This window comes from Haliotis rubra, unplaced genomic scaffold, assembly GCF_003918875.1.
Source record: "Haliotis rubra isolate DU_JTF1 unplaced genomic scaffold, ASM391887v1 Scf745, whole genome shotgun sequence".
Lineage (NCBI taxonomy): Eukaryota > Metazoa > Mollusca > Gastropoda > Lepetellida > Haliotidae > Haliotis > Haliotis rubra.
This window is the reverse complement of record NW_025767463.1, coordinates 75,791-219,969: the sequence shown is the minus strand read 5'-3', so window position 1 is coordinate 219,969 and position 144,179 is coordinate 75,791. Positions and strand designations below refer to the sequence as shown.

General features: G+C 40.9%; 7 protein-coding genes across 9 annotated transcripts in view; 2 read left to right on the top strand and 5 right to left on the bottom strand.

Annotated features, from left to right (window-relative positions):
* LOC124259966 (NXPE family member 3-like) overlaps positions 1–4,668 on the bottom strand; it is a 5,264-nt gene extending 596 nt beyond the window's left edge. Inside the window, exons 1-3 of one of the 2 annotated variants that reach the window (XM_046694188.1) lie at positions 4,504–4,668; positions 3,847–3,899; positions 1–372 (exon numbers count right to left, since the gene is read on the bottom strand). The exon at positions 1–372 is cut by the window's left edge and continues 596 nt beyond it. In XM_046694188.1, the coding sequence (XP_046550144.1) occupies positions 1–372; positions 3,847–3,899; positions 4,504–4,538 (460 nt within the window). In that variant the 5' untranslated portion in view covers positions 4,539–4,668. The remainder of the gene's footprint in view (positions 373–3,846; positions 3,900–4,503) is intronic. The other variant, XM_046694189.1, reaches the window with a different exon arrangement.
* A 26,342-nt stretch (positions 4,669–31,010) lies between these two features.
* LOC124259972 lies at positions 31,011–32,601 on the bottom strand. The gene is made up of 2 exons (XM_046694197.1): positions 32,484–32,601; positions 31,011–31,966 (listed from the first exon to the last, which is right to left on the bottom strand). Exons 1-2 carry the CDS (start codon positions 32,558–32,560, stop codon positions 31,024–31,026), a joined length of 1,020 nt encoding a protein of 339 aa, XP_046550153.1. The 5' UTR covers positions 32,561–32,601; the 3' UTR covers positions 31,011–31,023.
* Positions 32,602–37,800: 5,199 nt separating this feature from the next.
* Positions 37,801–48,935, bottom strand: LOC124259968. Its single transcript, XM_046694192.1, has 3 exons — positions 48,780–48,935; positions 39,296–39,415; positions 37,801–38,757 (listed from the first exon to the last, which is right to left on the bottom strand). Exons 1-3 carry the CDS (start codon positions 48,829–48,831, stop codon positions 37,814–37,816), a joined length of 1,116 nt encoding a protein of 371 aa, XP_046550148.1. The 5' UTR covers positions 48,832–48,935; the 3' UTR covers positions 37,801–37,813.
* Positions 48,936–57,616: 8,681 nt separating this feature from the next.
* LOC124259964 (AFG3-like protein 2) lies at positions 57,617–78,329 on the bottom strand. Its single transcript, XM_046694186.1, is given in 20 exon segments — positions 57,617–58,971; positions 59,944–60,058; positions 60,715–60,909; positions 61,929–62,048; positions 62,898–63,094; positions 63,749–63,859; positions 64,960–65,057; positions 65,983–66,112; positions 66,445–66,499; positions 66,501–66,596; positions 67,030–67,151; positions 67,154–67,269; positions 70,962–71,059; positions 71,864–71,951; positions 72,078–72,202; positions 73,102–73,176; positions 74,086–74,245; positions 74,702–74,804; positions 75,065–75,230; positions 78,150–78,329. Coding segments are annotated over 20 exon segments (2,364 nt in total). The 5' UTR covers positions 78,234–78,329; the 3' UTR covers positions 57,617–58,861.
* Positions 78,330–78,526: 197 nt separating this feature from the next.
* LOC124259969 (nucleolar protein 9-like) lies at positions 78,527–92,312 on the top strand. Of its 2 annotated transcripts, none has more exons than XM_046694194.1 (12): positions 78,527–78,764; positions 80,129–80,563; positions 81,875–81,973; positions 83,638–83,809; positions 85,009–85,201; positions 85,845–85,973; positions 87,411–87,539; positions 88,584–88,829; positions 89,498–89,762; positions 91,160–91,384; positions 92,018–92,076; positions 92,132–92,312. In XM_046694194.1, exons 1-12 carry the CDS (start codon positions 78,638–78,640, stop codon positions 92,252–92,254), a joined length of 2,202 nt encoding a protein of 733 aa, XP_046550150.1. In that variant the 5' UTR covers positions 78,527–78,637; the 3' UTR covers positions 92,255–92,312. The 2 variants fall into 2 exon arrangements, with proteins under 2 accessions (XP_046550150.1, XP_046550149.1); XM_046694193.1 differs by having other exon boundaries at positions 78,528–78,764; positions 91,160–91,380; positions 92,014–92,076.
* A 395-nt stretch (positions 92,313–92,707) lies between these two features.
* Positions 92,708–102,153, bottom strand: LOC124259970 (UPF0489 protein C5orf22 homolog). Its single transcript, XM_046694195.1, is given in 8 exon segments — positions 92,708–93,447; positions 94,390–94,466; positions 94,468–94,591; positions 95,517–95,626; positions 97,014–97,515; positions 98,392–98,541; positions 100,466–100,611; positions 101,981–102,153. Coding segments are annotated over 8 exon segments (1,320 nt in total). The 5' UTR covers positions 102,041–102,153; the 3' UTR covers positions 92,708–93,296.
* Positions 102,154–102,341: 188 nt separating this feature from the next.
* On the top strand, positions 102,342–139,483 carry LOC124259965 (protein arginine N-methyltransferase 5-like). Its single transcript, XM_046694187.1, is given in 18 exon segments — positions 102,342–102,458; positions 102,833–102,951; positions 104,679–104,764; positions 112,232–112,363; positions 113,412–113,515; positions 116,057–116,270; positions 117,355–117,444; positions 118,903–118,974; positions 119,873–119,950; positions 121,506–121,564; positions 125,746–125,871; positions 128,582–128,669; positions 128,672–128,759; positions 130,167–130,280; positions 130,875–130,967; positions 132,082–132,198; positions 136,908–136,972; positions 137,495–139,483. Coding segments are annotated over 18 exon segments (1,890 nt in total). The 5' UTR covers positions 102,342–102,366; the 3' UTR covers positions 137,648–139,483.
* The last annotated feature ends 4,696 nt before the right edge of the window (positions 139,484–144,179 follow it).

Below are 144,179 nucleotides of genomic sequence, written 5' to 3'. Positions count from 1 at the left end.
TTTCAAACGACATAGGTAGACCATGGGGGGCCCAAAAGACAGTATAGTTAAACCTCTTGTTGTATGCCTCGGAATAGGAATACCATTTGCTCGTTGGTATAATGTTGTTGTGAGCTTCCTTTGGTCCAATTGCCCAAGTAAGATTCTGATATTTGAACAAGAAAGTAAACAACTGTCTGACAGTGGAATCACCAAACATTCTAAGGGTTCTGTTGGCTAGGCAGCGGTCAAAGTCTTTGACAGTTATATCATTAAAACACGACGGGGAGCGCCACGTAGAGTTGTAAAAGAAACCAACAGGGTTTGACAGCCAGGTGTTCCGGAAGTTTGCCCTTCTGCAAGGGATGTTTGAAGCCATCGCTGCGTTTGGGGCTGAAACATTAATAGCAAGATAGTTTCTTTATTTGTTTGTTGTTCACCGCAGGAGTAAAACATATGGCGGACGTCTGTCATTAACCGTTTACAGTCACAGTATCTAATATCTAACTGATTTTGTTTACCATTTTGTAAGAATTCTACAGAAAGTTCGTTAATGAACAATGAAAAAAGCATTGGGCTTAATATGCACCCTTGCCTAAACCGGATGGACAGATAAAATAGTCTGCTAAATAGGAAAAACTCCGAAAACAGAAATATAAGTGAACTGACCTTTATCGTCACCTCGTCAAACATGTACAAATTTAAAACGAAGCAAAAGTTTAAAAGTAGTTTTTCCAAATCTGTCTACAATACTATCTTGAGTAAATCGAACATCTAAAGGTACTAGCTCATCAGCCGCAATTTAGTTTTCACATCTATCTTGGTTACCTCATATGGTTGATTTCCATCTCAAACACGAGCATTCAGCTCTCCCAAAATATAGGGATCACAATCAGTTACATAGAGCGGATTTTATTTTATTTTAGCTGGTCAAACAATGTGCATGTTTGTAAAGCCTTATAGTAGGACGAACTTTCAGGGGAAACATTTTGGAACGTCATGGAAAAACTTGATACGTGTGGATTACAAAACTGAAAACGCTGAATCCGAAATGGAGAAGTGTAAAGATTTGCAAGATCCTCTCGTTTGCAACCAACGAAAGAATGGTAAGGAAACTCCTTGAGAATTATTTCTTTTTAAGAAATGTGTTGCATCAAAGAAGAAATGGTAAAAATCAGTGTTCAAAACCACGCACTGGACCATAGGACATCGGCGGCCATTTATTAAAGCATTCGCCGCTCTGTGTTCCTGGTTGTACGGGAAGCTGTTACGGTGCTGTTTGACATCAATGTAAAATGTGAGGAATGCAACAGTGCAGTGAATTTACACAAAATCACTCGGACGGGAAAGCCAATTCCTGCGACTTATCCCAACTCCCGGTGGCTTATAGATCTTATAAAGATGTCCACCTACAAAAGGTTCAACTATGTTTGTAATATTGTGGGGCAAGACTACAGAATACCGGATACCTTCCGCCATCTTTGAAAGCTTATTTTAGAACTGCGCACAAAATGTGCGCAACTGAGTTCCTTAGCAACGGCGTTTTGTTAATGTTGAATACTCGACATTACAAGCATTAGGGTTTAGGGTTAGGGTTAGGGTTTAGGGTTAGGGTTAGGGTTTAGGGTTAGATTAAACATTAGATATGATTCTTACCTTCACAGAACGAAGTCGTCAGCACTGTCGTCAGCATCGGGTTGCAGGGGAGCGAAGGGGCGTCTCACATGCACAATTTCATCATTTCTGTCATGGGGTTTATATACCCGACTGATAAGCTCCAAGAAAGCTATAAACTTGTCCTCCCTGTTACTCAAGTACTTGCTTCTTACATAAATATTTTCAAAATATGACGAATACAACCCCTTTGTGTTCCTGGAAGTGATCTTTTCAAAGCACCCCAAGAGGACTCAATGGTGTTAGTATGTGCTCCCGTCTCGGGGTCCTTGAAATGGATTGAGTGTTTCACTTTCAAGTGAAGAAAGTCATCATACTTCAAACAGCCATAGGCTTTCCAGCAATCGCTTATTATTGTCTCCGAGTCACGCTTGTCCAGACATGCAAAAAAACCAGTTTTTGGATTCCTGATCGATTTCCCCGATAACCCACTGACCCTCAACCCTTTTTCTCCAATTAAATTTTCTTTTTCCAAACTTTGATTCGTCAATTTCGACTATTCTTCCCTCCCCACCGATTCTATCACTGTCAGAATCTGCCACAACAACACACACTTCGCGACAGAAGTGGTACCAGTCTACAGAAGTGTTGCAAGACGAAATGTCTAGTTCCCGGCGTACAAAATCTTGAGACAACTTGAAAATCCAACAATATGTGAGCAATAGAATTTTACCACAATCTAGTTTGCTGTTTTCAAACGACGAATTGTGGCGAATAGAAAGCTTTTTGCCGCACGATTTCTTGCTACATTTACAACACAAATTGTCTTTGCTGTAGCTTTTGTCTTTACACAAATAAAACTTCCCAATACAACATTAGCGCATGTTTTCCAGTCCCAGTTTCCAAAAAGTCCCTTGTTTCTTAAAAATCGATGAAATTCTACTTTGTCTTCAGATAACTTGAAAACATCCCACAATCGCATCTACTGAACGCCGAGTAGTAGTTGTAGACTTCCAAATATGGCCGTTACTAGGCTATGACGTTGACACAAACTGACCAATCACTGAACACTTACCTTCCAGAAATTTCCCACGCTCATTCGCTCCAACTCCCAGAATACCGTAGGTCCGTTTTTTCAATGACGCATATATTTTTTTATTTGTGATAACTTACCTTTCATTTTAAAAATCGTTGGTTAGTTTTACTAACCGGAAGTCGTCTCAATTAATCCGATTTTAATGGTTATTTTTATGTTAATGCTCGCTTATTTTTTCGAATTTTATAGCTCGTGCTTCCCTGTAATAGGAAGTGCGCGTGCTATTAAAGAATATGGTTGGCAGGTATCCGGTATTCTGTAGGTGTACCGACGGTCTATTTCAGACCAAACCCCGCGATGAACAAGGGCGTCGCTGTTTTGACCAGCGGCTTCTGGAGACCGGGAACTGTCACCGCATCTAAGAACTCTACTTATGGCCGAGTGTACGAGGTGACGGACACTCAAACCTCCCATAGGTTCCAGTTGAACAGACATCAGATCCGTGATGGTCAGATTTAGATGTATAAGAAATAAATGTTTTTACACCTTATTCACTCTTTTGTCTTTCTTCATGTATTGTTGAATATTTCAAGGAAAGCAAACGTATTCGATAATTACCATGGCCTAAATTTTCGAAACTCTCTTAGTTTCTATGATAGTCGTAAAAACATTAGCAATATCGAAAGACGATCTTAGCGCTAACAGAGCTTCGAAAATCTAGGCCCAGGGGTATCAGTAAGTTAGAAACGCATAAATGAAATGCCATTAACCCCTATTCTACAGAGCTGAAATGTTCTAACGACGATGAGTAGGAAATCCGCCACAGATTAGGGTAGGTACAGCAACTAGCCATGGATTTGAAAATCTGCCATGGATTTGGAATATCCGCCACGGATTTGAGGCCTGCCATGGATCCGAGTCTTACATATTTAATTATTGATTCATTAACCCTTGAAATAATTGTCAAAGGGAAGATTTCATTGATTTTATCGGTCTACTGAAATTATATTACGTATACAATTGATGGACTGCATATAAGCCCCTTACAATACAAACCAATAATAGCGATTTGAATTTAAATGTTCAATTAGCAAGGTAAAATTATGAGAATTCGCAATCTTAATTTCACTTTATTTGATTTACTTTTCTGTTTAAAGTAAAATTCATCGGTACGTTTTCAAAGCAAACAGACTATACATGAGTTGCTGCATACACACCAGAAGGAATGTGTACTGTGACATTGCCTGGAAAAGTACCTGGGACAAATGACCTGAAATAACAGAAGATGGTTTCATATCAACAACAGATGCAGGTCTCGACATTAAGAGAAATATTTACACAGTGAATTAAATGTGTGTAATGGAAATCGTGATGAACATGAATGGTGGATCCCCTTCAGTGTCAGTCTCTCTCTCTCTCACTCTCTCTCTCTCTCTCTCATTTGTTATCATGTGTGCTAATTGAAGCTTTTAAGACAGACAAATGCAGTTTTACCTCATGTCATGTGGGATAGTGGCGTACAAAGTTGTAAAGACGAATACTTTCACAGAAAGCAGCTTGTTTCCAAACAAATACATTGACGTTTATAGTGTCTTAGATCCTTCCCGCTATTTAAAAAGTTGTTCCTTAATTGCATTTAGGATTATGTGATACATGGGTTGCGTGTAAAACTTTAACGGGTCATTGAAACCCAGTACAAAGGTAACGGGCAGCCCAGAAGTTAATAGTACTGATACATAGTTTTGGCAGATTTCTTCCTCAATTGATATTCTGGCCTTGTGTGATATTATTTGATATGTCCTTACATGCAGATGTGCTGTTCAACCCCTCTATCTAGATTAAAACTAATTCTCTATTCTCATATTTATACTTACTTCAAATACCATTCGCTGTTAGGTTTTAGTGTCATCTTCAACCATGGTACTGAATTGATGCCTGTCCAATGGCTGCATTGAATTCCGTTCTTCTTCGGTTTTACACAATACAATGGAACACCGTAATGTTTGTCTGTTAGATTGCAAACTTGTCCAATCCTCAGAAATGCGTGATCCATGTGTCCTGAAGTGATCTCAGTTAAATTTGGCGTGTTAAATAAGCACGTGATTTTCTTTCCAACATATCCTTTCCTCAATTCCTGTGCATGAAAGCCATTTTTCTCTTGTACACAATATTGCTGCACGGATGACAGCTTGCCCTGTCCACAAGATGCGCAGAATACCTGTGTATGTCCCATTGTCATGGTCAGTAACGGATCCTGCTGAAGCAGCTCCTTTGCTTCTGTCTCGCATCCATAAGATAAGCATGTCTCCACCTCGGGCTTTGGGTCTCTGCTTGTGGTCAAACAGTACAATCTTCACTCTGATTGTTCCATTAAGTGTGTACACCGTATGGGAGTTAACAAGGGTCATCGTTGAGGCTGTTGCAGATGCATGATAACTGATATCATTTATTTCGGTATCATTCATCATATAGATTTCTTGGTTGATTTTAATATCAACTAAAGGAGTTTGGATTTTGCTCTCAGTTCTTGAAGGGGAGGGCTCTCTTACGGTTTGAACCCTGTAAAGAATCATGTACAGTAAAAGTTGATGTTACATGTAATCGTCTTTTTACATACTTACAGGTAAACATATGTCATATGTTTAATATAATATAGCGTGAATATCTAGTATAGATTGTGTGTGTGCTAGCCAAATGGAACAACCTTCAACAGTCCATGCTGATTACCCTACACTGACAAAGTGGTGATAATGCAACAATGTTATAATGGTAACAGTTTACTTTGACACTGTACCAAATAGTGGTGACATGTACATGAATGGATTTAATCAATGCCACAAAAGGGGTAGTAGTGTTGGTCGCCTGAATATGAAGAGACGTGCTCCTGTGGCATCGTTTAACGATTTTAGGATGACTGTAAATCGGAATAAATTATAAACATATCTGGTAACTTCATTTATTACATTATGTTAATATTGTTCAGGGTTACAAAACAGGGGATGTTCACATTGATATATAAACACGAAACCACATGGAGTGTGAACTGTTTTGAAAAAAACTGGTAACGCAATTCATGATGATGCAGCGCTCGAAAATCTGTGACGACATTTCTGATGCCATACAGTCAATTTATTATCCATATGGTGAAATATAACCAGTGTCATATATATCATATGTGCACATGTGCACATATCTCTTTTGCCTAGCAGCCATTGTTTCTGTATTTCGTCGTATGTGATGTCATTAAACAAATGAACATGACGTCAATGAAGAGTGTCGTCACTTGCTTACCGTATTTTAGTGCACAAATGTGCATGAATAAAATAGATAATAGAGACATTATTACACCTGAGCAAGTGTGGCATATGACTAATACAAAACTCGTATCGTGCAAAATTATGTAAAATCCATGGAGGTGTGGCCCCAAGCATTGTGGCCCCAAGCATGGTGATCTACTTTCAGTTGCTGGTGATGAAAAGCTTGATTTTTATATTGTGTAGTTGACAACCGATCTAGCATTTTAAACTGATCTCATGCTTGTGTTAATTAATCTGGGATAATCTAGTTGTTATACTGTTCTTCACTGACAGCATTTTAAAAAGTATTAACATATTTATCCATATCACTGTGTATGACTTTTGTCGTCACGATATGGCAGGTATTTTGTCAATGTGATGTTAATTCACTCATTGGAAGCTTGTCAGTGAGTGAGTTTAGTTTTACGCCACACTGAGCAATATTTCAGCTCTATGGCGGCGGTCTGGAAATAATAGAGTCAGGACCAGCCAATCCAGTGATTAACAGCATGAGCATCGGTCTACGCAATTGGGAACCGATGACATATGTCAACCAAGTCAACGAGCCTGACCGCCCGATCCCGTTGGTCGCCTCTTGCGACAAGCATGGGTTACTGAAGGTTCATTCTAACCCGGATCTTCACGGGTCTGGAAGCTTGTGACTTTTCTTAGCAGCTCCCACGTATGATTGCATTTATCCAGGGTCTTTCAAGCAAACACTGTCACATTAACCACAACTGTTTAGTAAAGCCATTTTGTTTTTACCAACATGCCATGAATCAAATTTAATTATTATAGTTCTACCTTAACAATAACAGTTGTGTGTGTCAACAGTTTCTCTTTTTCGTGAGTATCATTGTTGGTTCTTGCTTTATTTATCTTTGAAAATGTTTATGTTTTAAAAAACAACAACCCCAACACCCCAACACCCCAACACCCAACCCCCAACCCCCCTTCATTGCAGGCTTAAGTTGTACCAACTATGATTCTTTTAAGATCTTGGTGAGATATTATCTGAAGGTACGGGAATACCGAAACAACATATATCAAGCACCAACAGGAAACTACGACATCATGCATTTTAATAGCTCAAAGTCAAAGCGTAACAGTATTTCTGCCTCATAACAAAAATAGATGTCCCCTGAATGCAATTATTGAAACTAGGATAACATACAGTGTATTGCAATTCAAAATAGTGAGATTAAATTCTTTCATTTTTTACAGATTGAGATAAAATGCAGCAGAGAGAGAGGTTGGATGGTCCAGGCACAGGTGTCCTTGTTCTATCTACACGCAGTCCAGACAGTGATTGTGACTTCTCCCAGGAAGCACTGTCTATGCGAACCCGGTTGTCTCCCCAAAAGCCCTACAGCCCAGTACCCCTACAGCCCAGTAACCCTACAACTAACAACACACGGCATTTACCTGTCTGGCATAATGAACTGACCCAAAGGACTGACTGACTGAGTTTGGTTTTACGCCGCTTTTAGCAATATTCCAGCAATATCACGGCGGGGGACACAAGAAATGGGCTTCACTCATTGTACCCATGTGGGGATTCGAACCCGAGTCTTCGGCGTGACGAGCCAACGCTTTAACCACTAGACTACCCCACCGCCCTGACCCAAAGGAGTGATTACAGGGTAGTGTATACAGTGTGAGCTGCAAAGAGTATACAGATGAGGAGGGATTGAGATTGTGCTTTTGTTATTCGGGTTTTGATAATTTATTTTAAATATTTGAGATGAATTAGATGTTGAACTAGTCTTTTTAGCTTCCTGATGTACATAATGAGTAGAACGATTTTGCAAATCGTAATAATATCAGTTGTAATAATGTTGGTGATAGTAAACTGAGATAAATAATTTGAGATGATTTGGGGTGGTATATACGAGGGGCGTTCAGAAAGTAGTCAAGCTACTTTATTCGCGCTGTCAATGTTTGAAAAGCTTCCATTTTTTTGAAGAAATTATTAGCAAGGCCATATCAATATTTTACATATCACAACACATTGGGGTTGGTTAGTATTTCTTTAAGAAATTGAATAAAATGAAAAACGATCTGTCATTTGGCACCTCTTGGGCAATGGCATGCCCTCAAATAATGCCATATAAAATATGTTCAGTATAGTATTGGATGACTACCCTTCATAATCAACATTCACAGATTTGTATTGTTTGATTTACATTTAGACAAAGGGCTGTTTTCAAAGACACTCCCATTTTGATTTTTTCAAAAACTGTGTCCAGATATTCAAGATGGTACTGTTTACAATATATTGAGAGCTTACATTTGTGTGACCATTCAGTATATTTACTCAGTTATGGCCAGTGATCTCTGATATGCCCTGACCAGGTCAAGTTGCTGCTTTTGTTTTTGGAGAGTGGGGAACTAGTTCAAACTAGTAACCACTGTGTTGATCTTATATTGTTCTTTTCCATGTTTCACTTGAGCCAAATATTATTTACATTTTTAATTTGTCATGGTTAAAAGTTTTTATTTAGGCTAATCAATCATAGTGGTTTTGTTGTGGTTTTGCTTTATAAATCAAGCATTAACTCGATTATAAGTAGGTTTTTCTTTGTTAAAAAACCAACTTGCAACATATTGCAACACATATCGCAATATATGCTTTCGCATCGCCACATATCGCAATATGAAATTTCTCTGCAATACCCACCCCTATGTATGAATAAGTGAAAACATGAGAATAAGTTATGTCCTTATGATTACGTTATCTGAAAGGGGTTGGGTAGTGTCTCCAAAACAAGCTCTTTCAGTAACCCCAACATCCCATAACCCCTACAGCCCAGAATTAAACCTCAAGTTCAATATCAATTTAACATTAAACTTTTGTTAAACAATTTTTGTTATCATTCTCTCAAACTCTTGGTTTGGTTATTACTCATTAAAATCATTCTCTCAATTGCTAAGTGTTTTGGCTGGTCCAATGCATGGAATATAGGTAATAGGCAGGAGATTAGCAGTGCACTGGACCATTAACTTTGTTGCTATAAGCTGTAGGGGTTATGGGATGTAGGGGTTTTGGAGGTTAAGTTGAACCAATCAAGAACTTTACAGAGAATATGTAGGCTGCCCAACACTGCAGCTTTTGCATTACCCAGAGGTGAGAAGCCCCGTTCTCTCAGTGGAGAACCAGGGTACTCTCTGCGCCAAGAGATCAGGAGGTACTAAGCAAAGGGCACCGTGAACAACAGGAAGTCGGAAAACAGTGTACTTGCAAATGCAAGCACCACATTTCAAAGGCGAGGTCCGCACGTTTACCTAAATCGTGTCAATCCACATCGCTGTCAAAGGGAGAGAAAGTTCAATGATATAGATATCACTATTGGTTTTATCGAAAAGGACAAGATCAGTTTTGTTGGCTTGAATATGTCTGGGGGCTGTATGTTGGCCTATTCCAAAGAATTTTGTAATTTTCCATAACGCCATCTGCATACTCTGGATCGTGCAATGGATGGACTTCATACATACTTTTCGACTGGATTCTCAACTGGCAAGCAGTTCAATCTAATCCATCTTAAAGGAGATGGGAAAGAAGTGTGTTGGGATCTGTGTTGAGGAGGTCCATGATGAAAACTCTCTTGGTTAAGGCAAAAACTTAATGCGTTCAGCGACAGGGCTAAAAGAATTGCTCTGAAACATTCCTCGTCCGGTGGAAATGGCTTTTTAGATCAGCACATGCCCTTGCAAAGAAGCGACCAAATCCTTCTCACATTCATAAAGAAATCTCTGCCAAAAGCAGAGTCGAAATTACAATTGTGACTATATCGTGAGCAGATGTTTGTTTCAGCAGTATTACAGGTGTACGATGTTGTTTGTAAACAAATCGGGTCTGAACCAGACAATCAGTCATTGTCACCTTGCGATACGATGACAGAACATGTGTTTATGAATCAATATGAAATAGGGATGATACAAGGTGTTAGCGAAAGGTGAGCGTATCCTGCCCCACAGATGGCACCTGTCATAAACATATGCTGAGTCTGGTATTTATCCACCTGAAAGAATTCGGGAACGTATTGAATAAGTCAAAATAGGGGAACAACGGACAATACTTTTGTCACTGATGCATCAAATTCGGAAATTTCCTCCACATGTATTCCATATATCTACCATAAAACTTCTTGAAAGCTTTACTGGGGCCTTGAATGTTGTGACCTTGATCACATAACTGAGCAAGGTGGTATGACGCTCTTTGAAATCCTGAAAGAAAAGAGCACGGTCGATTGTGTCAAACGTATATAACACCAAAGGATGGAGGTGTTGGACTATTTCTCGACATGAAGAGAAGCTGACTATTGGAAAGTTGAAATCACCCCTTCTGTCATACGGCCTTGTGGAAGTTTTTGTCACTCTGAATCTTTATGCATAGATCTAAATATGAAACAGTTGACTTGCCCGTGAAAATCCGGGTTAGAATTGGCCTTCAGCAACCCTTGCTTGTCTTAAGAGGCGAATAAAAAGGATCGTGCTGTCAGACTCGTGTCCAAATTGCGTAGAGCGATGCTCAGGAAGAAATGCAGGAAAGGTGTGAGATACTTGGAACCCTGCTGACTTTGGTTGTCGTAAGAGTGGCGACTGAGGGCTATCAGGTGGACAGGCTCGCTGACTTAGTTGACACAGGTCATCGTATCCCAGTTGCGTAGATCGATGTTCATGCTGTTGATCCCTGGATTGTAGATGGGCACTTGCCTAGGTTTGTAAACAATCAGCAACCCAAAATCCCAACAACCCTACATCCCATTACCACACCCTCCCAACACAATCAGCCACCCCAAAACACTAACAACACTGTTTTTTACAATGACTTTTATCTTACCTCACACATAAATGTCGCTTTCTGATTGGCTGAGCGCTCTTCTATTATTTTCAATGTACTCCGCTTACAAGCGAGTAACATTTCAATGTACCCGCTGTCAATGGCAACTCATTTGGTACTTCGTGGTAGTAATTCTTTATCTCGAATAACATTGAATCACGTTATGATGTACGGAAAGTACCGCTGTTTTGCGAATGCAAATGGATGGAAGGGAGATAACTCTAAATCTGTTTTTCTTGTCAGCAAAATCTAGCGATGGCTACAAAAAGATTTGTACCCGTAAGCTTCATACAATTCAAAATCAACATTAAGGTGTTCGGTAAGATAAATACGTTGTTCACTGGTCCCTCAGGGGCCCATGGGTTGACAGCCCCTCGAGACCAGTGAACAACTTATAACTCTACCTGCCACATAACAACACTTACCAGTCATAACTGCCCCATAACACAAACAGGCATGTGTAGACTAGAAGGACAAATGCAAGGTCAGACGTTTCATGTTGAACATCTGTAAAAAACAATTAAAAGTCAATATGGACACCGTTGGTTCTCACGACCTTTAATTCATTAAACTCATTGGATAGTTGGTATGGTGAAAGAATATGCATATACTTGCATTGTTGGTCATCATGCTACACCATGGGGATGCCTTATTGGTACTGAGTTAAGATTTATAGTCACATCAGCAATATTTCAGCCGTGTCATGACTCAAACAAGTTATATAATGACAATACATAATGTTACATTATCAAATCAGTCGACAAGGGACATTAAAACAACTAGATTACCAGAGATAGAGAACCATAACTGGCATGTAACTTTAATTTATTATTGCTAATATTGCTATTCATGTCCAAGGAAATGAATTATCAATGTATGTACTCTGGGACGGAGGCCTTTTAATGAAATAAACCTGTCAATCATATGCTCAAATCCATCATGGTACAAAGTAGCAAATTTGACTTTATGTAATAAAACTCTTTTAGGTAAATATTAATTTCACGATTGCGTTTAAAGTTTTAAACTGTTGTTAATTTTTTTTTAAATATATCAACACATTTTCAGTAGCTATATGAAATCATACATACACAACACTCCTGATGCCTACGGGATCTACAGTCGTATGTGCTGTAAGACTTGCACAATTACTGCCATGGCCATAATCGAACAATCAATCACAGCTGCTGCCTGAAATACCAACAACATCTTGTGTAGTGTGTTACTGTATAAATAGCTATAGAATACTGTTGTGCATATCATTACCTCAGATATCCATCTATAAGAAGAGTTAGCTAAGATACATAGCGTTCACTGACATGAACGCTATGCAGCACCCTCCATAGGCCGCAATGGTTGGAAATCCTTTGTCGCACTTTCGCGCACTCGTTACGATTTTTGCGCACGAAAACTTATATGAATTACTTCTTTGTACTTATACCTACGTGCGCCCTATTTTCGTTATCAAAATATCAAAAATATATATTACAAGCCATCAAACATCTCAGTCGACCGCTCACATATGAGCGGGGCCATTTTGAATCACGTGACCTGTGACGCAGAGGGGATATCCCTCCCAAAAGAAATAGTAACACACGTGTACCACACCTCGTTGCTTGTTGACAACACATTTTCATACATTTAAGGCAATTAAAACGATTGTATGGAGATTTTCGTTTCCAATCTAGACTGACTGACCACCTGCTTTTCAACAGCTGTTTTCAAAGGATTTGCTGGTGAGTTTTTCAATGCTTCATATATAATATAAGATTATTGCTGTCACCTTCACAGTTCCATGGGTGTCTCTGTACTACTCATGAATATTTGCCTACACAAAACACAGTTTACTAATTAAATTTAGGACTTAAATAATTAATGAGTTCCCTCCTGGATAGGAGATTAGATGTTGATTACATGAAGGGACAGTGTTTTTCATCATGAATTATTAACAAATACTAAAACAAGAAAAACATCTTGAAGCAATTGTTAAAGGGGAAGGATCATTCAAATTACAACACAAAGCCAAATGCAAATTATTAAAATGTCGTCCTTCCGTGCACATTCGTCTTTTTCCGGAGCAGAACTTCAAAACCGTTCACTATTTCTTTACCAAACTTGGCACATAGATAGATCTGGTGGTGTACTGGTGCCTTTTTGGTGAACTTTGGGATTTCTGTATAAAATATTTTGTGTGTGTGTTTCCATAGCAGCAATTTTTACGAGCTTCGACTTCAGAAATTGGTGGTGAGTGATGTTCTTTTCAGGAGACAGGAACTGTAAAACCGTTCAATATTTTTCACCCACAAATTGGTATATATATCAATCAGAACCTTAGAGTGGTGCCTTGGCTATTTGCAGATTTTTTGACATTTTTATTTTCTCGGTTCCCGCTGGCAACGATTTGGACTTAGTCTCAAAAGTAGGGGTGGAGCTTCTTTTCCGGAGCAAAAATCGAAAACCTTTCATTATCTTTCAACAAATGTAGCTTGAATATAATGAGACAGATCTTGAAGTGGGTGCCTTTTGTTATTTCAAAGTTTAGTATTATTTATATTTTCATGATTTCCATGGAACAATTTGGACTAAGTAAAAAAAATCAAGTTGGACTATCAGTAACTGTCAGATGATTTGTTCTTTCCAAATTTCTGGAGCCTGGGGATTTGTCATCTTTTGATGACTCTTGTTTTGATAAGTTATAGCCCCAGTGAGTTTCACAAAAAAATAGACATGTCGTCAAATGCTAAGCTGCCACTATATCCTCTTCCATCCCTTTGTTTTGTCTTGAACTTGCCCTTGCAGTAAGGCACAGACAAGTGTCATCCATGGTTTCTTCTCTCAACTTTCAACCTTGAATACCAGTAAAATAAAGTGCATATCAGTGTTAATTATTAATTATCACTTTAATTTAACTTGAGTTTAAACTTATACCTTCAAAGAATAAACTTCATGCACAATTTCATATCCTTATCATTGTTAATGTTCTCAATAAACATCTAATTGCACCTTGAAAAGCAGACTTTCAAAACTACAACATGGAAATATTTAAAATATTATTCAAGGTAGGAGAGTTGTAAACTGAGAAATATTTAAGGTTATATGGTATACATGAAATTTATAGATAATTGATTCGTGAACTCGTTAATTATTTAATTCCTAAATTCTAATAAGTCTTATTAGTAAACTGTGTTTTGTAGGCAAATATTCATGAGTAGTACAGTGACACCCATGGAACTGTGAAGGTGACAGCAATAATCTTATATTATATATGAAGCATTGAAAACTCACCAGCAAATCCTTTGAAAACAGCTGTTGAAAAAGCAGGGGTGGTCAGTCAGTCTTGATTGGAAACGAAAATCTCCATACAATCGTTTTAATTGCCTTAAATGTATGAAAATGTGTTGTCAACAAGCAACGAGGTATGGTACACGTGTGTTACTATTTTTGGGAGGGATATCCCCTTCGCGTCACAGGTCACGTGATTCAAAATGGCCCCGCTCATATGTGAGCGATCGACTGAGATGTTTGATGGCTTGTAAATATATATTTTTGGATATTTTGATAACGAAAATAGGGCGCACGTGTAGGTATAAGTACAAAGAAGTAATTCATATAAGTTTTTCGTGCGCAAAAATCGTAACGAGTGCGCGAAAAGTGCGACAAAGGATTTCCACCATTGCGGCCTATGGAGGTGCTGCATAGCGTTCATGTCAGTGAACGCTATGTATCTTAGCTATAAGAAAGTATGAAGAGTGCGTAATGGGATAGTGTTGTACACTAGTTTTTGAATGGATGTGTTTTAACTGAGGTTGATGTCATTGAAAACTATTATTATTACGGCATTGGTATGGGGTTGAAGCATTGTAATAAGACTGATGTTTGCAGTTAGTCATAATGGTATCATAACAGTGTTCTATAGCTATTTATACACATAATATGTATAACGTGTAAAATATGGTTTTCCAGAACACATAGATAACATCGCAGATGAAAGAACACAACGTATTGCAGAGTATTTATTGTTATGAGCTAAATCTAACGACCAGTATTAATTAAACACTACCTGAATCCATTTTGAAACTTCTGGTCCAAGCAGAATGCACATATAAAGCACGTGCTTTACGATATCTCAAAAGATATAGGTCGCATGTACACGTGCCACAAAGGTACGCAACACATTGATAACAAACGTTCACGATTGCAGTACATGCAGTGCAGTCTTCTCAAGAGATTTAAAACACAACAGTACAATTAATTAAGTATACTTGACATGAAAGAGCCTAGACTTTTTTAGAAAAGATGCACGATGAAGGGATGTCCTGTAGCAAAATCGGTGTGTGACTGCGACGTGTCACCAAGATGACGTACAATGTGGTTACTTCATCTTCGCGACCATTTACCTCAAACAGTTGTTCCCAAGGCTGACCGATTTTGAGAGGGCATCGTAATGGTTTGGAGAGCATTTCGTGCCACCGGTCAGTCTCAGTTGATAGTCAATCATGGTAATCTGACTGCATTACGACAATGGCACCAAGATTGACGTCAGTACTTCTGCTATTCATGCAACCCTATGATCCTCGACTGACATTTCAACATGACAAGTCTGTGTTCCACACTGCAGTTCTGAGGCATAACTTCTTATGTCCCTTTGCTGATTTCCCGGTCCCCGGTCTTGAACCCGATCAAACACACACGGGATGAGCTGGGAAGATGAATACTACCTTGCAAGAACTTTGGAAAGCAAAAAGCAAACTTTGACAAATGACGAACACTAGTGGCTACAGTGTCCCGAAAGAGTCTCCTGTCCACGTCTCCTGTCCACGTCTCTGTCCACGAGGAGACATTGTGTTCCCTCACAGCAGCACTGTGACCTCACACTTGTGAAGTCTTGTCAGTTTCATCAGTGTAAATTTTGCACCTGGGGAGTCATGGAACGTTATGCATTGTGTTTTTTTTCAAAATTATTCTTTAGAAGTGAAGTATTTCTTTACGTTCATCAGCTTATGAATACAGTCCCTCCCGTGAACGAATTCCTTCATGGGCGAAATATTGAGTTCTGTAGATAGTTGCTCGATTGACACGTACTCACGGGACAGTCTAACGTTCATTGGGAAATGAACGACAGCTGGCGAAGTAGTGTTCATATAGGCCGGCTCTGTCAACCTACCTCTGATGCGTTTCATACGCATCCATTTTCACAAGAATGCACACACTGCAGCTGTGCCTGATTCAATTAAGCAAGCGTCAGGTTTTCAATTTGGTTGTGTAAACGCATAAAAGACTATACACAATGTTGATGGCATTTCAGGCAGTTATGGTTTATTGTACGATTTTTGCCATGACAGTAATTGTGCAAGTATTAGAACACATACGATAGGAATCAGCTGTGATGTATATGTATGATGTTAAATAGCTACTGAAAATGTATTTGTATATTTTAACAGAAGGTTAAAACTATATTTAAGCAATAGTGAAATATAACTACCTAAAAATGTCTTATTGCATTACATCAAATTTGCTACTTTCGAATTACACCATGATGTGTTTGAGCATATGATAGGCTGACAGACAGATATGTATATTTCAGTAAGAGGCCTCCGGCCAAGAATACATACATCGATAATTATTGATTTCATTGGACATGATTATTTACCTAATTTTTGTGACTTAAAATATTTCTGACATGATGTAAATAAATAGAAACATACCTGATAATATCAAGGTTAGTGTTCCGAACTAAATTCACCTTGGCCTTCAGTAGCCCATGCTTGTCGTATGAGGCGACTAACGGGTTGCTCGCTGGGTTGGTTAACACATGTCGTCGGTTCCCCATTGGGCAGATCGATGCTCATGCTGTTGATCGTCGCATAATGAAATCCTCAAATCTGGACTGACAACCCAACCCAAGTAGGTGTTACCGATAGAGGGTTTTATTGTATGTAATTTAGTTATACCTACTTGGGTGTCCCACTTCTTCTGCATTAGATCACAGATGTAAGACCTAACGACGGCTTTGTAATCAGTGTATGGAATAAGAAGTGGTGTCACAGATTTGTTGAGTGCTGCCTTAGCAGCAAGATCGGCCATTGTGTTCCCAGAATGACCAACATGGCTGGATAACCAACAGAGGACGATGTCGCATTGGCCAGTAGCAAGATCATTATATAATTCAATAATTTAAATTAAAAGTGGATGTTTGCAAGAAAGATTTAGCCTGAAGGCACGAAAGAGAGTCTGAATAGATTATATACTCTCCCCAAAAGAAACCCATATAGGAATTTCAACTGTATTTTTATGTTTATTTTGAACCATCCTGTAGGCTTTTTGAGTCAATGAAATATAGCGAAATTGCACACTGAGAATGCAGACTTATCCGTATTTGGCACCAACTCGAGGAAAGTCAGTTTGATGTCACATGGAGACGTGTGGTGGCGCTGAAGTCACCACCGTGGGCATCCAGAACTGGAAGGCATCGCCTCGGCATCGAACGAACAAGTCTCAGAATCTCGTGTTGCCCAATCGCAGCCCCACTCTGCCTGTAGTGTAGTGCCTGTGCGAGTTGCTGAAGTGTCTGGGGCTGAGGGAGGCTTACGGCGTCGCACCCGTCTGTCCAGGGCATCCCACAGATGTTCGATCGGGTTTAAGTCCGGTGATCTTGAAGGCCAGGGGAGCACATTGATGTTGTGGTTCTGGAGGAAGTCTCTAGTGTGACGTGCTGTGTGGGGCCTGGCATTGTCCTGTTGAAACAACTCCCTCTGGCGATCAATGATTGGAAGGAGGTGTGGGCGTAGGATTTCGTCACAGTACCGTTGGGCTGTCAGGTTGCCCTGGATCATCACCAAATCACTTCTCCTACGGCAGGTGATCGCTCATAACATCATAACACTGCCCCGGCCGAATCTGTCCACCTGGGGAACGCAAGCGTCGGCGAAACGTTCACGTCGACGTCTGTACACCCGCATCCTTCCATCGCTTCGTTCCAATAGAAATCGTGATTCATCACTGAACCAGATTTTAGGCCAATTCGGTAGGTTCCAGGCCTGAACGTTGGTGCACCATTGAACTCGATGTCGACGATGTTGTTTTCGAAGCACAGGGGCCAAAATAAGGTCTTCTGGCACGTAAACCAGCCTCTCTCAACCTGTTCCTGACGGTCTGTGCAGAAAGCCTCCTCAATCCGGGTATTTGTCGAGCGGTACTGGTCGCCGTAGCTGTTCGATGACGCAGGTGATGATGCCGGATGTAGCGATCCTGCGCTGTAGTGGTCGCTCGAGGCCGCCCACTACGAGGGGCATCTGCTACCGCATTCTGCAGGCGATATTTCTCCCAGAGCCGTGAAATGGTGCTTTGGTGAACATTAATGCGTCGGGCAACTGCACGTTGAGACTGGCCAGCTTCAAAGCAAACCAATGGCGATATGACGGTTGGCTTCACTTAGACGTGGCATTTTGCGTTCGTCAACAATATTCCAAATACAGTGAATAATCGACAGACAGCGATCAACCTTTTATACCCATCATTGAGATTATCTGATCCCCAACTTTCATGTGCATTGCATGTGAATTGTGTATTCTGTGACACTACACGCCGAAATTGAAAATCATGCTGTTAAGTACGGGTATTTTACGGATGGTGCGTTTTGTTGTGATGTTTCAAAACATAAACACCATAGGACTCATAAACAGAGCAAAACCTTTTGTAAAATGAATCACGTGTTAATTCATTCCTACATCAAATTGCTATTTTCATTATGCGTTTCTTTTTTGGGAGAGTATATATTGTTTGTATTTAGGCTGTTTTTGAAAATATTTTAAGGCTGTTAATACGGCGTTAGCTTCTGCTGTGAAAAGTGGGCTGTGATCTGGTAATCGAAAGATATTGTTCTGGATCAATGACAGTGGCACAAGCCACTGCGCCACCATCCTTGGATCCATCTGTAAAAAAAGGATTTATATGTATTATATTTAATTTTTAATTGATTATATTCATGTTTATATTGCAATTCATTAGTTTTGGATTGTTTAAATGTAGTGAGTGTTAGGTCGACTTGTGGCCTAACCAATTATAAGGAGGAGAAAGCGCAGACAGGAAGGCGCTATATGTTCTAGCTCAATGCCAGCATCAGAAAGGAAAGGTTCCACTCTTATACCAAGAGGCGGAACAAGAGAAGACTTCTTGTTATACATATCCTCATAGAGGGGCAATATGATTAAGCGAATGACGATTATCATTGGGTTCATTGCTAAGAGGACCTTGTGATGTAAATTTCGAGCCTTGGCCGCCGTCCTATTCAGATACACTACTTGTAAGTGGTTGACGGTCGTCACCTCTACGTTGTAACCAAACTGGCCAGTTTCTTTCAGATCTTGAAGTTGTTGACGTTGGCGTGTAGTTAGATCACTGGAAATAATATATCTATTTCCTTCAGCGCAGACCTGGCTTTCAGTGCTCTAACTTTGTCATCTGACACTTGCACCTTGACAATTATCGGGCGTGGCTTAGTTGAATCGCCACGCTTACGCCCAAGACGATGGTCTCGAATAACGTCAATTGGTTGCCACGTTTGAACGTTAGGAGCTTGGTGATAAGATTAAGAAGAGTTTCCTTACATGCCGTTGATTTCTCACCTTCAGCTTCCGGTACACCGTGTATGATGACGTTGTCTCGGCGGCTAAAGGATTCCATGTTATCTAGCTCAGCGTCGATAATGGTCAAAAAGATCACAATACATGTCGATCATGGCATCAAAATCAGAATACATGTTGCCATACTCATGTTTGAAGGCGTCGATATCTTATTTGATATCTGTCACTGACTTCTCCAGCTGATCACATCTCGATCCGATTGATATCATGCCACTTTTCAAGGCGGTGATCAGTAAGGATAAATCTGACGTCACGTATTTCAGCTATGAAGCAATCTCTCACGTCTTCCAAAGTAAGTGGGCCGGGGTTGGTTTCAATCACAAGGGCTTGTAACGCTAAAAACTGCCATCAAGGTATATACTGTCACTGACGGGGTCTTATAAATTAGTACTATGTAAAAGGAAAGGGATGTAGTGAAGTCAACACACCAGGTTCGTTTCAGGGCGAATTCAACAATACTCGCTGTATTTATCCCATTTAAAGTATGCACACATTTCAAGCCAATAGATTTACCTACAAAATAAGACATACAGCACTACATCGAAGCAGTACTTTGGGAGCTAGGGTCTTCGGAAGCTCGAAAAATCGTGAATTCTCGATTCCAAGCCAAAATCCCTGCTCAGAATTTGTAGTGGTAACGCACCCATTTTCTTGTTTATTTCACAGTATACACAAACGACATGCACCAAAACATGTTGAACTGATTGCGCCTGTCAGCGCGCTAGTCGCCATTCTTTCGGAGACACTTACATCTCACTGTTATAATGAGTTTACGTACATTTATTCATCGCAAACAGAATTGTATCGTGCCCGTTCGCCATTGACGACATTGGCCTTAACCTGCCCCTCACTTAAAAGAGTCAGCGATTTGATGGGACATAATTTATTTTTAGCCAATGAGCTCCCTTGCTCTTACTTACTGATTGCCTTTGACACTGATTTTAATTCACTAATTATTGTTTGCTTATTGATTGACATTGATTTATTTCAACTCACTACTACTGATTGCCTTTGACGAACGCACGCACTCACACACACACAATCAAGTCACCAGGAAAAACCGGGAGCTTATGGTTAAAACAGGTAAGTAGGTCACTTAATTCGCTACTCACTGCGTTAGGGAGAAAATAATCAATCAATCCTGCTTCGGTGGATTTCATCTTGAACAGCCCCAGCCCATACAAATGCAACAAAAAACAAATAAACAAAAACACGCACAAAACCCAATGCCAAAAATAGGCTACAAAGCGTGCAAGTTTCATATTGGATCTAACAACAGTTGTTTAATGTAGGAGAAATTCACAAATATAGATATGCTCTTGAAAAACCAATAAGCATATCCGGGGCATGTTTGGATCCTATAATTACAGCATCCTGGCACGTTATACAAAGCGTAAGTCTCTGATAATAGGAAATTTTGATAGGAATAGATACTGAATTAGCCCCAGTGAGCTCGGAGATTCAGAACCAGTGAGAGTCCAGACTGGCTTCATTTTGCATGAAGAGGTAGGGCCGAAAGTTTGGAGTATGAGACAGACTACTGGCGTGTGTAAGGTCCCAGCGATACGGAGCGAATCTGGTTCTTACTTGGATGGGAACGCAATTACAAAACCTAATTGATAATTTTCCGAAATACGAATGCTAATATTACTAATCTCCTTTGTTTCTTTAGGCATAGGCATCAGAATTTCTGCTCAGGTTGGCAAAATCAAAAACAGGGTAATTTGGCCAGGAAGTTGAATGTTTCTTTCAGGTATATCGATGATCTAATATCGTTCAATAACAATCAAGTAGCCCTTTCCCTTCCACTGATTAACCACCTGAACTTGAAATACAGTAGACAAGTGGGACCACCTCGTTTCCTACATATATCGTATCTCTAAGACGGTAACGCCAATATTTAACGGGACTGTGGGGTAGCCTAGTGGCTAAAGCTTTTTCTCCTCACGCCGAAGACCCGGGTTCCATTCCGCACATGGGTACAATGTGTGAAGCCCATTTCTGGTGTCCACCGTTGTGATATTGCTGGAATATTGCTAAAAGCGGTGTAGAACCATACTCACTCACTCACTCCAATATTTTGAGAATTGAAGTGCTGCGATCGCTTTGTCGAACGGGGCCCTGGCTCTTAGTACATGGACACGCCTCTCTCTGGGGGTCAGCTTGATATTGAAAATAACACAGGTCTTCCCTCATGTGGAACTGGTACTTCACTCCTTTCCTCGCTTGGGTCTGTAAATAATCGAGTCTGGACCACATAACCCAGTGATCAACAGCATGAGCATCAATCTACGCAATTGTCATGTAAACGTTGGCTAGTATAATAGTGCTGAAACATTTATCGTCAATTTAGCCCTCAAGCAGATGTGTAGACATAGAGAACACCAATAGCCAAGTAATATCACTACATCCTGTAAAATAAACGTTGTTGGCAAAAGAAGTGGTCAATATTATGAGCTTTAATACGCACCGTGAACTTACAACGCTATGACGGTGACAGGATATGTTCCAAATCTAGAACCAATTTAATCCAGTATAACGACTATTCGAATACACAATGCCATTTAGAAAGTGTTGAATGTAACGTGTGCCGGATTAGACTCGATCCAACAAAAGTACTAGAATCTGTACTTTACTAAGAAAGTGTAATCCCAAATATATTCATGGAAACGAATAAGGGAAAACATGAAAGTACAGGTGTTTCTTTATTTATTTCCAGATGTTCACCCACAGTGCAATATACAGGATGACAAGAAACCCGGAAAAAGGTATAGGAACACTTGCACTTTCGTGTGTTCCTATATTCGTTTCCCTGAGTATATAACATAAGTTACATTTCGACTATGTTCTTGAAACTGACGAAGTTGCCCCTGTAAAAACCCTTTCTCTCATTGTGCGCTAGGTTCACAGGAAAAGAGTTTATGACATTACTTTGGTTTCAAAAATATTGTACCCATAAGGTCACATGTTGAAAGTAGGTCACTGATGAAACCTGAGTGTGCAATTACTCTTTTCTATGCATCTAGTATGTTGATCTCTAGTATTTACAATATACATGTACATTCGTAGATAAGATCACACAATCACCCAACCCTAGACAAAAGCACATAGTACTATGTATAAGCAGCCTCATAATGGCAACAATTAGTTATGTGATTTCTCGTAGCTACCGCGATTTCGACCGTTTAATAAAAAGGAATAAAATCTATCATATCTACATCATAAATGAACACAAAAACATCTGTAACTTTGATTCTGCCTGTTCAGAGGTGGGAGTATATGTTGACCTAGTTACGTGTCCGATTTTATATTTACATTTCAAAACAAGTGAGTGTAAAGCACGGCCCCGACTGAACTCTGAACTGTTTTATCAGGTTCAGGCGAAGAAATTGCAGAGTCATAAAATACGGTGATAAGGGCACCCAATTCGTGACCAACTCGTGTTAGCGACTCATGCCCCTAAAGAAGATTTCACATTGACGTAGGAACATCAGAACAACTGCAAACAAGAAATATGCTGTATTCCTGTTGCATTCCAAGAGTAATAAACATTACAGAATCACTCGCAAATTTCTTGGTAACTGTATGGGCCTATACCTGACAACTGCAACCCTGAGGAACCATGGCTTGAAGAGTACAATAATAATGTACATGGCAAAACAGGGTCACCATCGGTGTGTTCCATTACGCCTGATTGCCTGACAAACGAAACAGACCAAATCTGAGACGGCGCCAGGGCCTGGTGGTATTGTAGTGTGTGAGTTAGGATTTATAGTCACATCGGCAGTATGACAGCAACATCGTGACTAAAATAAGTGGTACGTTTATATTACAATATGTAAGTTTATTAAACCTCTCAACAAAAGATATGAAATACGACAAGAATATCACAGAGACGAAATCAAAAGTGGCATGTAACCATAAACTAATTTCACTATTTAAGGCAATGCAATAGAAACAAGGGCCAAATCGCCAGTAACTGAAGGTAGATCACCACCCTATGGACCATTGGACTTACATTGCATTTGCTACCTCCATTGACGATACCTGGACTTACAATTTCAACCAAAATTAAAATGATAAATAGTCTTATTATAAAACATTGGAAGATATTGATATTCTTTGAAGTACATGTATATGGACGCAGGGGTACAATAATTTTACAATACTTCAAGCCCCGTCAGGGGCACAGCCATTAACAATCTCAGTTAATTATCATTTTCTACCATATCTTAAAATACATGAATTAGTACATTTTCTTTTAACAAATACAGTATAAAATGAGACTTACCGTGTTAAAAAGACCCTTGAGTGTTTTTGCACAGACATATTCGTCATGGAAAAATCAACATAGTGTACTTGTACACAGTGTACTCGAGTATCCTACTGGAGGGCCTTCTGATGATGTCAAACCACGACTGGACTCACGCATGCTGAAAGCAAATGGGAATATCACAGAAGGGTTGCTTGTTGGAAACTCGATGGGTCGATCCCTACTCAAAGAAACTTCCCTAGAAATATGTCATTCTATCATTCCATTTACCAAAAGTGTCAGCGATCCTAGACTTCACTTGGGCCCAGAACTGTCTCTAACAAGCACACTGATAAAACCTGCAAGTCATGTTATTTCATTTGAGAAACATTAGTAATATCAGAAACCCCCTGGCAACTGCAGCAGCAGATGCACTAGTTAGATCCTTAGTGCTTTCCAAGATAGTCTATTGTAAAGGTGTTCATTATGGATTGCCAGAAATGCATATTTCCAAAGTTCAGAACGCAAATACAGAAATTAGCTGTTTTGTCTTGGCCATCAGTGTTTGCTGAAAACACAAACTATTTAATTATTAATCTGCCCAGAGTCCTATGGTAGAATTCAATGACCTGTGATGAGAAACGTCAACAGGAACATTTGCAAGTGATTTGTTGAGAGCAGAATTTGAGATGCACTTGTTTTCTGCTTTTGATCAGTATAGTAACCAGCCTTTAGTGTCCTATACTGTCACAGACTGATTCAGTGTAAGAGGGCCAACATAACATGACAAGAAAACGAGACCATTTATCCTGGTTGATGATTGAGAGAGTCGGGGTGTCATGGTAGAAACTTGGTCTACAAGGATCATACTTGGGAGCGTATACGCAATCAGAAATATCCTGAAAAGATATGTCCTACCATACAGGCCAATGAGACAACGCCTTCTGGCATAGGACTCTAGGCAGGTTAATTATTAAATGGCCAAGAAGAAACAGTTGATTTCTGAAAAGAGTCAAATGTGGGCAAGAATACTTACCACGCACAGCGCATGGCATGGCAAGCCAAATTCTAGAACCTGGCCTATTCTACTAACTGTCTACGTGAAGTTCAGGTCGAGATGGTGCATTGGGCAAAGGAACGCTATTCCTGGAAGCAGTGTTCTCAACCACTGTGCGAAGAACTCCATGTTTTCCGTGCTGTGCACACGTGGATGCCAAATCTAAACAGGCTTATACATTTACAAACTATTTGTGCCACAGTTTGGTCAGAATTATACTCCAATTGGTACCATCATTAACTGATAACTATTCACAATCCCCTGCTAGTAGTGGTATAATGGACACTATCGTCAAATCATTCCACAGTGAATGACATGCACATATCTAACGAATAAAATATTCTTTAAAAACTCAGGAAATATAGGTCGAAAAATTTATTAGAAGTGGGAAACTTGAAAGCTGTGACACCAAATATAGATAGTATAGATAGTAGTGTGAAGAAAGCTGTCGTGTCGTTGATGTTGACGATGATACCTGTTGTCGTCGCCATTGTTGTTATTGGTGCAACGCTGTCAGGTTTGTGAACCTCCAATCCTCTTGAACGAAATGAGTGTTTTATCTAGACATTTTTAATCGTCTTTTCCTTTGTGAGAAGTTGTAGAATTTTGTGTTTATCTTGTCACGATTAACCTACATAACCCAGTCCTGTTTACGAAACGGCTTGTATTTATCCGGTGAGGAATGGCGTACCCTTTCTTTGTCAATAGAGGGGCGGTAGGGTAGCCTAGTGGTTAAGCGTTCGTTCGTCACGCCGAGAACACGGGTTCGATTCCCCACATGGGTACAATGTGTGAAACCCATTTCTCGTGTCCCCCGCCGTGATATTGCTGGAATATTGCTAAAAGCGGCGTAAAACTAAACTCACTCACTCAATTTGTCAATAGAAGACTTGTAGATGGAGCTCCAGAAAGCCATACTGCGGCCTATTGCCAGTCAGTGTACCACGGTATCTGCCAATCACATCCCAGTCGGAATCAGATCTATTGTACCAGTGATGGAAAGAAGTACCGTGACCTGTAAGTCTTTTGGCTCAAGAGGAGCTACAGCGTATCAATGTTTCTGGTTGTATCCATTTACGGAGGTTGACGTGGTCTGGTCGTCTTCGAGAAGAATTGCATCCCTAAAGACGTGAGGGAATCAACGAAGCGACCGGATATTGATTTGTCCGCACCATACATTCCTGAGTTAAGCGAGGGTAGCATAAATCTACTGTCCAGTGAGTTTTCGCGAGAAATCAATGCCTCCTAAATTTGTAATCTTATGCATTTCAGTAGTATAGAGGCCTTTATGGCATCAAAATCTATTTTTAGAATAGGCCCCTGGCAACAGGTTATATTTAGACCATAAATTATGTTTCTATTTTTAGAAGAGTCTATATTTAGTCATGTCTTATTAGTATTGTACTTGGTATTATATATATGTCTTGATAACTGATCCGTCCTGATAAACAAAGAATCTTTTAAATATCTGTTGCCATGATATTGCACGTCACGCCATTTTTACCCCTAATATGGCGGAGGATGAAGAACAATGACAGATGGGATTGGTCTTTCATGCTGTTTTAATTTCCTCATTCACCATCTACGCTATGATTTAATTACGCTTGCGACCCGTGAAGATCGGAGTTGAATTGGTCTTCAGTAAGCCATGCTTGTGGCATGAGGCGACAGGGTTGACACATGTCATCGTATCCCAATTGCGTAGATTGGTGCTCATGCTGTTGATCACTGGATTGTCTGGTCCAGACTCGATTATAAACAGACCGTCGCCATATAGCTGGAATAGTGCTGAGTGAGGCGTTAAACAATATTAAACAACAAACAATTACGCTTGCCTTATATAAAGTAAATACTTCCGTACAGTTTTACTAACAGGCTTTCGAACTATGTTCTAAAATATCATCACCGCACTGGCAGTGCTTTGGATGGTCCCAAGTTTTCTTTTTCGCAAAATCATTATTCATGTAAACAACTTTCATGGTTCCTTTGATAGATGTGCTCTGCAACTTGCCTCACGTGAGCACAACATCCGCGTTGTTGGCTACGGTAACAACTGCACCCCTACCCTCATCCCACGTCATCACATAACCAGGCGTACACCTTCCCATTTTGAGCGAGCACTCTATGACGCTATGACCCATGGCATTGACGACAGGCTGATGTCTGTCAAGGAGAGAAACATCACTGTAGCTGATGCCAAGGAGGTGTTTTCCAAACAGGACCATGCTGACAGAGTGTACGTCCGCAACAAGGACTGCTGGGCCTATGACCTTGATCTGACTGCCATCTCTCCCTGAAACAGCCACCATGGCAACAAGAATTCTGGAACCCTAGTTTCTCCGAGACATGCTTTGTGGTCAAGGTACAACAATATCCAGCTCAACTCCACTATCAGGTTTGTTGATAAACACAATAACGTATTTGAGCGCCGGGTCATCAAGTCCAAGGCTGTATCTGGACAAACCGTCCATATTCAAGGCCAGGACATCGTGGTGGGTGACCTGGACAGTGGCGTCCCTAACACCATCTCTTTTTCTAAAGTGATGCCCAGAACCTGACCTCCCTTCATTTGCCTCACACTACCCATATTCCAGCAATGAGCACAGACCAGGAGAAGAATGCTCTTGTGGATGACATTGGCAGCCCCACCTTCTTCGTCATTAACAACCAGTTGGTTCTGTTGGTTGTGTCTACCTTTGACGGTGCTGGAGGTGGGACATCCATCAACCACTACTTTGATCAGATTAACGAGATCATGATCAAACAAGGAGGCGGCTACCAGTTGACGGAGATGGACCTCAGCAAGTTCCTGGAACAGGGAAAAAATTACCACACCTTCTTGGGAAATAAAGAATGGCACAGTTAAAACGTTTCACACCTTTGTATACCCGCCTATATATACTCATCAACATGGAACTATTACTATGGTAAAACGTCATATTACATGTGATATATGTTGAATTAAAAGTGTAGTCAAATCAATTTAGATCTGAAAGTACAAAAGTCCGGCACAATATGAACGTCGTATTTTATCCGGGTTAAAATTAGCAACCCAAGTTTGTCGTAAGAGGCGATTGACGGACTTGGTTGAGTGATATACCTCCCTACATATGCTCATTAAACAGATCCATTAGTATCCGGAAAAGTCCATTTTGAATCTGAAACTAATCTTGGTCTATGTTGAAGAGAAAGGTATAGTCAAATCCATGTAAAATCTAAATGTAGAACAAAGAGGTGCATCCTGATGTAAAGATGTTCTGAGGACCATCTTGAATAGAAAGATGTACCGATGATCACCCTGAATCTATCTGAGATCCATCTTGAGCTTGAAAGTTGAATCTGAAAATGTAATGAGACCCACTTCGAATTTGAACATGAACTGTGGTCCTGTGTTATTCTACTTTTTTATGAATTTAAAGATGTGATGAGGTCCATCCTAATTCTAACGACGGATGTACATGATCCTGAACTGAGATATGTACTAAGGTCCGTCGTGACTCTAAAAATTGAAAAAAGGTCATAGAATCAAACGATGTACTGAGACACATCTTGAATATATATATACTGTGGTCATTCATGAATCTAACAATGTACTGTGGTCCTCCTTGAATCTTGATATGTAAAAGGGTCCCTACTGAACATTACTATTCTACCAAATCCACAATAACTACCAAGGTCTGCACAAATTGTGACATACTGTTCTGAGCATAGCTTCCCTAGGCAAAAGAGATAACCGACTTTAGAAGTCCAGCTTTCACGAATGCTAGAGATAAGATATGATTGGCTAATTGGAAGAACAAAGAAGGTGAATAACTGATAATAGCCATTGGTGGCGCTAGGAACGAGACTGCTAAACTCAGATAACCCCCTCACCTAATGAAAATCCTGTGTGTAATGACAGCACAGCCGTTTGGTATTTCAAAAGTGTTGATAGCAATACTATCAAATAGGCTACAACTTCTATCGTACAACAATGATGATACAACAGGCGGTAGTATCTACCCAAACACGATCTGTATGGTATCCACAGCTGAGTCCAGTAGAGACACTGGTCCGGAATGATAAGATTTTAATCGGAATTGCATCTCATGCTGTTACTATATAAACACACAAAATCCAAAACAATAACGAATCTGAAGCTTTCCCTCCAGCATATACACAAGGAACCCACTTTGGGGTAGAGTGGAAGAAGTGAGGCAACTGGGTCAAAGGATTTTGTGGAATGGGTTCCACGAAGTTTCCATCAAATGATGTACCACGATAATCGCGCCAGTGAGCTTTCCTATGGCAAAATACTATGAACATATATACGTTTTAATCACCTAGCTAAAACATGCAACTGGACCATTTGAACACCTTGATTAAAAACAAAAGATTTTTTCAGTTATATCTCTTGCGTTGGGAAGACAGTATGGAATAGTGCCAAGTGTGGCGTCAGACTCACTCACATGAACTCACATGAACAGTTTGTTATGATGTGTGTTTGTTAATTATAATGTAACATTAGTTGGCTTTTGGTTGTTATGGGTCACGGGGGCTTGGGGTGCTGAGTGTGGATTTGGACTCGCACCTTGAGCTTAGGCTGTGTATTTTCACCTGTTGAGAGTGGGCTGGGGAGTTGCCTCTCCTTTTTTTTTCTTCCACTTTGTTCGATAGTATGAGATGAAATTATAGTGGTGTGAAGCGGCTTTTGCTAGAATTTTCTAGAACTGTATAGTAGGTACATAAGGAATTGTTGTTGAGATGTATGACGGGACTACTGTGGATTTACCCTCGTCTGTCTGCTAGCATTGACGTTTCAAGACTTTATCTCAAATGGACTCGTCTACATTGAACTTCCAACAGCCCTGTGGTCTGGCTGAAATTTTTGGGAGTTTCATACCCTGATTTAAGGCTTATTATATTGATGGTATATTTTTACCCGAATATCCACAATCTAATGCAAAGGATGGAGTCATTTTCAGAATTGAAATATCCACGGTATTCTTGATGGACTGTTTAATCGTGCTGATCCCTTTCAGCTCCAAGACTCACCTAATTACATTTTAAGAACAGCAATGGTCCTCATAATATCTTTACGCCCATGGTGAAGATCGTACATCTTTAGATTCTGTCAGTCCAGATTTGAGGAGGTCATTTTGAGGTGATGATGTTGTACTGACCATGCAAGATATACTCACGAATTATTGACAGGTGAAGCTCCTCCATTTTGTATCCTTTGTGATAAGAGAATTAAGTATCCCTTGCTTAGCTGTATCGATTTTTCAACTACATGTATTTCAAAGTTTCATCCATAAAGGATCTTTTAAAAGTAAATTCGGTTTTAATTCTTGTTTGTTTTAAAAATTAAAAAAAAATGAAATTGCTTCATTACACAAATTTGATCAATATTTTGTATATGATAACAAGTTATATGTAATCGGTGGGAAAATTGATAGCTTGGGTTGTTTGTGGCTGTATCCATGAAGGGGTTGACGTACTGTAGAATTATTGGCCCCTTGACAATATTGTAACTCGATTTCATTCAAGGTATTTTATCGACCACTGTTTTTAAAAGAAGAATAGTTGTCATTATATTTTTGGATTAAATTCCTAACTATCGCCAGCGACTAAGGGGATGATGTAAATCCAGCTAGGGTCCATGCAGGAAGCAAATGTACTGTATGTCTCCATAGTCCCAAGTATGGCGATCTACCTTTAGTGGATGGTAATCTATATCCCGTTTTCATACTGTATTGTCCTGAATAGTACTATTATTTTAAGGTTAATGCTGGTTTTAAAATCTATAAGTGTGATATTCTAGTTGCTTTATGGTCCTTTGTCGACAGATTTTACAATCAAACTTTATTTATGATCAACATATGACTTGTTTTAGTTACATTATGGTTGGAATATTGCCGACGTAACTATAACTCACTCACTCACATATCCTTAGATTTAATATGGACATCACGACATCCTGTACCTCAACATACCCGTAGATTTGTCGTCTTTACAACACTGGACATCGTGACTGATATGTTTATGATTGACTTTTCGAACTTCAGAATAAACATTTCGTATGGTGACTTTTCTGTGACCTCATTATATTTCTAGATTATAGTTATACGTTCATGGAAGATTTGATTGTCTAAACCTGGACAACTCATTTTATAACATTCAGATGACGAGCAAGGTTTGATGCTGATAAAACGCTTTTTTCTTAATATTCAAGATGAATTTTCTACCACCCTAATTGTTCCCTCTGAATACACATTCTAGTATTACAAAGGTGTAGTAAACAAACACGTTATGCTCATGTCAAGATTTATTTCCCAATAATGCCTGGTAATGACTCGCCCTTTGCAAGATACTTGCTAAGATCAATCTCTGTCAGCTGGTAGCCACCTCCTTCCTTGGCCATAATCTCGTTGATGTTGTCAAAGTAGTGGTTGATGGACGTCCCACCTCCAGCACCGCCTGTTGTGAACACGAACAAAAGAGCTAACTGGTCGTCGATGACGAAGAAGGTGGGGTTGCCACTGTCACCGCCGATCTTGCGTTCATAGTAGTCGTGTCTGATGGAGGTGGTTAGAGGAACATGTAGCCCTGCATTAGTGGAGGAGTAATAGTAGAAGTCGTCCACGAGAGCCTTCTCCTCCTGGTCTGTGCTCACGGCTGGAATGTGCGTACTGTAAGGCACGCGGAAGCTGGTCAGGTTTCTGGGCATCACTTTAGCGAAGGAAATGGTGTTGGGGACGTCACTGTCCAGTTCACCCACCACGATGTCCTGGCCATAGAATGAGTGGAGACTGGGTCCAGATACTGTCTGGGTCTTCACGACACGGCGATCAACTACGTTGTTGTTTTGGTCAACAAACCTGATAGTGGAATTGACCTTGATGCTGTAGTGCCTTGCCCATAGGGCGTGTCTTGGAGAAACCAGAGTTCCAGCCTTCCTGTTGGCCAGGTTGCTGTTCCAGGGAGAGATGGAGGTCAGGTCAAGGTCGTAGGCCCAGCAGTCCGGGTTGCGGACGTACACTTTGTTGGCATGATCCTGTACAGTGTACACCTTCTTGGCATCAGCTACAGAGATGTTTTTGGCCTTGACTGCCCTCAACCTGTCATCGATACCATTTGTTATGGCACCAAAAAGACCAAGCTCAAAATGGGACGGTGGAGTCTGAGTTGGGTGCGTTCTCTTGGTGCAGTTCTCACCGTTGCCGACCACGTGGATGTGGTACTCACAGTAGGCGAGTATATACTCACATCTGAAGCCAAATATAATGTTGAAATGTATCAAAATTAAACCATTTTAGTATATAACAGGTTGGATTGCATATCTACAATCGATATATCTGTAATTCAAGGTAATTATGCACAACTGGAACCATCATCTGGATATATCTTAGAACTGAAACCACAGATCCTGGTACCTGTGCAGAACTAGAATCATTATCGGGATGTATCTGAGAATTGAAACCAGACTGCGGTACCTGTCCAGAGCTAGAATCATCATCGGGATGTATCTTATAATTCAAACCTCAGATTCTGGTACCTGTGCAGAGCTAGAATTATTGTCGAGGTATATCTGAGACTTGGAACCACAGATTCGGGTACCTGTGCAGAACTAGAATCATCATCGGAATATATCTGAGAATTGAACTACAGATTCTGGTACCTCTGCAGAGCTAGAATCATTATCGGCGAAATCTTAGAATTGAACCACAGATTCTAGCGCTGTTTGGTGAAACAATCCAAGACCATTACGTTTTGGCCGATACTTACGCGCCATGATACTTCTTGCCGTCACTGCCACAAAAGATCTCGTTATCGGCGAAATGTCTTTGGCAGGTACTGTTCATCGTTTTCTCGCAATACGCTACAGTATGATTTGATAGAGCGCCATCTGCAAGTGATTGCATGCTTTATGTAAACATAGAAAAATTGGATCATGTTCTCGTTAATCATGTATACCAGTTCAAATTTCCCGAATTTTCTTGAAGATTCGTGTTTGGCTTAGATGAACAGTTTTGATTTCGAGTAATGAGAATAAACAAATTAAATTGATTTCTAAAATGGTGTGTTCTTTACCAAGGAGAAGGAGAAATGTTTTAACCCTAATGCTCATTGATAGTATCAGGGTTTTTTTCGATCAGTCTCCTCTGTGCATACAATTGAGAAGACAATCGGTCTATTTTAAAGCCGGCATGTCTATATTAGCAAAGATATTTTTTAGGTTATAGCTTCATATATAATTCATTGAAAATTATTATTGTATATATTGATATTTGTTGTTTGATTTTAATATTTGGACCAGATTTTGGATGTAGATCGTAATTTTTGCTTCGTAATCCACTATTTACAACATTTAGATAAAATAAAATCAAGCTGACGTGTCTAAGACAAAAAACGTTTCATTATTTGACGTCGGAATGAAAATTCAGGAATGGCGGGAGATGGGAAACACAGAATAATAGGCGAAAAAGCTGTTGTTATATTTTACTGAATACATAAGCACAAAATTTGTCCCATATTATATCTTAGCCACTTCACACTACACATGAAGATTGTGTAGGTTAATCGTGACAAGATAAACCAAAAATTCTACAACTTCTCACAAAGGAAAAGACGATTAAAATTGACTAGATAAAACACACTCATTTCGTTCAAGAGGATTGGAGGTTCACAAACCTGACAGCGTCGCACCAATGACAACAAAGGCGACGACTACAAGAGACATCATCGTGAACAGTTCCCCAGATGTTGTGTTCCAGACCAAGACAAGACCACTTGTCCTCTGACGTGTCCCCAACTGATTTGGTTTTTTATACTACTGTCCACATTTGGTGACACAGGTGTCTGTTTTCCCACTTTCATCTACAATCAGAAATTGCTTCGTGGTTTTATGTACACCACTCGCACGGCCAGACATTTAGGTTAAGAAACTTTGAATATGTATATCCGTACATTGTTATCTTAATACCGCCTTGGAACCACATATTTTATACTGGGTTCTACCATTTTATGACGCTGGTGCCAAATGATCACTATAAGCCACATTAAGACCTACTTTTGCTGTTTCTTTTTTTTTCAATTTAAGTCTTTTATTTCCCATTTTCATGTTTAACAAAATATAGATATACAGTAACATATATAACAATACATAACAGCGTTTGTGGAGCATGGTAGCATTTTAAGTGAGGTTTTTTAATTATGATGTACAAAAAGCACTAGGTATTTGCCAGTTTCAAGTTTCAAAAAGTTAAACTATTTTGGGGATCTTATACCCCTGGGGAAGATTTGTTCAAGTCTCTGCAAACAAAATATGAAATGATGAACAGAAATTGGGAAACTTAAGAATTGACAATTCTGAAAATGATACTTTGTTTGGCAATGATATTATCACATTCAATGGATTGTTATGTTTCCCTTCAAATCCAAGAATAGCTTTTTCATTTGTGAAACAAATTCTTCATGCAGTTACAGTATTTAACCAATCCGACAAGTGACTCCATAATCTTTCTGAATGTTCACATTCACAAAACAGATGAATCACTGTTTCAGGTTCAGCTTCACATAATGTATACTTTCGAGATTCTACATATGCAATCTTACGTAGATTTGCGTTTGTAAAAAGAATGTAATGTACAAGTTTGAACCGAAACCACTTCTAGTTGACACTCTGTGTATACAAAATTGAAAACTTGAAACTGATAAATTTCGACATTTTTCTTTTTCTGTTTAATCAAATAAATTTACAAGTATATTACACAGTGGTAAACAGTTCACGTGCAAACCTTGACTTTGGCGCCTATAAAGATGAATGTTACCAAATGCACGTGTGAAAAGCTCATTCATGTGGTCATTCGGTGCATGTTTCAACTGAACACGCACATTGAATGTGAGCTGGAAAACAAATCAAACTTTTCATTTTACTCTTTGTTTGGTAATGCCAAGCCTTTCAAATCAAGAACATCAACGTGCTAAGGGGGAGGATTGGTGCTGGTCAATCTGTGGTCGCTGTTACAGGAACCTTTAATTGCTCACAAGAAACAAGTTTTAATCTTAGGATAAGACTGCATCAAACCGGAACTGTTGCCGACCACCGGGGAAGCCGGGGGCGTCACGTGTCACGTCACTCCGGGAAGATCAAGCAGTACGATTATGTCATCATCGGAACAAATTTGTTACTGGAACTTCCACAGGTAGGAAGATGTTTGGTGGAAGGATAATTGCACAAACTGTCAGATATCGATCGCTTGCCTGCTGCTGGACTCCGCGCCCGAGGACACCATAATGGACCAAGTTTAACGCCTCTTCGTCGCCGCAACCGACTGGTGTCAATTAAAGACAGTGGAATTCGGTTGTCTTCAGCCACGAATCTCGATTCACATTGAGATTTGCCGACGGCAGGGTCCGAGTGTACCGCAGGCGAGATGAACGTCACGCTCAAGTCTGCGTCTGTGAAGTGGACAGATTTGGTGGCGGAGCGTAATGGTATGGGGTTCATTTTGCGCACACGGACGTTCACCCGTTGTAGTCGTTCGAGGGAACAAAAATACTGCCCAGTACAAGCATTAGATTTTGCAATCCGTCCTGCTTCCATTTATTCAGAGACATGGACTGACGTTCCAACAACAGAACGCTTGACTCCATACGGCTGTTCTTACACAGAATTTTCTACGAAATGCCGGTATTCAAGTTCTGGATTGGCCGTCGCGTAGGCCCGACCTCAATTGGGACGAGCTGGGTCGACGTGTTCGTCTGCAAGTCAATCCACCACAGACGTTGCAAGATCTCAAGAACAACGTCACCTTGTAGAGCAATTGCGACGTCTTCCTCGGGGTGTGTCTACTAACGTTCTAAGATCAACGAGGAGACGTTATGTCGCTGTAAGAGACGCTAGAGGAGGCCACAACCCTTACTGAAAGAATCAGTCGAATTGTTCTCCGCGCTATGAACTTCATTTTGAAGGGTACCTTGACATCATAAACGTCATCGTTGTTAAAGAGTTTCGTCGAGTCTTTTTGTTTTGTGTCCCTTTGATGTCAAGATGTTCTGTGGACAGCATATAACTAAACGTATTGTCTTAAATATGATATTAAAAACCTAGTCCAAAAAATCCCGAGTGTCAAGTTTTCTGTTTTGCTCAGTATATTTGCAGGACACTATCTATGGAATGTTTGGAAGAAGATAACGTTGAAAATCTATTTATATGGCCGTTCAGGGTTTTTGGTTTTTGTTTTGCTTCCATTTTTACAACAGGCGCAGGTCTTCGAGCTGATAGTCATACTCTGACCCACATTTGTTGTTTCTTGAAAACTAAACATTAATTTTTGTAATTTGCTCATTTGCTCTGTCACTGGATTGTCTGGTCCAGACGCGATTATTTACACACCGTCGTCATATACCTGGGATAATGCCGAGAGCATGAAATATTGATTGAATAAAGGTAGGCAGCATTACAGTGTCGTGGAAAAATAAGACTTTGAAAAGACAAACCAAGGACTGACAGTGTGAGCACCAACGTATACACACAGTTGGGTTGAGCGTTGTTGGCCTTTCAAGTGCTGGCGTTCCCAGGGAAACGAATCGAACATGAATCTATTTTGAACAATATTTCATATATATCAGCTTGTAAACAAGCTTCAGGACCACTAGCTCATTGGCTCTTGGTGCGAGGAACTGACGGAATTGTTTGTTTTTCGTCCGTGCCACTTCCTTCACATTACAGTCGAGATGCTTATAACGAACTTCGGTTAAAACGAACTAAAGTTAGTGGTCCATTTGAACTCGTCATATCCGTAGTTAACTGTACTGTCAATTAAACGTTGGCCAGCATAATAGTTCTAAAACATGTATTGCGATTTTAGGCCTTCAAGAAATGACTCATGGACTCACATTTCAGATTTGTGAACACAGAGGTATGATTGTTTTGTTTTGCGATGTTTTTGTTTGTTTGTTGTTTAACATCGCAATCAGCAACATTCCAGCTATATGGAGACGGGTAGTAAATAATCAAGCCTGACCAGACAATCCAGTGATCAACAGCATGAGCATGGATGGGATACAATGACTTGTGTCAAGTTGGCAAGCCTGACCATCCCCACCCTACCCCCACCCCGATCCCCTAAGACGCCTCTACGTCAAGCATGGGTGGGAGAAGACCAATTTTAATCCTGATCTTCACGGGTCGGTTTTTCGAGGTCATCGATAGTAGAAACATTACTGCATCCTGTAAATAGACGCGCCTTGGTTGGCAAAAGAGATGGTTGATATTCCAAGCATTAATTTTAACTGTGAATGTCCAACGCCAGTTTATTCAGTTCAAAAATGTAATAGGAAACAAACTTAACCATTAACTTATAATAATTAAACGAAAACATGTTTAACAAGTAGAACGCATTTTATGTGTTATTCGGGAAACGAAGTTTCTAAGCTGTCCATACTTTTTTCTTTGTTGCTAATGTGAAATAATAAAATGTTGACTTTTCCCTGCTGCAGCAAAAAATTCTATCTATTCTCGGCGATTGACAGGATGATATAAATCCAGGTAAGGTCAGTGTCCCCATGGACTCTAGTATGGTGATCTACCTTCAGTTGATGGCGATCTATAGCCCGTCTGTATATTGTATTGTGAACTCTGAACGTCATCCTATGTTAAATGTTATATCACCAAACATTTTGTATGGTGATTTTTCTGTGACCTCATTATGTTTTTAGATTCAGGTTATACGTGTGGATTCATGAAAGACTTGATTATCTAAACTAGACAACCCCTCTTATAGCATTCAGACGACGTTTACTAATTTGGTAAAACCTACGAGCACGGTTTGATGCTTTTTCACGTTTTCTATATATTCAAGATGGATTTTCTATCACCATGATTGTTCCCTCTGAATATACATTCTTCTGGTATGACAAACGTATAGGACCCGTGAAGGCCCGGGTTAGAATAGATCTTCAGTAAACCATGCTTGTCGTTAGAGGCGACTGACGTTATCGGGTGGTCAGGTCAGGTGTCATCGGCTCCAAATTGCGCAGATGCGGCGTAAAACTAAACTCACTCACTTACAAAGGTATAGTAAACAAACACGTTATGCTCATGTCAGTATTTATTTCCCAATAATGCCCGGTAATGATTCGCCCTTTGCAAGATACTTGCTAAGATTAATCTCCGTCAGCTGGTAGCCACCTCCTTCCTTGGCCATAATCTCGTTGATGTTGTCAAAGTAGTGGTTGATGGACGTCCCACCTCCAGCACCGCCTGTTGTGAACACGAACAAAAGAGCCAACTGGTCGTCGATGACGAAGAAGGTGGGGTTGCCACTGTCACCGCTGATCTTGCTTTCATAGTAGTCGTGTCTGATGGAGGTGGTTAGAGGAACATGTAGCCCTGCATTAGTGGAGGAGTAATAGTAGAAGTCGTCCACGAGAGCCTTCTCCTCCTGGTCTGTGCTCACGGCCGGTATGTGCGTACTGTAAGGCACGCGGAAGCTGGTCAGGTTTCTGGGCATCACTTTAGCGAAGGAAATGGTGTTGGGGACGTCAATGTCCAGTTCACCCACCACGATGTCCTGGCCATAGAATGAGCTGTGGCTAGGTCCAGATACTGTCTGGGTCTTCACGACACGGCGATCAACTACGTTGTTGTTTTGGTCAACAAACCTGATAGTGGAATTGAGCTTGATGCTGTAGTGCCTAGCCCATAGGGCGTGTCTTGGAGAAACCAGAGTTCCAGCCTTCCTGTTGGCCAGGTTGCTGTTCCAGGGAGAGATGGAGGTCAGGTCAAGGTCATAGGCCCAGCAGTCCGGGTTGCGGACGTACACTTTGTTGGCATGATCCTGTACGGTGTACACCTTCTTGGCATCAGCTACAGAGATGTTTTTGGCCTTGACTGCCCTCAGCCTGTCATCGATGCCATTTGTTATGGCACCAAAAAAGACCAAGCTCAAAATGGGACGGTGGAGTCTGAGTTGGGTGCGTTCTCTTGGTGCAGTTCTCACCGTAGCCCACCACGTGGACGTGGTACTCACAAAGGGCAAGTATATACTCACATCTGAAGCCAAATATAATATGGAAATGTATCAAGTGTAATGAAATCATTGTTATCATGTAACAAGTTGGATTGCATATCTACAATGGATATATCTGTATTTCAAGGTAACTATGCACAACTTGAATCATCATCGGGATGTATCTTAGAACTGAAACCACAGATTCTGGTACCCATGCAGAGCTAGAATCGTCATCGGGATGTATCTTAGAATTGAAACCCCAGATTCTGGTGCCTATGCAGACATGAATCATCATCGGAATATATCTTAGAATCGAAACCACAGATTCTGGTACCTGTGCAGAGCTGGAATCATTATCGAGGTATATCTGAGAATCGAAACCACAGATTCTGGTACCTGTACAGAGCTAGAATCATTATCAGGATATATCTTGGAATCGAAACCACAGATTCTGGTGACTATGCAGAGCTGGAATCATCATCGGAATATATCTGAGAATTGAAACCACAGATTCTGGCGCGGTTAATCCAAGACCATTACGTTTTAGAAACAGTGGTTCTTTTTTAGGCCGATACTTACATGCTATGATACTTCTTGCCGTCATTGCCACAAAAGATCTCGTTATCACGATATGTCTTTGGCAGGTACTGTTCATCGTCTTCTCGCAATACGCTACAGTATGGTTTGTTAGAGCGCCATCTGCAAGTGAGTGCGTGCTTTATGTAAACATAAAAAAAAATGGGATCATGTTCTCGTTACTCATTTATATATCAGCTCAAATTTTCCCACTTTTCTTGAAGATTGAAGATTTGTGTTTGGCTTTGATGATCGGTTTTGATTTCGAGTAATGAGAATAAACAAATTAATCTGATTTCTATAATGCCAGGGTTCACGAAAAGTGTCTGACCCTCTGACAAATCCGGCAGATTTTCCAATGGCCTGATAGAAGTCTACAACCCACCAGCCCCAGTGTCTGACTGTATATTTCACAATGACTTTGACTTAAGTTGTTTTATGTGACATGTGATACTTGTTTGCTGTTTATATATCTTGTGTTTGTTAATGATTTTAATGCCAATTATAATAAATGTTAAATCCGAAATGCATGTTTAATTTTATTCTATGGGTCCTGTGAATTTTCAATGGGTCAGACAGACATCTGAAACTTGCAGGACCCAATGTCCTGTTACCTTTAAACACCATTCGTGAACACTGTAATGTTATGTTCTTTACCAAGGATAAGGAGAAATGTCTATGTTAGAGACGTACAGATGTTTGAAAAGGAAGCAGAAAACGTTTTAACCCTAATGCTCATTGATAGCATCAGACTCCTTTGTGTATACAAACACAGCAAAAATAACTTAGTTTCCGTTCTTGCGGAAACCTAATGGATACTGGGTAATGTAGGTTTCCGCTAGGTTTCAGTATCCGGAAACAGACAATGCGAGTTTCCGCATAGTTTACAAAACTGAAACTAACAAATCTAGGTTTCCGTCAAGTTTCTACAACTGAAACTATCATTATGCGTTTCCATTTAGTTTCAGTTCGCTGAAACATTCATAGCAAAATGACTTAGTTTCCGCTATTGCGGAAACCTATTGAATACTGGGTAATGTAGGTTTCAGCTAGGTTTCTGTTGGTTTCAGCTTAGATGAAATGGCAAACTTAGCTTTGTGCTGTTCCATTGGGGGACAATATTTACTTACTGTTACATTTGCAAGATAATTTCTATATACAGAACCCAGCTAGGGTCCACGCAGGAAGCAAAAGTACTGTACGTTCCCGTAGTCCCTAGTATGTTGATCAACCTTCAGGTGTTGGCAATCTATAGCCCATTTTTATACTGTACCGTTAAAGTGTTTATGGTTACATGCCAGTTTTTAGTGTACATTTGTGATAGACTAGTTATTTTACTGTCCTTATAAGACAGGTAGGTATATAAGTTTGTTTTTATTTCATGTACACATTTACAAATTTAGATATACGAGTTTCATGTATGTATGTATGTATGTATGTATGTATGTATGTATGTATGTATGTATGTATGTATGTATGTATGTATGTATGTATGTATGTATGTATGTATGTATGTATGTATGTATGTATGTATGTATGAGAGAAGCCACATCAAGAGGGAATCTTCAGCATTGGAGAACACAACTTCTGTATGAATATGCAAATACAAATATGTCAAAACCCTACAACATTTTATGCATATGATGAAATGATGTCTACTAGTGCAGGCATAACATACTTGCTGTGATATTTATTCAACAGATTTTAAATTCAAATTCAAATGTTTATTGTATGAAAGGTCATGGGCCCATATACATGAAGTGTACATTTGAAGCTGCCTCAATGTATCTTAACATATACAGTACACACTAACAATCTCACATAGTAAAGACTTGGCAACTTGCTGACAATCATGAAGCTTCTGTTGCACTCATACTGAGCTGACAGCAATCCTCTGATCTGGTACATATGAAGCAGAGCCTGAGTTGAGACATTTGTTTTGCCACACAGAGAAAGGGGAAATATAACCAAGTTGATTACAACAAGGCTTGAACCAGTCCACAACCGCAAACAGATGGTGTATGCTCTACTTAAGATCTGTGGGTGAATATGAAGAGTCTTGGTTGATGTCTGGCACAACATCGTTGCCATGCTCATCGTCCCACACAGACTCTGCATCATCCTGCAAATACAATACATACAATGCTTAGTAAAACTACAAAACAGCCAAAGTAACACATGTATACATATTCAAAACATGCACAGTGGTATATCTGATCACAATGAAATTATCAAATTAGAACGACTAATTTGTAGATGTACCCAAAAGATTTTTTTTTCACAATCACAAAGGAAAGATCTGTAGTATACATGTATATTGTAGCTTCCATTGGACATGTCACTTATTTGATTGATTGGTACCAGAAAATAGTAGCCAACCCAGTATTCTGAAGCAAATTGTGGTAATATTTATTACTGTTACTGTACTCATATTCAAGGTAACATCTACTACCAAATATCCAACTGAAATCTAAGAATAGGTAAAACGGTACATACATATTTTAAATAGATACGAATCATGTTTAAACACTGAATGTAACACCTTATTATATATGTGATCTTATTCATTTCAAATTGAAATGACCAACTCAACTGAGAAAAGCATACAAAACCTAACATTTCCCATGAATGAAAAATCGTGGGTATTTCTTAGTTTTATCAACCCTCTAAAGAAACATTCACAGCAATATAATAACAAAAAAAATAATTTTTTAATGTGACCTTTACTTTAATTTAAAAACTGTAAAATGTGTAACACAACTTATTCACTTACACTTACAGTTACATATTTGATATACAATAATTAAATATATTCATTATTGATATATGATGGATAACAAAGGGACAGATCAAACTGAAGTCGTTAAGTGAAACCTATGAAGTGAAGTATCTTTGACGACTAACCTGATGAGAAACTGCCGTCCATTCCAGACGGATTCCTTGTTTCCTTGAAACAAGCGACCGGCAGTGCGGACAGAAAACTGGTCTTCTTCTTGGAACTGAAAAACATATCAACTTATAATTACACTGGAATCCACGCACTGTTACATTTTGAGTGATTATATTTTTCACAAAGATAAAGAAATTTATTCTATGTATCTATTTAGTGTTTACTTGTTTTGACTAAATGCTGATGAATAAAAAATATTGTTTTAAGATTTCCTTTAATGAAATTAGGAGCATGGTAGGGTGTAACTATAAATGATTACCAAGCCAAGCCTCTTGTCAATCTCCAACAAGTCCCTAGATCCACAAAACGTATCTGTAAATTGAAACAATGATTCTTTCAGAAATGTTATACGTGACTTGTGTCAATGCATTGTAAGGCTAAGAGGTTTAATAATTGATTACACAAATTATTACACAAAGCTATGAGTGTAAAGTATATGTAATAATTGTTTTAATGGTTATAAAATGATAAAATAGATGAACTGGTATAATTGGATAAATACCGCCATATAGCTGGAATATTGCTGAGTGCGGCGTAATACTAAACTCACTCACTCGGATATATTGAGCTGACATTACATATAAGCTAGCAATATATACTGCAAAATTAGATAATTTAACTTATAATACATGGGAATAGTATATCTAGGTGTAGAACTGAAAAGAATGAACATGATATAAGCATGTCTAATACACTTGCATGTTTGGATCTCAATGGGTAAATTACTTACATGATGAAGTTTTACGTCCAGCAAAAATATTTTCGTATATTGCCTACTCCTGACAGGGTTTTAAAACATCACCTATTTGTCACTAACACAAGTTCTCACGAGTAGGACTCATGAAGCTCGATCAGGGTGCCGTTCCACTAACCGATCTTAGCCCTACGCCAATCGTAAACCCCTAAAATCCCAATCTTAGCGTGACGTTACGATCGGCGTACCGTTCACTAACCAATCTTACCCAAGTCAATCGTAAAGTTAAGATCCAAAGTCTAAGTTGCTCCTGACCAACTTAGGATAGCTAAAATCAATCGTACAGAAACCAAAATGGTGGCTTTCCTATTCTATGTGAAAAATAAGAGCGAGCATTTCACCGTGAGCGTCCCCTAAAATCCCCCATGATTTGTATATTTCTGTGATGTAAACAAACACCGCACTGAAGCCTTACAAATGTCAGGCCAGTCTGACCACTGTCGTCATGGGAACACAACCGAGCGAGTCGGTGTAGCCGTAAAGTGAACAATGTTCTGAAGCAAAAAGATACGAATATGTTTCATTTCACTGCGCATATTTGGTGGGGGATTCTAAAGGCAGGCTGCGTGTTATTCAGGCACATATTAAAAGCTCTGACACAATTGACATTTTTAAAGTCCAGGCTTAAAACCTGTTCTCAGTTTATTACTTATAATCTCGGCTGTAAATACTCTCGTGTAAATTATCTGTACATAGCGCTTTGAGCATGCCCCAGGATGTGGAATAGGCGCACTATAAATATGCATTTATTATTATTATATTATGCCTGATACCCAGCGTTCACACGCACTTGCACTTGAAACCAAGGTGCTCACTACCCTAATATTTTGCTCCAGCTTTGTTCTCCACGTTTACACATGGTTGGAAAAATACCAATGAAGGCCCGGGTTAGAATATTGAACTTCAATAACCCATGCTTGTCGTAAGAGGCCAGTAACGGGATCGGGTGGTCAGGCTCGCTGACTTGGTTTACACATGTAATCGGTTCCCAACTGCGCAGATCGATGCTCATGCTGTTGATCACTGGATTGTCTGGTCCAGACTCGATTATTTATAGCTAAGATACATAGCGTTCACTAACATGAACGCTCATGTTAGTGAACGCTATGCATCTTAGTTAGATTTTTTACAGACCGCCGCCATATAGCTGGACTATTGCTGAGTGCGGCGTAAATCTAAACTCACTCACTCATTCAGTTGGTTCGTAAACTACTTCCATCATTTGCTAGACTATGCAAAGGGAGATAACTCGTGCCTCGCATTCCTCTATCTCTCGCACGAAAGAGTCTCGATCTAAGCTTGGTTCGGATCGTAAGATCGGGACCGGCTACAATCGGCCTAAAATCGGTTAGTGGAACGGCACCCAGGACTATTAAAGTAACGTGAATATGTTTTCAGATTTATTCACTGTTAATTATCTCTAGGCCTACATGTTGATGCTTGACACTGAGGAGGAGCAATTAGTGCCCATAATCCGATGAAAAGACCCTTAAGCCCATAACAGCCCACTGTTGTCACTTTGGATACTCACATTCAATCTGCTCATTTCCACCTTTTCACGGTCCCCTTTGATGTCGGCAATGTAAACGAATAAAACAATGGCGACCGGATCACGTCCACGCGAGACTACCTAAATTATTATAAAAACACACAGCTGACATTTTAGGTGTATAGTGTATGTTTATTTTGTTGTATAACGCGGAAAGATATTGTCAAACTGTAATGCTAGATTTAGATTAAAAAAACAACAACAAAGTGTTTTTCCCGTGAGTCTTTGCGAGACGCCATTTTCATAGCCGCCTCAGCTTCCCTCAAAGCACTGGAAGAGAGAATTCGCTACCTGGAAAAGAAAGATGGAAATGGCTGCGAAAAACTCGCAGTACCACGACCCTGTCAGGTAAGACCAATTTATTTTGTTGTCAAATAACGTTTAATGAATTATTTACTTTACGTACAGAAATCTGGATTGGTAAACAAGCTAATCTATCGAATTACAGCCACTGGCCATAGGTATTCGTCACTATGCATTATTCGACTTACATGATAATTTGGTGCAGCTAGAAATATGTCTTGCATTTATTTAATATCCGTTTGATATTGTTCATATTTTGCACATGGGTCATGAATCATCTCAGCTACAAAGACATAATTTCCGTTTTATTTTCAATTCAGTGCGTGTCATGGTTATGGCAAATTTTAACGAGGCGGTCTATGGGGAAAGAATACGCAATGTTGTATATATATGTTGCTCATGTAACTACAATGTGGAAAATTATGTATCTGTGGCCAAGATGATTTCCTAACAACCTGCAAAATTTGACAACCAAATATGGAAAACTGAATTAATGAAAATTACACAGCTACACTAAAATAGCATGCAAGTCTATGAGAAATTTGCCGACGGACGTATATTTAAGTCCCATGACTGTATAAACTGTTTTGCTCGAACTAAGGTTGGTGAAGTAAAATAAGTCTATCTAAAAATATACTACAATTTTGAAAAATATAGCAAATAGATTATAAATTAATGGATTTGTTTTATTCATTTAGGCTGTTGTGAGGAAACATGTGTCACGACTACTCCTGGAGGAAAAGATCACCCTCTCTTACTGACGGTATGTGTTTATGGTACTACGAAACATAGACATAATTTCACTTTGAATATTTTATTATTATGCTTCCCTAGATACATTTTCACAAAATGAACCATGAACCATACTAAAGTTACATTTGCAAATGGATTTGAATAACCGGTAACTTAATCATGATTTCAAATTGGACCAAATAAATCTTAACTTCACACCTGTGTGAAATTGCAGTCAAACTGACCCCTTGATTTTACAATACCGTAATTTCTCCAAGGTTATGTCACATGAGATAACTAAACTTCATTCATCAGGATGTTTATGTCAGGCCGTTCACTTACTGATTGCATAACCTAAAGTGATAAATCTGTAGTTTGCTTGTTGGTATAAATGTCGCTGCAGGTTTAAGGGTTTTTTTTAAAACTCGAATGAATGAATGGGGAAATGCAAAGAAAAGTAACGTGTTATTGTTTATTTTTTTCAGCAAAGCTGATGATGAGTCTGGAGACTGTATAACAAATGATCAAGGATGGTCAGCAGTAACATGTGAAGGTAATTTTGACCTATCTGTAGTGACTTTCATTATAAATAGTAAATAATTTCCAATTAATAGTGTAGAGACAAAGGTTTATGGATGTCAACTCCTTTATTATGTGAAAACATGTTAGCTTCAGAGTGAATGCTTACCCCTTCGTCAGGTGTAAGCATTCACACCCGAAACATTGTGTTTTTTACCTAATAAAGACGTTGACATCCGTAAACATTCATGTCTTGCATTATTCACTTCTAAATACACCTCAAAGACTTAATGGTGTAAACATACAGTCACTACTGGGTGAATATACTTGTGCCTTCAACAATACGACTGACTGACTGAATTTGGTTTTACGCCGCTTTCAGCAATATTCCAGCAACATCACGGCGGGGGACACCAGAAATGGGCTCAATACGAACTGTAAGAGATTGAATAAAGCAATTTGATGGAAATCTATTACTAGTATCATTATTACTATATAGAAAATGCAATAAATGTTCATATATATATATATAACGTATTACTACCTCTGGACTGGGAAGCATGTAACTTCAGACCAAATTTTGTATAGATTGTGTGTCCTCTTTAGAAAATAAGATATTTCATTCGGTCAATGAAGTGTGATGAATTGCATAATTTGAGTTTTGAGAAAACTAGTGCAAAGTGTGATTGTTCAATTTAGTTCTCTTTATTCAAACTTCCTTTTGGATTACTTATTTTAAATCATCCTTGGCATTGTCAGTTTCTTGTTGATTGATGTTTGTGTAATTTATCAAAATAACCTAGTAATTCGTTATTACCTGCCATTTTCAGAAACTTGCACAACGCCTAAACAGACTTGCATCTATCGATTGGCCAGATAGACGAAAGAAAAAGGTAGCGACAACACTCACCATAGACATGACATCACCAGTCGTGAGTGACGAAGATGACGTCAATTAGTTGCATTCCGTCCCTTTGTCTGGGAGTCCAGCAAGCTTAGGGCATACACGACGACACTGGACTTGGAAAGAATCTACACCTCCACTGCTCTCGTCATGGCCAACGTGAGGACGAGGATGAGGCATCCAATCAACCGGAGGGATCTCCACCCAGGGATGCCCCTTATTGGGCTAACTGACCAACTCTTGCAATATAATTGAATTTATTTTCAATTTCATAATGTAATTTTATTTTATTTTTGTATTGTAAGCTGTATGTTGTGTTATTGTATGGTGTATATCATAGTGGATGTTTGGCGATAGTTGTGACATAGAGTGTGTGGCTGAATGCCAAGGCGTGCAAATAAATGTCCGATACAGCTATGTTTTATTACTGTGTTAAGTTGTATGTTAATGTTATTTTTCACCATTAGCATGATTTTAGAAATAAATTTCATATCTAACATGCTATTTCAAAATAATAAGTGAATGAAAGTTTAACTGACGAAAAATTACCATTTGTTATAAATGATATATGATTTCTTAAACTGGATTGAGTTATGCCAAAATGTTTTGCCCTGTTTTTAGTGCTATAGTACTAGTTATATGTATGATCTTTATTTGCCTTAAATGCTAATTCATATTCATGTTGAGAAAATAAAACAATGAATCTTATTATATATTCTGTTTTTCTTTAAGTAAAATGTCGTGATAACAAATTGCTTATATTGTTTTTAACAAGAGTTTATGATATGAGTAAAGAAGAATGTTTAAATTTGGCTCTTTGAAACGCATATGAAAACCTGTCAACCTGAAATTGAAACCGGTAACTGAAACTATGCGGAAACTATGTCGAATAGTTGGTAACTGAAACTCTGCGGAAACCTGTTGGAGTCTTATTAATAACTGAAACCTTGCGGAAACCTGATGGATTAAAAGTTAAATGAAACTCAACGGAAACTTGTCGGAGTGTGGGTAACGGATACCTTGCGGAAACCTGTTGGAGTGTGGGTAACGGAAACCTTGCGGAAACCCTTAGAAAGTGGGTAATTGTAATTTTCCGTTATTGCGGAAACTCAATGTAAAAAAAACCGGAAACTCACTGGATTCTAGGTGGAAACTTAAGTTTCAGTCCACTTTCCACCAGGTTTCCGCATTGCGGAAACCAAGTTATTTTTGCTGTGAAATGAACAGGAAATCGGTCTATTTCAAAGCTGTCATGTCTATATTAGCAAAGATATTACTTACTTTATACCTTCATATATAATTAATTGAAAAGAGGGAAACTAATTATTATTGTATCGCTGATGTGTGTTGTTTGATTTTTTAACATTTGGACCAAATTTAAATTTTGGATGAAGATCGTAACGTTTGCTTCGTAATCCACTATTTACAACATTTAGATAAAATAAAATCAAGCTGACCTGGTTTTAATAAGAGTGCAAGGTCTAGGATAAGAAAAGGTTTCATTATTTGACGTCGGAATGAAAATTCAGGAATGGCGGGAGATGGGAAACGCAGAATAATAGACGAACAACCTGTTGTTATATTTTTCTGAATACATAAGCACATAATTTGTCCCATATTATATCTTAGCCACTTCACACTACACATGAAGATTATGTAGGTTAATCGTGACAAGATAAACAAAAAATTATATTACTTCTCACAAGGGAAAAGGAGATTAAAATTGACTAGATAAAACAAGCTCATTTCGTTCAAGAGGATTGGAGGTTCACAAACCTGACAGCGTCGCACCAATGACAACAAAGGCGACGACTACAAGAGACATCATCGTGAACAGTTCCCCAGATGTTGTGTTCCAGACCAAGACAAGACCGCTTCTCCTCTGAGGTGCCACCAACTGATTTGGTTTTTATACTACTGTCCACATTTGGTGACACAGGTGTCTGTTTTCCCACTTTCATCTACAATCAGAAATTGCTTCGTGGTTTCATATACACCACTCGCACGGCCAGACATTTAGGTTAAGAAACTTTGAATGTGTATTAGCGTACATTGTTATCTTAACGTCGCCTTCCATATATTTTATACTGCGTTCTACACTTTTGTGACTCTTGTGCCAAATGATCACTATAAGCCACATTCAGACCTACTTTTGCTGTTTCTTGATCATTATTAATAATACACCCAGCAAAAAGGAAAAACCTGACACTGACAAATTTCGACATTTTTTTCTTTTTCTGTTTAATCAAATAACTTAACAAGTATATTTAACAGTGGTAAACAGTGTGAATGCTTTAATTTCGTGAAATTGTCAGTTCACGTGCCAACCTTGAATTTGGCGGCTATAAAGATGAAAAACACAAAATGCACGTGTGAAAAGCAAATTCATGTGGCAATTCGGTGCATATTTGCCATTAAACTGAACACGCACATAGAATGTGAGCTGGAAAAACAAATAAAACTTTTCATTTTAATCTTTGTTTGGAAATGCCACGCCTTTCAAATCAAAAACCTGATATGGCTTATGCTGGTCAGTCTGTGGTCACTGTTACAGAAACCTTTAATTGCTCACAAGAAACAAGTATTAATCTTTGGATGAGAGTGCATCAAACCGGAACTGTTGCCTACCGCCAGAGGCCAGGAACGTCACTCCGGGAAGATCAAGCAGTACGATTACGTCATAATCGGAACACATTTGTTACTGCAATTTCCACAGGTAGGGAGATGTTTGGTGGAAGGATAATTGTACAAACTGTCAGATATCGATCGCTTGCCTGCAGCTGGACTCCGCGCCCGAGGACACCATAATGGACCAAGTTTAACGCCTCTTCGTCGCCGCAACCGACTGGTGTGGGCCCAAGACACATAAGGTTCAATTAAAGACAGTGGAATTCGGTTGTCTTCAGCCACGAATCTCGATTCACATTGAGATTTGCCGACGGCAGGGTCCGAGTGTACCGCAGGCAAGGTGAACGTCACGCTCAAGTCTGCGTCCGTGAAGTGGACAGATTTGGGGCGGAGCGTAATTGTAAGGGGTTCGTTTTGCGCACACGGACGTTCACCCTTTGTTGTCGTTCGAGGGAACTAAAATGCTGCCCAGTACAGGAATTAGATTTTGCAATCCGTCCTGCTTCCATTTATTCAGAAACATGGCCCTGGACTGACGTTCCAACAGACAACGCTTGGCTGCATACGGCTATTCTTATACAGAATTTTCTACGAAATGCCGGTATTTAAGTTCTGTATTGGCCATCGCGTAGCCCCGACCTCAATCCTATCGAACACGTCTGGGACGAACTGGATCGACGTGTTCGTCAGCAAGTCAATCCACCACAGACGTTGTAAGATCTTCAACGTCACCTTGTAGAGCAATGGCGACGTCTTCCTCGTGGTGTGTTTAGGCCTACTAACGTTCTAAGATCCATACAGAGACGTTGTGTGGCTATAAGAGACACTATAAGGGGACCCAGCCCTTACTGTAAACCTCAAGCAAATTGTTCTCCACGCTGTGAACTTCATTTTGGAGGGTACCTTGACATCATGAACGTCATTGTTGTTAAAGAGTTTCGGCGAGATTTGTTTTTTGTTTTCCTTTGATGTCAAGATGTTCTGTGGACAGCGTACAACTAAAATTATTGTCTTAAACCTAATATTAAAAACCTAGTCCAAAAAATCCCGAGTGTCAACTTTTCAGTTTTGCTTAGTACATTAGCAGGACACTATCTATGGAATGTTTGGAATAAGATAACGTTGAAAATCTATTTATATGGCCGTTCAGGTTTTTTGTTTGTTTAGCTGCCCTTTGTACAACAGGTGCATGTCTTCCAACTGATAGTCATACTCTGACCCACATTTGTTGTTTCTTGAAAACTATTCTCTACGTTTGCAGAACATTAATTTTGAACATAGGCTGAAGGTAAGTTGCTCATGATGTCAGTCACTGGATTGTCTGGTCCAGACTCGATTATTTACACATCGCCGTCATATAGCTGGTATATTGCTGAGAGCATGAAACATTGATTGGATAAAGGTACACCGTAGTTGGCGGTGGAGTAATAAGCCAACAGACAAACCAAGGGTTGACAGTGTGAGCACCCAGATATGCAAACAGTTGGGTTGGGCGGTTTTTGCCTTTCAAGTTGTATGTAGTTACGACGACCTGACGTTCCCATGGAAGCTAATCGAACATGAAGCTATTTTAAACAGTATTTCATATATATCAGCTTGTAAACAAGCCTCAGGACCACTAGCCTATAAGCTCTTGGTGCGAGGAACTGACGGAATTGTTTGTTTTTCGTCCGTGCCACTTCCTTCACATTACAGTCGAGATGCTTATAACGAACTTCGGTTAAAACGAACTAAAGTTAGTGGTCCATTTGAGCTCGTCATAACCGTAGGTTACTGTACTGTAAATTAAACGTTGGCCAGCATAATAGTTCTAAAACATGTATTGCGATTTAGGCCTTCAAGAAATGACTCATGGACTCACATTTCAGATTTGTGAACACAGAGGTATGATTGTTTGGTTTTGCGATGTTTTTGTTTGTTTGTTGTTTAACATCGCAATCAGCAACATTCCAGCTATATGGAGACGGTTAGTAAATAATCAGATAGGATACAACATATCAGCGGGTAAACAAGTTTCAGGTGTTGAATTCCACTAGCCTATTGGCTCTTGGTGCGAGGAAACTTTGAGAAGGAGAACATTTTCGATATCGAAAAGTCCAGAGTAGCAGAGGTCTTCAATCCTGCGCAAACCACACTTGGCCATGTTTAGTCGCTTCAGTTGTGATTGTTATTGAGACATATACTATTCACACTTTGCTAAGGATCAAATCATTGATTCAACAGAAAACTATGATGTGGGGTCTAATTTGGTCTAAATATCTAAGCTTATTGTAAGCATGGATCCTAGGTTTCAGTGTGTCACTGCATCTTGTCTAGGCAATTTTTAGACTAATAGGGACAGGAAACTTTCTGCATGGTGGTTATTTGGACTGAAGACATCATTACTTTATGAGGAATGTTATCATTACCCGTTCCATTAGGTAATTGTCAAATGTAACCGTAAATTCGGACTTCTTGATTTGAACCATGAACTCGGCGACACTAAACTGACCCTCGTCCTCGAAACAACCATTATGCCACCTAACGCACATTTTACACGTGCTTTCCATGGATGTCATTGTACGCATGCAAATTTTCACAATAAAAAGACAAAACATTTTCAAATCGGCCTCATTTGAAATTATAAGATGGTCAGACGACAGCTCAGCATCCAAGACAGAGGAAGGGCAATAGGGTTGGCCTCAAGATGGCAAACCCAAAGAAGTGTTGCTAGGCGACTAAATGTAAGCCAGGGTGTTATCGGGATATTATGGTAGAGGTTCAGGACAACAAATGTTGTCCAGAATCGTCCCAGTTCCGGAAGACCTCGATCAACAACAGCCCGTGATGATCGCTCCTTGATGATGATGGCTTTGCGACAGCGATTTGTGACCGCAAGACATCTTCGGGATCAGCTGAGAGTTGGCCGTGGCACCAACATATCCGATCAGACAGTTCGAAATCGTCTACATGTCCGAGGTTTGCGTTCTCGACGTCCTGCAGTCAGACCACCACTACTTGAGCGGCACAGAAGAGCTCGCCGAGATTGGTACCAACGGCATGTTCGTTGGAACCGTGGTCAGTGGGCACGGACAATCTTTTTTGATGAATCCGGCCTCACACTCCAGTTTAATGATGGTCGTGCCCGTGTTTATCGTCGTCAACGAGAGGTATGCTGACGTCAACGTTGTCCAACGTTTACCATTCGGAGGCGGAAGTGTGATGGTCTGGCCGGTTATCTCAGTGCACCACAGAACTGCTCTCTACATCGTCAATGGAATTTGACCGGTCTTCGATATCTCAACGAGATTATCCAACCTCTGGTAATGCCACTTCTTCGTCAACTTGGACCAGGGGCCTGGTTCCAGGATGATAACGCTAGACCCCATCGTGCCAGGGTGGTGACAGACTTTCTGCAGCAGCAGAACGTTCAGCACATGGTGTAGCCTGCTTATTCACCCGACTTGTCACCAATTCAGCATGCTTGGGATGAGCTAGGACGAAGAATTCGAGCTTTGGCTTTGTGTGAACTCTGATTTTAGGGTACTTGACTTCGATGGATTGTGGAATAAAGTTGTGCCTTATCAATTCAGTTTTGTTTTCGTTTCTTAAGAGTTTGAGGTTTTGCTTTTGTCATTGGTTGTCACCATTTTATTTCCATATCTTATACTAGTATTCCAAAATACTTGTGACCCTTGACTTCTTTTGAGAAGTATATATGTAGATATATTCACTAAGAAACAGTTAAGTTGGCAACAGGAGTGACAGAGTGAGTGAGTGAGTGAGTGAGTGAGTGAGTATGCCTTACGCCGCTTTTAGCGATATTCGAGCAATATCTCGGCGGGGGGCACCAGATACAGTCGCTTCATTATTGGAGTTTGTGCTGTTCGGTTACATACATATACTATCGTTTTTAGTAGTATAGTATAATTCACTTATAGCTAACACACTTATAAACTGATGGATAATAATTGTTTGTTTTCGTCCGATTTACAGTCGAGATGCTTATAACGAACTTCGGTTAAAACGAACTAAAATTGGTGGTCCCTTTGATTAGTCATAACCGTAGTTTACTTTACTGTAAATTAAACGTTGGCAGCATAATAGTTCTAAAACATGTATTGCGATTTAGGCCTTCAAGAAATGACTCGAGGACTCACAATCCAGATATGTTGATTTAGAGGTATGATTGTTTGGTTTTGCGAAGTTTTTGTTTGCTTGTTGTTTAACGACGCAATTAGCAACATTCCAGCTATATGGAGACGGTTAGTAAATAGTCTGCAAATAATCGAGTCTGGACCAGACAATGCAGTGATCAACAGCATGAGCATGGATGGGATACAATGACTTGTGTCAAGTCTGACCACCCGATCCCCTTAGGCGCCTCTTACGACATGCATAGGTTGGTGAAGACCAATTCTAATCCTGATCTTAACAGGTCGGTTTTGCGAGGTCATCGATAGTAGAGCAATTACTGCATCCTGTAAATAAACGTGCCTTGGCAAAAGAGGTGGTTGATATTCTGAGCATTAATTTGAACTGTGAACTTCCAACGCCAGCGGAGAACCATGGCAGGCAATGGTCGAAAGCATCGGGTGTAGTCAAGCAACAATCCTACGACAATTTTCTCGCAACCGACAAAGTGGACCCATGAAAAACGTTTCTATTAGCACAAAATGCACACAAAACACGTTTAATAAACTTCTTGGGTTTCACAAAATACCTCTAAGGGCACAACACTTGTTAAAACCTTGTCCATCTGCATAAACCGCGCCACAAGCGAAAAACACGCTCACAGTGAAACGCTCGCTGTTCTTCACATAGAATAATGAAAGCCTCCATTTTGGTTCTCTACGATTGATTTCAGCGATCCCCGAAGTTGGTCATGAGCAACTTAGACTTTGGATCTTAACTTTACGATCGACTAGGGTAAGATCGGTTAGTGGAACGGCATGCCGATCATAACGTCACGCTAAGGTTGGGAATTTTGGGTTAGTGGAACGGCACCCAGATCCGCGGCGCACTTAAATGAAGGCCATGAGATAACGTGATTTACCAGTTAATATACTTAGTCTACATTTCAATTCAGATGTGGCATTTCATATTTAGCTTAATAAGCTGGCTAAATATCCTGCCCTGACCTGCCCCGCCCCTGCCTGCATACCCCAGGTCAAGACATGTGGCATCATGGTCGATTCGTATTTGTAACGAGTAATTTTACAGAATAAATCAGTCCGTGTGTCTTGAACTCTTATCAGGTTCAGGCTGGTAGGAGGTCGGGTCACAAAACACCAAAGCCTTTTTGTTTCGGTGCTAATTCTAACATAGGGGAAAATTATACTTTTGTGAACGCTGGAAGTGTATCTACACCAGGGGCGAATATAGCTTTTTGAGAAAAGGGGGTGCACACTTTAGTTTCCCCGGGGCTCGGCATCTCTTGGCCAGGAATTTAGGCAGTCCCAAATGACATGGGCACCCCAATACGTGATGAACTCGTTAGCAGCACAGTGAGGTGAGGTGTAATCTGGTTTAACGTCGTACTTAAGAATAGTTCGCTCATATGACGACATGCATGGGTGTGTATGTGCGGCTGCTTGTACTATCCCAGACTGAAGCTGGTTTTATAGTGCCAGCTCACTGAGATACCATGCCGCAGTTAAGCATGAATACCCCACTCAGATACATTTATACTAAATCAGAGTCGATCTGTCCTGGTTTTATCCATTAATGCCGAACGCCATGCAGGGTACAACAAGTACCATATTTTAACGTCTTTTTGGTATGACAGAGACGGGGATCGAACCCGCGACCTTCGGCAGCAGCATGGTAACCCCGTGACCAACGCAGTTTACCTTGTGAACGAAGCTGGACTCCATCCCCGTACAGACGAATGTTGTATGTGCCTCACGTTACAAATTCATACGCCAGTATGAACGCCTTCCAGAGGGGTTCTGTTCGACGTGCCCAGAATATTACGGTTTGGTCGACAAGGGGGAAAGCCAGGGCGAAAAGGGTTATGGAAAGAGGAGAGTGGTGACCAATCAAAGACCTCATGATTCAGTTTAAAAAAGTAATAGAAAACAAACACCATTAACTTACAATGATTAACCCAAACATGTTCAACAAGTAGTACACATTTTATGTTATTCTGGAAACGATATTTTTCTGTATTAAGCTGCCCATACTATTTTCTTTGTTGCAAATGTGAAATGCTCTAATCCTGCTGCTTTGTAGGCTCTTAGTATAACGGCTCTCATCCAGAACGATATGACAGGACACAAAGATGAGTCAGGTTCTTTCTGATCCGAGGATCGCTGGCACATATTGAACTGTCTATCTGTTTGATCAGGTAGTTGATCTCTTTGCAATAAAGTCCCATCTAAGTCCTAGATGTACTGCAGCACGGTGCCCCGTGTCGAATCTAGTTCGTCCAAAGTCCAGCGCATGTATCTCAGACATACGAGCTGCCGTGGCTAGGGCAAGCAGGAACAGAGTTTTCTGCGTGAGTAGCAGATGGGACTTTATTGCAAAGAATCAACTACCTGGTCAACCAGATAGACACTTCCATGTGCCAGCGCTATCTACGATCCTCGGACCAGAGGACACCCAGGACTTATCCTTGTGTCCTGTCAGAGCCTTGAAGATATATCTTCAAAAGACTAAAACAAGGAGAAGAAAATTCAAGTCTCAAGTCTCAAGAACGACCATATCGTTCTGGATGAGAGCCGTTATACTAAGAGCCTACAAAGCAGCAGGATTAGAGCCTCCAAGAGCCTCCAACCAACATGAAGTCAGAGCACTGGCGTCAACACTGGCTCTGCATGGAAATTGCTCTATATCATCGATCATGGAGGGCTGTTTCTGGAAGTCAGATACGGTGTTTGCCAACCACTACCTCCGAGACAGCCACCGAAGACGTCTATGGCATTCACCAGTTTGGGCCTCATGTTGTAGCACAACAACTAAGGGATCCTCAAAGGCGCTGAGTTGAAATCTCACCCTTTATCACGTTGACTTGTTGGTAACTTTTACTATGGAAAAAGTTCTAGTTTGAAAGTCCATGCGCACAGTCTAAACTAGGCTAGCATGAGTGATTAAGACTCTGTACGGGTAAAGATCTTACCTGTACGTAAAGGGGTCGCAACTCATTTATGATAGAGACCTTATCATAATCTATGAATTGTTGTAGATAACTAGTAAAAAAAGAAGATACAAGTATATCTTAAGCCACATGAATCTACAAGATTCACTTGTCTGAGAGAGAAGTAAGACAAGATGGTGGTCCCCCCGAGTTACAACGGAAGTTGGAAGAATAGGATCTAGGAAATGCCGTTACGCAGTTCCCATGGGGGGGGATACAGGATGTATCTATGGACAGCTGTTGAATCCACAAAGTGGCTTGACCCACCTCCAATCCGTAGGATTCTATAAGCAAAAGATCAGGAGTCAGGATGAGGAAAGATATGTAATTTTTAAAGTAAAATTGATATTTTATACTAATCCTGACTCATGAGAAGCCCTCCCAACCTCCCCGCTGGAAACATTCCGGATCTCACAGTAGATCCAGGTGCATGGGCAGAAAAATCAGGAGAGAGTGACAAGTAAGGCTGGTCACATGACTGTTTGCGCAGGGAAAGGGAGGTAACTCGTGGGTGAGTGTATTTTTAATTCCGCTTCGGGAACTACAAAGGATTCAAGTGTTCCACTACCATTCGCAAGGGAAAGGGAGATAAGCAAAAGATCATGAGTCAGGATAAGGAAAAATAACACTCTTAACCATGCAATGTTTATTATAAAAAAAACAGGTCAGCCTGATCACTCTCCTATATTTAGAGGAAAATTTGTTTCTGTATCAAAACTGCAAATATAAACTTGTCTTTAATACGTTTATATGTGACACGTGATACAGTTGTTAAGCAAACAACTTATGTTTCTTAGGTGTTAAAAAAAACATAATCGAAGCATACAAAGGTCAGACAATGTGAAAAGACAACCTAACTCTCGTAAACAATGTATATCTTTTGTTTTTATTAAATACATCACATTAATCACTTCAACATGATAGGAGGGTGGAGCACCCACCCAGTAGCACAGGGTAGTTCTAACAACAGCCATACGTCACACATTTACACAACTTTCTCCATCAGGCAGAGGCACTCAGACTCATCCACCAGCACTTCAGCTGCATAATCAGGTGGTAAATATTGCCCTGTAGTCGCACAGTGTCGTTGTCATGTAATCGTCTCAAATTTTATTTAAATCACATATCTGATCTGATCTTATCTTATATCGTGAATGTTTTCAAAACCTGATGTGAAATCTGTTGTTTTAGACAACAGCTGTGGTAGTCCCGCCCATTCACTTAGTATTCTTGGGGAACTCTTATTTCTGACAGAGACAGAATATTCCTTTGGTCACTGCTTCAAGACATATGAAAAAACACATTTCAGAAAGAAAGCAGCCAAATAATAAGTGTCTTTCCATAACACACTTTCTCCAGCCATAAACATTTTCCTGGTCCGATGTACAAAACAACCTTAGACTTAAGGTTGTGCCAAGTCTAATCGGCACAAAACAACCTTAGACTTACGATTGTGCTAAGTCTATCGTAAGTCTCTGTAGAGGTATGTGACTTTTGATTACCTTAGCTCTAAGGTTGTTTTGTATAATGGCACCCTGCTACTTATGAGTAAAATCTGAGGTAAAATGATGTTTTTCTTGTTATTGTAGAAGTAAATCCATGTTTTGTTCTTTATTGTTGTTCACAGTACATATATTCTGATTTCTTATGGTTAAGATTGTCTGAACAGTGACATCAAAGATTATTTTTTCAAATCCGATATATTTTTATCAAATATTTTTTAATATGTGCTGTATGAGTTTCTGTGAGAAGGTAGATGCCATTTTAGTTTATGCCCAAATGGACTACCACCTCAGTTGACTGCAAAGACAGTGGAAAAAATAAAATCATTAAATCTACAATTCCTGAAAAGTGACTACCATCTGATGACTTGTCTGTAACCATGGTAACAAATATACATGACAACTAAGACACAGGCTTTGAAAATCAAAGCCAGCTTATGCGGCACAAACTTGCAGAATGATTTCAGAAGTCTTCAACACTTCATATGGTAAGTCTTGTACGGGATCACGGTCACGTTTCAATTTATACAAGACAGGGACCCGTCAGTGGGTTCAGCTGTGACAGGATGTCTCTAACCAAGGTAGACAACTCCAGGAGATCCACCTGGCTAGCTGGCGGCCTTCTCTGGTTTATCGGGGGTCTCAGAGTCTTTATTGTCACGTTCTTTGTTCCAGCTCTCTAGACCTTTGGGCAACGCTGTGTCCTCTTCAAATGACCCTGACCACAGATAAAACAGGACTAGGTTAAAATCTTAAAGGGTGGTGGGGTAGTAGTGGTGGTCAGATTAATTGAAATCGAGGATTGGTCGCAGTGATTAAACAACCAAGCAATCGATCATGTTTTTTCATAATCGAACGCAAACAATTCTGGAACATTTCTTGGCATTTATAATATTTTTCACAAGGCTGGTTTTGTCTGTCATTAACTTTACATTTCATAATCACTACAAGCTCGTTCCATGTCATGATTGAATTTATCTTAAAGACTTCAAGAAATTTATGTTCCTAACATACTAGTCATCCTTTAAAGATGTGAAATTTACAAATGCATTTTGTGCAATTTGCAAAAAGAAGAAGACCTACATGTTTTTTCTTCTTCTTTTTCATTAACAAAAATAACCAGGAAAATTTCACAAATGACGCTAACCAATTATTTTTGATGATTGATCGGTTGTAATGAACCCATCATCAATTATGAGATTTTAACCAATTCCCAACACTATGGGGTAACCCAGTGGTTAAAGCGTTTGCTCATCATGCTGAAGTTGGTTGGTTTGTTGTCTAACGACGATTTGTTGTTTTCCCTGCCCCATGTCTAATGACACCTCGACATTGCAATGTTGCCGAAGACGTGTACTTTAATTAATTCGCTATTCCGTTAGAACGTAGCATGTGACGAGAATATGATTTGGTTGGTTGGTTGTTAGACGCCGCACTCAGCAATATTCCAGCTATATGGTGGCGGTCTGTAAATAATCTAGTCTGGATCAGACAACCCAGTGATCAACAGCATGAGCATCGATCTGCGCAATTGGGATAGGATGACATGTGTCAACCAAGTCAGCGAGCCTGACTAACTGATCCCCTTAGTCGCCACTTACGACAGTATGGGTTGCTGAAGACCAATTCTAAGCCAGATCTTCACAGGATCAGGATTTGGGTGTGACACGGTTGTTTCCAACACACTCACCTGTTCCCTCCACAAACTCTTCATATGTTGACTTCTCAGCAAATGGACGAGCTCCAAGCAGTTCCACCATATCATCTTTGTCCAATTTTTCTTTGGCAAGAAGCCGAAGAGCAACCTGTGAAGAACATTATCAAATAGTACAAAACTTGACAGCAACAACCTGAGTTACTCATATTGAACCCTAAAATGACTAATGCATGCAGTTTGAACTCCACCTAATGTTTCATTTTAAATTCATAAATTTCAGCCATTCATAAAATCAATACATGACTGAATATGAATTTATGAATACAAGGAGACAGAGAGTTAGGTTTAACACTACTTTTAACAGCATTCCAGTTACATTATGGCATGGCAGCTTACTGTAGGAGGAAAATCATGAGTCATTTAGGTCTTTGACGTTACCACTTTGGAGTAAGAGTAGCATCTGAGTGAGTGTCTGAGTTCAGCTTCAAGCTGCTTTTACCAATATTCCAGAATTATCACAGTGGGAGACACCAGAAATGGGCTTGACACATTGTACCCATGTGGGTAATCGAACCCAGGTCTTAGGTGTGACGAGCAAACACTTTAACCACCAGGCTACCCCACTGCTCCTTCAGATCTGAATTCACCTGGCTAAGTAATGTCTTGAAAACATGCAAAAGAACTGTTTTCCTGTTAACATCAATGGCAGAATGATGGGAACATTCAAATCTCCTTTTCCCAACACAAGAAATAACCTGATTGGTTTTCAAAGAACAAAACTGACCCTCCATTTACTGAACCTACCTTCTCTACTTCTGCTTTGTGCTTTGTCAGCAATTCTAGCGTCCGCTTGTAAGCATCCTGTACGATGTTTCGGACTTCTTCATCAATGATCTGAGCTGTCTGTTCACTGTAAGGCTTGTCAAACACCATCTCTCCCTGGTTGGGCATCTGGAAGGACAACTGACCGACCTTCTCGTTCATACCGAACTGGACCACCTGCAACAGAAAGGTATCTTTGGTATGATTTAAACATAAGACAGGACGGAAGGATATGCGTTGAAGTGAACATCATGGTAGTTAAACCATGGCTTCAAGTGGATCTCTCACCACTTCCACATCTACAGTGTTAATGTTGGCAGGGGTGGAAATAACCCATTGCCTGATGTCCGAGTCAAGTGTTTTTTCTGTCGGGCAAGCAAATTTGTATATCACACTGTACCAATGTCCAATTGACTTTCCAATGTTAATTATGTTGTTTATTTAAAAAAATCAACAAGAAAATGTCCGGTATTGTGGAAAAATTATCAGGGCAAGTGATTTTACATGTGCCACTGTTCCGGAGTACACTAGCAATTTTAAAGTTATTTCCACCCCTGTGTTGGATGTGTGCATCCTGCATGTCCAGGTTCCATTGTCTCATTTCAATGTGACCCGTGAAGATTCGGGTTAGAATGGGTCTCCAGCTACCCATGCTTGTCATAAGAGGGGACTTACGGAATTGGGTAGTCAGGCTCGCTGACTTTCTTGACCCATGTCATCATAATTCATATCCCAATTGTGTACATCGGTGCTCATGGTGTTGATCACTGGATTGTCTGGTCCAGATTTGATTACTTACAGACTGTCGCCATATAGCCGGAATATTGCTGAGTGCGACATTAAACAACAAACCAACCAACCAATCATTGCAAAGCTCACTTAAGCTAACCATGCTAAATGCACCCTTCTTGATTGTTCAGCCTGGCTTTGTCCAAACCAAAAATTACAGAAAGACTCTACAATCATGAAAAACAATGCCTTCTTTCAGCAAACCATGAACTAATAATGAAACTGGGAACTCTTGTTATGGTACATAATTTGTCTACTGCTATATGACTGAAGTCAGATGATCACTAATACTGAACCACCATAGATCAATAACTGATCAACAATATCTGACGATTTTTCAAAACCTTGTAATCATGGCAATTGGACTAAATACTGTTAAATACTGTAGAAAGTATGACAAGATATACCTGTGCATATGCATTCTGTGTGACCTTCCTCAAGTCATCCTGGGCACCTGTTGTGATCCTGTTGAAGAAGATATGTTCCGAAACTCGGCCACCAAGGGTCATGCACATTCTGTCCAGCAGCTGGGGAACACAATGGAAAATGTCTCATGTCTGATGTACAGTGAACATAAATTTCAGCTTTACAACAATACATACTGGTCAAAATTGGTTAGGAATGTCTGATTTTATATTACTATAGTTAATCTGTTATGGCAGTTCAGGCGTTCCTCCATTTCTTTTGAGTAGCATATCAACACCATATTTGGTGTTAAGCAGTTAGACAGTAAAATTGGACTTGATGTGAAAACATACCACACAGTGCTTTACAATAACACCTCTAGGTAACACATATATACACTGCAGTACTACTACTACTACTTTTAGTACGAGACTACTACTACTACTACTTCTTCTTCTAGTACAAGAGACTACTACTACTACTACAACTACTACTACTACAACTACTACTACAACTACTACTTCTTCTAGTACAAGAGACTACTACTACTACTTCTTCTAGTACAAGAGACTACTACTACTACTACTACAACTACAACTACAACTACTACAACTACTTCTTCTAGTACAAGAGACTACTACTACTACAACTACAACTACAACTACTACAACTACTTCTTCTAGTACAAGAGACTACTACTACTACAAATACAACTACTACAACTACTACTACTACAACTACTACTACTACTACTACTACTACTACTACTACTACTACTACTACTACTACTACTACTACTACTACTACTACAAGAGGCTGGTAATGTTTCTGTCGAACTAGCTCAGCTGATAACAGCTCCTATGTCAACATCACTATCCACTAAAAATGATGCATACAACCCAGTTTCAGAAGAAACATCAAGAACATCAACATGACCCATCTGTGACAAATGTAATCTGAGAGACACCTACCTGTTCTTTAGTGTACAAGTATTGTTCCTTGGGAAGATACTGTGCATAGCCGAGTCCCTTGCCGCGGGGGATGATGGACACTTTAAGGAGGGGGTCAGCATGCTCCAGGTACCACCCAGCTACTGCATGACCTGCCTCGTGGTACGCCACAGTCTTCTTCTCTTCCGGCTGTAGAACCTGGGTCTTCTTCTCCAAACCTACATGGGAAACCACAATAGAACATGCTGCTGTTCTGAAAACCTGATATGTAAATGTAAGGGCTGAATTTTTGCCTTGCTTTAATTTTAGCAAATTTGTTAAAGGTCTAATTCCAGTCTCTTTTTGATAACCGACTAGAAACTTGAAACCCAGATCAAGTTTGTTTACAAGAGACTACTACTACTACTACTACTACTATTACACTACTACTACTTCTTCTAGTACAAGAGACTACTACTACTACTACTACAGGGGCAGACAACTCTAAATCAAAGTGAACGAATCTGGTACTTCCTGTATTTTGAGCTGCGCATTTATGAACGGAAGTCAGTTACTAAACTATCGATAGTCACACATACTATCGATGCATCGATAGTTTTTCGTTTCTACCATCGATTAATTGCTATCAGGGACTCAACAATTGCAATCCATCAATAGTTCGATGCATCATTACAGCCCTATTATTAACCTCCCATGCGAAGTACTGCCATACAACACTGTACAGTCACCGTCATTTACCTGACATCCGGAGTATTATCAACTGAACTACCTGTAATGGGGTTGAGCAGGACGTAAGACTTGTGTAAATCTCAGACTGAAACATTGCAGTGAAAGTAGCATGATGAGGGACTCTGAGAAACCTCTTCACAAACCTGCCACAACTCTCTCAATGGCCTGCTCGAAATGCATTATGTTGATTTCAGTGTTCAGATCTCTTGCTGCTATCAAGGCTGCCTCGTTACAAACATTTGCTATGTCAGCACCTACAAAACAACAGGGAAACATGATACTGACAATAATATAACATGTGTACAGCATACAGGGCAATATACATGCTATAATCAAAACGCACATTCTTGCAAGTAGCATCATAACATGGAACAAAATCAAACAGACAAAACCGCTATACATACAATGACCAATGTCTCATGCCATGAGACTTTATCAACCACATCATCAGTTATGAATAGAACTTCAGCAACCCATGCTTGTCACAGAAGGCTTACAATGCTTGAGGAGAGGCTAATTTCGGATCGGTGGTCAGGCTCGCTTGACTTTAACGTTGACACATATCATCAGTTCATATGACGCGAGATCGATGTTCATGATGTTGATCACTGGATTGTACTGGTCCAGACTCGAGCTGGTTTACAGACTGCCGCCATATAGCTGGATACCAGTGCTGAGTGTGGCGCAAAACTAAACTCACACTCACCACATCATGCCATCCGAGACTTTTATCAACCACATAATCAGTTATGAAATGAACCTAAACCTTCAGGCAGGCTCTTACAACAAGCAAAACAATGCTGAGGACCTAAATTCAGATCCAGGATTAAAATGCTCTTCTAGAACTGACTGACTGACTGAATTTGGTTTTACGCCGCTTTTAGTAATATTCCAGCAACATCACGGCGGGAATACCAGAAATGGGCTGCTCTTCTGGAAGACCTTGGTGATAGTTGTCAGGAGCCAAATGTTCATTTGGTATCTCTGTTCTTGTTTTGTTTGTTGCATAATGCTGCACTCAACAATATTCCAGCTATGGGAACGCATTTGGTAAATAACTGAATCTGGATCAGACAATCCAGTGATCAACAGCATGAGCATCGATCTACTCAACTGGGATACTAAGACATGTATCAAACACGTAAGCAAGCCTGACCAACCGATACTGTTAGTTGCCTCTTACGACAAGCATAAGTTGCTGAAGACCAATTCTAACCCGGATCTTTAATATAGTCCATTGATGATAGTTTTTAGTACAGTATAACTGTTTAACTTCTTCAAGTCCAAGTACGGCTGAAATGCTGCTGATGGGACGAAGACTTTAACTCACTAACACACACGATTGAAACCATACCTGAAAACCCTGGTGTCAATGCTGCCATTTTCCGGGCAAGTTCTTCCTTGTCTACCAGTGTCTTCAGGGGTTTTAAATGCACTTTAAAAATTGATGCTCTGAAAATAGAAATCAATCAAAGATGAAAACAGAAAACTGGTCCTACTCAGCACACTTATTTTTGACATACAGTGGAAGGTGCATGAAAGTTACATGGAATATAACGACGTGCATGTGTGTGTGTGTGACTGTTTGTACTAGCCCAGACTTAAGTTGTTTTATAGTGCTAACTCACTGATACCATGTCTGACCACAGTTAAGCATGATTACAACACTCAGACACATTATACTGACCAGAAGCTGACCAGTCAGTGTTGTAATGGGGATTAATGCCAAAAAGCAAACGCTTTAACATCTTTACCCTATGACACAGCCGGGATCGAACTGACTCGGAGCTGACCTTCTGCACTACACCACAGAGGTGGTCAGGACTCTTTAACTCTTAGGTATGACACAATTGGGTTTAACGTCAGACAGTTCTGCTCTCCCCGATGGAAATGACAACAAGTGTCCCAATATTTTGGACTCTTAGGTGGTCTGGAATTGGGTTTAACGCCGGCGAGAATATTTGTACTAGCCCAGACTGAAGCAGGCTTTTATAGTGCTAGCCCACTGAGATACCATGCCGCAGTGAAACATGAATACCCCAATCAGACACATTATGCTGACTCGAAGCCGACCAGTCCTTGTTGTACCCATTAATGCCGCAAGCACCAGGCAGGACCAACAAGTACCATATTTTAACGCTCTTTATATGCCGCTGTCGGGATCGAACTCAAGACCTTCCGTGACCGGCGGACGCTCTAACCACTACACCACGGAGGCGGTCCTTAGGACTCTTAGGACTTTGTTGAATGTTTGCTGATATTTGTTGGTATTTTGTGTAAAACTTAATACTAAAAATTCAGTAACAACAGTGTTTCAATCATCAGCTTAAAGCATGAAGTGGGGAAGATGCCAGTCTGAAAAAGCCTTGAGACTTACCTCCCTTTGATGTCTGGAGCCGGTACAAAGATCTGCCTATCAAATCTGCCAGGCCGTAAGAGTGCACCATCTAGAATATCTACTCTGTTTGTCGCCGCTAACACAACGACACCACTTTGTGTGTTGAAACCTGAGAAGCAGAGAAAAAACATGGACAACTTTAGTCAACCATACTTCCATCAAACCTTGGGTGAAATCAGGAAATCAGCAAAACAATGTTCAAATGAATATGACATTTTTCCATAAAATGTATTGACAAAACAAAAAGACAAGTACAATCTCAACATCTTGATCTCCTTGAGAATTTGTTTCCATTTTTGAAAACCACAATCTCAATCAGGTCTGAATAATAAAAGCATCAAAATATCGAGAGCAAGTAGTTTTGACCAATGCTGACCATTTCCCTTAAATTCTGTAAATTTGTAAATTGCTGTAAATTGAACAACAGAGGTGGCAACATACCATCCATCTCCACCAGGAGTTGGTTGAGTGTATTTTCCTGCTCACTGTGCCCACCAATACTGCTGCGACCCCTCGCCTCGGCCCACAGCCAATCTCACAATAAACAGAATACATGGAGCATTCTTCCTGGCCATGGAAAACATGTCTCGCACCTGCAAGCAAAACAAACTGCAATTCACCAAGAGAGTAAAAATGCTGAAATTCAAAATTTATAAATGATTCATCCACTCATCCCAGCTTCAGCCTACATACGAGGTTGTTCCAGGTGGATTTCCTCAATAGAGAGTCTTTGTCTAGGCTCCCAAATTCCCAGTATGACTGAGTTTGGAATTCAAGCCAGCATACTTGATGTCTTGAATACCTATATAATCAGTAATGGCCAACTTCTTATTGTGTGAATATTATCACATCCTGTCTTTCCTGAGAGCAATGGCAACTCCAACCAAAAGGGCGAACAACTGATGGTACATTTGAGTTCTGTGGCGGTTTTCCTTTCGCTAAGATTGAAATGTCCAAATTGAGCTGTCAAAGAAATGAAGCCCAAATGTATTAGAAAGTACATCTGGCCTTTCTGTTTTGTCTTACCCTGGAGGGACCAACGCCAACGAACATCTCGAGGAACTCTGATCCTGACACGGTGATGAAAGGCACATTGGCCTCCCCTGCTGTAGCCTTGGCTAGGAGGGTCTTGCCTGTACCTGGGGGCCTGTCAGTATGGCTCCCTTAGGGATCTTGGCTCCAAGGTCAATGTACTGCTGAGGATTCTTGAGGAAATTGACAAACTCCATTATCTCCACCTTGGCCTCTTCACAACCAGCTACATCCCTGAAAATAAATAAAAAGTCTTTTTGTGTAGCTTAAATCTCTAATATCTCCCCAAATCCAGTCATGAGTTTTAGCTGCTAGTATGAAGCTTGAGCTTAGTAAAATTTATACAAACCTGTCGAGGTTATGAAATCTTTGAAGAAAGTCCTCCTTGGGGTACATATAAGCACTAAACTGTCCATTTTAAAAATCTACTGACAGTTGTAACTATATTTTAATAAAATATTTACAAAACAAAAACACTTTTTTTGTCTTGTGAGACCACTCCCCTACAGGACCCCGAGGGGCCCCTACCGCAAGAGCAGGTAACTCTAGCCAACAACCTCGCGACCTCACTTTTCATGCTGAACGATCAGACAGAATGAGGGGACAAATCGAAGACACAATCCATCTAGATAAAGTTAGTGTAGTAGCCAAATGACCGCCTTGCCACCGCCATAGCAACAGAATAACTGTGCTGAGATGCTGTTCTTTGATATACGCTTTTAAGAGTCTTATGATGTCTTACAGGTGCGATTGGTGCTTTGTTTACCAGACGAAGCAGGCAGCATAAAGGCGGGAAGATCAATAGGTGCCACCAAAAAAGCCATTTTCCAACTCAATAGTTGTAGAGACAAAATCAGACATATCGTAAAAGAGATGGCTGGAGAGCCAGCCTAAGACGATGGACAAATCCCATGGGAGACTTATCCGTCGGACGGCCGGACACACTCTGTCCACACCTGTTTTAGCAACGCTGGACCAAAGGGTGTTGTCCCAAAAGAGCACCCTCGGCAGGAATGTGGAAGGCTGAAATAGCCGTGGAAAAGCCTCGGATAGTAGACGCGGCTAGGCCGGCTTCTAACCGAGACTGTAAAAACTCCAACACCTCAACTACAGTCGAAGAAAAGGGATCAAGTATCCCTCTGTTTCCACACCAGCACGCATAACGGGCCCATCTATCCTCATACTGTACGTTAGTCGAATCCCTCTGCGAAGCCAGAATTGTGTCTGCAACTGGTGCAGGAATTCCACGCTGGAGGCTTACTCTGACAGTGGACAAGCCACCCACTGAATCCTGGATCCGGTGTGGCTGGCCCTTCCGGGATAGAAGGTCCGCCGCATTGGTAATAGTACAGGTGGCTGCATGAGTTTAATCGAAACCAGCACTGAGATGACCACAGAGGTGCAAGAAGCACAAGTAGTCGCTACTTGGGTGGCTAGCTGTGATAGGACCCTGGAGATCAGGGGTATCGGTGTGGAAAGCCCACAGAACCCCTGTCCATGCTGGAAGGCATCGAGGCGATTGCTCACGGATCCGCGGAGCCGTGAGCAAAACATCGGAGTCTGGTTCACACCCCAGAGGCAAACAGATCCACCTGGAATGACCAAAACAACTGGGAGATAATCCCAATATCTCCCAGTCGAAAACCACTCGCGGAGGGGCTCGATACGCACGCCGAGCGCATCTGCTCGTAGACGTTGTCCTCCCCGAGATAAACGCCATAACCTGTATGTTTAACTGATCGCACACAGTAGAAACTGCCACGCCTCCTGAAGGAGGTGACGGAGCCACCGCATCGCCTCTACTTCAGGATGTAGGACATCGCCATTTGATTGTCCATTTCTAGAAGAACCACACGTTCAAACCGCCCACGAAGCATTCAACACCAACCGAACCGCCTCACCCTAGCACATTGATGTGCAGGGTCGCTGCTGACCAAAGGCCGGAAGCTGTGAGGTCAGCCTTTGGAAATGTGGTCCTGAGACAGAGAGACTAAACCCTGCTGTGTCTCGAATCTTGCCTGCAAGAAAACCAGACCTTGTGTTGGAACCAGCTCTGATTACTTGAGGTTGATAATCCAACCCAACTTGGTGAGAATATCCATCACTGCCTGTGTGGCATCCCGACTTAAGTGGGTGGCGCGAGTGCTCTGAGAAGCCAGTCGGCCCAGGTAATGGATAACAAAGTTGCCCTTTGCCCTGGCTTACTTGAGCCGGCACTAACATGAGTTTTGTGAACACCCTGGCTTCGCCGAGATGCCAAGGGGAGTACACGAAAGTTGATAGCACCTCCCGCCAAAGGAAGACCAGAGGTATTTCCTGAACTTGGGGTGCATCGGGTATCGCGGAGGTAAGCCCTTGAGGTCGCATTAACGGAGCCAATCCCCTGGCTCCACAGATGAGATCACTGAGCGCAGTGTCTCCATCTTGAAGGATGGTACCCTCCATCAAATTGTTCAGGCCCTTTAGATTGAGAATGGGCCTGAACCCTCTGTCCTTTCGTAACCAGGAAATGCTTGAGTCAGGGCTTTGAGTCCTTAAAACTGGCTAACCGCCCCAGCGGCCTCCCCTGACTACTGTCAAAGCCCCCAGGAAAAGGGTCGAACTCCATCCTGAAGGGCAGAGAGAGTAGTGCCTGCTGTGTAGCCGAGAGGACCTGGCAACCGACAGGCATAGCCTCACGGAGGCTCATGACTGCACTCATCATCTGGCTTGGCGCACGACTGTATGGCGTCGAGTGCCAGATGTGAGTGCACCTCCGTAAGCTGCCTCACTAACGAAGACGACGACACGGCGGCGCCCACGTCCTCCGTGTCAACCAGCTTCCTCTGCAGGGCCGAGAGGTAGGCCGAGTGAACGGTAACCCTAAGCTGCTGCACGGCATTGCAGAATCAGAATCAGATTGTGCTGAAGTTGAGGGAATAGGGGAAGGAGGTTTTTCCAAGAGTCTTGGCCCGCCTACCCCGCTTCATTAGCAGACGAAGAAGAACTCTTCTTTGCCTTTAGTGGATTTAGAGGGTGGGTCCTTAGCCCATATGTCCCACGCCCCACCAGCAAATTAGTGTAAAACAAGTAGTCGGCAGAATGACGCTTTGCTAGCCCTGGGGAAGACTCAGAAACGTGTTTTTGTTTTGTAAATATTTTTATTAAAATATAGTTACAACTGTCGAGGTTTTAAAATGGACATTTTAGTGTTTATATGTACCCCAAGGAGGACTTCTTCTGAAAAAGTATCTGTCCAGTCATGGCATGCAGGAGCAGATCCAGGATTTGGAGAAGGGTGCACATATATCATGAAGTCCAAAGGTTAGGGAGAAAACCATGGACATTTTTTCCATGGGAAAGGGGGTGGGGTGGGGTGGGTGTGTGTGTATGCATCACCCCACACCCCCTTTGATCCGCCCTGTAAGACGAGCTAATAATACTTCAATCAACAGCAAGTGATGATGGGAGCAATATTCTGGCTAGCAGACCAAACATTATTGGACACTGACAGGTATCTTACAATCACAGACTGTGAACATCTGTAACTGTGTGTTATGAGATCCATTTGAAAGAATAAGGGACCAGTCATAATTTATGGCTAGGGGGGATTATGATGATTTTTATAGAGAAGCATGTACAATGTGAATGCCCCCACCTCACAATTTATGTACAACTGACTGACTGAGTTTGGTTTTACGCCGCTTTTAGCAATATTCCAGCAATATCACGGCGGGGGACGGCGGGGGACACCAGAAATGGGCTTCACTCATTGTACCCATGTGGGGATTCGAACCCGGGTCTTCGGCGTGACGAGCCAACGCTTTAACCATCAGACTACCCCACCGCCCCCAATTTATGTACAAAGTAATACACTCACACTAACACGTCATGTATAAAATGTTCATGGGCATACAACAATATGTTAACATGTGCTTTGTACTCACTTGAATTTGACACCAATGTCTTCTTTCATGATTTTAGCTGTTGTCTGACCAAAGCCAAATATCCCCCCTCCTCCTCTTCGAGTCCCACCCTGACCACCCTGCAAAAAGAATATTCAAAGTTAGAAAAGACATAAAACCTTGAAGAAGTACCCATGGTCAGACATAACTGTGATGTTTACACTACATTCCTCCATCTGTCATGCTTGTATCATCACTCAGCAATATTTTTTAACCACATGATAACCTGCTTGTGAGAGAGAAACCAACAAGGCCACTTCCCTGAGACCATCTACCCTACACTTAAGGCCAAAGATAAAAAATGTTGTGGTTCCGATTACACCTCTTTAAAATTTAGGGTAGGTAGGTAGGAATTCTTGTTTTTTTCACATTTTTTTTTAAAAGTAAAGTATGAACAAATAAGGTAATAACACATTTATCAATGTGCAATTGTTTATTCAATCAAGCTTACGGCCATCATGTCGACTTTCTCTATCAGAATGACCAATGTCCGCTGGTGCCAGCAAAATACAATGGTATCTGAAAGCTTATTTTATTCATACCTATTAAAAAAACTAGGGTCGGCACCAGAATTCAAGGGTCGGTCGGGTAATCGGAACCACAACATTTATTTTTTTAGACCTTATGTCAGGAAGTGGTATGGATCAGAATGTCGATGTCCTGCTCTTTTACTTCCGAGAGTTATACATGGCGTAATTCATCTGACCATTTGACCAAGGATCATAACTGGGTCAAAGCCATTATCAACGGATCCTGACACAAGTAAGGGACATAACTCTGCAAAACGTAATACCTTCTTTTCTGTAAGAAATCTGTACTCCAGTTAAAGGAATAATAAAGCAAAGCTTTCACTATATCTGTATCATGATTTTGTAATATATTACCTGAAACATGTTTGATGAACGTCTTATGAGCCATATTAAAATGGCGATGGGGAGAATGATGTTCAGTGCAGAATATGCAACGGATGCTCTGAAATACAAAGAATGCTGATCTATACAGCTGCCAGAACATAAGTACATTCATACATTATCATACTTATAATGTAACCAGTCCATACTGGTATGTGCGTGAATGGAAATGAAAAAGACTACTTACATTTCTGTTTCTGTTTTATAAACAACATTGACAAAGTTGGATGGTTCAATATTCATTTCTAGCTGTGCATTCTCCAGGTTCCTTTCAAAGGCTTCAACACTGCCTATGTTGAACCATATCATACTCTGCAACAAAAGAAAGGCAACATATCATACTCATTCTGTCAGGATGGGGCTTACATGTAAGTCAGCAAGAAAAGCTAGATGAAAACCACATTGCTCTGTAAACCTATAGTTCATCTTTTAAGATAGTTTATGTTACACGTTATTCTTCTGTATGCATATGTAACTGTGAAACTAGATACAGTAGAGATGTGAGTGAGTGAGTGAGTATGGTTTTACGCCGCTTTTAGCAATATTAGAGCAATATCATGGCGGGGGACACCAGAAATGGGCTTCACACATTGTACCCATGTGGGGAATCTAACCAGGGTCTTCAGCGTGATGAGCGGACGCCTTAACTATTAGGCAACCCCAATGCCCCCAGTAAAGATGTGCCATGTGCTTTAATTTGTTTGTTGTTTTATGGCACAAGTAATATTCCAAACCAGTGGATAAACAAACCAGTGGTTGATGTTATGAGCAAGGTGAGAAGCAATCAACCTGACCACCCAATCCACCAGTTTGCCTGTTAGAACAAGTTTCTGTAGACAGGAAAGTTGTCACATAAGGAGATTCACAGAATGACGAGGAATGACTTACACTCTACCATTGCAATGATATTTACTTATTTGAACTGTATTGATTGGGTAGAGGTAAGAATACATAATGGCAGGTCTCTCAAGATACAGCAAAACCTTTCAAGTCTGGAAACTGATAATCTGGAAAATTCTGGACAGAATTTTGTCTTGGCACTATTAATGGTAGTTACAGAACATTACTACTTACCAATAATTGTTTGTCAGGAATAGGCCAATGGAAATGGCAATTCAGAACTGATGTTTCACTGTTTACATCAAATCACAGTCAAGCATACCGATAAGGCTCTGGAATTGTACACTGTGTGTAGCTGCAGTTCAACTCACCGATCCATCTACTTGTGTGCCCGGAATCAGCTTGATCCTCACCCACTTCTTATTGACTACTTCTAACTTTTCAACCTTGAAACACAAATTATATATCAATTAATGCAATGGTTGACACTGGAAAACCTCATCCTGATGTTCAGCTGGCATTCTTGGTACTGATTAAATATGCATCTTAAAACCATACAAATCGAGTCAATTTTGTTTTCAGATATCAAGTGAGCGAGAGAGTGACTTAGTTTCAAGCCACTTTTAGTTTTAGCGATATTCCAACAATAACAAGGCAGGGGACAACAGAAATAGGCTTCACACATTGTATCCATGTGGGGAATCGAACCTGGGGCGTCGAGCGAACCCTTTAACCACTAGGCTACCCCACTGCCCTTTCAGAGATCAAGACAAAGAGAACAAACTCTGTAGAAACTAAAACTGTTTCAAGAATAGTGACGGGGAATCATATACCCCTTCATTATTGCTGTATTGTGTAAAGAAATCTGAAATATACAGAAGAAAATATGGACCTACAAGTACATCTTCTTTGTAGGAGGCATTTATAAAACTAAGTTCATGTTGGTCGGAAGATACCTACTAAAGGCGGTAAATTGTAAACATTGCAGGACACCATACACAGTACCTTGACAACCACAACTAATCATGATCATATTTTTTAACACAACCCACTATGATCCAGATACCATGGTTACTACATGTACAACAGTTGCTTTACAATCATGACGGTAAGAGGCGACTAACAGGATCGGGTGGTCAGGCTCGCTGACTTGGTTGACACATGTCGATCTGTGCAATTGGGAACCGATGACATGTGTCAACCAAGTTAGCAAGCCAGACCACTCCTTCCTGTTAGTCGCCTCTTAGGACAAGCATGGGTTACGGATCACAACTAATCATGATGATATTCAAGATTGAACACTATCCATAATAATCCCATTACCGTGGTTACGTGTAAATGGAGGCACTACTTACACTTCCCCTTGAGAGGTAGTTGGAGACAAACTCCTTCCACGTGATCTCCTTATACTGCGTCTGGTACAGTCCAATCAGTCCTACAATACTGACACCAGTGATGAGGCCAATCAGCAGTCTGGTGTTGGGGTCATTGGGGTCACCAAACGGGCTCCTCCCCCTGTTAAAGTACACATACACCAAGTCAAAGTGAGTGAGTGAGTTGGGTTTGAGACCTGCTAAAGTGTCTCAGTTGTCAGTTTCATCAAAATGTGTTAATGGACTGTTTACTGTTTAGGAAACAGGATGCAGGTTTTAGATGTTTATTACGCTTCGACAGGTTGTTCTAAAGATATAAATCTCACCTATCAGACTCATTTAACTTTATTGCACTTATATATGGCAGCTTTTGATAGTCCAGACTAATGCTAGTTTTATAGTGCTAGCCCACTGAGATACCATGGCAGTCTAAAATGACACAGAAAATACACTCAAAGGTCCTCAGCGTGATGAGCTGACATTTTAACTATTAGGCTACCCCACTGCCCCTCTTGCTTTAAAATACAGGTGTCATTGATAAATATGAAGATTAACATTTAACACTAACTAACTTCCTGTATACAGATACATTACTTACTTTCCAATTTGAAAAGAAAACTCTACTCTTTTTTCTGATCCTTGTGACGGTCGCTGTGAAAACCCAGATTTGGGAGGAGGGGGTTCTGAAGGTTTGACTGGCTCTGAAATGGACAACCATACTTAGTAAGACTACCACCATGGCAAACACGCCTGTAACGAACTGATGTATATATAGCAAACAGTCTTTTGGGTTGTGGCCACTTTCTGTAGTCGAATAAGGGATTTTATAACTAGTCCCCAATGAACACAACACAAGCCCATTCTAAAACTATGGTAATCCTGAACATGACGAATAATAATATAGTAATCTATGTAACTGCATATAGCTTTCATGCTACTAACTTATCTACAAATTTCACACCTTTAGGTTTGGTCGGCTGTTCTTTCCCTGCTGCTTTCTTGCCTCCTGGAAAGTATTTCTCAAATCCTTTTGGCACATTCTGACGAAATACAGACCATTCACGCAGTAAGGGACCTATATGTTGATGACTAGCTAACCGTGTGAATAAATGAAGATTCCTTTGCATCTGAAACAGAATAAGAATGGTTTACCAAGAATACAATCTACACTGATCCATTATTAATATTAATTAGCATTTAGTTTTGTTTGATGCTTAACACTTCTAATGATGCACATAACAATATTCCATCTAAATGACAGTGGAACGTACATGACCAATAGACTCGACCAGATGATCCATAGAGTCAGTGTATGCTGACCAAGTCACCAAGCCTGACCATTTAATCCATAACCTCTGACCCATAAATGACCACGGTAGAACAGGTCTTCAGCAACCCATGCTTGTCGTAAGAGGCATCTGAGAGGATTGGGTGGTCAGGCTTGCTGACTTGTTTGATGCATGTCATCATATGCCAACTGCTTAGCTCAATGCTCATGATATCAATCCTCAGGATCCTTGGACTGTCTGATCAAGACTTGAATATTTACAGACCACTGTCATATGGCTGGAAATTACTGACAGTGGTGGTAAACAACAAACAACAATACACATTAAATCCACTCTTAAGACGAGCAGTTGCTAGGGAGCTTTTCTAATAATGAAATCCACATAGTGCATATTAGCAAGGTTAGGCCATCATCATCATCAGGAAACTGATGCATTCATACTATTTAAATAATGTAAATCATGAAATTAATGCAAGCATTTTAGTAATGCAAAAAATGCGTCTGTACTCTTCTCGCATTATTATAATGATGCATTTCAGTCTGACCACAGGGCTCCAGATAAGGGCCGTGTTGGCGTATGTACGGATTAAAAATATGCACGATACGGTAGGAAATAATTTAGAAAACGTAGCATATACGCACTACAGCAATGGTGCACGGTCTTAGAATCATTTATAGACGTATTTATCTGAAAAAGTATTGTATTTTGTTTATTTACCTGTTTACACAAGAGTAGCAATGTTGTGGTGCATATATGAAACGAAACACAAGATTACTGATACTCCATTAATTTCCATTCAGTACTCTAAATGTACTCTTATTGTTTTCCAGTACTCCTAGGCCTAAAAAAAAGAAGCTTGTGGTTCCGATTTCCCGACCGACCCTAAATATTCCCGCCGAGCCTAACAATTTTACTCACCACATAATAAATTAAATTTATTTTCTGACACATGAGTAATGTAAAAATATTTTGCAAAAAAACCCAAAAACCTACCTACCTACCCTAGTTCTGAAATGTAGGAAATCGGAACCACAACATTTTTTTTTTGCCCTATATTAAAAAAAATAAGGAGTACGAACGTATTCCTGATCATGAAAAATTATTTGGAGCCCTGGACCATGTCTACTTTTGAGAACTTAATGATAGACAGAAAACATAAATCTCTTGCCATCTGTATTGTCTTCAGGTTAGCATTCATCATAACAAGACAGATTATAACAACAATTTAGACATCTCTCATAAATCCATTGACGAATGAGCACTAATTTCCAAGACACCACTTTATATCCATTGAACTTATTCATCGGCAAATTATGTAACAATAGAGGAAGTGTTGACACTACACATTACACCAATACAGGTCACTTCCTCATTACAGGTATCTCAAGTCACATGTAATTATCATTGGTTACAATCAGTGGTCATTGCTTAAAGTCACTCAAGCACATCAGCCAGATCGGACCTTCTCCAACCATGCAGGATCATTTCGCGATCTTTGCTCACCTTTTAATTCGGATTACGTTTATATATGTTGTAAAGAGTAGTAGCAAGCAATCACGTGATCAAAACATGGCAGCGTAATCAAAACATCGCCAGCCCATTTCCATTCATTGCTTAACAAGCTCAATTCAGGTTTTTTTGTAAATAACAAGTGTGACAAAGAAATGAACAACATCAAAGATTCAGAGTGTCACATTTTATCATCAACACAGATTCCCGATCTCGCATTAATTTTGTGACGCATTTTAGACTACACCCTCGCACTCGCATTAAATTTGTGATGAATTTATTTCATGATTTACAATATACATACTTTTGAAAATCAGCAATCAACTTTATGTGTAATAGAATAATAGGAACATCCCTATCATATATTGTGAAATCACAAATGAAATTATTATTTGTTTTCAGTTTTAAACCATGTTAACATGTCTAACTTCTTTCCAATGAACAATTTTCTCTCTTCACTTAATGAAATGATATAAACTGGATAAATCTGGTGAAAGTATAAGTTACCATTGTTTATTTGGTGACTTAACCCCCTGCATTTCCAACAGTAGTGGTAATACTCTGCTTGTCATTCTAATTTTGATTACGATGTAATTGTATTCATTATAACTTATGTATTAACATGAAATTAGCTGGATAACAACTTCTTGTTTATTGCATAGAGCGACGTTTCGGTGTTGATTCTTAAACTGATTTCAAGCAAAAAGTCACTTTTAACTCAACCCAACAAAAGTACTAGAATCTGTACTTTACAAAGAAAGTGTAATCCCAAATATAACATATGTTATAAATGTTAATATGGTTAATATCGTGATTATAATCACTCTGCAAGTTTGTAAAGTATTTCATCATCCACGATGACAGAGCATTTAAGACAGTGCCAATCAGTGAATTTATCTAACTTCACTAGTCCCTACATTGATGCAAAATAACTTCAAAATACCGTTACCTTGGTCATATATTGGATAAGTAGCAATGTCAATAGTTTTAGCAAATTGCAGCGCTTACATAATCATGATATTGATAATAAGGAAACGGTGCTCTTCCGTTCACAGTGTCGTGAAGTAAAGAACGAGAATAATACGGAATACACATTTTGCAATAAATCTGAATACTCAATTAAATATTTAGGAACTAACATGGCCTGTTTCTGCAGCTGATGCACGTTTGTTTGTACATTGATCTGGTAATGCAGAGAAGAAAACTTCACAGAACCGAACAAATGCCTGCAAGGTCATCACCACTTACTTCTTGAAATGAACAATTAGAGGTCACAAGTCTTTGAAGAATTCTTTGCCCCTTCCTGGCAATTGAAACATATCTGTATGCCATTTTCCAGGGCGATTGAGTGTAATCATACAGTGTCAGACTTTGGGTAAATATGCCGAGCTTCTGGCATTACGAAAACAGCAAGGTGCTCTTACTTGAGCCTAGCTTCCGGTAGTTTCGTATTCTACTGTTACGTTGCAAAAATGTTCTCTGTACAGAAGATGCATTCACATGTCAATGTGCGTCTCTGTACTGTATATGTACTAAATAATTTTGATAGCATGTGTCACTTATGTGGTTTGAAAATTACATTTAATTATGCCAAAATATCACTAAGAATGTGAAAATATCACTCTGGCTGTAAACTTCCGGTTTGTTTCTCAGCACGTGTAGTAAATAGGCCTAGTGACTGGGCAGCTGTGAATTTGGATGTGAAAACTGTTGTCATTTCTCAATACCTATGTACAATGAATCGCAGGAAGCCAAACGAAAATAAGTCAAGGAAGAACAAGCTTGGTTTTCTCAATGACCACACCTTAGATTATTACAGAAGAGTATTTGAAACACTGACAGATATCGATGGAGAGGAGAAAGGTGTGTGTTTTGGCATGCTGACAGGTCCACAGCGTGTTTAACGAAATCAGTTAACAACAATCCAGTCACTATGCAACTCCTGGAGTATGTCGTCAAGTCCATGACTTTATTTGTTACTGGGACAAAGGGGAACTAATAATATAACTAATTTGTGCACAAGCGGTAATTTTGGGATAAATGGACTTGGTCACGTACACCTTGGTACACTTTCGTTTTACACATGTGTCTAACTTAATTTTGTGATTATGGGTCACAGAGGGTGCGTGTGAAATCGTCCCAGCTACAAAATGCCCCAGTAAATTTGGTCAAATTGCCCCGGATTTTTGGTCACATTGCCCCAGGGGTTGTCAAAATGCCCCAATTTATTCAAAATGATTAAATATATTACCATAAATGCATAATTTTTGTCAGCTTCGATATTATAATCTTTTTATGATGTTATATAGTAATATTTCTGATAAACTGTTCCCTTTGTAAACATATCCGTGAAGAGCCGGGTTAGAATATTGATCTTCAGTGAGTGAGTTTAGTTTTACGCCGCACTCAGCAATATTACAGTTATATGGCGGCGGTCTGTAAATAATCGAGTCTGGACCAGACAATCCAGTGATCAACAGCATGAGCATTGATCTGCGCAATTGGGAACCAATGACATTGTGTCAGCGAGCCTGACCACCCGATCCCGTTTGTCGATCCTTATGACAAGCATAGTCGCCTTTTGTGGCAAGCATGGGTTGCTGAAGACCTAATTTACCCCGGATCTTCACGGGTCTTGATCTTCAGTAACCCAGGCTTGTCGTAAGAGGTGACAAACAGGATCAGGTGGTCAGGCTCGCTGACTTGGTTGACACATGTCATCGGTTCCCAATTGCATAAATCGCTGCTCATGCTGTTGATCACTGGATTATTATCATGATTATTTCATAAAATCAGGGCAAGTGGAAAATTAGTCAGGACAAGTTACTTTCTTAAAGTCACTTGCGCTGTGGCAAGTGACTTTAAACAAAATTTTGAACCCCTATGAATGGTGATGATTGCTGACGTGGTTTGCCTCTTGGGTTGAGGGTGGTCTTGATGGTTTTGTTGACTAGGTTGCCTGGATACTGATTAAGGCTTATGAAGACATGACAAATGCATTCAAAGTCTGCTTCAAGTGCTTGGCTTGTGGAGCTGATGTTCTTTGCTCTCCTGGCTGTTTGCGATTATTCCTCTCTTAACTTTTGTCTATCCTTCTAAAAGTGTCTAAAAGTGTTCCTCTTCATCATACCAGCTTCTAAATGCCACTCAAAAGATGAGGCGTAAGACTTGGTAATTGAAATTTATGTATGCTAACCTGATTTAAAGAAATCTGTCATATATTTCAGATCTGTTCCTCAACAATGTCTTCTCCCAAATGGAATCAGAGGCGATTAAAGTTTCCCAGAACCAAACAGTCAGTCGATTTATTGAGAGATTTCTAGAGCATGCTAAACCGCACCATATCCGACAACTACTGTCAGCACTAAGCGAGGACTGGAGTACTGTGTCAACAGACAGGTTTGCCAGCCATGTGTTACAGAATATTATTGCTCTGTCTCCAAAATGTGTCCACCAAGGGGGAGACAACTCAGACACTGAGGAGGAGAAATCTGTGAAAGAAATGCTGTTGGAGTTTTGTGAATATGCAAGTGAAAACCTTGAGACAATGTTGACGGATACCTATGCTAGCCATATTTTAAGAGTGTTGCTGGAAGTCTTGGGAGGTGTGGATGTCTCAACTGATATTATCAGAAGTCGGATGTCTCAAGCTCAGGCTAAAGGTGTGTGTGCAGTTTATGAAACATGTAAAATGAATAACGGATGTAACAAATATCTTTACAGTAATACTATTTCATTCTTCTCCTTCCTGTCAGTTTTAGATTTATGTGAAAAATTGTTTTCAGAATACTTGTGTACTCCCCCGTCGCATTTAAATCAAATCTTTTTTCACTCTCTGATACTTCTGCAACATATCTATTTTAAGGTTAAAAGAACCCGGTCCACAACTAACTAAACTGTTAGAGGAGTCTTCCTCTTTTATACATGGGGGCGGTGTGGTATTCTAGTGGTTAAAGCGTTCACTCATCACGCCGAAGACCCGGGTTCGATTCCCCACATGGGTACAGTGTGTGAAGCCCATTTCTGGTGTCGCCCGCCATGTTATTGCTGGAATATTGCTAAAACAGGGTAAAACTAAACTCAATCACTTAATATTTCATTCATTAAAGCCTTCACACTATGACATAAGTAAGACAGGAGCGGTGGGGTAGCCTAGTGGTTAAAGCATTCACCTAGTCGCCCGTCACGCCGAAGACCGGGTTCGATTCCCCACATTTGTAAAACATGTGAAGCCTATTTCTGGTCATCCTCGATAATCTCCAGGGTATAAGTTACGATCACTCTCCACTATACCCTGGATGCATCCACGGCTTGGCCCGATGATTTTATTACCTCCCTTTGCTGGCTTTTTTATCCAATCAGGTGTCTACGCTGGAAAGTTGAGCGAACCAATCACAACTCACTTTCGCTTCTTAAATTATCTAACCGTTTAAACTTGGCAACACAATTGATGCAGGGGTAATCTGAAAGAGGTAGAAGGAGTTCTTTCATATATTTTTTAAAGTTTCAGATCCGTCAATTTGTCTGTATAATTTCCCAAAAAATCTGAGTGGCACTGCGAACAAACCTTCGCGGCTGCGACCGCTATCTTTGTTTGACACTGGCAAGCTCGGATGTAACGGCAGCTTAACTGATTGGCTACTGTGAGAATGCGGAGCCAGCAAAGGGAGGTAATATAATTATCGGGCCAAGCCGTGGATGCATCTAGGGTATAGTGGAGAGTGATCGTAACGTATGTCCTGGAGATTATCGAGGATGATTTCTGATATCCCCCAAAGTAATATTGCTGGAATATTGCTAAAAGTAAAAGCAGCGCAAAATTAAACTCACTCACTCATAACTAAGACACTTTCTATAGACAAGTTAACCCTTTATTCTGATCTCCTTGTATGCTGTCTTAATCTTTCTTAGAAATTTAAATTTTACCCAATTATACTACAAAGGACATTTTATCACATCTTTTGCTGCCACAGATGAGAAAATTTGGCCAAAGAAAACCAATCCTCCTGAAGAATATGGTCCATGGTTTAAGAAGATTTTCAAGAAAGTATTCTCACTTTGTGATTATTCAGGTAAGATTACAAGCTTCTGCTTTCATGGAACCTACTTCTTATATATTGTAGTCATGATCAGAGTGGTGGGGTAGCCCAGTGGTTCAAGTGTTTGCTTTTTCATGCTGATGGCCTGGGTTCAGTTCTCAACTTGAGAATATTGCTTCAAAAAGTTGTAAACCACTCACTCACTCACTCAGGATCATCATACAGTAATGTGTGACTAAGCAGGATATGAAAAACTGCAAGAGAGAAGTAAGGACTAACTTAGTTCTTTCAGGAAGCTAGTTCTGTTGAAAGAAAATGGAGGTGAGGAAGGACGTCTTCATGATAGGCAGGGGTCTTACATATTCATCATATATTTGCTTGGTATTAAATATCTTTATCTCATGAGAATCAGTTAGTTTACTCGTCTTTGATTCCACTCTGTGAGAACTCTACTTGCTGATCAGAAATGAAAGGGTGCCTTAAATATCCATAGCCAGGTAACAATACAGTCAGGTCTTGTTTAGCTGACATTTTCCGTTGCACAGCAAATTGTCAGATTAACGAGAATGTTAGATTATCAAATTTTGAGTACAGATCAGCATTGAGAAAGTCACCTGTCAACATGCTTGCACCATACACTGTATTGACAGCTGTGGAAATTACTGCAATTGATTTCTCGGTATCGGTGACAAGATCAGTGGTCACTGATAGGGCTTCCACGGTACTCGAAAGTACTCGAGCACGGGTCTGGTTCAGCTGGACCCGAGTCTCATTAATCCGACAGTCCCGCGTTCCGACTTAGACAGGCTCAATTAACAACCAACTGTCGGAATCACACATTAATAAGTCCTGTTAACCCGACATTGAGATTAGCAACGCGTGTGATCAATTACCCGTGAATACACTGCCACATGTCACACGTGAGGAACAATGAGGATTATGAACACAGTGAGTTACACAATTCACTAATCGTTACAAACTGTAAGTGAAGGCAGGCAATCTCTTCAGGAAGTCCTCGCTGACTACAATCCTTGTGACAATTTTAATTGTGATGAAACTAGCTTATTCTACAAAACTGAGCCAAAATCGACTTTGAGTACTGTTGCAGTTTCTGGTAAGAAACAGCCTAAAGATCGTGTCATCTTAATGCTGACTGTAAATGCAACTGGCACCGAAAAGCTGAAACCGCTTGTCATTCACCAGTTCAATCGGCCAAGATGTTTTTGTCATTGGTATGTCAACAAACAAGCATGGATGACATTGTTAATTTTCGGAGATTGGTTTGTGAACTTCGACCGTCAAATGAGATTGCAGAGACGTCACGTGATCCTGCTGTTAGATAACGACCCTTCCATGCTACTTGTCAGTTGACTAATGTAACTTGTCACTTTCGAGTATATTCGCTTTATCTAATAGCGCCAGATTGTCAAAAAGACAACTAAAATTAGATTTGATAGTTCCTATATTTTATCTCACCATTTTGAACTACTACTTCCTTCTGGACGCTGCTTTCGATTACCCCTCTCTCAAAACAAACAGAGCTCGACAGTCTTTCATACCACCCAGTATTCGAGAATTTAGAAGCTTCAACACTGATGTGACCTTCTGTGGAGGGGTTGTTAGGTCTTCATGCAGAAATGTACTGGAGTAAAAGTCCTGAATGAGGTTGTTAATCAAATCAGAATGATGTATTACAGATCACCTGAAGGACGCCAGTTCTAGTCCAGTATTCCAGACCATCCTACTCATCTTAAAACAGAGAGACCCAGAGTCCTGTCGCAAATATGTCAAGAAGATTTTGAAGAAGAGTGGACTAACCCAGCCAAAAGAGGAGGAAGAAAGTGGAAAGGAGGAAGAAGCAGAAGTCATGTAAGAAATGTAGCATGACATTTTTTATCAAAGATTAGGTTTTCTTATCAGCATCTCTTTCAAATGGACCAAAATTGACTTGTTTCAGTCATCCCCTCTCATCTGAAGTTTAGTCATGTAGCTCTGTCTTGTGATAACTGCTAAGGTCATCCATTCTTTCATGTGTGTATCTCATCATGAAACACTGCCTCAGAGATTGCATGGGGGCAGAAGAAAATGTTTGAAAATAATTATACAAAACTCAGTCTTTTTGTACAACCACCAGAGTGGAAAGCTTTTGCTTATGAACCATGTGGATGATGTCTGACATTGAAATTCGTCTCATTTGCTGCAGTTGTTTTGAGAGTTTGAAATATGTTACAATTTGAGGGTTGATGGCAGAAATAGGGAAAATGTATTTATGAAATGGAATTTGATTAATTTTATTTTCAGAGTGAGCCAGTGTAGGATTACAAAAAAAAGTGGAATTTATTAACCATGTTAAGATGATTACAATCTTGGAGATGAGCAATACACTGGAAGATGCAGACAGCTTTACAAGTCAACACATGTTGAACTTTCACCAAACATAAAACAACCATTGTGGTTTGTTTTATCCAACTAAATCTTTATGTCTAGGAGGAGATCACCTTATCTATAAACCTAAGTTGATAATAACATGATAATCATCTTTTTATGGATAATTATATAATAAACTCACAATGACGGTTTCATCAGGTTATTTTCTTGGACAGTATGTTAAGATGAATGACAGAATATGAAATCATGATAATTATTGCTGCATTTTCTGAAAAAGATATCTCTTAAAAAAAATGATGTAAATTATATTAACAAGAAGTACTTTCAATGAGTTTATGATTCTCATTCATTCAGAACCGCGTCATACCAAAGGACGTTAAAATATGGTACTTGGGTCCCTGCCTGGCGTTCGGCATTAATGGGTACAACAAGGACTGGTCGGCTCGGAGTCAGTATAATGTGTCTGAGTGGGGTATTCATGCTTCACTGCGGCATGGTATCTCAGTGGGCTAGCACTATAAAACCAGCTTAAGTCTGGGCTAGTACAAGCAGCCGCACATACACATACACGCGCATGCACGTTGTCATATGAGCGAAATATTCTCAAGCACGACGTTAAACCCAATTTCACCTAACCTCATTCATTCAGACAAAATTTAAGACAGCTCTAATCTTCTCAGGTTACCTGCATTAGTGCGGAATGAAGTGGGGGCCTACTTGGTGCAGCAGATTGTGGCTGTGAGTCTGGGAGATGAAGGTGAAGGCAAGGTGTACAAGGTCATATTCAAGGGGAGACTACTCAACTATGCTGTTGACAGAGCAGCCAACTACATTCTGCAGACACTGATTGACAAAGTCACTGACAAGGAACTGGTAATGGAACTTTATACATATTTTGGTCACATGACATGTTTTCGTCAATTTAACACTCATAGTTTTGAAATATCAGTACATGTTTGATGTTTACCACTGTATACAGAACTATGCTACACATATATTCAACAAGGTTAACACAGTACTATCAAAATGTGGTTACAGTGCTAATTAGGATTTAGACGTGTAAGGTCACTTTTAGCAATATTCAGCGATATCAGGTCAGGGGACACCACAAATGGGCTTCACACATTGTACCCATGTGGGCAATTAAACCATGGTATTTCTATGAAAACATGGGTAATACATTAATTCTCACATGTTTTATAAAGTTAGCATAATACACATGCAAGTGTAATAATTTCTTCATTACCCATTATTTCTTGAAAAAAATGTACTGATCACAAAATGCTGTCTCAGAAAACCACAATTGTCATGTGACGTCAACAATCTTCTGCTGATATCATTTTTAGAGTGATGTCATTCAGGCCTAATGTCACATTAAATCTGAATGACATCAACAAGGCCATCCATTGGCCTAAACAAAACACTGGTGCGTTTGAGATGTACAGACAAGTTTTATGGACTTGGTTATTTCTAATACACAGAAATATGTTGTGAGTTTTGTCTCTTTTTGTCCTAGTTCGAGGAGATCTTTGATGAGCTGACGAAGTATGTGGAAGACATCTTGGCAATGCATCACGTTGGGCTGCTGTCCAAGCTAGCCTCAGGCTGTGAAAGAAATCGCACACGACAAGATGAATTTGTCAGAGTAAGTTAACAAGTGACTTTAAAACTGTTGTTGTCTAAACTTCAAACCAGTCATGAAAACCATCCACAGCGTTCGAAATACCTGCCTGCCTACCCGACCGCCCGGGACAGGTTATTTTCAACACGGACTGCCAGATTCTCAAATTCACCTGCCCGATGGTCAGGTTATAATTTAGGCATGCAGATGTATGAAGATATTTTGTGTGCAGGTAAGTTTTGGTCAGGGCTGGCAAGTTTTACATTTAACCAGCCCTGTGTTCTGGCTGAAATTTTTGGGAGTTTCATACCCTGCCATCCAATGGTGTTTTGATATCACATTTATACAGTTCTGATGGATTATCAGCAGCTATTTTTTAGGAATCAGTATGTGGGCTGTCAATTTATTTGTGATAGGCCTCATTAGATATATTATGGTAATTTGAAAATTAATAACTCATTTAAACCAATCATAATCAAGCCTTCTTTGTCATAGTAGAATTTACCCTCACAAAATGTTTCAGTTACATTAATTAGTTAGATGTCATTTGACTCTAAAATTGCCTTGAAAATTCTGGCAAAAAAAAGTGCTAATTAAAAAATTGCATTTGCTTTGTAAGGAAAGTATAAGTCACGTTTACATTTATGCATCTAATGTGTATAGTCCAGGATTTAACTTTTGCTAAGTTGTGTTTTTCATTTTGACTATTGCTTAGCAGGGTATGATTTATCTTTTTCCTAAGTCTTTTTCCTTTTTCAGGATAAAAGTTTAATATATGCATATATTATATATATGTATGGTGTAACATCTGATGTACAAGGACATTGTTAAAAGAATTCATGAAACAATTGTAACTACCAATGTAAGATATCATACTAACAGTGCCTACTGATAACTGTAAACTTACGTGAGTGAGTCAAAGCCACTTTGAACAGTATTCAGGTTATGTCATGCTGTGAAACTAATATGGAAGGAAAGCATGAAGTGGTTCCGATTTTGGACATCTTGGTCTTGGACAAATTTAGCAGTTACCTCCTACTGTTTGACAAACTTAATACATTATTAAGGGCCAGGGTGCCATTGTACAAAACAACCTTAACGCCAAGACTACCTTAAGTCTGTGTTAAGGTATGGGAGTTACACTACAGTCACCTTAGCGCTAAGATCGCTTTGTACAATGGCACCCTGGTAAATGTGAGTAATTTATCCTTGTTAAATAACCTTGAAACCATCATTTTCAAAATGTTCTTTTGTTTTGATCACTGACCTATACACTAATGTCAATGCACACTGCATCTGCTGGGTCTCCCTTAGACTAACAGCTAGTCTCTGAAATGACCTAAGTGTAATATTGATTTCAACACATCTGAGTTTAAGGCACCAGGGTTTGACTGTTAAATGCATGTTTTGGCTAATAGTGTACTCAGTGTTGGAGCTGATTCTTGCCTTGTGTTGAACCAGGCGTTGATGGAGGCCTTCCACTGTGCAACCCCCGACAGCCGACAGACAGCGCTGGCTCCCCTGCTACTGTCTCTGTCAACGTATGAGGTGCTTTATAAACCAGAGGAGTCGGAAGATGAGCAGGAAGAGGTAGGGTGACAGACAAAGAATAACATGGTGCCCATTTTCTACCCAGCTCTAGACATTGTAGTTCTAATTGCATTTGAAATAGTGAAACAGGTTTTGTGTCTGTGTAGTTAAGGTAATCATTAACATTTAATAGTAGTAACTAAAGAGTGAGTGAGTTAAGTTTTACGCCGCTTTTAGCAATATTTCAACATCACAGCGGGGGGCACCATATATGGACTTCACACATTGTACCCATGTGGGGAATCGAACCCGGTCTTCAGGCCTTGACCATCAGGCTACCCCATTATCTAAAGAAGGTGATCAGGCCTTTTTTGGGTCCATTGGTAATATCAGATATTCATGTTATGGGAAACTTTGTATTGATGGTACAAAAATCACAGTCATGTTCATATAGTGGACAACTAACTGTTTTGTATTTTGGGCCTTTCCAGGTTGACAAAACTGGCTTAATGAGGTTGATTTTGACTTCAAGAGAAAATGTAATTGTCTTTTTGAGCATGCCTGAAGAAGACAAGCCTGTTTCAATGACTTTCTCATGTTTAAATATTTACAATATAGTGCTGGAAATGTCTACAATCACCATTTTTAACTCATCTGAGTCTTTACATACATATGTGTTGTTGTAAGTACAAAATAAACGTGTTCAAATGATCCAAAGTGTTCTTCTCTCACTGGCTTCATGTATAAATTATTTAGATCCTGTAGGCCAGAGAGGGTCCTAATACTTTTTATCCTTTGGATGAACTTTTAATAAAAATATCACATTTGTAGGTCTGCAAGTAAGCTCTAAAATCCAATCACAGCCCACTCAGATTAGGATAGCTTCCCAATATCCTATGCTTGGATGTTAGCTGAGAATGTTAGGTCAAATGGTATGTTACTGTGACTTCATTGTTTGGATCTTGTTCATTCTTACAGCCAGAGGTTCCTATGTAACAATGTCTTTTTGGAAGAAAAGGGAGATATTTGCAGCAATTGTCATGAACAATTTCCAAATGTTTCATTTCACTAACTTTTTAACACTTGATGACGATGTTGCTTCAGAAAACCTCCCCATCAGCAGCTACTCCGCAGCAGCTCACCACCATCAACTACCACGGCTCTGTCCTCATGCAGAATCTTCTCAGGTTTCGCAAGCCCAAACTGGTTGTGACCAGTTTGTTGGAGCTAAAACCAGCTGAGCTGAAATTAGTGGCAAGTGATCGATGTGGCAGTCATGTCATCGACATATTTTTTGAGAGTGGAACTGTTGGAGAGAAGATGAAAGACTCACTTCTGCAGAAGATGAAGGTTGGTGACTAATTTCAGGGAATCAGGGTTTATGCAGAAATATGAGTCCAAGCCCCTGAACCACATATCGTTTGTAGGATTGTGACCTATCGTAACTCTATACTTTATCATGGGCTTATGAACTGTGTGGATAGAATGAATGCTAAAAGGAAGAATATGTTGCATCCCGAATTTGTTACAAGACATACAAGATTTACTTAATCAGGGGCGTAGGTACCGTTATAGCAAAAAGCCCGGGCTTACACATGATTGTTGCTAAAAAGTTTGGGCAAGCCCTCAGTACTATCTACATATAAAGCTTTGCCACCTATCGGGCTTATTGAAAAAACTGGCTTGCTACACTGTTAATTCGAATCTTACAGCACAGCAGTGCACAACACTCTATAATGGACTGCACCTCTTTTTTTCACTAGGAATTATATTTCCTTGTAGCCCTTGATATATACTCAGGGTTTTTTTAATCTTGAAGAGACTAATTGTTCTCTGGATAAGAAGAAAGAATACATGCTGGATTATCTCTAACGAGAGAAGAGAATGTAAACAGATCATGTCTAGTGTTTCAGCCTAGCTATAAAAGTGGAGTGGTCGGCATGGACTCGGTTTGTATTTAACAGTAGTAGAGATCCTAAATGTCGTTTGAATGTTACCATGGATACTCTTTCTGACAGGGCGTGTTCCTTGACATCAGTTGTGACCGGAATGGAAGCAGAACCTTGGAGTCAATATGGAGGAACTGCTCTGCCCAACAGAAGGTTGTGATTGCGGAAGAGCTCTCAAAACATGCAGATAGGCTCCACAGTAACAAGTTCGGACACTTCGTCTACAGGAACCTAGCCATATCTCAGTTCCAGACTCACCGCAAACTGTGGATGTCGCAGCAAGGAGTCACTGCACAGAAGAGAAAACTCTTCAAAGATTTCTTCAATGATTCAGGTACTTTTCTTCCTGTTTTCAATTGAAATCTTTTGGTAGATTTGACATGACCAAAATTCAGAAAGTTCTGAAAACATGGCACAAGACAGAATTCACAATGCCCATCCCATTGAGTTAATGCTCAAGAAGACAAAGTTGACATACAAATTTTAATACAACATGGTGTAGGTGCTGGTTCTGTTATCAAGCAAGTGCTTGCTGTCATCAAGTCTGTCTTCAATACTACAGCTTTGAAAATCTGTGCAACCTGGATACACTCAGCAGTACTCGAGCTGTATGATGTCAGTCTGTAAATAATCACGTCTGGACCAGACAAACCAGTGATTGATATCAATCTGTGCAATTTGGATACGATGGATGTATCAATCCATCATCCCTGACCGCCCAATCCCATAAATAGCCTCTTACAACAAGCATGGGTTGCTGAAGGTCAATTCTAACCCGGTTCTTCGGCGTGACGAGCCAATGCTTTAACCACTAGGCTACCCCGCTGCCAGGTACCCACATATAATGAAACATAGAAAACATTACATGAACATATTCACACTTCTAATATTAATGTTCAGTAAGTACTTGGGTGAATCAGGTGTCACCTTGCTCGAACAATTTGGCTTCATATTAAAAGAAGTGAGTGAGTGAGTGAGTTTAGTTTTATACCACACTCAGCAATAATCCAGCTATATGGCAGCAGTCTGTAAATAATCAGGTCTGGACCAGACAATCCAGTGATCAACAACATGAGCATTGATCTATACAATTGGGAATCGATGACATTTGTGTACCAAGTCAGCAAGCCTGACCACCCGATCCTGTTAGTCGCCTCTTACGACAAGCATGGGTTACTGAAGATCAATTCTAACCCAGATCTTCACAGGTTTTATATCAACATGATCTGAAGGTGCATCTTAATGCTTAGGAATGACTGTATTAAATATCCACCACAATATGGTGGCACTATGTTTATGTACATTCTGAACAACCTTGGTGCATGTGAACCCTGAGCAAACTTTTACTGTGCCTAATATGAAAGTTTCATATGCTTTCTCTTGAACAATTTTTACAAAAAATGATCTAGATAAACACACAATGATGGTCAGGAATGACAACAAATACAATATCCAGCACAATATAATGACACTGCCATATTTGTCTATATTCAGAACGGGGCATTATTACTTGTTTTGGGGATCAAGAAATCAGATAAATAATAGGCGTCCAAGAATGTTTCATTCATTCATACCTAGAATTTAGAAACTTAAGGTGCAGATTGACTGTTGACAAGTTCACTGACTGCATTGCATGAAGGTGTATCTTTGTGCAGAGGTATCCCATCAGAGTAAAACATCTTTAACAGATTGAACATTATCTGTACAACAGCCATGTTATTCCTTCCCCAGGTCCAGAATTCCCCAAGAAGCCCAGACCAGACAAGTCAGAAAGAAGGGACAAGATGTCAAGCCAGCCCATGGGCCAGCCCAGATTATTCCAAACAAACCAGAAGGACTGGACCAACAAGCCGGGAGATAACAGGAAACAGAACAAAAAGAAAGCTGACAAACCTCAACCTAAAGTGTCATCAGATGATGATGAAGTGGGGCAGACGGTCAGAGAACAAGAGGTAACAAGAGGAGACATGCTACTGGCACCCAAACTTAGCTCAAGCACCTGACTGAACCGTCAGACTGTCAATTTCATCTGTAAACATTTATCACAAAATCAAGAAAATGGAAATATTGTTCTTTGACATCTTTGCCGATTCTCTAAAACAAATGCCTGAAACCATATTTATTTCACCTGTCCCTCAACCTCCGTTCTTGAGGCCTAGCATGGTGTTTATCACCAGATATCAGCCCAACCGAAGTCTCTGATCTGAACATTTTGGTCTTCTTGTTGTCCCACAATGACCGATCATTTCAGGTGGCAGGACTCATGAGCATCGATTTATGCAGCATGTATGAACCAAGTCTCTGGAATCAACTTCCACTAGAGTTAAGGACAATTAACAACCTGAAGATTTTCGAGTCTAAACTGAAGACATACCTTTTTAAGAAAACGTACAGTGTCTAACTTTTCTTTCTCAAGTTGTTCTGAGAGAGCTACTGAGCAGTACATTTGGACTGGAACTGGGGCTATATACATGTTTTTATGATAATGATGATTATGGCTCCAGGACGAGGATGTTTTGAATCTTCTGGTCTGTTCGTCTGATGTAGCATCATGTTTATTTGTTCCATCATGTTTATTGTTCCAGGACTCCGAAGATGAGGATGCTTTGAATCTTCTGGACAGTCTGGTGAAGAAACATGGCCTTGAGGAAACAGAGAAAGAACCAAAGAAGAAGAAAAAGAAACAAAAACAGAAATCTTGAGGAAACAGAGAAAGAACCAAAGAAGAAGAAAAAGAAACAAAAACAGAAATCTGGAGAGAAAACAGGACATGCTGAGAATGTTGTATCCAAAAAGATGAAAGGGGATAATCAAATGAATGTTTGAAATCCCAAAGATTGTTTGTAAATATATGTACAGTTCAATAAATATTGTATGTCAGGTTTATTCTCTGTTGTAGTGTAACTGGCTTGTGGTATAGAACATACAACCACAAGTTCCCCGAGTTTTACAACTTATATTCCTTACACATGAAATGAAATGTCCAAATTTGTCGCAATAGTATCACACCCTGATACTGCAGTGTACCAGGTTACATGCCATGGAAGTATATCAGTAGGTCTCATGGTAATCCAGTGTCCTGTCTGGTGAGTGGCCTTATGCTCTATTTTAAGCAATAGAAGTAGGCTCCACACATTTTACACATGTTGGGAATCGAACTTGGATTGTTGGTGCGATGAGTGAATGCTTCACCTCTAGTCTAACCCAGCACAACTTGACTTTAAACACCCTAGGGCTAATGTGATGGGAATCAGTGACCAGGTTCATATACAGACAAACTTTATGGATAAACAACCTCTTTATTCTCTCCAACTTCTAAACAATGCCACTCAAAGAAGTGACAAGGTTCATCCTCACTGTCCAGTGTTCGTGGATGTGTATGTACCTCAGTTGTAGAGGTTAACTAACTCTGGCTTGACAACGGTTGCATCATAATATAATAAAGAAGTTATTATCCATAAACTGTTCGTGGATGTGGATGTGGATGTACGTCTGATGTAGAGCTTAACACAACGTTCCTACAACTGATTCATCCTCACTGTCCAGTGTTCGTGGATGTGGATGTACATCTGATGTAGACCTTAACACAACATTCCTACAACTGATTCATCCTCACTGTCCAGTGTTCGTGGATGTTTATGTACATTGATGTAGAGCTTAACACAACATTCCTACAACTGATTCATCCTCACTGTCCAGTGTTCGTGGATGTTTATGTACATTGATGTAGAGCTTAACACAACATTCCTACTGATTCAACCTCACTGTCCAGTGTTTGTGGACATGTTAATACATCTGCTTAAGATGACGTTCCTACAGCTGGTTCCTCCTCACTGTCCAGTGTGCGTGGACATGTTAATACATCTGCTTAAGATGACGTTCCTACAGCTGGTTCCTCCTCACTTCCCAAGTAGTGTTTTTGTATCTGGGTGTACACATACACCTCTTCCAGAGCTAGTGACACAGCCTCCTCGATGTAGTCTACCTGGTCAGGTGGGCAGTAGTCATCGTCACTCGACCTGACACAACACACAGACAATCATTCAGTAACAAACATTCGAATGAATAGAAGTCTAGAGCACTTTACACTAAAACAGCCATGTTGGATACAAGCTAATAAGCAATATCGTAACCAATCCTTTCGTAACAAGTTTTAGTCAAATGTCACAAGTATGAGGTAAAGTCTTAAAATGCCATTTAGAAGTGGCACACATAAATGTATGGATGTCAACTTCTGTAATTTGAGGAACTTCATCAGGTAATTAGTAAAAATATACTCTGAAACTAGCGTTTAAAATTCCCGCCTGCCCAACCATCCGGAACTGTCAATTTTCATCTCGAACGGTGAAATTTCAAAAGTAGCCTGTCCGGTGGTCTGGTAGATATTTTTACCCCTAACAGTAAATATTTCATAATATCAGACAGGTTCTCGTGTCGTCAGTTTGAGGTGTTTAAGGTATTATGAAAATTATGTTAAACTACATACGATTGTACAGTTCATGTTACAATAACCAATCATAACACATGTACTTTCAGTTTACCTAAACTCGGTGCATTGCCTGTTAGTGTTAGTATCATTGCGATGCCTACAAACAGTAAATGGAGCTTGCGTGAGTTGGAAATGGCAGTCACAGTTCTTTATTGATGAAAACCGGACAGGCAAGTTTCTATCCGGGCTGGTAATTTTTTAAAGTTACCACTCGGCTGTCTGGCTTGGAATTTTGGGAGTTATAAACACTGCTGAAACATTTCTCATATTACAAGGGATTTAACCTCCCCCAGAACCTCCATGGAAACCTGGAACAGGTTTTCAATAACTTTTTAAACTGCATGAAATTGTGTGTGATTATTCAATACACTTTATAAAGTTTATATATTCTGTCCATTCAAGTACTTTCAAGTATTCAGTCTTTAAATCAGTACATTTCCCAGTCTCGAGTGATGCCAGTTTAAGTGCTCACCTGGACACTGTGATGAGAGCCGGTCTTGGCAAAGCCTCCAGTATTTGTTTTGTTTCCTGTACCAGGGCACATATCTCCTTCTCCCGAGCTCACATGATGCGGCAACTCTGTGTCATCCATTGTACACCCAGCATCATGCAATATATCAAAGTCAGGCTCACAACTCTGGAAACTTGTCACAAGCTCGCGCACCATCTCCAGTCTGTAAAATGTGTAAAAACAATTTTTCAAAGATTATGCTAAACCAGTAGTACCAGTGCTCATCTCCTTCTACCTAAGGGAGATAACTCAGAAAGGCATTTGTCAAACTACAGGTTACACAACACCAAATGTTTTCCCATAGACTTCTATAGTAGCCTTATATTTTTTTTAAAATTATCCAGGCTATCAACAGCCATTCCATGTACACATGGGTACACTCTGGCCTTTAAACTACAATAAAACACAATATCTGGCCAACTTGTCCGGCTTGTTTTGCGAGCACAGGAAGCGGAACACATCAATCCCAGTTCCGCACCAAATGTCACCTACCGGAAAATATCTGTACACACAATAAGCATAAGTCATGGTGATGAAAATCACAGCACTGAATACTTACAAATTGTGGTCAGTTTTAATTACTGGTTGGATATGCTTTTAAAAAACAAAAACATCTTACACTATTTCATCCAATCACAGCTGTCACATGTCTCTGTATCTCATAACTTGTTTCCATACGGTCTGGCTCAGCGAGCAAGCGATTCTCATTTAGTGTAGTGGAACCTGTACGATGATATATACGATGACACGTGTCAACCAAGTCAGCGAGCCTGACCACGCGAACCTGTTAGTCGCCTCTTACGACAAACACGGGTTGCTGAATACCAGTGCTATCCCAGAATATTCTTGCATACAGGTTTGATGTAGGAGGAAAGCCTTAAGGGAGGACCAACGTGTTCTATTCTTTGGTGAAACCCAAAGTAATAGTGTGCAGCTGCCAAAACCTTGGAAATAACAACTTCTCCTGCGTATACACTGATGATCATCTGGTATACCTAAGGGACACAACTCTGTACAGCAAGGGTGGAAAACATGACTAGAGGACATTTCCCTTCTGTCCCTATCATTTCCACTGCAACAAACCATACCTTGCCACTTCCATTTCCACCTCTGCAGAAATATCTTTAGATAGAGTCATGATGGCCAATTTTAGGTCTGAGAGCTGTTTCTGTCGCAGAGATACACATCTCTGTATGGCCTGGAAAAAGAAATGGCCCTTGTATATTGTTGTACAAATGTTCTAACTGGAATGAAGCATAGATACGAGTGCATAATAATATATGCAGAAAGAATATATACAAAAGAATTTATTCAAGAAACTCAAGAAAAGGTTACTCCTAAAAACAAAAATACAGGCACCTTTACTTTGTAAGTTTTGTGCTGGAGTTGCCACGTTACTGGTTGAGAGAAAGATTTTCTGAATATGTATTGTTACACTCAGTCGTCAATAATCAGTCTTTGTTTTTGGTTGTTGTTTAACGCCGCACTCAGCAATATTCCAGCTATATGGCAGTGGTCTGTAAATAACCAAGTCTGGACCAGACAATCCAGTGATCAACAACATGAATGTAATTGGGATACGATGACGTGTCAACCAAGTCAGCAAGCCTGACCACCCAATCCCGTTAGTCGCCTCTTACGACAAGCATAGTCGCCTTTTGTGGCAAGCATGGGTTGCTGAAGACCTATTCTAACCCGATCTTCATGGGTATCTTTCATCAGTCAAAAATGTCAACAATGATGCTAGCCCATGCACTGTACAGTAAATTATGGTTGTCACAAATGCAAAAGGACCACGAATTCTTAGTTCATTATAACTGTTGTTTGTTACATGCATTTCTACTCAACTATACAAGTGACAAAAAACCAAACAGATCATTATATCCATCAGTTCATTATAAGTGTTTTCGTTACAGTTTACTCTATCTTTACCCCTTACACTGACCATCCCACCTGGTATTACCATGACAACATTCAACATACGTCCATGACATCACAATCAAGACATCTGTAACTAAAAACACATGATCACACATAGTACACTGTGTGATATGTAACAAACTGTCTATCATGTCTATATACAAGGGAACATTACCCTCATATCTCTCCATACATACCACTAGTAATATCTAAACCTCAGATCAGCACATGATAACACATGTTACACTATGTGAGATAGAACAAATTGTCTATATACAAGGGAACATAACTCTTGTAGCCTATGCATTCCACTAGTAATATCTTAACATGAAAACAGCACCTAACATCATTTATGCGTGTATACAATATCACACCTGGGAAATACACAAAACACATGGCACTCAGTTTTTTCAAGGTCAATGTAATATTTTCATACATTTTCTAATCCTCAGAGTGAGTGAGTTTAGTTTTACGCCGCCTTTAGCAATATTCCAGCAATATCATTGCGGGGACACCAGAAATGGGCTTGACACACTGTACCCATGTGGGGAATGGAACCCGGGTCTTCGGCTTGACGAGCGAACACTTTAACCACTAGGCTACCCCACCGCCCCTCTATGCCTCAGTAGTACACAAACACACAAAGTATTGATGAAGCCACAAACCTGACTGGTCTTCTCTTCAGGACCTGTATACTTGTATAGTTTCTTCAGCAATGTCATCTGTTGCGCTGTGTACATTCCCTGAAAAGGATTCTTGGTGGAGTAGAAGTCTAAATCAATATCCAGAATAAACTGCTTACTGCCTAGACTTTCTGAGAGTTCTTTAAGGCACGAATATAAAGATTTATTGAGTTCCGAGCATAAATTTTCGTCAGTGTAAACATTTAACGGCTCATCAGTCTTCCTCTGTTTGGGTGATGTTGGTGAATCTGTGGACTCATCCTTGGTGTCTGTCTTTACATCTTTTGACTGGCTCTTGTCCAGGATACCTGATGCTGTTTCTTTGTTCCTGCTAACTTTAGAAGCCTCTGTTCCCATGGCAATGTCAGACCACTTTTCTGGCACAACAGTGATGACAGTTAAAGATACTAGTTTCTTCTCCACTAGTTCTGATTCAGGAACATAAAGAGTCTCACTCACAAAGTAGCTTTCTGTGCATGTGGTTCTGCAAGATGGTAAGCATGGTAAGGTGACACACTTTTGATATTTTTTTAACTGACTGGTTCAAAGATTGGAGCCAAATTTCACAATTGTAAATTTATTATTATTTACAACATTGCTCTATTTCTTACAGCCTGCAAACATAAAATTGGCGTAGAAGTCAATTCAACCCATTAAATTCTGTACACCCTAGCAGTGCCAGAGCTTGGACGTGAATATTGCTTAAAGCTGTATCAGCAAATTTGCAGCTAATTGCAATGAGACAAGTGACAGATATAACTCCAGTGTATGAAATAAGGCCCGTCCTACCGCCCGAGACAGGCTAGATTTCTGATGGACGGTCCAAATTTACAGCTAGCCAGCCCGATGGTCTGGTAAAATTTGGAGATGTTTCATACATCTGAGTACATTCACCAGATCTTGGTGTCTGGTCTAGTTAAATCCATTGTCAGCCTGGGTTTTAGGCTTAATTCATACACTGATAACTCATAATTTTTAAAAATACCAACTGAACACTGGAATGTTCAGAACAAGAGTGAGGCACTGGATAACTATCCTGCCCCATAATCCTGACAATAAGTTCGGTTGTTTGTTTGTAGTTTAATGCAGCACTCAGCAATATTCCAGCTATATGACGGTGGTTTGTAAATCATTGTGTCTGGACCAGACAATACAGTGATCAACAGCATGATCATCAATATACGCTATTGGGATATGATGACATGTGTCAACCAAGTCAGCTAGCCTGACCCCTGATCCCGTTACTCGCTTCTTACAACAAACACATTCAATGTAGTGATTTAACCCGTTTGAGTCACCTTCGACAATCATATGGAAAGGGACTTTTCATCCTGTTGTGTCCTATTCAGTGGCTACATACCTGATGGTTCCAGTGTTACAGCATTTGCCAACATAAAACGTGAAATGCTTGTCTTGTATCTGAGTGCACCAGGGCGGCTTCAACCAGTAGATGTCCTTGATGTGACCAGCATGCGCTAGTGGAAGGATCCAGTTCTCTATACTCAAAGCACTGTAACCATGGTAACATAATCAACAACTTCATATGGGAACTAGTGGAAACAGCTTTATTAGAATCAATAAAACAACAAAATATAATTAAACTATGGATTATTTTATCTGCATTGAGAAGTCATCGGGACATGTTTTACCTTGGTAAGGGACAAAAAAGAAATTTTCCTCAGAATATTAAAGAAACATCTGTATTATGTTTCAATAAATTTGCATTATGTTACCTTTTTTCAAAGGTGACAATATCTAGTCTATGCCGAGATTTTGTAATGAGTGCCATGTGTGATTTTCTCTGTAATCAACATCATTCATTTTAAGATTGAATCCAATGATTCATCACATATCCTGTGTTTGCAGAGAAGAAAGTTTGGCTTAACGCAACTTTAAACATTTATTCATTTATGAATCGCAGCATGTCAGCCTGCATTGGGACTTGAGTTGATGTTACACACAAGATGTTTAATGGCTAGCTTGTCCGTTGTCAACGAGGGTGATGGAGACGCCACTGATCCGTGATAACATGACTGAGTTCTGTCTAGAAGAAACGCTTTAGCATTATTCGCGCAGGGGAAGAAGTTTAGTTTCTCGCGCGGGGACAATCAGAATTACCGAGGCCTTCTGTAATGATCACTTTTGAAACAACGTCGCTGATTGCACAACTAAATCTGATTGCCTCCAATCACGAATCTTGAACGCTCACACCATGAAAGGGCCGTATTAGAACAGAGGTTACGTAGGAAGATATGACAGGAGTAACCTCTGTGGGAAGAGAATGGTCAGCTTGATGTTGGAGTGAAGTTGAAAGTGACAGGTCCAGGATGTTTACCACTTCAGAGAAAACCCATGAACGTAGAAATGGTGCTGTTAAACCTTGAAACACAACCAAGGAAAAATCAAGGATTCGAACCCACTTGGGTTTCTGGCACACGTACAACATAACAGGCCACTCAGCATAGTAAGGATGTCACAATACTGGTGCCTCAAGATACAATACGTATCTTGATACTGCGGTCATGAGGTCATGATTCTGTGAAATATCACAACTTAAACAGTAAATAACTTACTCTACGTTGCAGTTTGCAGAATGTGCAATGTAGTATCTTAGGCAAAAACGAAGTTAGCAAGACTTGTTATCAATGCAGTCTCACGTTCGTCATAGGGACAAACAGATTATAACAGGCTTTAGTAAAAGTCTTTATATGAGACATTGGGGCAGCATCAAAATAATAATCAATATACATCAAAATATGAATCGATAAGAAAGCAAATGTCTCCTTTTGTGCAAAGCTTGGAGGTGATGCACCAGTGCATCAGTGAATCGTGACATTACTACAGCATTGGAGTGAGTGAGTGAGTTATTATTTAACGTCACATCGGCAATATTTCAGCCATATTGTGACGAGAACATATTTGATTTTGAAATGAAATATATGTATATTATAAAAAACCTGCCGACGAAGGACAGTAAAACAACTAGAATATCACAGATATGTATGTAAAATTAGTAATGAAATCTAAAACGTTTTAACTATAGGGGAAAAACAATACAGTATAAAAATGGGCTATAAATCGCCAATAACTGAAGGTAGATCACCATACCAGGGACCATGGGGACTTACATTACTTTTGCTACCTGCATGGACCCTAGTTGGATTTACACCATCCCTTCAGCCATTTGCGACAGAAGAGAAATCTAGCCATAAATTAAAAGCACATATATTCTACGATTAAAAACCTGGTACACTTAAATTGACTAAATGTTTTGGGACTTATGTACCCTCTCAGGTACAGCATTGGAGGTGATGCACCAGTGCATCAGTGAATCGTGACATTACTACAGCATTGCAAATTGCATTGCCTCAGATGACTGGGCTATCCATGCAGCAACGAAGGAAACTTCACTGTAACCAACACAAGGTACTTACTCATATAGTGCTTCCTTCACAAAGACTGTGTCAGCCTGCATGTCCACAGGGATAAGCATATCAGGATGAGAGTCAAAATGGATCAAGGTTAGATCGCTGAATGGGAGATGTTTCGATCCAATATCTCGATGGATGAGAGGAACAACCTGAAATACATGGTACAAATAATCCTTTGGAAATGAAACGAGTGGTTATCTTTCAACAAGTTTAAACTGAGCATTATAATGGTTCACAGAAAACCAATTCAAACATTGAAATAAGTCACTGTAACTGGAACAGCTTGTCAAACCATGAAATTACAGGATTTCGTTTATTGCATACCCTCTTCTAGAAACCTTGGGCAGAAATTAATTTTGAAAAGCTGTTGACACAGAATCTATTATTTGTAAAGGGCAGTTCTTCTGCAATGTTGGTGTTCGTAACTCATGTATGAAATAACTGAAAATTGGCAACTCACTACTGAACTCAATCCCTGTTTCTACAGTCATACAAAAGATACATTTGGAGGACACGGTTGTGGTAGAGTGAAGGAAGTAATCATTACATGCTGAAAGGTAATGCATAGTTCTGACTTCCGAGCCACACTCCGCCCACCTTGGTTACTGTTGCTACATCCCCCAAGCTTTGGGATGCCGAGCTGTCAAAATGGCGGATACACTGTCAGGCACCATTTGTCTGTTGACAGTTCCGACACAATATCTGTTGCATTCTTGCCAGATCATTCTACTTTGACGCAGAAATCGCAACAGAAAGGCTTAAACTATTTTTTCACTGGGTTATAGCCATGAGATACGAGTTTATAGCCATGACAACACCTCTGACATTGATGCCATGTGCTGGCGTTCAATGTCGAAGAATCGGAGCCCGCATACCCTCCATTTGAGGATTGACACAAGCGCCGAGAAGATCATTCACAGCTATTGTTCTTGTAAAGCTGGGTAAGTATGTCACTGATAAGAAATTGGTAAATCCTCATATAAATCACTTAAAATCAGTGAATCGAATAACTAGTTCCATCAAATGATGGACCCAGCCTATATTGATGTCCTGCAGTCTAACCGATGCCTAGCATCCATTATTTGGGCACGGCATAAGATTTAAAGTAGGAGCAGGGGTGTATAGGATTCACAACGTTTCAGATAGGAAATTTTGGTATCTTCTTCACACTGACCCAACTTCTACATGGCGATAAATAGAGACATGAATCTGCTGGTTTCACATCTTTAAAGAGGGAATATAGCATCTACTTGACGCTGGCCCAGGTTCTATTCACTTCTTTATTTTATTTTTGACTGAGTGTAAATTTAAGACATGGCGATAAATATTTGAGACAGCCATGTATGGTATTTCTGCCGATTTATATAGGATAAACGGTAATAATCTACTTCAAGCCCCATACATTTACTACATGCAATATTAGCGACGTTCAACAGTACAATTCATTAAAAATCATAAGTGAATATGTAAAGTTCTATGAATAATATTAATAAAGATATATCAGATACATCTACTAACCTCATGATGATTCTCAACAATGAGAACTGGAATGTTTTTTCGACTTTTAATTTTAGACATTTGTCTGAAATATTTTGTTCATGTATGGTCGCAATATCTCTAAGCTCTTCCCTGAATCATTTCAAACATTCCCGCGTTAGGTCACTCTGTTTAGCAAAACATGTGTTTCATGGGCGCTGACATTTTTCAATTCAGCAGTAAATGTTTCCGTCTTTGATTAAAGAGGAAAGCTTGACCGCACACTTCATATTAATTTAACGACCATATATGGTCTACAGTAAGAATTTACGGCCTACAGAATATTTGCTTTATTTTATTGTCATCCAGACTGATGATAACTATTTACTAGTTCCACACTGAAGATAGTGTTGAGTGTGGGAAAGAAAATGCCAAAAATGTGTGCACGTCTTTCGTGTGGTAGAGATTTCCATTGCGTTCCAGACATTAATACAGCCCTCGACACAGCATGCAAATCTGGGTAATTAGATGTGGATAGAGACATGTTATGATTAGTCTTAATTTTCGTGGTAGAGTCCTTCAGCTGAAAACTCTGCTTTCGTGACACCTATTTTCGTGAGTGCGATGACATTTAATTGCTGCCCGTAGGATCATACAAGAATCTTTGTTAATGTTGATCTGTTAACTGTACAAACCACTTTCTGTCTGTGGATTTCGCTTTATGAGGATCAGGTATACACTTGCCAATGTTTTTATTTTGGTCAGTGTCGTGTCAGCTGATTCGATCAAAATAATAGCGACAACAAAATAAAGCTGATGAGAATTGAATTCAGTTGTTGTTTTTTCTGTTCGTAACATTTCACTTTCTCCATAATTGTTTTCATATCTTCACAGGTTTGACTTTCTATGTCTTCCACTTGTAAATCCTCGGTATCGACGAGAGTTTATAAATGGCCCTGCGAAGAAAAGACCTGGTGCCCTTACCAGATCTGACATGGTGGTCTCCAGTCAAGGTACGAATCCTTGTGAGGGAGGTAGTGAGTGAATGTTACCATGGTTACAGTAACATTTGTGTCGTGTCAGCATGCAAATAAACAAGTCTGGACCAGACAAACCAGTGATTGACAACATATTCACCAGCATTTTACTAAACCTGCACTCCTGGATCCATTTGAATTGTTTTTGCACCCTTGATTTTCATTTGCCATTTTTATTTACTACATTACTCAGTCTAACAGACAAATCGGAATGAGAGTAACAGACCAGACTCAGTGATGGACTGGCAGTGTCAATGATATGGCAGTAAGTCCCACTGAATACATGGATGATTAGTATGGCTGAAGGGGTCCTTGTCGGTGCAGGTACTACAGAGATGTACCCTAAACGAAGTCAAATTACAGAAATGTACCATAGATCGATGCTCATGATGTTGATCACTGGATTGTCTGGTCCAGACTCGAATATTTACAGATGCCGCCATATAGCTGGAATATTGCTGAGTGCAGCTTAAAACTTAACTCACTCACTCACAAAATATTTGTAACTGTATATGCTCGTTTCTGATATAACACAATAAAATGCATCTAATACAGCAGTATGACAGTTCAAATCAAGAAAACAGCACAATGCGGAATGGGGTACGTTTCTGCATTCTGATTTTGGCTGGGGTACATTTTCTATAAACAGAAATGCACCTGGGGTACAACAAGTACCTGTGCCGGCAACGACCCTTCAGCATTATTATGATGAGGGGCGGTGGGGTAGCCTAGTGGTTAAAGCGTTTGCTCGTCACACCGAAGACCCAGGTTTGATTCCCCACATGGGTACGTGTGTAGCCCATTTCTGGTGTCCCCCACCGTGATATTGCTGAAATATTGCTAAAAGCAGAGTAAAACCAAATTCACTCACTCACTCATTAGTATGATGAAACACAACCAGTCTTTCAGAGCCTGAATATGTGATTCAGTATTTACCACATTTACCTTGTTTACAATGATGTGATGGGGCGCCTGGGTGTGTGGGTGTTCCTCTGTTCTTTTCCAGGTTTCTTCACAAGCTTTGTATTGCACTGTGGGTGAAATTCTGGAAGGGAATATTGGGGCACCTGTACTTTCAGCTGTTCCCTTGTTTGTTTCCATGAGTATGTACAGTTTAAACATGAAGTGGAAATTGAAGTATTACTCTTAAAAATGTATAGAGTGTTGAAAATATGTTTAGCATGAAGTGGACATTGAAGTTATACCTTATTTGACAATGTATCAATGTATGGAAAAATATGTATAACATGAATGGGAAAAAAAAGGAACAAAACAAATGATGTGATGGGGACCAACTGGTACACACACAGACAGAATGTATTGATTAATTTGTGAGGGCTTCATGTGGGAATAGAGATACTTCTCCCTCCTCCAACTTGCTTATGTGTGTGACTTTATGTTAGTTATGGACTTGTGTGTAAGTGTAAATTTGGTCTGATCGCTATATGGCTGAAATAAGGCCAATGCAACGTAAAACCTTCACTCACTCACCATAGATAATCTTGTTTCCTCTCTAAATAATTATTTTGTTTAAATTGGTATTTTTGAAGATATTGTCAGTGTTATTGTGTATTAATACTTGTCAGTATTTTTAGTTTTAACTTGGCAAATAAGGTATTTAAATAGCAAAGTGTAATTCATTTTAATATATTTGTGTTGCTACCAAGAATGAAGTATTGATGAATGTTGTTGTCTCCTTCCAGACTGGAGCAGCCTTATCGTTGGGAAAGTATCACCATGGTTACAGAATGATTCCAAAATAGATACCGTGAGAAAGAATTCTGATGCAGTAAGTCATTTATCAAGCTTTTATATAAAGCCGACAATTGATTGTTCTAGCCAAAACTGGGCATATTTCTGGTGATTTTGATAATTTTTCCTTAACCTGACTCATGATCTTTTGCTTATCTCCTTCTTCTATGCGAATGTTAGTGGAACACTTGAATCCCTTGTAGTTCCCTAAAGCGGACGTAAAAGTTCACTCACCCACGAGTTACCTCCCTTTTCCCACGTAAACAGTCATGTGACCAGCCATACTTGTCACTCTCTCCTTCATCAGGTGCTTTGCCAAGTACGTTGCAGGGGCAGTCGTCTGTTGCTGGGTCTAAGAAGAGGTCTTCGCAACGACCTCGCAGAGTAAGAAGAAGATGTCTTCATCGTCTGCGACACAGAAGAAGTCATCTTCAACTAGATCCTCGTTGAAATCAACTCGTCCCAGTAAGACAACACATCAGAGGTCGTTTAATGAAGAGATTGTGCTTCCTGACGAAGCAGACGTTTTTGCTGACCCTCCGATACTTCTACCTGAAGTACCTATTAGATCTGCTAGAATGGTGACGCAGTCGACCTCCACGACGACACAATCGTCTCCTGCAACTACGACAGCTGCTCAGCTGTTTGACGTCGGTCATCAGAGACAACATCAGCGAAGTAGACACACACAACACCTCAGCGTTCACGAACGCTTCATCCACACCACATCAGTTCCAGCCTACAGCGCAGAACTTCGATCCAGGTGACTTTATGAGGCAGATTTACTACGGAGATGATGGCCATGATGGAGCATTGGTTCGCCGAAGAAGCAGCAGCACGGCAGAACCCCACAATGGCAGACAATGTTCACAAACCCTCGGACCTTCGCGAACCTGAAAGATCTACATCTATGCCTCACAGGTCTACTACAACTAAAGACAACGTTCACGAACGTCTACAAACGTCCACATTCGCTAAGATCCTAACACTCTGATGACTCAATTAGCCCCGACCCTTGGGGGAGGAGTTCACCCGAGCACTGGCTCCGGGAGCGCTCAGACCCTGGGTTCCACAGCTGTCTCGAGTCTCGGCTTTTGTTCAGCATCGTTTCCCGGCGCAGGGGATAAGGGCTTTACCCTTCAACCCCTTAGCGCCTTGGCCAAAGAGCCGTTGAGTGTGCCAGGGGTACTGGTTGCCTCGGCGACTCGTGGCCTCCTTAGCGATGGTAAGTCAGGTCTTGACCGGATGCTTCTGCTGATGAGTTGTCAGGTGCACTGAGCTCGGTCGCTCTGTCACTACATGGCCATCTCGGGTCCCGGGACCGAGCTTAGGGCTCGACTAGGGGGCATGGGGAGTCAAATGCGTCAGCGCTTGTGCATCCCTTGTCATTCTCATTGTCCTCATCAGTGGCGGACTCAGAGGTTCCTCCTTGCGAGGATAGTTATGCTTCTGAGGATCGTGACATAGAGGCGATGGAAGATGATGAGGAGATGGAAGATGCCTTTGAGGAAAAGTTCTCCTTTACGTCTTCACTGAGGCAGGTACGCGATGGGATCGCTACTGTCCTGCCTCAGGTGGCGGTCCCTGAGTCCTGTCCGGATCCCTCGGATTTCAGCTTGCCTGGGGATGCTTTTGCTCCCTGCAAGGCTCCTGGGATGCGTTTGCGTATTTTGCTGCCTCTTATTACGGAAATTGTTAATCCACTCCTTATGGGCACACGGGCTAGGTTTGACTTATCAGACCTTAGTCGCCGTTATGTCATGGGGGAGGAGGATATATTTGAACCCCCAGCGGTTGACGAGTGTGTGTTCACATCAGGGTCACCCTGGGGGTTTGTCCACTCCAACATTCACCTCTACCAAACAGGGTCGGCGCCTACCGCCCTTGCCGGCTAATGGCTCTACACTGTGGGCAGCTTACCGTTCTTTTGAAGAACAATGCCGCAATGCTGCCCAGCAGTTGCGTATTGCGGTTCATTCAGCATACCTCTCCACTATGCAGCGGGAGCTGGTGAGCCAGGGTCGAGTCCCGATGATATCTTGTCTGTGACTCTCACACGGCTCGTGACTGCATACATTGCTGTGCGAGCCAGCTTATGTCTTCTGTTATGGGCATGCGCAGGTTGTGGATGTCGGTTTCCCGGTATTCCCCAGCCACTCATCAAGCCTTACTTTCACTCCCCTTTAGGTTGGGTGCTACCTTGTTCCCAGGGGTTCTGAAAGTTATCCGTGAGGCAGCGGAGGCGGTCAGTCAGTTTAAGGATTCAAAGCCTTTACTCGAGCACCCCTCCACTTCCCGCCCTAAGCCCTCGATGATTCCTCCCCCTCTTCCCACCCACCTGCTTCAGGTAGGGGGTCTGTTCAATGGCTAAATATCCCTCGATTACCTCAGGTGTCCCCGGCTCTGGTCGGCATTCAGTCGGCAGAGCAGACAGGAGAAGATTCGTATCCACCTGGCGGCCATGCCCAGTCGGTTCCCGGATACGACAAGTTTCCTACCATGGGGGTTCACTGTCTATTGCCTCACATCCCTGTCGGCGGCCGGCTTTCCCTCTTCCTGCCGGAATGGGAGAAAACCACCTCAAATCCCTGGGTCCTGTCCACACTCAGGGAGGGCCACTTGCCACAGTGGAAGCGGGACCCCCCTTCTTTCTCAGGAGTTCGGCACACCCAGGTGCCGGCCTCCCGGGAGAAGGCAGATGTTCTCCGCGCCAAGGTCCAGTCCCTGCTGGACAAGGCAGCCATCGAGGTGGTTCCAAGGGGCCAAGAAAGCATGGGGTTTTGTTCCACATATTTCCTGGTTACCAAAAAGGACGGAGGGTTCAGACCCATTCTGACTCTCAAAGGGCTTAACAATCTTATACAGGTACCGTCCTTTAAGATGGAGACACTATGTTCAGTCGAGGCAAGGGATTGGCTCACGTCAATCGACCTCAAAGACGCGTACCTTCACGTTCCTATTCATCCCGATTTCAAGCAGTACCTTCGGTTCTCTTTGGACGGGAAATGCTACCAGTTTCGTGTGCTCCCCTTCGGCATATCCACTGCGCCAAGGGTGTTCACCAAACTCATGCTAGTTCCAGCCCACATGGCCAGGTCACAGGCTCGGCTGTTGCCACCAGTACCTGGATGACTGGCTTCTCAGAGCTCTCGCCCAGCAGTTCAGTCGGGATACCACTCACGCAGTGATGGATATCCTGATCAAACTGGGCTGGATTATCAACCTCAAGAAATCAGACCTGGTTCCAACATGGGATCTAGTTTTCTTGGGTGCGAGATTCAATACAGAGCAGGGTATTGTCTCCCTGTCTCAAGACCGCATCGTCAAAGTTCACAGGACTGTTACTCAGTTTCTTGCATCCCCCGTGGTGTCAGCCCGGACATGGCTCCGGTTGCTAGGCACCATGACAGTGGATGTGGTTTGGCGTGCGCGTCTGAGGATGAGGCTGATACAGCAGGCTTTGCGCCAGCTGTGGTCACGCTCGGACAGTCTCGAGGCTCAGGTCGTGCTGCCAGAGTGGTTGATTCCTCACTTGCGGTGGTGGACAGAAGTCGGGAACTTTTCCAGGGGGATCCCTCTGGAGTTACCGACGCCAACACTCTCAGTTCAGACGGACGCCTCCCTCACAGGGTGGGGGGGGCATGTTCTCGGTGACCGGACAGTCTCGGGCCTGTGGTCGTAGCACAAGGTCAGCCTACACAGATTCCCATTCAGAGGTCAACACTTCCAATGGAGCGTCCTACCGTTTGGAATATCGTCGGCTCCGTGGTTATTCACACGAGTGACCAAGCCCATCGTCACCTATCTACATCGTCGAGGTCTACGCAGTGCCTTTTATCTGGACGACGGGATACAGGTTCATCAAGAAGCCAGTCAACTCAGAGTTGGAACCAAAACAAGATCTTCAGTTCCTGGGAATAAGATTTATCACAACACAGAATCGAATTGTGGTCCCAGAAGATCGTTGGGTCAAGATACAAGCCATGATTCCTCAAGCAGTCATCTCTCTGTTACCACTATGAACATGGCAGTGTCTACTCGGTCTACTAACCTCAGCGCAGGACTTGACTCACACAGGAAGACTACAGCTACATCTGTTGCAGCATTTCCTGGCAAAACTTCTGGATCCCGCCTGGACCTGATCTCGCTACTAGACAATCTCAAGATGTACCTGCTATGGTGGACTCACAGGTTGAATGTCTGCAGAGGGACCTATTTTCACGAGCCGGTCTTCGACACACGCATTTACGTAGATGCATCACTACAAGGATGGGGAGCGCATCTCGACAACAAAGTAGCATCAGGGAAGTGGTTGAAACAAGAACATATTCACATCAATCTGCTGGTAATGAAAGCTGTGATCAACTCCTTACAACATTGGTTGAGCTCACTGATCAACAGAATGCTGATGATTCACACGGACAACTCAACAGTGGCATTCTCCATAAATCGGGAGGGATCAACGAGATTACCAAGCCTACTTCAGCTCACCTTCCAGTTCAAAATCGCGGAGGAAGCAAACATCTGGTTAAGGGCGTGTCAGATTCTGGGAGCAAAGAACGTACCAGTAGACGCTCTATCTCGTCCACTTCATCCGTCACCTACGGAATGGATGCTCCACCCAGAGGCATTTCGGCTCATCATAATGGAAATAGGATCTCCCTGCATAGACCTGTTCACCACAAGGTTCAACAAACAACTACAGACATTCGTCTCACCAGTACCAGATCCTCAGGCCTGGACTACAGACGCACTGAGCATGTCATGGGAAGGACTAAACACATACGCGTTTCCGCCTCCGATTCTACTACCGAAAGTATTATTGAAGATCAAATAGACCCAAACGCTACAACTGACTTTGGTCGCACCCTATTGGTCAGTGAGAGTCTGGTTCCTAGATCTAGTACAAGAACTCCGAAGTCCAACCCTCAAATTACCAGAATGGCCGAACCTCCTCATACATCCGCACACCAAGCAAGTCCACGGGAACCCACTAATGTTCCAGCTACGCATATGGACTGTATCAAAACTGAGGATACTCCGCCAGAGCAGTGAAAGCAGTAACTTTAGCGCTTCACAGATCAACTCGTAACTTGTAAAACGACAAATGGCTGAAATTTGAGCAATATGCAAGCCGGAAAGGCTTCACAGCAATGAAAGCAAATCATCCTCAAGTGGCGGAATATCTATGTCACCTTAGATATACAAGGCATTTGAAAGGTTCGACATTATCTACATACCTGGCAGCTATTAGTACAGTTGTCACTATGAAGTCAGGCATCAAACTGACGAAAGTGCCAGAACTACTTGCTCTGCTACGCTCTTTTAAACTGGAAGACCAGCAAAAGAAATTCAGAGCACCAGCCTGGGATCTGAACGTAATTCTACGACATCTCATGAGTGTTGCCTACGAACCTCTTCGAGCTACTCACACAAAAATCTCTGTTCCTCCTTGCCTTAGCTACGGCAGCTTGAATGTCAGAGATACATGCGCTGGACTTTGGACGAACTAGATTCGACACCGTGCTGCAGTACATCTAGGACTTAGATGGGACTTTATTGCAAAGAATCAGTTGCCTGGCCAACCAGATAGACAGTTCCACGTCCCAGTGCTATCTACAATCCTCGGACCAGAGGACACCCAGGACCTATCCTTGTCTCCTGTCAGAGCCCTGAAAATATATCTTCAAAAGACTAAAACAAGGAGAAGAAAATTCAAGCGCCTATTCATCCCCTTGTCAACGGAGACATCTGTAGAAGTCTCAAGAACGACAATATCGTTTTGGATGAGAGCCGTACTGAGGGCCTACAAAGCAGCAGGATTAGAACCTCCAAGAGCTTCAAACCCACATGAAGTCAGAGCACTAGCATCTACACTCGCTCTGCACAGAAACTGCTCAATATCATCAATAATGGAGGGCTGCTTTTGGATGTCAGATACGGTGTTTGCCAACCACTACCTCAGAGACATATCCACCGAAGACGTCTCCGGCATTCACCAGTTTGGGCCACTTGTTGTAGCACAGCGACTAACAGTTCCACAAAGGCGCTGAGTTGGAAATCTCACCCTTTACCCTTACGTTGACTTTTTGATAACTTTTACTCTGGAGAAGTTTTAGTTTGAAAGTCCATGCGCACCGTCTAGACTAGACTAGCATGAGTGATTAAGACTTTGTACGGGTAACGATCTTACCTGTACATTAAGGGGTCACAACTCATTTATGATAAAGATCTTATCATAATCTATAGGTTGTTATAGATAACTAGTAAAAAGAAGATTCTAGCATATCTAAAATCCACATGAATCTATAAGATTCACTTGTCTGAGAGAGAAGTATGACAAGATTGTGGTCCCCACGAAAGTTTATAATGGAAGTTGGAAGAATAGGATCTAGGAAGTGCCGTTACACAGTTCCCATGGAAGGGATACAGAATGTATCTAAGGACAGCTGATGAATTCACGAAGTGGCTTGACCCACCTCCAATCCGTGGGATTCTATAAGCAAAAGATCATGAGTCAGGATAAGGAAAAATATGTAATTTTTAAAGTAAATTTGATATTTTATACTTATCCTGACTCATGAGGTCAAGCCCTCCCAACCTCCCCACTGAAGACACTTGAGGTTTCACAGTAAATCCAGGTGCATGGGCTAAATTCAGGATAGAGTGGCAAGTATTGCTGGTCACATGACTGTTTGCGCAGGAAAAGGGAGCTAACTCATGGGTGAGTGAACTTTTACGTCAACTTTAGGGAACTACAAAGGATTCAAGTTTTCCACTAACATTAGCATAGAAGAAGGATATAAGCAAAAGATCATGAGTCAGGATAAGTATAAAATATCAATTTTACTTAAAAAATTACATTTTCTTAAATTGTGAGTCTTTGAACATGAAGATCCAGTTTAGAATTGGTTTTAAAACAACCCATGCTAGTTGTACAGACGCCACCATATAGCTGGAATAATGCTGAGTGCAGCATTAAACAACCAACAGAACAATCAATCTAGTCATCTCCCATTGCATCCTTTGCAAGAACTGACAAACTGTGGAAACGTCACTGTCTGGTGATCCACTAGTCTTGGCCATCACAATTTGTTGTGCAGAGTTACATCTCTCGACCGAGGCAAAAACTTCCTTTATGTTTTGAAGCCCGATTTGCCCTGTTTATGTGTCTTTGTGTCGTCAACACCATACCAGGGGCTGTAGGGTAGCCTAGTGGTTAAAGCGTTTGCTCGTCATGCCAATGACCCGGGTTCGATTCCCCACATGGGTACAGTGTGTGTAGCCCATTTCTGGTGTCCCCGGCTGTGATATTGCTGAAATATTGCTGAAAGCTGCATAAAACTAAACTCACATACACAACACCATGCCATCACTTGTTGGTTTCACCTGTGGTGAATGTACCCCAGGCCAACATTACTTTAGGTCTTCATCCCATATGAAGCTGCCATGCTGTGACATAACCGAACTGCCATTAAAAACATCTCCTTAAAAACATTTCCAGGCTCTGAGGCAGGAGCTGAAGTATGCTGCTCATCTGGGGATGCCGGCCATTATGGTGCCGCTGAAGAGTCGAAACATTCTCAACCTGGCCCGCTGCCTCAACGAACACATGCTCTGCAGCTACTTCCAGCAGGTACTACAACTCCGTAGTATAGGCATCACAGGAGCCATACAGTCCGTTTGAGTCAGAAACGGACCGATGAATTGCAAATTTTATCATTGTACAAAATTGCCACATAAATATAAATAGTACACATTATTATCATTTACTAATACCCAACAGCTTTCTTATATTTGAAAATTTTCCGGACTCCACCAAAAAAGTTCTTTAAGAAACTATCATTAAAATTTTGACACAGTTCACTATTTGTTATGAGGGAGGAGTGCAGAGAAAGGGACAGCCAGGTGTTAGAGAAGCATGTGCACAAGTGCCCACCAAGTTATTGATTCATTAGCCTGTGCTGTGCCGTCTCCATCCTTTCTCGCACACCTGGCGAAATTTTCAAATATAAGAAAGCTGTTGGGTATTAGTAAATGATAAACATGTGTACTGTTATATTTGTGTGGCAATTTTGTACAATGATAAAATTTGCAACTTATCGGTCCATTTCTGACTCAAACGGACTGTAGGTTATGGTATAGAACTAACAGGGCCCTTTGAATACGACGTCAGTTAAACAAGCACTGATGAAGGAAGAGTTGAAGTCATGATCAGCTTTGGTAGAGGGCATCATTAAGAATGAGATCTTTTGTAATGGAGTTGTGTTTACGATATTTTGAAAAATGAAATCCAGTACCAATTTTTGGAGACAGTATTGTGAATTGTCAAAATTGCTATCAGCTGTAATTCATGAAGGAAACATAAAAAAATATAAAATTATGAAAAAACTCATTGGTGACAGTAGGACATCTGAGATGAAGGATGAATGATCGGGATTTATGATGTTATTTTTACAAGTTTACTGAGACTTGACACTGCAGTCTTCAACTTCAACAGTGTCGTTATACTGTGTGTATATTTACACTACTTTGTATGGATATCTGTTGTGAAATAGGAGCATCATTGTAGCATTTGGTAAAAGCAACTATTTTACAGAAACAAGGGATGAATCCATATGAATTACATTGACTTGATCAAGTTGTTGTCATGGTAGTATAATAATGTATTGTCCATGTTGTAGCAGTTCTGGATGCAGGTGCCCCTGGTGGCTCCGTGGGACCAGCGAGATGATGTGATCGAAGGACTTGATGGTGGAGATTCCCCCACTGAAGATACATGGGAATGGTATGATACCTTAATAGCCTGTGATCATCGAGTAGGCTGAAAGACATCCTGTTACCCCTGTGACCATAGAGTAGGCTGAAAGATGCCTTGTTACCTGTGTGACCATAGATTAGGCTGAAAGATGCCTTGTTACCTGTGTGACCTTAGATTAGGCTGAAAGATGCCTTGTTACCTGTGTGACCATAGATTAGGCTGAAAGATGCCTTGTTACCTGTGTGACCATAGATTAGGCTGAAAGATGCCTAATTACCTGTGTGACCATAGATTAGGCTGAAAGACACCCTGTTCCCCCTGTAACCTTGGAGTAGGCCATATGACACCTTGTTACCACTGTTACCTCAGAGTAGTCCATTAGACACCTTGTTACCACTGTAACCTTAGGGTAGGCTGTAAGACACCTTGTTACCCTGTAACCTCAGTAGTCCATATGACACCTTGTTACCACTGTAACCTTAGGGTAGGCTGTAAGACACCTTGTTACCACTGTAACATTAGAGTAGGCCAAAGGACACCTTGTTACCCCTGTAACCTTAGGGTAGGCTGTAAGGCACCTTGTTACACCTGTAACCTTAGGGTAGGCTGTAAGACGCCTTGTTACGACTGTAACCTTAGGGTAGGCTGTAAGACACCTTGTTACACCTGTAGCCTCAGAGTAGGCTGTAAGACACCTTGTTGCCCCTGTAACCGTAGGGTAGGCTGTACGACACCTTGTTGCCCCTTTAACTTTAGGGTAGGCTGTAAGACACCTTTTTGCCCCTGTAACCTTAGGGTAGGCTGTAAGACACGTTGTTACACCTGTAACCTCAGGGAAGGCTGTTAGACACCTTGTTACACCTGTAGCCTTGGGTAGGCTGTAAGACGCCTTGTTACACCTGTAGCCTTAGGGTAGGCTGTAAGACACCTTGTTACCACTGTAACCTTAGGGTAGGCCAAAGGACACCTTGTTACCCCTGTAACCTTAGGGTAGGCTGTAAGACACCTTGTTACACCTGTAACCTTAGGGTAGGCTGTAAGACACCTTGTTACACATGTAACCTTAGGGTAGGCTGTAAGACGCCTTGTTATGACTGTAACCTTAGGGTAGGCTGTATGACGCCTTGTTACACCTGTAGCCTCAGAGTAGGCTGTAAGACACCTTGTTGCCCCTTTAACCTTAGGGTAGGCTGTCAGACACCTTGTTACACCTTTAACCTTAGGGTAGGCTGTAAGACACCTTGTTGCCCCTTTAACCTTAGGGTAGGCTGTAAGACACCTTGTTACCCCTGTAACCCAAGTGTAGGCTGTAAGACGCGTTGTTACACCTGTAACCTTAGGGTAGGCTGTAAGACACCTTGTTACACCTGTAGCCTTAGGGTAGGCTGTAAGAGGCCTTGTTACTACTGTAACCTTAGGGTAGGCTGTAAGACACCTTGTTACCACTGTAACCTTATGGTAGGCTGTAAGACACCTTGTTGCCCCTGTAACTTTAAGGTAGGCTGTGAGACACCTTGTTACACCTGTAATCTTAGGGTAGGCTGTCAGACACCTTGTTACACCTGTAGCCTTAGGGTAGGCTGTAAGACGCCTTGTTACACCTGTAGCCTAAGGGTAGGCTGTAAGACACCTTGTTACACCTGTAGCCTTAGGGTAGGCTGTAAGAAGCCGTGTTACGACTGTAACCTTAGGGTAGGCTGTAAGACACTTTGTCACACCTGTGGCCTTAGTGTAGGCTGTAAGACACCTTGTTGCCCCTGTAATCTTAGGGTAGGCTTTAAGACACCTTGTTACACCTGTAACCTTAGGGTAGGCTTTAAGACACCTTGTTACACCTGTAACCTTAGGGTAGGCTGTAAGACACCTTGTTACACCTGTAACCTTAGGGTAGGCTGTATGACACCTTGTTACACCTGTAACCTTAGGGTAGGCTGTATGACGCCTTGTTACACCTGTAACCTTAGGGTAGGCTGTATGACACCTTGTTACCCTTGTAACCTTAGGGTAGGCTGTAAGACACCTTGTTACCCTTGTAACCTTAGAGTAGGCTGTATGACACCTTGTTACACCTGTAACCTTAGGGTAGGCTGTATGACACCTTGTTACCCTTGTAACCTTAGGGTAGGCTGTAAGACATCCTGTTACCCCTGTAACCTTAGGGTAGGCTGTAAGACACCTTGTTACACCTGTAACCTTAGGGTAGGCTGTATGACACCTTGTTACACCTGTAACCTTAGGGTAGGCTGTATGACACCTTGTTACCCCTGTAACCTTAGGGTAGGCTGTAAGACATCCTGTTACCCCTGTAACCTTAGGGTAGGCTGTAAGACACCTTGTTACCCCTGTAACCTTAGGGTAGGCTGTAAGACACCTTGTTACACCTGTAACCTTAGGGTAGGCTGTAAGATGCCTTGTTACACCTGCTACCAGAGTGTGTGGCAAGACACCATTTTGCCCCTTCCAAGACATAGTGACATCCTTTGCAATTCTTCACTTTCCAATTAGCCTCCTTAGGGCTATTACTTTGGAAGATAAATCCATGTCATCACCAGCTGTTTACATCTACAGGTGGCATCTGTTTCGCACACTGTGTGACTGCAACAAGAGACTGGGCATTTGTCTGGAGATGACCGCTGATCTACCCAGTGAGAGTGTCCTTGAGAGGTGGCTGTCCGAACCCATCAAAACAGTCAGCATGTCCACAAACCTGTTCCTCACCAACAAGAAAGGCTATCCAGTTCTGTCAAAGGCTCATCAGTCCTTCCTAAGGAGGCTGTTCAGGGTACAGTGACACAAACAACTTAACAACCTCAGGGTCTCATTTCTTTCTTGATACAGCTGAAGGGGCGGTGGGGTAGTCTAGTGGTTAAAGCGTTGGCTCGTCATGCTGAAGACCCGGGTTCGAATCCCCACATGGGTACAATGAGTGAAGCCCATTTCTGGTGTCCCCCACCGTGATATTGCTGGAATATTGCTAAGAGCGGGGTAAAACCAAACTCAATCAGTCAGTCAGTTGATACAGCTGAAGGAGTTTTCAGAGATGATGTGCTGGCCAAACCAGAAGCAGTTTACCCAAGACAATCATATCTTATAAATAGCCAGCTGTTTGACCTTGGACAGGGCAGGGTGGGATGGTTGTGTAGTTTTGTAGACAAGTAGCCTATAGGTTACCCTTCTTTAATGTAAGGAAATGCAATTAATTCAAATCAGCTGTGGTACTCAGATAATAACCAGTGTGTAAAGATATCACAACCCTTCCACAGGAACCTACTCATGAGTCAATCTGTTTCAAGGCCTCTAAGTTCCTTCTATGCAAAGTTAGGTAGCCACTTCCAAATGTAAACAATAAAGGCCATGCGATGATAATTATGTGGATATTTTAGGTGTCCTGTCGTTTTTTGATGCCATGGCATATACGTCCATAATCAGTACCATTTAATAAATATTTTTGCTCTGCATGGTTATCTTTTGTTAAAATGTAAGTAAAAACAAGTCTTAGAGAAGTCTGATTGACTTCAGAGCCTCATGATACTACATTTAGATTAGGTGGGCAAAGTTTCCTTGGAATAAAAGTATCCGGTGTGATTATAGAGAAATTGCAGGGAATACAGATATTCGCAGGAAGATTCACATTTTTCTTCTGCACAGTAGGGGCGGTAGGGTAGCCTAATGGTTAAAGCGTTGGCTCGTCACGCCGGGTTTGATTCCCCACATGGGCACCATTTCTGGTGTCCCCCGTCGTGATATTGCTGGAATATTGCTAGAGCGACGTAAAACCCAACTCACTCACTCACTCTTCTGCACAGTATGCCATCCCCTATAGATTTTTGAATCATTGTGTATGACCTTGGTTTGTATGTTTGCAGTTGGATGTACAGCTGATTCTGACAGGCGTGGACCGACACCCAGACAAGGGCATCCGGGCGTACCAGCAATATCTGGACCATCTCTGGCAGGTCAGGACTCTTCATGTACCTTGTACCATGTGTCATGTACCATGCCATACCATGTTTTGTACCATGGTGTGGTCTTGTACCACTGTTTTGTATCTGTATCATGGTGAGGTGTTATCTTGGTGAATTCCTTATGATGGTGAGGTGTTTTGGTATTGTACCAAGTTGAGGTGTTCGTACATCATACCTCAATGGGGGCGTTGGGGTAGACTATTGATTAAGTGTTCGCTCGTCACGCCGAAGACCGGGTTCGATTCCCAACATGGGAACACTGTGTGAAGCCCATTTCTGGTGTCCCCCGCTGTGTAATTGCTGGAATATTGCTAAAAGCGACAATTAACTCACTCACTCACTCACTCACTCACTCATACCTCAATGTGGTACAAAACATGGTAAAACATCTCAACAAAGTACAAAAGTTGTTTAGTACTATAGTGAGCTGTCCATATTATGTTTGATGCACAGTTTAGTTAGAATTGTTATCCCCCGAAAAACGGGGTTTTTTGGGGTGTGTGTGTGTGTGTGTGTGTGTGTGTTTGTGTGTGTTTGTGTTATTAAAATGGACTCCGTCCGTCCGTCCGTGCACATTTGTCTTTTCCGGCGCAGAACTCTAAATCGTTCAATATTTCTTCACCAAACTTGGCACATAGATAGATCTGGTGGTGTACTGGTGCTTTTTGGTAGTTTTGGAATTCTGAATAAAATAGTTTTGGCGTTTCCATGGCAACAAGTTTGACTTAGCCTTAAATTGGTGGTAGTGCTCTTTTCCGGAGTTGAACTCTAAAATCGTTCACTATTTCTTCACCAAACTTGGCACATAGATTGGTCTGGTGGTGTACTGGTTCCTTTTTAGTAGTTTTGGAATTCTGCATAAAATATTTTTGGCATTTCCATGGCAACAAGTTTGACTTAAACAGAAATTAGTGGTAGTGCAACTTTTCCGGAGCAAAACTTTAAAACCGTTCAATGTTTCTTCACCAAACTTGGCACATACATAGATCTGGTGGTGTACTGGTGCCTTTTGGTAGTTTTGGATTTCTGAATAAAATATTTTTGGCATTTCCATGGCAACAAGTTTGACATAGACTGAAATTGGTGATAGTGCTCCTTTCTGGAGCAGAACTTTAAAAACCTTTCAATACTCTCCTTCCACTTTTCTATATACACCCCTAAATATTTGACAAAATCATAACTCGTAGACATAATCATGAAGAGTATTTTGCCATTGCGGGGGATATTGATGACTTTGTCTTCTTGTTTAATTTGAACTGGAATACAAAAAGTGTGCTCTTGATAGTGATTAGAGAGTAATAAGTTCATTTCCTTTTGTGTCCAGTAGAAGCAGTGAGGGCTTAGTTGGGCCTGGGTCATCTTGTGGTTCCTGTCCCCCCAAAGTATTATAATAATAAATATCAGCATGATTCAGTTGCTGATGAACCTGATGGCTTTGTTTATGTCCAGAACCAGACTCCCCCAGATGCTATCAGCCAGTTCGCCAGGGGATACGAGGACTACCTCCAGTCTCCACTACAGGTAAGTTGGAACATGAGAAACACTCTTGGCAGAGCATCACGAAGGAACCATCCTTCTATTTCTGAAAATCTGTGAAGATCTGGGTTAGAATTGATCTTCAGCTAGTCATGCTTGTCGTAAGAGGTAACTAAAGGGTGGTCAGCCACGCTGACTTGGTTGACATATGTCATTGTATCCCAACTGCGTAAGATCGATGGTCCTGATGTTGATCACAGGATTGGCTGGTCCAGAATTACTTATTTACAGACTGATGCCATATAGCTGGAATATTGCTGAGGGCGGCGTTAAACAACAAACCATCTTCTGAATCGAAAAGGGAGTGAAAATCTCCCAGTATTCCATGTTTGCTGTTGGTGACATGACATAAAGAGAACTAGTTTTGTCTGGGCCCTGTAGGCTGCCATGACATGTCAGATGTTTCATTATGATACGATATCTGTTTTTTACTGTGATGATCTGAGGGCACCGTCATTATTAACCTTTCTCATCATCCGTGTTGATGCTTCTATATTCTTGGTACACATAAACTCTGTTTCCAGATCACAGAAGTAAGGTTTATCAACCAGTTCTCTATGTACAATATAAATCTTCTATCGAGACCTGCCAATGTCTTAACAAAAAGGGGTATTGTAAGATCGTAAGTATAGATCAGGGCTTTCAGAAGTGGAAGCGCCCGCTTTAATTAATGCTTTGTCAGGAAATGTTCATGTGAGGTGTTTACGTCAGGACAGTCGCACATCAGTCATAAAACTCCCATACTTTAACGCAGACTTGCGACTGTGATCGCTTTGATGAACGGGACTCTGATGCGTTATTTATACACTGTCTTGATGTACCTGGATTGTGCCTGATTTCTGGAATCAGGAATATATTCACCCATATTTTCACTTATTTGCAGCCACTGATGGACAACCTGGAATCTCAGACATACGAAATTTTTGAGAAGGACCCAATAAAATACTCACAATATCAAAAGGTAAACCATTTACTGTACATGCCATGCTCTTGTTCTGTAAGTCGCTTTCCTGTGAATAAGTGCAAAATTGCTGATGTACAATATTCAATTGAGCCCTATGTGCCTGATAGCCATCAATCACTTGATCGCCACCACGATTCAGCTACCGCCTCCGTGGTGTAGTGGTTAGAGTGTCCGCCCTGAGCGTCATACCAAAAGACGTTAAAATATGGTACTTGTTGGTCCCTGCCTGGCGCTCGGTATTAATGGGTACAACAAGGACTGGTCGCTTCGGAGTCAGTATAATGTGTCTGAGTGAGGTATTCATTCTTCACTGCGGCATGGTATCTCAGTGGGCTAGCACTATAAAACCAGCTTAAGTCTGGGCTAGTACAAGCAGCCGCACATACACATACACACGCATGCACGTCGTCATATGAGCGAAATATTCTCAAGCACGACGTTAAACCCAATTCCCCCACCACCACCACCACAATTCAGCTGGTTCTATGGCTCATTGTAGGATTGGCTGCTAGATTTTGTAAGTGACACATGTTGCAAATATGAACATGAGGAATGAGACTTCTGAGAGTTATATTCACCAATATGTGCAGAAAAATATTCTCGATTTACACTTGATCTTTACCAGTTTGAATGCATTTCTTGATCACTCCTGTATTACTGTAAACGTATTATATTTCGCGCAGGTTTTATTTTCGCGCTTTTCGCGCAAAACATTTTAGCGAGAAAATTTATACACCGCGAATAAACCTGTCATTCATTCAGTCTAGCCACACTCACCCCCGAGTTGTTACCATAACACATCAAGTTTGAAGACAGAAATCTACGGGAATCTTAAAATGACGACTGATAGTAGCATAAAGAATCATACTTAACTGTCGCTGTAATGGATTTCCCAAAACATAATTAAATAATGAGCCAAATCCCATCGCCGAATTAGCGAAAACAGCAATGTGTGTTGTGGCCGCCATGGAAATTGGTCACATGACAGATGGTTTGATACAAAACAGATTACCATGAAACGACTTCGAAAGAAATAATACAGCAGTATTTTATTTATTCATTAAGATTTTATTTACCAGTACATCATGAAGCGAATAGTCACTTAACACTCAATCATCTCATTCACAACAACCCGGCTTGTTTGAAATCACAAAGAGCTTCATATACAGTAGAAGTTAATTCGTCAGATCGTCAGAATTCGGAACATAAGACTGATGTGTTTTTCATCTCTTCCGTGAGTAAACGGATTACTGTGTACTAGTATATCGCACAGATAGGGATTTCCTGTGAGTAAGCAATAAACGCCGCCTGACAGGTTAAGCCACTCTGTTTGTTTTCACTGCTATTAGTGGCGGCCAAAGAGACAGCTGGCAGTTCCGGCAATTACTGATTGCGCGAATAATTGACCGCTCGATGTAGTCTAAACTGTCAATTCCGCGAAAATTGCACCACGCGAAAATAAGTACGTTTACAGTATCTTATGTTTGACTCATAGCATATGAATATGATTTATGTGAACATTAACTTACACCAATTATGTTTTCCATTTCAGGCAATATATTATGCATTACTGGACAAAATTAAACCCGATGAAAAGGACACAAAGAGTGTGTAAGTATCCAACATCTCACGATGATATGAAGTAATTAGGAATGAAAAGCATTCAAGATCACCGTGGGGCGGTGGGGTAGCAAGCATAGTGGTTAAAGCGTTCGCTTGTCACGCTGAAGACCTGGGTTTGATTCCCCACATGGGTACAATGTTTGAAGCCCATTTCTGGTGTCTCCCGCTGTGATATTGCTGGAATATTGCTAAAAGCGGCATAAAACTAAACTCACTCAAGATCACCATATTTCCAATGCTAAAAGTCTGCTGAAAAGGATCTTCTGCTTGTAGCATTCATAAAATCAACATTTTAGTGTAAATGAGGAAAATATATCCTGCAGAGAGTGTTTCTGTCAGAGAACCACAGATAGTGAATTTCAATCGTGTCAAAACACCCCTCCTCTAGAAGCGTTAGAATGCTTGTCTTGGTCGATGCATGTTATTGTATTCCAATTACCTAGATCAATGCTTATGAGATCAAACATTGGATTGTCACGTTCAGGCTTGATTATCTACAGAGGTCTGTCATATGGCTGGAAATTTTTAAACTTATCCTATCTCACGGTATGTGCCCATTCATCCGGATTCGCAGAAATTCCTCCGTTTCGTGTTCCAAGGGATCCATTATCACTGGACCGTCCTGCCTTTTGGAATTTCCACGGCCCTGTGGCTATTTACCAGGATCACCAAGCCGATCACCAAGTTTCTTCATCTCCACGGGGTCGTGTTCGAAAGTTACATAGACGACTGCATTCAGGCACAGATAGACCCAGTCGTTCTTCTACGTCAGTTGGAGTTCAGTATGAAGCTTCTTTGGCAACTAGGTTGGTTGTTAAACGCTGCGAAGTCGGAACTAACACTGACCCAGACCCTTCAATTCATCGGGGCAACTTTCGACATGCACCAGGGCCTGATTTTCGTCCCCCAAGACAGATGGCTGAAAATTCAACGGTTATTTCCGTTAGCACTGTCGCAGGCCAGGACCTTACGACAGTGGCAGGAACTTTGGGGCCTCTTGACATCGGCACAGGCATTGACACAGCGGACACAATTGCAACCATGTCCGTTGCAGCGATTCCTGCGTCCATATCTCGTCTCAGAGAATCTCAAGGAGTTGATTCGTCTTACCAAACCCTTACGTCCTTTTCTTCAGTGGTGGCTTGTAGAACAGAACGTTTGCGCCAGAGTTTGTTTGATGCCCTTCATTCCAACGCACTGCTTGTTCGTCGACGCGTCGCTCGGGGGGCTCACTTCATCATCAGACAGCCAGGCTGTGGTTGTCCGCAGAATAGGACTTGCACATCAACGAACTCGAGTTCTTGGCGGTTCTTCTCGCCATTCGACATTGGGCGACGGAACTTCGGGGGTCCTCCCTGCTGATTCAGACAGACAACTCCACGGGCGTCTGATACATCAACCATCTCGGTCGACAGGTTCGGCAAACCTTCTTCAGTTGGTGTTTCGGTTCTTCCATCTGATCGACTCCCTCGCCATCGATGCTCCAGCCAGACACATTCCCGGAGTCAAAAATGTCATCGCAGATGCGGTGTCCTGCTCCGATCGGCCATCTCCCATGGAGTGGCAATTGAACCCACAGATCTTTCTGGAACTGATCTTCCTGTTATCAAGGCCCAAGTCGACCTATTCTCCAGGCAGTTCAACCATCAACTCCTGCAGTTTGTCTCGACGATACCAGACCAACTAGCGTGGGATCTTGACGCTCTGGCGATTTCGTAGGAGGGGCTCAACGCTTACACCTTTCCCCCTCTGGCTCTTCTACCCAGAGTCATCCATAAACTCCGGGTGACCAGACAGATTCTACTGCTTTTGGTCGCACCTTACTGGCCAGTCAGGAGTTGGTTTGTCGATATCGCACAGCTCGCAGACCTAAACCCAGTTCCTCTTCCCGATCGGGACTACCTAATGTTACACCCTCACTCGGATCGGCATCATACCTTCGCACCCTGTCTCTGCACGTTTGGCGCATCTGCAGAAGTCCTTAATTGCCAAGGGGTATTCTCGGAGAGTGGCTATGGCCATCACTTCTGCTCATCGGACTTCCACCCGCTCACTTTATGATGAGAAGTAGAAATGTTTTGAGAGATATTGCACGTTGTCCAGAGGCATTACATCTCCCGTTTCTACTTCACCTCAAATCGTCGCTGAGTTTCTTTAGCATTTGCGTTCGTCTAAGAAGCTCAAGAGTTCCACTTTGGCCACTTACCTTGCTGCAATCAACTCGGTCCTGGCTACCACCACAGGCTCTAAGGTCTCGACGGTTCCAGAGCTTCAGTATTTGCTCCGGTCTTTCAAGTTGGCCGATCAGTCTAAGAAGTTTAGACATCCTGCATGGGATTTATCTGTGGTGCTGCGTCATTTGGCCTCGGCGGACTATGAACCCCTAGCTCAGAAGGACTTTGAGAAGATCTCCTTCAAGACCTTCTTCCTTGTGGCCTAGGCTACAGCTGCTCGGATTTCTGAACTCCACGCTTTGGACGTTAACAGAGTCCAGTTCGAACGGAAGAAGCATGGCAAAGTCTTCCTTGGTCTCCGTTGGGATTTTGTAGCGAAGAATCAGTTGCCGGGACAACCCGATCGTACTTTTACCATCCCACCATTGTCCACAATCCTGGGCCGCATGACAATGAAGACCTGTTAGGGCTTTGAAGATTTTTCTTGCTGCTTCTAAAGATCACCGCCATCTCCGCAAGCGCCTCTTCATTCCGTTGTCCTCAGCATCCAGGGTGGAAGTGTCTCGCAACACATTATCCTTCTGCATGAGAGCCACCATCCTACGGGCTTACACCTTCGCTGGATTACCGGACCCGACAGCTTCCAATCCACACGCGTTAGCGTCTACAATGGCTCTGCATAGTAACTGCTCTCTCCACACCATTATGGAAAGATGCTTCTGGTGATCCAACTCGGTCTTCTCCTCGCACTACCTTCCGGACCTCTCAGTCAAGGATGTCCAAGGCCTGTACCAGTTCGGCCCCTTTGTTCTCGCACAATAGCTGTCTACAGCCCACCAACTTGATGTCTGCCTTATGTTTTGATTGCTTATGGGTTAGAACTACTTCACTTAGTATCTCCGTGTCTTAGTATAAAACTACCACCTCGGTGGTTGGATGAATCTGGAGCTCGATTCTGTATCACGATGTGGAAGGGTTCGACATTTCACGTTTCCTGACCTCTACTTTTCGAAGCAATTACGTCAGTGAAGTGTGTCACTCCCGAATTCCAGTGGATTTCGTTGCGTCCTGACTCCAAAGTTGCCAGGCTCATCCTTTGACTAAGCTTATGTAAATGAGTGAGGGTCAATTTGATGTTGACTGGAACTGAACGTTAAAACTGCGAGTTTTCCGAGTTGTGCTTCTCTTTGACCCGCCCCTGGTCGGTGTCTGTGGGGGTCTTCTCGAAGCAGGGGCTGGCCCGATTATTGTCTATGACTTTAATTTAAGGGGTACCTTCAAAATCGTGGCGAAGTGACATCCTTTCTCGCTGAGCAACGTCCTTCTTCGGAGGTTGCGGCCGAACACCACATCACTCGGGAGCACCCATCTCCCTGGGAGACATTGTGCTTAGTAAGCCAAGGAGTTCAGAGGAACTTGTCTCAAGCATAGGAGTTGTGCTAATCGTAACAGGCCTCCCTTGTGCGTCGCTATCTACGGTTGTTACCAGTCTACACAGTTCTACTGTCTGCACTGACAAGACACAGGGTATCTGCGTCCCGACGTCCGACCGTGGGATAAGTGCATACCGTGAGATAAGATAAGTTTTAAAATTTGGAAATTTTAAATATAAATTGTATATTTATATACTTATCCTATCTCACGCTACGGATTCCCGCCCATCTTCCCCGCTATGCAGATTCTCCAAGATGGGCAGATGGACAATAGATGCCAAGGGAAAAAAGTTTACATCGTTCCACTCAGTGTGGAATCAAGAGAGAAGTGCATACCATGAGATAGGATAAGTATATAACTATACAATTTATATTTAAAATTTCCAATATTATTGGGGTGGCATGAAACCAACCTTTGTTCAGTTCCACAAAACCAAGTCTTAGCGCTACGATTAATCAAATTTTCTGTTTAAAATATGGGACATAGGGAATAGCCCAGCATGTCATTAACTAGCAGTTGTTAATGGTCCGTGGAGAGCCTATAAATATGCTGCTGTTTCAGGATAGTGATGGTGGTAGGTGCAGGACGAGGTCCGCTGGTCCGGGCAGCCATTGCAGCAGCATCACAGGCCGACAGGAAGATCAAGAAGCTGTATGCCGTGGAGAAAAATCCCAACGCTGTTGTTACGTGAGTAGGCTTTTGTTGACTTGCTTGTTGTTGTTACCAAGTATGGATGTCAACATATCACCTATTGTACCTAGTGTTGTCATGAGTTACTGATTATATGAAAATACAAATACGATTTTCTATCAGAAAATGCACATACAAGCAGAGGAGATGAGATATTAATCCTCTGGTACTTGGTAAATTTCGGGCTACACGAAGTATGTGAGCAAGACTACCAGTTGTCACACTTCCATTTCTTGTGGAAGCTGCCGTGGCAGAGTAGGTTAAGCCATTGACTTTGTGTGCTGGCGATTAGGTGCCTGACTCTGAGAGTATGGGACTTAACCAAACAAAAGTACTACAGTCAGTAAGAGTTCCAATCGTAACCCCCGCTTGAAATGTTAAAGTGTAAATTGGAGTTGTAGTGAAAATATAAATGAAAGGTTAGGGTTAGGGAAGGTTAGTGTTGGTTTGCATCTGAGAGGATACAAACTCAGTAATACTAATGATAAAAAAACGGGGATTACAGGGCAGAAATCTTTCCCTAGAGTCTGTACTTTACTATGTTCCCAAATATAACATAGGTTACATCCTACTAGTGTGTATCTGTGATACAATGGATGAGTCCATCAAACACACCTGCCCATGATATAAAACACATTATGAAGACATTTTACATTATGTAGAAAGTACATCTAGACTATCATTGGCACGCAATACAAGTTGCTGATCCAATTAGCACCTAGACAAAAATATATCACAATACACTGCACACACAGAACACATACAGTAGCACCTAGAATATATCTTGTACACATACACTCGGCACACAGAAACACAAATGAAGCCAATTAGCACCTAGACAAAACACACACAAACCTAGACAAAACACAAACGCACATACAGTTAAATATATCTTGTACACATACACTCAGCACACAGAACACATACAGTAAAATATATCTTGTACACATACACTCGGCACACAGAACACAAATGAAGCCAATTAGCACCTAGACAAAAACACAAGCGCACATACAGTAAAATATATCTTGTACACATACATCCTCCTCACACAAACACATTTATATACAAAACTGTCAAATTCTGTCATTGAGATATATGTATTTCCTACAGTCATTTGTATATGACACTCACTGAAAACAACACAATGATAACTTTGACTTCTAAAGTTCAAATTTCACTGATCTTGTCGCTTCCCCTGTGCAGAAAGAAGTGTGAGTAGAAGGAGCAGTGGTGAGAACAAAGGATTAAATTAGGCCACTCACCAATCAGGAAGACACCTGAGCTTCCCCTTTGATTGACCAAACAAAGATGCCCTGTCTACACTATTTTCCAGTGGACAGACTCCATAGGCAGAACCGTTAAAGCGTTTGCTTCATCAAGTCAAAGGCCCAGGTTTGATTCCCCACATGGGCACATTGTGTGAAGCCCATTTCTGGTGTCCCCCGCTGTGATATTGCTGGAATATTGCTAAAAGCGGCGACAAAGTAAACTCACTCACTCACTCATAGGCAGAACCAAACAAAAGACTAGAGCTTTACTGATAATGCTAACCTAACAACAACTTAAATATCCTACACAGACTGAAATGAGAAATAATATATAATACATTTATAGAACGCCTTATATCCACCTCAAAGATGCTCAATGGTGCTAAGAACAATTTATGCGCTGAGCTCAGACATTATTTCCCTGGTTAACCCAAACTGCCTGTGTGGCACCTAGTCATATCCCACTAGGTACCACCCATTCACTGCTGGGTGAACAGAAGCAGTTTTGGACAAATTCACTTGCCTAAGGTGATACCACATGCGTCACATGCATCGTGGGGCAGAACTGAAGTCCTAGAAATTCTTACAAGTCAAGCTTAGAAACACAGTCACCCATCCAAGGACTCTCCGTGACCAACTTAGCGTAACTTCAGCTGATTTGTGACCTTGATAGCCTTGCCCAAAATGATCTTAGCGTTACGATGATCGCAATCCTATGTTAAAGTATGCTCTATGCATAGGACCACACAAAACCACAAGACCAACGTTGTTTATACTGTTTTGTACATGCCTGTGTTGATTAAACATTTTGAGAAAATTATTTTATGGTAAATTTCATTGGACAAAAAGTTTGTTGTCATGTTGATGCTTTACATCTAGGAGCGGTGGGGTAGCCTTGTGGTTAAAACATTGGCTTGTCACGCCCAAGACCCGGGTTCGATTCCCCACATGGGTACAATGTGTAAAGCCCATTTCTGGTGTCCGACAGCGTGATATTGCTGGAATATTGCTAAAAGCTGTGTAAAACCAAACTCCCTCACTCACTCACCCTTCCACTCACTCACTCACTCACCCTTCCACTCACTCACTCACTCACCCAGTTAAGGTCCGGGTTAGAATGAGCCTTCAGTAACCCATGCTTGTTGTAAGAGGCCACTAACGGGATCGGGTGGTCAGGCCTGCTGACTTGGTTCCCATGTCGTCGGTTCCCATTTACGCAGATTGATGCTCATGCTGTTGATCACTGGATTGTCTGGTCCAGACTCGATTATTTACAGACCGCCGCCATATAACTGGAATATTGCTGAGTGCGGCGTAAAACTAAACTCACTCACTCACTCACTCACTCACTCACTCACTCACTCACTCACTCACTCACTCACTCACTCACTCACTCACTCAATCAACATCCAAGTGTTTTTGTTGTTTGTTGTCAGACTGGAGAACCTGAAGGATGAGATGTGGGGGGAACAGGTGGATGTCATCTCGTGTGACATGAGATTCTGGGAGGCCCCAGAGCAGACTGAGACATCCTCGTTAGCGAACTTCTTGGGTCCTTCGGTGATAATGAGTTGTCCCCAGAATGTCTCGATGGGGCACAGAGATTCCTCAAAGGTGGGTTGTCATGGGAAGGTATGGTAATGTAACTGAATCTGATTTGATGCAACTGCAGTCACAGACAGAGAAGATCATCACTCCCTTTCTGCAATGTAGACACCTGTGTTTGATGTGTACAAATAGTATCTGTGGTTTGAATGTTTTCATGATACACAGGCGGTGTGGTTACAGCGTTGTCTCATCACGAAGAAGATCCAGGTTTGATTCCTTACATAGGTACAATGTGTGAAGCCCATTTCTGGTGTCCTCACCATGATATTGCTGGAATATTGCTAAAAGCATTGTAAAACCTCACTCACTCACTCACTCACTCACTCACTCATGATACACATATACAAATACCATTAATCCACTTGTTTGCAAAGTGTCAATATGTCAGTATTATATGAGGGGCGGTGGGGTAGCCTAATGGTTAAAGCGTTGGCTCATCACGCCGAAGACCCGGGTTCGAATGCCTACATGAGTACAATGTGTGAAGCCCATTTCTGGTTTCCCCCGCCGTGATGTTACTGGAATATTGCTAAAAGCGGTGTAAAACCAAACTCAGTCAGTCAGTATTATATGACATATTATAGTCCCATTCCACTGCAGAATAAAACTAATGATACCAACTGTCAATTGATCTGAATACATTCTATCATATATTGTTTAACCGACACTTGATCAATAAATTTATTTTACAGACTTTGTAAAATGTGGCAATGCCTTTCACTCACTGAACTGAAAAATACACCCCTTATGCTAAGTCATATTAGGTGTTCAAAATAAATATTTGAAAATTCACACTCATTTTTAATTGCCTGAATCGCAGTTTGTCAATTTATGACACATGACTTGGTAAAGGGAAGATGTTTAACAGGTTGCATTTTTTCTTCTTGGTTTAGGGGAGGTAGGGTAGCCTAATGGTTAAAGCATCCGCTCGACATGCTGAAGACCCGGGTTCGATTCCCCACATGGGTGCAATGTGTGAAGCCCATTTCTGGTGTCCCCTGCCGTTATATTGCTGGAATATTGCTAAAAGCGGCATAAAAAAATACTCACTCACTCACTCTTCTTGGTTTACATTTTACATTGATACTGGGGGCAGTAGGGTAGCCAAGTGGTTAAAGCGTTCGCTCGTCACGTCGAAGGCCCGGGTTTGATACCCCACGTGGGTGCTACATGTGAAGCCCATTTCTGGTGTCTCTCCCCCCCATGATATTGCTGCAACATTGCTAAAAGCGGCTTAAAACAATACTCACTCACTTTAATTGCCTGAATAGCAGTTTGTCAAGTTAGGAGACATGACATGTTCAAGATGTATAACATGTTGTATTTTTTCTTCTTGGTTTACATGTTACTTTGATACTGTAGTGTGTGGTTGGTACCTAAGGACAAAATGAATCATTGTCTATTGTTGTCCAGATGATGGGATCAGCATTCCTTGCAAGTACACCTCCTACCTGGCGCCCATCCAGTCAGCTAAACTCTACAACGAGGTTCGACAGTGTAAGGAAAAGGACAAGGGGCCAGAGGTTCGTTACTCAGTCTTGAAACTATATCATTTCAATATTCAGTCAAACACTGTTGAAGTATATTAGACCTACATAATGCTTAGAATTATCCAAGGTTTGACACAAACGCAGAGGGCTGTGGGGTTACCTCGTGGTTAAGGCGTTGGTCACGCTGAAGACCGGAATAGTTTCCCCACATGGCTACTATGTGTGAAGCCCATTTCTGGTTCATCTGTGTAAAACCATACTCACTCACAAACACAGGATGACTAAACAAGGAAAATGCATGGATTAAACTTTTTATTTTAGACAACTGTAAACTCGACACATGAAAGTTGAAAACAACTGCTGTTTGATTTTGCTGTAAAGTGACATAGGGCTATGGGTGTCACTAGTTTGCTATTCTAAAGTATGAACAGCCATAGTGCTACAATAGCTTTGTGAATAGGGACCCTAATGAGTAGCTGATGTGACAGAACACAGAATGTGTGTATACTGTTTGTGTGTTTGGGTAAAGTTTACTGTAACATGTCCATCTGCAGGCCCCTGGTGTCCCCCGCCTTGATTTGCTGGAATATTGCTATGTCTGCCAGTTTACGTGTAACATGTCCATCTGCAGGCCCGTTTGAGATGCCGTGCGTCGTCAGCCTTCACAACTGCCAGCTCCTGTCTGAACCACAAAAGGTGTTCACTTTTGTCCACCCAAACAAAGGTAAATGTTTTATGTGCCAAATGCCTTTTGGAAAAGTTTGCTGTTTAAATCCGTGAAAATCCTGGTTAGAATTGGTCTTCAGCAACCCATGGTTGTCATGAAGGGCGACTAACAGGATCGGATGGTCAGACTTGCTGACTTGGTTGACACACGTCATCATATGCCAATTGCCTAGATCGATGTTCATGATGTTGATCACTGGATTGTCTGGTCCAGACTCAACTATTTATCGACCGCCATCATATTGCTGATTGTGGCATTAAACAAAAAACAAACAAAACAAAACTCATGCTATTTATTGTTGTACTACAAAACCTGACATTAATACACTACACTCGTCCATCATCCAGGATCACAGTGGCCAGTGTTATAGTGATGTATGTCATTTGTTAGTCAGGTACTGAAACAGACGTGTTACTCACACTATCCAATATATCAAACGGTGGCTTCTCATTCAATAGTAATGGGGGCGGTGGGGTAGCCTAGTGGTTAAAGTGTTGGCTCGTCACGCCAAAGACCCGGGTTCGAATCCCCACTTACATTGTGTGAAGCCCATTTCTGGTGTCCCCCGCTGTGATGTTGCTGGAATATTGCTAAAAGCGGCATAAAACTAAACTCAGTCAGTCAGTCAGTCAATAGTAATGATTAAAACTTCACGTTATTCAATCATATGCTATTCACACTTTGCTAAGGATCAAATCATAGATTCAACAGAAAACTATGATGTGGGGTCAGATTTGGTTTAAATATCTAAGCTTATTGTAAACATGGATCCTTGGTTTCAGTATGTCATTTCATCTTGTGGATCCCATACCTGCTATTGACAGGTGTTGTGTACTTGCCAATGACTCGTTCCATGGTTTGCATTTTGTTGATTGATGCCATGAAAACCATCCTATCCCAATGATTCATGTATCAAGAGCATAAGGTTAGATTAAAGTGACTGTTTGCCTAAAAGTGGGGTTACCATATTATTATCTATCCAGTTTCAAATGGACCCAATTTCAAATTATACATCTACGTTTAAGTATGTTGTGATTTTTGTGATCCTTGGCAAAGTGTGAGTAGTATAGATAAATGATTGATAGTAATTCATGCCAATTCTTTCTTTCAGATGAAGTAATAGACAACTCTAGGTACAAAAGTTTAGATTTCACTATTTCCAACGACTGTGTCCTACATGGGTTTGCTGGCTACTTCGACTGTGTCCTGTTTGCACATGTTACGTTAAGTAAGTAGATATATTTTTGGTTTAATATTGGTAGGGTCACAAATGTGTGTAAAATTATGTTCCCTTAGCTTTGTTATGGAGACCAAAGATGGTTGCCAGAGGATACCACATGGGAGCAAGGGCAGTCCGTTGACTGGGTATGATCATACTCCGATGATGTGGATCCTTGTAATTACTACTAATAACTTGATTGTCTAGCCAGAGTATTTACAGGCTGCCTTCATATATCCGAGTGCAGCCTTAAACAACAAACACACATACATTTGCTCACTTGGATGGTCAGACTCGATGATGGTTGATTGTGTTCCATCTTATCCCAGTGGCTTAGAATGTTCATCACAATTGCTGGTTTCTGGTTGTCTGACCAAAACTCAGTATTTTATAGGACTGTTTGATGTTGGTGGAATATGGCTAAAGATAGCATTAAATAACATGGTTTTGTCCCATCCAATCCCAATGGCTTGGGACGTTCACCATGATTGGTGATTGCTAGTTTCTCTGGCCCAGACCTAATATTATACTGTCGTTGGGACATTGATGAACAAGGGGTTGAACTACCAAACAATTCCGTGTCTGCATCAGGAGAGTTCTGGTTCTGCTGTGTCTGTGTGGTTCCCCTGTGTACAAGTGTTCTTGTGTTGTGGCTATGTTGTTCCCCTTTGTACAAGTGTTCTTGTGTTGTGGCTATATTGTTCTCCTGTGTACAAGTGTTCTTGTGTTGTTGCTATATTGTTCCCCTGTGTACAAGTGTTCTTGTGTTGTGGCTATATTGTTCCCCTGTGTACAAGTGTTCTTGTGTTGTGGCTATATTGTTCCCCTGTGTACAAGTGTTCTTGTGTTGTGGCTATATTGTTCCCTGTGTACAAGTGTTCTTGTGTTGTGGCTATATTGTTCCCCTGTGTACAAGTGTTCTTGTGTTGTGGCTATATTGTTCCCCTGTGTACAAGTGTTCTTGTGTTGTGGCTATATTGTTCCCCTGTGTACAAGTGCTCATGTGTTGTAGGTATATTGTTCCCCTGTATACAAGTGTTCTTGTGTTGTGGCTGTATTGTTCCCCTGTGTACAAGTGTTCTTGTGTTGTGGCTGTATTGTTCCCCTGTGTACAAGTGCTCATGTGTTGTAGGTATATTGTTCCCCTGTGTACAAGTGCTCATGTGTTGTGGCTATATTGTTCCCCTGTGTACAAGTGTTCTTGTGTTGTGGCTGTATTGTTCCCCTGTGTACAAGTGTTCTTGTGTTGTGGCTATATTGTCCCCTGTGTACAAGTGCTCATGTGTTGTGGCTATATGGTTCCCCTGTATACAAGTGTTCTTGTGTTGTAGGTATATTGTTCCCCTGTGTACAAGTGTTCTTGTGTTGTGGCTATATGGTTCCCCTGTGTACAAGTGTTCTTGTGTTGTGGCTATATGGTTCCCCTGTGTACAAGTGTTCTTGTGTTGTGGCTATATGGTTCCCCTGTGTACAAGTGCTCATGTGTTGTGGCTATATTGTTCCCCTTTGTACAAGTGTTCTTGTGTTGTGGCTATATTGTTCACCTGTATACAGGTGCTCATGTGTTGTGGCTATATTGTTCCCCTGTGTACAGGTGCTCTTGTGTTGTGGCTATATTGTTCCCCTGTGTACAGGTGCTCATGTGTTGTGGCTATATTGTTCCCCTTTGTACAAGTGTTCTTGTGTTGTGGCTATATTGTTCCCCTTTGTACAAGTGTTCTTGTGTTGTGGCTATATTGTTCACCTGTATACAGGTGCTCATGTGTTGTGGCTATATTGTTCACCTGTATACAGGTGCTCTTGTGTTGTGGCTATATTGTTCCCCTGTGTACAAGTGCTCTTGTGTTGTGGCTATATTGTTCACCTGTATACAGGTGCTCATGTGTTGTGGCTATATTGTTCCCCTGTGTACAAGTGCTCATGTGTTGTGGCTATATTGTTCCCCTGTGTACAAGTGCTCATGTGTTGTGGCTATATTGTTCCCCTGTGTACAAGTGTTCTTGTGTTGTGGCTATATTGTTCCCCTGTGTACAAGTGTTCTTGTGTTGTGGCTATATTGTTCCCCTGTGTACAAGTGTTCTTGTGTTGTGGCTATATTGTCCCCTTTGTACAAGTGTTCTTGTGTTGTGGCTATATTGTTCACCTGTATACAGGTGCTCATGTGTTGTGGCTATATTGTTCACCTGTATACAGGTGCTCTTGTGTTGTGGCTATATTGTTCCCCTGTGTACAAGTGTTCTTGTGTTGTGGCTATATTGTTCCCCTGTGTACAAGTGTTCTTGTGTTGTGGCTATATTGTTCCCCTGTGTACAAGTGTTCTTGTGTTGTGGCTATATTGTTCCCCTGTGTACAAGTGCTCATGTGTTGTAGGTATATTGTTCCCCTGTGTACAAGTGCTCTTGTGTTGTGGCTATATTGTTCCCCTGTGTACAAGTGTTCTTGTGTTGTGGCTATATTGTTCCCCTGTGTACAAGTGTTCTTGTGTTGTGGCTATATTGTTCCCCTGTGTACAAGTGTTCTTGTGTTGTGGCTATATTGTTCCCCTGTGTACAAGTGTTCTTGTGTTGTGGCTATATTGTTCCCCTGTGTACAAGTGTTCTTGTGTTGTTGCTATATTGTTCCCCTGTGTACAAGTGTTCTTGTGTTGTGGCTATATTGTTCCCCTGTGTACAAGTGTTCTTGTGTTGTGGCGATATTGTTCCCCTGTGTACAAGTGTTCTTGTGTTGTGGCTATATTGTTCCCCTGTGTACAAGTGTTCTTGTGTTGTGGCTATATTGTTCCCCTGTGTACAAGTGTTCTTGTGTTGTGGCTATATTGTTCCCCTGTGTACAAGTGTTCTTGTGTTGTGGCTATATTGTTCCCCTGTGTACAAGTGCTCTTGTGTTGTGGCTATATTGTTCCCCTGTGTACAAGTGTTCTTGTGTTGTGGCTATATTGTTCCCCTGTGTACAAGTGCTCTTGTGTTGTGGCTATATTGTTCCCCTGTGTACAAGTGCTCTTGTGTTGTGGCTATATTGTTCCCCTGTGTACAAGTGCTCATGTGTTGTGGCTATATTGTTCCCCTGTGTACAAGTGCTCATGTGTTGTGGCTATATTGTTCCCCTGTGTACAGGTGCTCATGTGTTGTGGCTATATTGTTCCCCTGTGTACAAGTGCTCTTGTGTTGTGGCTATATTGTTCCCCTGTGTACAAGTGCTCATGTGTTGTGGCTATATTGTTCACCTGTGTACAAGTGTTCTTGTGTTGTAGGTATATTGTTCCCCTGTGTACAAGTGCTCTTGTGTTGTGGCTATATTGTTCCCCTGTGTACAAGTGTTCTTGTGTTGTGGCTATATTGTTCCCCTGTGTACAAGTGCTCTTGTGTTGTGGCTATATTGTTCCCCTGTGTACAAGTGTTCTTGTGTTGTGGCTATATTGTTCCCCTGTGTACAAGTGTTCTTGTGTTGTGGCTATATGGTTCCCCCTGTACAAAGTGTTCTTGTGTTGTGGCTATATTGTTCACCTGTGTACAAGTGCTCATGTGTTGTAGGTATATTGTTCCCCTGTGTACAAGTGCTCATGTGTTGTAGGTATATTGTTCCCCTGTGTACAAGTGTTCTTGTGTTGTGGCTATATTGTTCCCCTGTGTACAAGTGTTCTTGTGTTGTGGCTATATTGTTCCCCTGTGTACAAGTGCTCATGTGTTGTAGGTATATTGTTCCCCTGTGTACAAGTGCTCATGTGATGTGGCTATATTGTTCCCCTTTGTACAAGTGTTCTTGTGTTGTGGCTATATTGTCCCCTGTGTACAAGTGTTCTTGTGTTGTGGCTATATTGTTCCCCTGTGTACAAGTGCTCATGTGTTGTTGGTATATTGTTCCCCTGTGTACAAGTGCTCATGTGTTGTAGGTATATTGTTCCCCTGTGTACAAGTGTTCTTGTGTTGTGGCTATATTGTTCCCCTGTGTACAAGTGTTCTTGTGTTGTAGGTATATTGTTCCCCTGTGTACAAGTGCTCATGTGTTGTGGCTATATTGTTCCCCTGTGTACAAGTGTTCTTGTGTTGTGGCTATATGGTTCCCCTGTATACAAGTGTTCTTGTGTTGTGGCTATATTGTTCACCTGTGTACAAGTGCTCATGTGTTGTAGGTATATTGTTCCCCTGTGTACAAGTGCTCATGTGTTGTGGGTATATTGTTCCCCTGTGTACAAGTGTTCTTGTGTTGTGGCTATATGTTCCCCTGTGTACAAGTGTTCTTGTGTTGTGGCTATATTGTTCCCCTGTGTACAAGTGCTCATGTGTGTAGGTATATTGTTCCCCTGTGTACAAGTGCTCATGTGTTGTGGCTCCCCTTTGTACAAGTGTTCTTGTGTTGTGGCTATATTGTCCCCCGTGTACAAGTGTTCTTGTGTTGTGGCTATATTGTTCCCCTGTGTACAAGTGCTCATGTGTTGTAGGTATATTGTTCCCCTGTGTACAAGTGTTCTTGTGTTGTTGCTATATTGTTCCCCTGTGTACAAGTGTTCTTGTGTTGTGGCTATATTGTTCCCCTGTGTACAAATGCTCATGTGTTGTGGCTATATTGTTCCCCTGTGTACAAGTGCTCATGTGTTGTGGCTATATTGTTCCCCTGTGTACAAGTGTTCTTGTGTTGTGGCTATATGGTTCCCCTGTGTACAAGTGCTCATGTGTTGTAGGTGTATTGTTCACCTGTTTACAAGTGTTCTTGTGTTGTAGGTATAGTGCCTGCCACTCACTCCCCAGGCATGTTCAGCTGGTTCCCTATACTCTTCCCCATCAAGGTAGGTCTTCACCCAAATGTCTCTCACAATGTGAATGATGGCAAGTTAACCTGAATTTAGAAATCGCAATTCATCTTTTTCAGATTATTGGATATTCAGGGTTCTATCAGCCTTTGAAATCTATGCTTGTTAGCTAGAGTAGTAAAATGTGCTTAGGACAAGTAAAAATCCAGTTTTTGGTCATCCTTATTGAGTAACACTTAGGGCTAAAATACTGAACCCATTCTCGATGCATCAAGTTATGTAACAAACAGGAACTTAATTAAACTGACAGAAAGTGTAAAAAGTGAATTGGTTTATGTTGTTCACTTAGGGCTACCAAACGACATTGTGGACTTGTCTTAAAAAGACAAATTTCTTTGGCTGCATGTACAATTAAAATGTTTAAGTGGGAGTTAATTTGACTTAAATAGCCCACTGTAAAACTGTCGAATGTTAGTAACAGGTGTAAAATCTTACTTGAACACATAAGAAAGAAGTTACGTTAATACAATATTTATTCTCCTCCAATGCCTGTTTCAGCGTCCTCTCCTGCTAAAAGGGGAGAGCCAGGTTGTCCTTGACATTTGGCGATTGTGCACAGACAAGAATGTGTGGTACGAGTGGGCCGTGCAGGATCCTATAGCCCTCTCCATACACAACCCCAAGGGACGCTCCTACACCATAGGGCTCTAGAAGACTGCAGACAAGGCAGATACACAAACCCAAGGAGTGCTCTCATACTTTAGGACTCTAGAAGACTAGATCTGTGGCATATACACGACATCCATCTTCTATATCACAAGGGCTAGAATTTACACCAAATCAACACCAACCCAGGATCCATTCCTGTGGTTCTTGCAATCACAAATTACCAACCAATGGAATGTTGACACAGGGAAAGGGAGGTAACTTGTATTACTTAGAAATCAAAGCCACAGCCAGTTTGCGGATGGTTTGGCAAATGGAAATCAAGGGCGGATAATTTGAGATTGAAAAACCACAGGAATGGCTGTATTGGTTAATGCAGGTTTACTGAAAAGCAAGCCCTGTAGATATATAGAAGTTGACACAACTTCTTGAGGTGTTCTAGAACTATTGAACACCTTGAGCTGGTGCTGTGGCAGACAATGTTGTAAAACACCCTGTTCCCTCTGAGAATCCTAACTAGTACTGTTACATTGTTTGTTTTAGGGGTTGGGGGTAAGTGTCTGCACCTGAAAGTCTTTCTTGTTTTCAATTAACTTCAAGAACAGGTAATATTGGGCATAATTTTCAAAAGTTAAGGCTTCAAAATGTTTCCACTTTATTGCATTGGTTATATGTAATCATCTTTGCAAGCATGCATTTCTGCTTTTGATGAAAAAGAATTCTGACAGATGGATCGCGTACTTCAAAGATTTGACACAAGTATGTTGAGATGATATGAAAATTCACTGTGGATTTGGACTCTAGAATAGTGACAAGTAATGGAGACATTGTGTCCAGGTATGACATGGTGAATTAGGATTCCAATTCACCGTAACGTCAGAGCATTATTGCATGCCTTCATGCCACGCTACCACATTCGAGTTTCCTTTTTTTTTTCAGTCATTTTGCTGAAAATAACTTCCCAAATTTCACTTTACATTTCATATTACGTCAATATAAGCTGCTTTCCAACCTGATTTGTTAAAAGCCTTTGTCCGAGACAAATTTCTATAACTTTTAGCCTTTTTGGCACAATTTAAATGTTTTGAAAAAAACATATATGCTACAATCTTTCATTCTGAAGTAGACATATTTTGCATTTGATAATGATGAAGGTTTAACATGACATCCGTAAGATTGACTTGCAAAAACCACTTTGTTTGTTCAGGTTGAACATATATGTTGACGGTGCCTTGTTTCCACTGTCGAAACATGTTCAGATATACCGGTATGTTCTTTGTTTGTAAAACGCATTTCATGTGTTACATCTGCTATCAGACATGCATTTAACATCAAATTAGTTTCATTATTGATTTCATTAAAGAATGAAGTTTTGAATACGTTTGAATTGAGGGTTTCATGCAGTTTCAGATTATGAATATTGCTTATGATCTGTAATAATATATCATTGTGATGATAATTTCAACAGAAACCCCATTTCAAGAACATTTATGTCTGCTTAGGTTTTATGTACAAAGCATGAAAAACAATATATTACAAAGTTTATTTTGTTTATGTTCACATATTTCCTAACAGTAAAATGTTTTCAGGAAATTTGACCTTTGTTTCAGTTATAGGTTTGTTTCAATCCATTTTACAAAATTTAAGAATCTAAGTTTTGTCCCAGTAATGAACCTGTCAGTGAATTTCACTGGAATTGTAACCGTCTTCATAATAGGGTTTCCTCTAACATAAAGATAAAACCATGATAAATTTGAATCAAAATGGATCTGGACTGTCTGAATTGAAATTGTGTCTTATGATTGAAAATAATCTCTCATTTATACTTAGCAACAGGTTTAAACATCTCATTTTTTCATAATAGAATCAAGTTAAATTATGTCATCTCCCATACCTCATGCATTTGTTTTCAGTTGTAACTATAGGATCAAATCTTTGAAGGGCATTTAGACGTGGAATGCATAAGAAAAAGAAAGATTTATAGATGTCAACTTCTTTATTGTGGATAACACGACATTTCGGAGTGTATGCTTGCTCCTTCATCAAGTGAATGGTTCCTTCACCATTCACCTGATGAAGGAGCAAGCATTCACTCCAAAATGTCGTGTTATCCATAATAAAGAAGTTGACATCCATAAATCTATCTTTTCTTGTAACTATAGGGCCCGTAAGTCTCACCTGGCGCTACTCTCGTTACTAAGCTGGTTCCCTATGCGCGTGCCAACTTGCGATATGCGAGACGGGGCCCAGCTTACTCCCGGTACCAGATTTCCAGTGACAAGCGTATATTCAAGAACCAGTTCTGGTTCTAAATTGCACGACCACTGAATAGGATTTTCCTAGACCGGGATCTAGTGTAAGTTGTTTGTCACCAGAAGTACTAAGGTCTCGCGAAGTGCCGTGACCTACTTATGGGCCCTACACAGTTTCCAGCTCTGTGCTCTGCTGGGTGGTAACATAGGGTTTGCCATGCAATGCAACCACCGTGACCTCATTGCCGTGTCAAATACTTCACTTGTATTACTGCCATTTCTTTAAACAGTGTATCTTTATGTAGATTGTATTCAGTTTAACACAGCCATGTGAACTTTGAAGAATAAAGTTCAGGTATTTAAGTTGGGTGGGATAAACATTTTGTTGTTTGTATTTTAAAAGAAGAAACCCTTGGTATGGTGAAGAGTAGGAGATGATGTTGAAGATACATTTATATATTGATAATAGTGATAATATACTACTCCTAGATTGGGGGCGGTGGGGTAGCCTAGTGGTTACAGCATTCGCTCGTCATGCCGAAGACCCGGGTTTGATTCCTCACATGGGTACAATGTGTGAAGCCCATTTCTGGTGTCCCCTGCCATTATATTGCTGGAATATTGCTAAAAGTGGCGTTAACCCATACTCAATCAATTACTACTCCTAGATTGATAGTGATATTTTTTATCTTTTCATGGATGCTTATTGTTACAAGTGCATATTTAAATAGGATATCTGCAAGTCGAGTAATAAACACTCATGCATGCATGCAAACACACAATAGCTGCTGCAGCTCAGATTTTAAATTTGAGCATGAGAAATATAATTATGGATACTTGTAGTGCACTGATGAACACATATTCATAACACTACATTAACAAAGTCCAGTAAAGATTGACCAGAGAATTGGTCTTCAGCAACCCATGTGTGTCATAAGAGACGAAGGATCATTTTGTCCGGCTTGCTGACTGGGTTGATACATGTCATTGTGTCCGTATTGTCTAGATCGAGGGTCTTGATGTCAATCACTGGATTTTCTGATCCAGACTCGATTGTTTACACATCACAGTCATATAGTTAGAACAAACAATCAACAAGACATAAAATAACAGAAAATCAACAATGGTGAAGACACACTTGGAAACATGGACATAGTCCAAAAAGATGTTTCTTCTGAACTACATGTACTTTGAAATAGGCTACATCTTGATGGAACAGGGAGACCAGTCCTAAAAGTTGCTGCTGACACATGTTCAGAGGAATTGAGCTTTTGGTACTGTGGGGCAGTAGGTTAGCCTATTTGTTAAGGTCTTCACGCGTCACGCCGAGGACCCTGGTTCAATTTCCCATTTGGGTATGTGTAATGACCATTTCTGATGTAGCCTGCCATGATAAAGTTGGAATATTGCCGTAAGTGGCACAAAACCCTATTCACTCACTCACTTTAACAGTTGCTAACTAGTTCATTCCACAACAGAAACCTAATGCTTCCATGTCAATGATAAAAATTGGGAGGATAGAACATCCTGGCACTAGGACAACTTTGTCACACAGGGTCCTTGCCAAAAATGTTCCATAATACACATTCACTTGTGAGTTAGGTTTAAAGGAGGTATATTTTATATGATATTATCTGAGGGCATAGCATTATCCAAGAGGTACTAAATGACAGATCGGTTTTGTTATTTTCTGCAATTTAAAAAAAATAATTATACCCAATGTGTCGTGATGACCAATATCTTGTTAACCACATTACCCACGTATGAGACATTTTGGAGATGGCTTTGCTAATGATTCCTTCAAAATAAAATGGAAGCTTTACACACATTGGACATCAAGAATATAGTTAGGCCGACTATTTTTTGACCGACCCTCGTACCACATTCACACTTTAGACAATCCATGTGCACCACATTCATTCGTTTGACAATAATATATATGTACCACATTTACACCTCATACAATCCATCTGCACTGCATTCTATAGATAATACATTTGTACCACATTCACAAAATACACAATGAATCTACCACATTCACAGACTAGACACTCAATCTGTACCACATTCACAGTACAGACGGTCCATCTTCACCCGAAACTACACTGTATCATAAACTCTTCCATCAATCAATACCATCTTGATTCTAGGTGTATTCCTTACAAAATCAGCTTCGTGGTGAGGTTGCTGAGGACCAATTCTAACCCAGATCTTCACGGGTTCACAGTGGTAAGACAGTCACATCTGCTATTTCCTTTGTTGACAATGCATTCATCTACATAACAATGGACTTACTGTTATCAGCATTCAAGTTACATTATGGCATGTCAACTTAACATGAATGAAACCGTGAAGATCCGGGTTAGAATTGATCTTCAGTAAGAGGCTACAACCGGATCAGGTGGTCAGGCTCACTGAATGGGTTGACACATGCCATCGTATCCCAGTTGCATAGATTGATGTTCATGCTGTTGATCCCTGGATTGTCTGGTCCAGATCCAATTATTTACAGAACGCCACCATATAGCTGGAATATTGCCGAGTGCGGCGTAAAGCTAAACTCACTCAACATGAATGGCAAGCCCAAAGTGAAGCAGGTGCTGGGCGTTCATCACTTTCATGAAACCATTAAGCATGGATACAATGCTGACAAGCCTCGAAGCATAATTAGGACTGTGAAAAATAGTATATGAGTGAGTATGGTTTTGCGCTGCTTTTAGCAATATCACGGCAGGGGACACCAGAAATGGGCTTCACACATTGTATCAATGTGTGGAATGTAAAAAATGACAAACTCAAATGTGGCATAAATCCTTTTAATGTATAGCTACTACTAAATATATATTCAGTTTTGCATTTTCAACATCAACAATATTGCACATGGGACATGTACCATTTGACATTAAACAGGAATATCCATTATTCAACAGGTGTAAGAGGGCATTCTCAATTGCGGACTAAACAATAGATTAACTATATATATCACAATTTATGCAATAAAGAACATAAAAATATGATCTTATTCTATGACTATCACAGAGGAATGCTTATACTCCTGTCAAGGAAGCATATGAAGAAAGATTTATTGTTCGTTACATATTTGAGATAAATTTAAATCTTACAGGTCAGATAAAAGTTGATCGACTCAAAATTAATCAAAATGTCCTAAAAAATATTATCATATATTTTATGAAAGACAGATTAACATCTAAACAATATGTTTAAAAATATGTGACAAAGTTTGGTTCAGTAATTGGTACCACTATTGTCTGTCGTTGAATGTATGAATTCGTAACCCTTCATCATCAACATTGTTGTGTCTCAAAATTATACAATTTCGCTAATCTTGACTCTATATTCTTTTTTTGTAAATTATTTGTGTAAATTCTTTGCCAAAAAGTTCCAGAATTAATTCTATTTTGCCAGATAATCAATCTAAATAAATGCTTCTATGGCTCCCACCTCGGTAGATCTGTGTTGTCAGAATTATACAGTATTTGGAATCGGTCCACTATAGATTTAAAGGGTCTGCCCAGTTCCAGACAGGAGAAAAACCTTCAAAACACAGAGGCATAGACACATAGCTGCCAAAAACTTACAAGCATGGACAGGAAAGGTTGTGTTTGAACAGGATCATTATGACACCTTCACAGAAGACAGTTACACAAGTTGTTTATCCGTCCTTATCAGTATCTGAATGAATCCATTAAAATCAAGCATCCTCATCCTTTGGAATGAGTCAAGTGCAGTGTAAGGTCGTGTCAAAGGCCTCCAGATATCTCTCTTTTATCATGACAAACAGGTGGTCTGTACATCAGTGCCAAAGACATTTTTGGTCATGATCTAAAAACATCACCAATATTCTTCATGTTTAGAAAGTCTGTATACGAGCGAGTCTTAAGTGATTGAGAACTGGAGTACATCCAGAGATAATGATTTGTCATCAACGATAAATAAACACCCCAGTCACTGCATGATGTGGAGTTTTCTTTCTGTATATAAACGCCAAACTGCTTTACATTCTATCTGTTCAGTGAGCGACTTCTACATCACTGGTATGAACAGCCATGCAATAACAATCTGCAGTATGGGATTTATCCAAGTCTGGTAATGTCACAGTACAAGTTCCAACACTGGAATAAAACAATTCCTCATTCATATTACAGTTAAATTCACCGATTTTGTAGGTGACTAGTATGTCACTGGTGATAAGACCAATAAAGAGAATCTAAGAACATTTATACTCTGTTACATTTGCAGAGTGAGTGAGTTCAGTTTTACGCTGCTTTTAGCAATATTCCAGCAATATCATGGCTGGGGACACC

Coding starts and splice junctions, on each gene's coding strand:
- LOC124259969 (XM_046694194.1), top strand. CDS start 78,638: ATGAATCGCAGGAAGCCAAACGAAAATAAGTCAAGGAAGAACAAGCTT. Junction 83,810..85,008: donor GAGGAAGAAGCAGAAGTCAT/GTAAGAAATGTA, acceptor TAATCTTCTCAG/GTTACCTGCATTAGTGCGGA. Junction 92,077..92,131: donor TGAAGAAACATGGCCTTGAG/GAAACAGAGAAA, acceptor AGAAATCTTGAG/GAAACAGAGAAAGAACCAAA.
- LOC124259968 (XM_046694192.1), bottom strand. CDS start 48,831: ATGATGTCTCTTGTAGTCGTCGCCTTTGTTGTCATTGGTGCGACGCTG. Junction 39,416..48,779: donor CATTGGTGCGACGCTGTCAG/GTTTGTGAACCT, acceptor ACTCACTTGCAG/ATGGCGCTCTAACAAACCAT. Junction 38,758..39,295: donor GGCAAGAAGTATCATAGCAT/GTAAGTATCGGC, acceptor ATTTGGCTTCAG/ATGTGAGTATATACTTGCCC.
- LOC124259972 (XM_046694197.1), bottom strand. CDS start 32,560: ATGAACAGTACCTGCCAAAGACATTTCGCCGATAACGAGATCTTTTGT. Junction 31,967..32,483: donor GGCAAGAAGTATCATGGCGC/GTAAGTATCGGC, acceptor ATTTGGCTTCAG/ATGTGAGTATATACTCGCCT.